The sequence below is a fragment of the Muscardinus avellanarius genome (genome assembly GCF_963383645.1).
Source record: "Muscardinus avellanarius genome assembly, chromosome: 2".
Lineage (NCBI taxonomy): Eukaryota > Metazoa > Chordata > Mammalia > Rodentia > Gliridae > Muscardinus > Muscardinus avellanarius.
This window is the reverse complement of record NC_137787.1, coordinates 36,973,239-37,117,417: the sequence shown is the minus strand read 5'-3', so window position 1 is coordinate 37,117,417 and position 144,179 is coordinate 36,973,239. Positions and strand designations below refer to the sequence as shown.

Sequence of the window (144,179 nt, the reverse complement as noted above, 5' to 3'; positions counted from 1 at the left end):
ATCGACCACAGTCATCAGGAAAGGTAAAAAAGATGAATGGGATTCTTAAAAATCATTTAACAAAACTCTCTCTGGAACTGTGGGTTTCATGGATGGAGCTTCTGCCACTAGCTCTGGCCCAGGTGAGGGCCACCCCCCGAAGCCCCACCTTTATGAGCCCATTTGAATTGCTATACGTTTGCCCTTTGTTGCTTAATCACACTCTTCCTTCGGACCCCCCCTCCTTTGTCTTCCTATTTCCCTTACTTGTCTCTTCTCAGGCACCTTCTTAGGGAACATGCTGACCGATACCTTCCCCAACCTGGGACTGGTGAAACAGCTCCACACCGTGCAGCCCTTAAGCCAGGGGATCAGGTCCTTCTCAAGTCGCTCCAGCCAAAAAAACTCCAACCACGGTGGACTGGGCCCTTCACAGTGATCCTCACCACACCCACCGCAGCCAAACTGCTGGGGGACTCCAACTGGCACCATCTTACTCGGCTAAACAGAGCTCTGCTGCAACAGTCCCAGGACGAATTTTCTTGCACAGTATTAGGACCTACTAAGCTTCGTTTTTCTCGACTTAACTCTCTTTGATGTTTCTATCTAAGCAGGTCCACTTGTTTACGTGTTATGGTGCTCTCCCTCTTCAGATGCCAAACTGCTATAAGTATTAAACCTCTGAAATCGGTTACTGATGCTCCTGATGCAGTAACAGGTGTTCGTTTGACCAGACAGACCTATACCCACTCAGGGAGTTGCTGCTATTAATGACTCTGGTCTAATAAAAACTGCTGAAGGGCCGGCAGATGTTCTCCTCAGGGAAATGCTGCTGTTTAAATTAATAGATCTAGTGACAATCTACCTCATATTTAAAAGGGCTCCCGGGATCTGCTCTCACAATTTTTCTTTCTTTCTTTAATAGCACCTTGCCTGTTGACCAAGGTAACCTCCAGCTCTTGCTGCGGCCACGCCCACCTGCCCCCCCTTCTGGGGGACTGGATTCTGACTCCCGGCTTGGGGCCTCTGACGACGCCCCCTCTGACAGCAGGAAGTAGCTCGAGTAGAGTCATCGCTCCTATGACCAAAGAGGCCCGGATGTTAGGTTTTAAGTCCCCACGGGGCAGGGGCGGGGCTGGAAGCCAGGAGGCAGGAAGACCCGCCTCCTTACCGTGTGGAGCTCCAGGATTCCCATGGAAAACCACTCCCCTTTGATAAAAAGGAGATGCAGCGATCTGAAGACAGAGACTTCTACACTTGTGGAAGGCTCTCTTCCACCTCCACCCCCACCCCGCACCCGTGACATGGGGGTGGGGGAGGGAGCTGCCCGGGAATAGTGGGCTGAACTAATAAAGACTTATGGCACCTGCACCGATGGTTTCACGTATCTGTGGGTGCAGAGGGACTACTTGCCGATCTTACAAGTCCCTGTTTCAAAATAAAGAATAAAATTAGGGCAGGGGGTATAGCTCGGAGGTCAAAGGCCCCTTGGTTCCATCCCCAGAGCCGCAATAAATAAATTAATTAATTAATTAATAGGGCTGAGAGTATAGTTCAGAGGTAGGATGCACCTGGGTTTAATTCTTAGTACCAAACAAAATTGTATTTGTATACATATGGAATTACTTAAAATTTTTATTTGCATGTGGACATATTTAAGAAATAATTAAGATAACAGACCACTATTTCATGAGCTTTCTGGGTTTATTTTAAAGGGTGAGTTTGGAGAAGGAGATGGATAGGAAAATTGATATTTTTCTTTTTGGGGAACTGTGATCAAAGGAAAACCCTGAAGGAATGCTGAGTGGTGTCAGAGCCTTTGTTTATTTTGGTGGGGCGTTGGGATAGCTCCAAGCTCTACAGTGAGAACGAAAGCATTACATTTGCCTTTAGGAGGTGCTGTTTGACAGTTTTTTTTTTTTATGCAGGGGAGGGGAGGGGACAGAGCAGATAGGCATGGTGACGTCAGCAGGAAATTAATATCAAGTCACGGGGCTCAGAAGATCCATTTTTCCCCCTCATAGTTCCAGCAAGTTCTGAGTTCTCTTCCCATGGAAATGGGAGGTTCCTTGGACCTTGCAGCACCCAGACGATTCTAGTTTCCTTAAAACTGTATTCAGGCAACTTCCCAGGGAGCCATCTACCTCCAGAGGACTGGTGGAACTTGAGCGTGAAGGTATGTAACCTCCCTCCACCCGCCTCGCTCAGATCCTTCCTTTTGCTTGTGGCCATAGAAATTTTCAGACTCCTGTCCTGGGCAATGGTGCTATTTCTGCCTGGATTTGTTTGCTATGCCAGAAAAATGAAAGTTAATTAAAAAACCCGGAAGATCCCAACATGGCAGATGGATCGTAGTAGACTCACTGAAGTTAGGGCATGGAATCTTCTGGAAACCACAAGTCAAAAGAAGTGGCAGAATAGGAAGGTGCCTCAGAAACCAGTCACTGGGCCGCAGCGCTCAGAGGGACGAGAGGCTCCAGTGGATTTAAAATGGTGGATCGTCTTTTCTTTCTTCTTCTGTTTCTCCATTCCCTTTTTTTTTTATGGTGCCGTACATTGAACCCAGGGCTAGTCTACTTCCAAATTTCACCCCTAGTCCTTTAAATTTTTTTTTTTAAATTTGGAAACAGTTTCCCTAAGTTGCTGAAAGCCTTGCTAAATTGCTGAGGCTGGCTTCAAATCTGCAATCCTCCTGTCTCAGCCTCCCAAGTGCTGAGATTACAGGTGCGTGCCACCAAGCTTGGCTCTTTCTGTGTGTGTGTGTGTGTGTGTGTGTGTGTGTGTGTGTGTGTGTGTGTGTGTGTGCTGGGGATTACACTCAGGCCAATTTTATTTATTTGGAAACGGGGTCTCAATAAGTTGTTGAGAGCCTCTTTAAGTTGATGACCGAACCTGCAATCCTCCTGTTTCAGTCTGCTAAGTATTAAAATCATAAGCATGCATTACTGTGCCTTAGGGTTTAGGAGGCTGAGACAGGAGGACTGCAGTTAGCAGACAGTCTCAGCTACATAGTGAGTCCCTCTGCAACTTATTGAGACCTTGTTTCAAAATAAAGAATAAAAAATAGGGCTGGAGGTGTTGCTTGGAGGTAGAATGCCCCTGGAATTCCATCCCTAGTACCCCCCAAAGAGAAAATATTTCCTTCTGCTTATAAAAGTAGCCAAATCCTACCATATATATATATATATATATATATATATATATATATATACCTCCGTCTTTATAGAATGAGTAGATAGTGTGAAAAATTTTTACGATGCATTGCTCCTCTGATTAGAACAGCATTCAATGTGGAGATTACCATAGTTTATAAACAGGTCAGTGACTGTAACCCATAATGTTCTGCAGCAATTTGAGCCCTTCTTAGGAAAAACTATCCCTTTCTTGGGGCAGGGTGCCTAGGGTCACAGCTTCCCTTTTTGTGAGATAAAGGCCTGTGCTGTCCAGTTTAGCAATCTGAAGTTAAGCATGTAATGGATATCCTTCAGGGTGCCTAATAGTCTTGAGCTATTCTTTCTGAAGTGTCTACCAACCAAGGTTGCTTTGTTTCTTGATATAAAGAGTAGATCCGAGTATTATTTCTGTCCTTTGGAGGAAATGAATTTGGAGTTAAGGAGCTCCAATCAGGCTCCCAAGCCCGAGGGAAACCGGGCTGTGGCCTTTCCACTCTTGACTGTCCCCTGCTGCATTTTGATTTAGAGAAAACCGGGTAAATTAAGTTCCAATAAAAACTGCCCCCAAATCTCTTAGAAAGTTACTTGCAACTGTTACTTTTCTAGGTTGTTGGAGTGTGTGTGTGTGTGTGTGTGTGTGTGTGTGTGTGTGTGTGTGACTGAGGAGTGACCCAGGGCCTCCCACTTGCTAGGCAAGGGCTCTGCCACCAGCCATTTTTATTTTCAGTCAAGGTCTCGCTAAGTTGCCCAGGCTGGTATTGAACTTGAGATCCTCCTGCCTCAGCCTCCTTGGTACCTGGGATTGCACGTGTGTGCCACTGCCCCCAGCTGGTTTGTGGGATTTTGAAGTAGCCTCACAGTAGTTTTTATTTTCAGCACTTGCAGGGAAGTCTCACGCTCAGAAGATCAGAGGCCAGGAGTGAGGGAAGACCCCACTAACTCCAGGAACAAAGGAGACCTGGTCTGAGGGAGGGCCCAGGAACAGAGGTGCCGCCCACTCTCTAAAGCCCCCCCCCCCCCCCCCCCCGCCCTCCCTCTCAGGCTAACCATGACATCCCAAGGTCAAGATCTGGACTCCAGTCCAGGCGGGAACAGTGAAGGAGACTTTCGAGAGAAGCTTCAGAGGATTGATTCGGCCCTGGGGAGCCAAGACGTGGAGGGCCTGAAGTTCCTCTGCGTAGGCCTGGTCTCCCACAGGAAGCTGGAGGCGTCCAGCTCAGCCTTGCATCTCTTTGATCATCTCCTGGCAGCGGAGCTGCTGAGTGAAAAAGACCCTTTCCTCCTGGCGGAACTCCTGTACACCATCAGGCAGATCTGCCTGCTGTCCCTCATAGGCTACACCAAAGAGCAGGTGGAGGGCTTGCTGCCCACCCAGAGGAGGGTATCTCTGTTCAGGTGAGCAGGGGTTGGTGGGAAGGACGGAGGGCTCCATCTAGTGGGCATTCTGGCCTTTGGGCTTTGAAAGGAAGTTGGAGCTGAGGGCTCCTTCTTTTCTGCCTGCTTGAGATTTTAAGTCAGGAGAATCTAAGTCAGGAGAATGCTCGATCTCTGTTGCTGAGGAATTCAGTGGCTCTGGAGGCCAGCAAGCTCCTGACCCAGCTCTGGGCGTGGGTGGGCAGCCCCCTTTGTTTAGCTTCTTGCTCTCCCAGGTCCAGGAAGCCCATGAGGCTTTTCTTGGTCTCTAGCTTCTTTCCACAGTTTTCTCTGGTGTATCTATTTACAGCCAGGGATCTTAGTAGATATAAACACTTGGAGTCAAGTAAGCAACATGAAGCCCAGTGGAGCACACCTGTAATCCCAGCACTTGGGAGGCTGAGACAGGAGAATTTCAGGTTTGAGGACAGTCTCAGCAACTTACTGAGCCCCTGTTTCGAAATAGTAAAAAAAATGGCTGAGAGTATAACACTCTTGGGTGCAATTCCCAACACACACACACACACACACACACACACACACACACACACACAGAGAGAGAGAAAAAGGTTACTTAGAGGATTAAAGTTTTCATTTTTGAATCTATAGAATGAGAAGTATAATTGTCCACTCCTCATGTCAATCATCCAAATGACAGTAACATGTGTGAAAGCCCTTGATCTACTTCGTGTCCTCTGCAAATGTAAGGCTTCATTTGTCTTTTTGGATGTGTGCCTTAGACACCTGCTCTATGAACTGTCAGAAAGCATCAGCTCAGAAAACTTGCACCACATCAAGTTCCTTCTGAGAGGCAAGATTTCAAACACCAAAATGGTGAGTGGGCCTGCAGCACGGGTCTGGCGCACACCGTCTTCATGCTGTTAGGAAGATGTAGGGAGGGCTCTGGGGAGGTGTGGTTTTGAGGGAGGCAGCACCAGGCTCGGTTCTTGCTACTACCCTGTGATATGGGCAAGTGATTGAATCCTGACTCTGTCTTCCTTGTTTATCAAACTGTGGATAGTCATACCGCTTCCTTCAAGAACTGTTGGATTCAAAGAAATAATGTGCAATCTGCCTGAGCAGAAGGCCTATACTTGGCACTGAAACTTTGTAGTAAATGCTATTGCTGACAGCCACTGTGTTTTGATATAATAATTGTCTGGAGTACAGGACATGTGGCGGTGGTGACAGTGGTCAGGCGGGAATTCTGTGTTCCTTAACTTCAGCTGAGGGTGTGGAGGAGCCTGTGATCCTCTTGTCTCAGTCCCAAGCGCTGCCATCACAGGAGTGCGCCGCCGTGCCTGGCTGACTTCTTTCATTTCTTTTAGAGCCCTGAGGGATCTCAGCCTCTTGTGTTCTTCTGATTAGTCACCTCCTACTCTCCCTCTTGGGTTTTCTTTGTCCCAATATTGTCTGTGAATCCTGTGGGGCTGGGGCTGAGTCTTGCCCATTATTATATAGTGGGAACTTGCAGAATCTGTTCCCACAGGGTGCTCAGTGATGGGGGTGAACACACAGGTGGACAGCACGGGCGGCAGGGTGGGGATCCTCCCTTTCTCTTTCACAGAAAGCTGCCTGTAGCCTTGTTTTTTAGTTTGTTTGTTTGTCGCAATATTAGGAATGGAACCCAGGCCTTTGCACTTGCTGGGCCAGTGTTCTACCATAGAATTACATCTCAAGCTCAATTTATAAACTTCCTGCCTAGCCCTAGAATACTTCCTTTTTCTAAGTCCTGGTTTCTTTTAATTAAAAACTATTTCAAGACCACAAACTAGCTGCTGAGGATGCTCATTGCTTCTGGGTGAATAATTGCTCCTGGGTTACTGTTGTTGTTTCCCCCAAAGGACAATAGAGCTAGGAAAGTGTGTGTGTGTGTGTGTGTGTGTGTGTGTGTGTGTGTGCGTGCGCGCGCGCGCGCGTGCGGGCATGCACATATATATGAGAATTTTTGTTTTGATGTAAACTCTCACATGAATTCACACTTCTATTTTCAGTTCAAATTCAAGTCTCCTCCGTTTTACTTAATGTCTTCTATATTTACTTGTATCTCCTTTTCTCCACAACTGAGAATCCTGGCTCTCAGGGCAAAGAAGATGACAGAATTAGAATGTTATATAATCTTCTTTTATTCCATTTCAAAAATATGATGGTATCAAAACATCAATACTAAGCTGGGTGTGGTGGCGCACACTTGTAATCCCAGGACCTGGGAGGCTGAGATGGAAAGATCTCAGTTTGCAGCCAGCCTCAGCTACTTAGTGAGGCCCTCTGCAACTTAGTGAGACTCTGTTTCAAAATAAAGAATAAAAAATAGGTCGGGGGGGGGGTGTAGCTCAGAGGTAGACTGTCCCTGGGTTCTATCACCAGTACCGCCAAAAAAATCAATATTCATACTTCTATCACCAATAAGATTATTAAAAATTGTTGGAATATTATTTTGCACGTGTCATACCCATTCTCTCCCCATGGTTTTCGAGATGAAGTGTCTGCATTGGTAGAGCATGCAGCTGTTATAGGTGACACTCCCTCTTCTCTCTTTTAATTCACATTTGGTCCTTATTCTATAAGTATATCTACATCTATATATATATACACACACACACACACAAACATATTTCAAGAGTTCTTGGAGAATTCAAAGATTGGAGATTTTTTCTTTAGCTAATTTTTTATTATATAGAAAGCACTGTAAAGGTATCCTGTGGCTGCCAGGGCATTTCAGTGCTCATATTTGCAGCGATGCAGATCAACTACCTGCTAAACTGAGAGCATTTTACTTTAAATGCAGAATTTGTCAACACCGGAGGAGATTCTTTTTTTTTTTTTTTTTTTGGTGGTATTGGGGGTGGAACCCAGAGGCTTTCTACCTCCGGGCTATACTCCCAGACCTTTTTTATATTTTATTCGAAAACAGGGTCTCACTAAGTTGCTGAAAGCTTCACTAAGTAGCTGAGGCTGGCTTTGAACCTGTGCAATCCTCCTGTCTCAGCCTCCCAAGCGCAGGGATGACAAGTGTGCGCCACCACGCCCAGCCCGGAGGAGATTCTTGCAGTTTGGGAAGCTCTGCGGGAGATTCTGATAACATCCTCGTCTCCCCCAACTTGGGGCTTCTCCCAAGTTTTTCCGTGCCTAGTGTGTAAATAAAATGAGACCTCTTGAATCCTTACTCTGGGCAAAGCGGGGTGGGGAGGGAGAGGTGAGAGGGGCGTTTGCTAGAGCCCCTGATGTGCTCAATGCCACATGGTGGCGGCTTTCCACTAAGAAAACCCGGGATGTGTTCTTTCTGTTTGGGTTGCCCAGATCCTAGACCTGTCTGAAGGTGTGTGTTCCTGCAGGATCCCTTTCATGGTCAGAATCGTTCCAGACATTTTTCTCCCTGCTCAGTTAGCTTTTCGATCAAGAAAGGCCCATGCTCAGGCAGCCACATGGCTTCGGCTGTTTCCTCAGGCCCACAGTACAAGGAAAAGTCTTATGTGTTCAGCGCTGGCAGGGACCTGGTCGGGTCCAGGAAAACTGCACTTCCTTCTTGGTTCAGATGATCTGTTTCCTCTCCAGGAATTCTGATCCCTCATGTCAGAATCATGGCTGAGCTCTGTGCCTCAGATAATGGGGGTTTATCTGTATTGGACTTTGAGATCAGGCCAGCCTTCTGAAGTACACAGAGGACAGCCTCTAAGCAGCCCAGAGGAGTTTCTCACCCAGGCTTACTGGGGCTGCATGATCTGCTATTGCAATCACAAAAGATATCACAGGAGACATTACAGCCACTGAAGGAGGACCCAAACACCCCTCAGCGGAAAGGGCAAGGTTCTCAGTTCATATGGTCTTTTCATGGAACAAAATTATCTTATCTTTTTTTCTTTTTTTGAGACGGGGTTTTGCTGAATTGCTCAAGCTGGGTTTGAATGTATGATCTTCCAGCCCCAGCCCTGCTAGCTACTGGGATTCCAGGTGGTGCCATCGCCTCTGGTCAAAAATGACCTTGTAGGATGTTCTGGACTTCTGCTTTTATAGCTTTTGTGCACACTTAAGCATAGTAGCCTGCACACTTCTGAGAGACCTGAACGTTCTCAGCATGGTCACCAGCACAGCTGGTTGGATGTGGAGGAAGCCACACCCAAACCCACTAGCTTTTACAGAAGAAACAAAAGAACTTTGGGACTTTTCCTGGTGTGTTTGAGGTGTTCTTAAACTAATAGATTCTGTTTAAGTTGTGTGTGTGTGTGTGTGTGTGTGTGTGTGTGTGTGTGTGTAACAGTCATTACCAAACATCTAATAAATTTTTTTACAGAGTATAAACTTTTCCATCGTTGTTTTTGGAAATCATGTCTTGGTTCCTTTTTCTCCTGGTAGGCTGTTGTCAAGACACAAATTTCAGTGTCGGGATTCTGAGAGATCTCAGTGTTCACACATTGCAGTAGATCCTCGTAGGGTGTGGGTAGAGAATTTCTTGCAACCTGTTTGCCCAGCTGATTAGCTGATTAGTTGGGGAGGCATCTCCTGCTTCCCGTCTCCCCTCCTGTTTTATTCCCTCCTAGCTGGAGTGCTGGGCTGCAGGGGCCATGCAAGCTCCTTAGCTTTTTTTGGTTCTCCTATCCATCTATGGAATTTCTTAAAAAGTGATTCTCTCTTATTCGACCAAATGAGGACAGAAACCAGTTATGACTTTGAAACTTTGGTCTTTCTTCAGGTCATTTGTATTTTGAGTGCCTTGTTTGAAAACTAACTCTCTCTCTCTCTCTCTCTGTCCTTTTTCTTCTTTATGTTACTGCTTTATCCTTCTCCTTCCCTTACTGCTCAATTATCTTTTCTTTTGTTCTCTCTCTTTGTCTGTCTTTCTCTCCTTCCTCTGAGGACTTAACCTAGGAAAGTTCTATCTACAAGCTACGCTCTCAGCCCTCTTTTCTTTCCTTCCTTCTTTTTTTTTTTTTTTTTTTTTGCGGTACTGGGGATGGAACTCAGGGGCATTCTACCTCTGAGCTCCACCCCTAGCCCTAATTTTTTAGTCCTTTTACTTTTTTTTTTTTTTTTTTGTGGAACTGGGAATGGAACCCAGGGGCCCTCTACCTCTGGGCTACACTCCCAGACCTATTTTATATTTTATTTGGAGACAGGGTCTCTTAAGCCAGCTGAGGCTGGCTTCGAACCTGCTCGATCCTCCTGTCTCAGCCTCCCAAGCGCGGGGATTACAAACGTGCGCCACCACGCCCGGCCTGTCCTTTTACTTTTGAAACAGAGTCTCACTGAGTTGTAAAGAGCCTCACTAAGTAGTTGAGGCTGTTCGTGAACCGCAATCCTCTGGTCTCAGCCTTCTGAATGCTGAGATTACAAGCGTGTGCCACCATGCCCAGCTGATTTTTTCTTTTGAAACAGGATCTCATTAAGTTTCTAAAGGCCTTGCTAAGTTCTTGAGGCTGGATTTTAACTTTTAATCCTCCTGTCTCAGTACTGGGTTCATAGGCATGCAGTACTACACCGGGTTCCCTTTATAAACTTTAGACTATTCACCATGGGAATTTGAGCCTTGGTTCCCAGATCTCACTGGCCAGTGCATATGTTTGCAGTTAGATGGTATTCAGAGGTTTTCTCTCTAATTTCTGTTTTCTGTTGGCTATAATACAATTTTGCTTATAGTTTTTATAGCCAGATTAATATTTTGAGAAGTTAATTAATGACTAAAGAGATTATTCAGTGTTAAAGTAATGTTAGCCATTTCTAGGCCAGTGCATGATAACTTAAACCTTGTTTTAAAATAAAAAATAAAAGCCAGGCACATTGGCACATGCTTGTAATCCCAGTGCTTGCGAGGCAGAGACTGGAGGATCCCAGATTTGTGGCTAACCTTAGCAACTTTGTGAGGCTCTCAGCAACTTAGTGAGACCCTGTTCCAATACAAAAAATAATATAGGCCTGGGGGGAGTAGGTCAAAGGTAGAATGCTCCTGGGGTTAGCCCCTGGTGCCACAAAATAAATAAATAAATAAATAATAAATAATAAAAATTAAAAGGGCTAGAAATGCATATATGAGGGGGAATGCCCCTTGACTCAATTCCCAGGAACATAATATAATGATGATGATGATGATAACAATAATAACCATAAAAATAGCCAATTTGTAATACCTTCTTCAGGAAAACTTTGTGTATTTTTTCTTTTAAAATGCCAAATATTAAGCCGGGCGTGGTGGTGTACACTTGTAATCCCCGCACTTGGGAGGCTGAGACAGGAGGATTGCACGAGTTCAAAGCCAGCCTCAGCTACTTAGTGAGGCTTTCAGCAACTTAGTGAGACCCTGTTTCCAAATAAAATATAAAAAAGGTCTGGGAGTATAGCCTGGAGGTAGAAAGCCTCTGGGTTCCACCCCCAGTACCACTAAATAAATAAATAAGAATAAAATGCCAAATATGAAATTCTTTCCAAATATTTTCCCCTTCATTTCTTTGGGGTTCCTCTTCGCCAGTTCCCTAATCAACTATATCACTTGTGGCTGAGTTAGAGGCAATATAGTCCACTGGCTGTTAAGACAAATGTTGTGGAGAGAAATACACCAAGTGCTGTGTGCACACATGAATGTATTGCTTTGAATTTCACTATGACTTATTATTACAATGCACCAATAAAGGTATATTAAAAAAGACAAACTTTGACATCAGGTAGCACTAGCTCTGTCATTTATTGGCTCTGTGACCCTGAGCAAATTACTGCACCTCTCTGTATTTCAGTGATTTCATCTTTATAGTGGAGATTATAACAGTATCTACTACGTATTGTTTTGAAGATAATATACACAAGTCCTGTGCCTGGTGTGTAGAAAGTTGCATATATTTGGTACCCGGAATAATATAGATTATAGAGAGATTGGCTTGGTAATTCCTCTTTCCAATACTGTTGAGCTCCTTGAGGGCAGACATTACCCCTTATTTTTCATTGCAAAACCTGGGGCCAGTGTCCATGCATGGAGTGTTTAACAGGTGAATGGGAGTTCAGTAATAAGTAAAAATGACTCCACTGGTTCTCTTATAGACTTGTCTAGAGATATTGGAATTTCTGGAGCAACAAGATGAAATTGATGAAGATAATCTGACATTATTGGAGGACACCCTCAAAAACACTGTACCTTGCCTTATGAGAAAGATAGAGAACTATAAAAGAGAGAAGGGTATGTAGCTTGTTCTTGCTTATCTTCACCATACCATAAAGCCTTAAACCAACTGGCAGTGTGTGACGTTTACCTACTGTTGTCATATTATTGTCTTAAGAAAGCCACAAATCTCTGCATTCACTTACTCAGTACATGTTTATCGAATTCATACTTTGGCTCAAGCACTGTTTTATAAGCTGGAGGTAGAACAAGTTACACAGCAAAGCTCCCGCTCTCTTGGGCCTTATTTTCCTGTGTGGGAAAGTAGTCTTAGACAAATGAATAGAACAGTTATTTAGCTAGCTCATGCTTTTAACAGCAAATTGTTAAAAATGGAATAACATAAGAAAGAAGGGACCATGGGGTTCAGAATGGGGTCTCTGGGGTCATGCTGCCAGGATTCCACTTTGTGGCCCCTTCCTTAGCCTTTCTGAGTCTCACTTTTTCCATCTCTAGAGTGGGCTTAATAATAGCACTGTGCATGTTTTGGTAGGATTGAATGGGCTCATTCCTATGAAGCGCATGTCTGGTGTGGAGGAAGCCTTCAGTACACGCTGCAGTCGTGACCGTGCTTGTCAGGAAGGGAGTCACAGAGACTTTCATTTCCCTGAAATTATCAGAGATCTTTTCTTCCTTTTTTTTTTTTTTCATCTGTCTTATAAAGGTAGTTTTGCTGTGATGTTAAATAAAGGTAGAAACACGGGATAGAAATCACACCCAGCTGCTTCTCATGTGTCAAAATGTTAAATGTTTATGTATTTCTGAGTCCTTTTCTCCAGTGTTAAATAAAAGCTATACTTAAGAACTTCTGAATAGCTTCAGGAAGCTCTTCTGCCACACTCATAATTTAGTTCAGTGAACGACCTTGTGTGCAAACTTCCTTAGAAAGCAAAAACTACTTAACAGGAAACTTCTAAGAGTTCGGTAAAGACAAAACGAAGTGAGGAACAAAATATACGGTTGTTAAATTTATAAATTCTCAAATGATAACCAAACAATACATTTATCAAGCAATAGAGAAAGCGATAAATAAATGTATAATTTAAATAAAAGTTGTGATAAATACAGTTCTTACCGTCAAGGTATCAGGTAAGAATGACAAACAAAAAGCAGGAAGTTGGTCTGGAAAGTGTCAGGAAGCCTCCCTGAACTCTGAACGCTGCGTCTTATCCGGTCATATCGTTGTTTTCCGTAACGCCTCCCAGCCACAGTAGGCACAGGGCAGGTGAGGAGGTCGGAAAATGCTGGACTCTGCGACGTGGGAACTGGTTTCTGTGTAGCTCATGCTCACCTTTGCCTCGATGATTTCTTGAGGGCTGAGCTTTGAAACCTACAAGTGTATGACTTCTTTTGGATGTCAGCCTTTATTAATATTTTAATATTGGCTTTCCACAGCCTTGAGTTTGTGCCTAATTGTGCTTTAAGGTGAAAGGTTGTCAAGCACAAAAGAATTTCAAATTAGGTATTAAAATGATATCTGTAATTATAATGAAATTAAATAAAAATTCAAATAGTGAAAACAGTATAGAATGTAGAAAGTAAAAGTCTTTCTCTTCTCTTTCCTCCATTGTCTCCCCATTCCTCAGAGAAAACACTGTTTTCTCTGAGGAATGTATTGTTTTAGATTTTCTTCTGTATAGAAACAATATATGCAATATAAATGAGGCCATGCTAATCATATTTTAACTTGCTTTTTTCCACCTAATATAGTAGACATTTTCCATGAATGTAATGGAGATATACCTATCTCATTTTTATTAGTAGTATTATAGAAGTCCACATAAATTCTGAAATGGTATTTGGTAAAATATAATAGTTTTTAGGGGCTAGTAAAATTATAATAACGAAAACAGAAAAAAGAACACATAACAATGAAATAATAATGACAATAAAACTAATTTATAAACTTACACTTTTTTTTTTTTTTTTTGGTGGTACTGAAGGTGGAACCCAGAAGCTTTCTACCTCCAGGCTATACTCCCAGACCCATTTTATATTTCATTTGGAAACAGGGTCTCACTAAGTAGCTGAGGCTGGCTTCAAACCTGTGCGATTCTCCTATCTCAGCCTCCCAAGCGCAGGGATTACAAGCGTGCGCCACCACGCCTGGCAAGTTTACACTTTTATGGGTACAGTGAATGCCATTGTAAATTTATAATTCTCTTTTATTTTTTATTTTTTTTTTTAATTAATTTATTTTTTAAATTGGTGCATTGTAGTCATATATCAATCACATTGGAGTACAAGACTTGAGAGGATATACAAGCACACATCATCCAATTAGCCCTCCTCCAGCCCCCGTCCCATTCCCTCCCCCTCCCTCCATCCCACACTTCTTTGGTGATTTACTTTGATACATTTGTTTATGTACCTCCTGCATTTTAAAGAGGCTCCGTCCTCCAGTATTACATACCCTCTGATTGATCACATTAGTTGCTTCACTATAGGGCCCTTTCTATAGCTCAACCTCTTCCTGTTGCCCTTTTCCTCCTAGTTATTGCTGATTAAGAGAAGCGTCTGATTTATATTTTCTGCGATATTTCTCTGTGCATGCTGCGTTGCAAGTACCAATCCCACTCTTGATGGTCCCAGTAGTGGCCTGGCTACTCAGTGGACTGATCCAGACCTCGCTGGCTCACGCAGCGGCCTTGCCTCATGGGAGGACCCAGTTCTGGTCTCGCTGGCCCCTGAACCGGTCAAACCCCTAAGCTGGCTTTGGTCCCGACCTTGGAGGCCGCAGGAGTGAACTTGCCTAACGCCAGGCTCCGATGCTGACCATTGGCCCCTGCACCGGTCTAACCCCTTGGCAGGATTCCAATCCCGGTCTCGGAGGCCCCAGCACTGGTAATGCCTCAAGGCAGGCTCCGATGCCGGCCTCACTGGCCCCAGCACCGGCCTAACCCCTTGACAGGCTCTTATCCTGGCCTCAGAGGCCCCAGTACCGGCCTTGCCTCATGGCAGGCTCCGATGCCGGCCTCACTGGCCCCAGCACCGGCCTAACCCCTCGGCAGGCTCTTATCCTGGCCTCGGAGGCCCCAGTACCGGCCTTGCCTCACGGCAGGCTCTTATCCTGGCCTCGGAGGCCCCAGTACCGGCCTTGCCTCACGGCAGGCTCCGATGCCGGCCTCGCTGGTCCCAGCACCGGCCTAACCCCTCGGCATGCTCCGATCCCGGCCTCGGAGGCCCCAGGACTGGTCATGCCTCACGGCAGGCTCCGCTGCCGGCCTCGTTGGCCCCAGCACCGGCCTAACCTCTCGGCAAGCTCTTATCCTGGCCTCGGAGGCCCCAGTACCGGCCTTGCCTCAAGGTAGGCTCCGATGCCGGCCTCGCTGGCCCCAGCACCGGCCTAACCCCTCAGCAGGCTCTTATCCTGGCCTCGGAGGCATCAGTACCGGCCTTGCCTCACGGCAGGCTCCGATGCCGGCCTCACTGGCCCCAGCAGCGGCCTAACCCCTCGGCAGGCTCCGATCCCGGCCTCAGAGGCCCCAGTACTGGCCTTGCCTCAAGGCAGGCTCCGATGCCGGCCTCGCTGGCCCCAGCACCGGCCTAAACCCTCGGCAGGCTCTTGTCCTGGCCTCGGAGGCCCCAGTACCGGCCTTGCCTCACGGCAGGCTCCGATGCCGGCCTCGCTGGCCCCAGCACCGGCCTAACCCCTTGGAAGGCTCTTATCCTGGCCTCGGAGGCCCCAGTACTGGCCTTGCCTCACGGCAGGCTCCGATGCTGGCCTCGCTGGCCCCAGCACCGGCCTAACCCCTCGGCATGCTCCGATCCCGGCCTCGGAGGCCCCAGCACTGGTCATGCCTCACGGGAGGCTCCGCTGCCGGCCTCGTTGGCTCCAGCACCGGCCTAACCCCTCGGCAAGCTCTTATACTGGCCTCGGAGGCCCCAGTACCGGCCTTGCCTCACGGCAGGCTCCGATGCCGGCCTCGCTGGCCCCAGCACCGGCCTAACCCCTCGGCAGGCTCTTGTCCTGGCCTCGGAGGCCCCAGTACTGGCCTTGCCTCACGGCAGGCTCCGATGCCGGCCTCGCTGGCCCCAGCAGCGGCCTAACCCCTCGGCAGGCTCCGATCCCGGCCTCGGAGGCCCCAGCACTGGTCATGCCTCAAGGCAGGCTCCGATGCCGGCCTCGCTGGCCCCAGCACCGGCCTAACCCCTTGGCAGGCTCTTATCCTGGCCTCGGAGGCCCCAGTACTGGCCTTGCCTTACGGCAGGCTCCGATACCGGCCTCGCTGGCCCCAGCACCGGCCTAACCCCTCAGCAAGCTCTTATCCTGGCCTCGGAGGCCCCAGTACTGGCCTTGCCTCACGGCAGGCTCCGATGCCGGCCTCACTGGCCCCAGCACCGGCCTAACCCCTCGGCAGGCTCTTATCCTGGCCTAGAGGCCCCAGTACCGGCCTTGCCTCAAGGCAGGCTCCGATGCCGGACTCACTGGCCCCAGCACTGGCCTAACCCCTCGGCAGGCTCTTATCCTGGCCTCGGAGGCCCCAGTACCAGCCTTGCCTCACGGCAGGCTCCGATGCCGGCCTCGCTGGCCCCAGCAGCGGCCTAACCCCTCGGCAGGCTCCGATCCCAGCCTCGGAGGCCCCAGCACTGGTCATGCCTCGAGGCAGGCTCCGATGCCGGCCTCGCTGGCCCCAGCACCGGCCTAACCCCTCGGCAGGCTCTTGTCCTGGCCTCGGAGGCCCCAGTACTGGCCTTGCCTCACGGCAGGCTCCGATGCCGGCCTCGCTGGCCCCAGCAGCGGCCTAACCCCTCGGCAGGCTCCGATCCCGGCCTCGGAGGCCCCAGCACTGGTCATGCCTCAAGGCAGGCTCCGATGCCGGCCTCGCTGGCCCCAGCACCGGCCTAGCCCCTTGGCAGGCTCTTATCCTGGCCTCGGAGGCCCCAGTACCGGCCTTGCCTCACGGCAGGCTCCGATGCCGGCCTCGCTGGCCCCAGCACCGGCCTAACCCCTCAGCAGGCTCCGATCCCGACCTCGGAGGCCCCAGCACTGGTCATGCCTCAAGGCAGGCTCCGATGCCGGCCTCGCTGGCCCCAGCACCGGCCTAACCCCTCGGCAAGCTCTTATCCTGGCCTCGGAGGCCCCAGTACCGGCCTTGCCTCACGGCAGGCTCCGATGCCGGCCTCGCTGGCCCCAGCACCGGCCTAACCCCTCGGCAGGCTCTTATCCTGGCCTCGAGGCCCCAGTACCGGCCTTGCCTCAAGGCAGGCTCCGATGCCGGCCTCGCTGGCCCCAGCACCGGCCTAACCCCTCAGCAGGCTCTTATCCTGGCCTCGGAGGCCCCAGTACCGGCCTTGCCTCACGGCAGGCTCCGATGCCGGCCTCACTGGCCCCAGCAGCGGCCTAACCCCTCGGCAGGCTCCGATCCCGGCCTCAGAGGCCCCAGTACCGGCCTTGCCTCAAGGCAGGCTCCGATGCCGGCCTCGCTGGCCCCAGCAGCGGCCTAACCCCTCGGCAGGCTCCGATCCCGGCCTCGGAGGCCCCAGCACTGGTCATGCCTCAAGGCAGGCTCCGATGCCGGCCTCGCTGGCCCCAGCACCGGCCTAACCCCTCGGCAGGCTCTTGTCCTGGCCTCGGAGGCCCCAGTACCGGCCTTGCCTCAAGGCAGGCTCCGATGCCGGCCTCGCTGGCCCCAGCACCGGCCTAACCCCTCAGCAGGCTCTTATCCTGGCCTCGGAGGCCCCAGCACCGGCCTAACCCCTCGGCAGGCTCTTATCCTGGCCTCGGAGGCCCAAGTACCGGCCTTGCCTCATGGCAGGCTCTGATGCCAGCCTCGCTGGCCCCAGCACCGGCCTAACCCCTCAGCAGGCTCCGGTCCCATCCTCGGGGGCCCCAACACTGGCCTTGCCTCACGGCAGGCTCCGATGCCGGCCTCGCTGACCCCAGCACCGGCCTAACCCCTCAGCGAGTTCCGGACCCAACCTCGGAGGCCCTAGCACAAGCCTTGCATCATGGCAGGCTCCAATGCCGGCCTCGCTGGCCCCAGCATCGGTCTAACCCCTCTGCAGGTTCCAATCCCGGCCACGGAGGCCTCAGTAGTGGCCCTGCCTCACAGCAAGCTCCGATGTCGGCCACTGGCCCCGGCGCCCGCCTAACCCCTCAGCAGGTTCCGATCACTGTCTCTGTGGTTAGTATTTCAAAGGTTCCAGTTGTAATGTATCAGATCTCTGCCTCCCCCGAATATTGGCCACTGGGATTGCCACTGCCTCCACCGTTTCAAATCCTTCCCAGGCTCTTTTTCCACTCTGAATGTTGTCCAGTGTTCCTAAGCATGCGTGATGGTAGCATTCGACATTTGGTGTAATTTCTCCAAAAAAATAAAGTTGGTAAGATCCGGTTTCTGCTTCTCCTGAATACAAGTCTCTACCACCATCGCGAAGAACTCTTTCAACACCGCATTTCTCCTTGGTCTCCGCTAAACTCTCTCCTTATATGTGATGTCTGAGATTCTTAACAATATAGAGAAATAGCAGTCCTCTTTCACGGCGAATTTTTCCATAAGTTCCAGTGCATTTAGATAAGTTTTGTCTGCATCTCCAGTGTCCTGGCATCCATAACGGCTTTCTTACCACCTCTCCGATATTTTTCTTTATCTTTTTCTGTTCTGGGCCCGGTTTCTCCAGGGGTCTGGCGTGCTACTCGCAGTTCGGCCGGGACCCAGAGTCCCGCGATCCAGGCCCCGGCTGGCGTGCCCTGTACTCGACCCCCGCCCAGAACCCAGCGTCTTACTGGGCCTTGTTTCTCCAGGGGTCTGGCGTGCTACTTGCAGTTCGGCCTGGGGCCCAGAGTCCCGCGACCCGGGCCCCATCTGGCGTGCCCAGCCCGCGACCCCTGCCCATAACCCAGCGTCTTACTGGGTCTGGTTTCTCCAGGGGTCTGGCGTGCTACGCGCAGTTCGGCCCGGGGCCCAGGGTCCCGCGACCCAGGCCCCGGCTTTTGTGCGCCGCGCGCGACCCCTGCCCAGAACCCAGCGTCTTACTGGGCCTGGTTTCTCCAGGGATCTGGCGTGCTACTCGCAGTTCTGCCTGGGGCCCAGAGTCCCGCGACCCGGGCCCCATCTGGCGTGCCCAGCCCGCGACCCCAGCCCAGAACCCAGCGTCTTACTTGGCCTGGTTTCTCCAGGGGTCTGGCGTGCTATGCGCAGTTCGGTCTGGGGCCCAGAGTCCCGCGACCCGGGCCCCATCTCTATAATTCTCTTTTAAATAATTGCTTTTGATGACAGTTTTTGATGGTTTATTGTCTGCGATTCCTGCTAGTCAGAAGATGATTTTGTTTTGTGATATTCATTTATTCATTCATTTTCTTATTTATTTACTTAGTGGTACAGGAGGTTGTACCCAGGGGCATTCTACCTATTAGCTCTACCCCATGCCCTTTTAAAAAAAATTTTATTTTGAAAACATCTCTTACTAAGTTTTGGAGAGTTTTGCCAAGTTGCTGAGGCTGGCCTGGAACCTGCTATCTTCCTGTCTCATACAAGCATGCACCACAATTCTTGGCTGATTTTTGATTTTATAATTTTATTTTCAGCTGCTCAGGAAGCGACATCTCCTGAAGCGAGGGAAAATGAATCATTACCTGGAGAAAAAGAAGTATTTTCTGGATCAGACATTCAAAACCTCCAGACTGCCTTACTGGTAAATTTTATGGTGTGCTAGTCAATGTTTAACAACAACTGGCTCTATATTCCACCTCAATCTCCATTAAAAAGAAAGGGAGGGGGGAGGCAGAGAGAGGGGGAGGGTGGGAGGCAGCGAGCAAGCTGTTTTTTACATTTATTTTTGTGTTGTACTGGGGGTGGAACCCAGGGGCATTCTACCTCTGAGCTACACCCCAGCCCTATTTTTTATTCTTTATTTTGAAACAGGGTCTCACTGAGTTGCAAAGGGCCTCACTAAGTAGCATGGGCCACCACTCCCAGCTCCCCTAGTTCTTTTTTAATTTGAAACATTAAATTGTGAGTTTTGACTTGACCCATGATCTCTCTGTCTCACTGTCTCAAGTTCCCAGTACTGGGATTACAGGTATAAACCATGGCACCTAGATAAGAGAGAGGAGAGAGGAGAGAGGAGAGAGGAGAGAGGAGAGAGGAGAGAGGAGAGAGAGAGAGAGAGAGAGAGAGAGAGAGAGAGAGAGAGAGTCTGATCTTAGCCTTTTCTGTAAATACTCTCACTGTTACAGGCAGCCAAACCAAAGAGCCCACCTAGATCCAGCTGGTTGGATTTGGCTGCCTGCATAAGAAATAAGCAAACAGTGCAAAAAGGAAAGATAAATTTTAGGCAGTATAATCAAGGCGGAGAGAAGCAGCTAGATTTATTTTTCCTGATGGTCTCATGAAAGCAATGACAATTTATGAAAGCAAGATCCAGGTGATGTCCATATGTGGGCTGAGCCAGCCAGAGGACAGCCCCTTTCTGCTTTCTTGGCTCTGTCCACAGTATAAGAAGTTCAGGGTGCTCTGTGTCTTCACCATGCCTGATTTCTAGCAGTCAATATTTTACCCACCAAGTTGTGGATTTCTGAAAATTTGACAATTAGCCTTCACTCACTGGTTTGAGTGGCCTCTAGCACACCCCTTGGTTGCTTTGCAGCAGTGTTCCCCTGTTGTTACCTCTAGGATAAGATGGTCCAGCTTCTGTGTGTACAATCTGTGGGTGGCACAGAGCCCTATGCTTTTGTTTAATATTCTGATGTCATTGCTTTGACATTCTTAATAATGTATGATCAAGGGACTCTGCAAACTTTGTAACTGGTCTACCCAGTTGTAGGGCTGAGCAGTTGACGATGAGTGGAGGGGACATGTTGGGAGGATCTATAGTCTGCCTTTCACAATGTGACAAGCGCTTTGGGGATGCTAAAATTCTTTCCTAAGGGTTGTTTCTTACCAGCATACTTGGGTAGTTAGACTTTGCCAACATCTGTAGGCATCAATGAAATTATCTTGGCCTTATACATTTTTTTTTTTTTGGTTTTCATTCTTTTTTAGTTGTGGTAAATTGTACATATTTAAGACTTACCATTTAAAATTTTTTAAATTGATATATGCACATATACAAAACTTATCATCTTAACAAGTTAAAACAATTATGATTAAATCCATATTACATTAAATTTAACACCTTAACTATTGCTAAATATACAGTTCAGTAGTATTAAATGCGTTGTTGTGTTAAGTACATCCGTCTCCATCACCATTCATCTTCCCTGACTGGAAATTGGTACCCATTTGTTTCAGTCAGCATTCTCATCCCTGTGACCCAAACACCTGATATGCAAAGCTTAGAGGAAGAAGTAGTTTATTTGTTCACGTCCTGGAGATTTCAGTTCGTGTGAGGCTGGCTTCCAAGCAGGAGCTGGGCTGCTGGGGCTCAGAGATTAATGGTGGGGAACAGAGAGGAGGAATGAGCTTGTTATTTGCTGGTGGCAACAGGGAAGAGAGAACAGCTGGAATCTGCAACACCTGCTGGGGGACACACCCCTCCTGGCCACAGCCCAGGAGCCCCTCCCTAGCAAAAAGTCCTGCTTCCAACATGGCGGCCTTGTCTACCAAAAAGAGCAAGTGATCCGTGCAGCTTTATTCTGGCTCAAACACATTTCCCTGTGGTCAAGAAGTCCTAGGGTTTCAACAGGGAGGCATCTCAGTGACAGGCCTCCTGGTGCGGCCACCACGCTGAGGGCTGGTGGAGGTGGAGGCGGGTAGTAGTGGGTGGGGAGAATTATGCAAAAAGATGGATCCTTGAGTTTGTCTTAATTTTGTATTTAACAATATAAGCCAGGTGTGATGGCGCACAGTTGTAATCCTAGCATTCGGCTGAGAAAGGAGAATTGCAGTTCACGGACAGCCTCAGCTACTTACTGATGCCCTTTGCAACTCAGTGAGATCCTGTTTCAAATTAAAAAAAAATAGGGCTGGGGGTGTTGCTTGGAGGTAGAATGCCTATGGGTTCTGTCCCCAGTACCGCAAAAAATAAAAATAAAAATAAATTTAAAAAATTACAAGCTTGTAGTCCCAGTACTTGGAAGGTTAAGACAGGAGGATCACAGGTTCATGGCCAGCCTCAGCAACTTGTGAGACGCTGTAACAAAATAAAGAATAAAATAGGGCTAGGGGTATAGCCCCTGGGTTCCATCCCCAGTACTACACAAACACACAAAGAAAATAAAATTTAAAAAAATTTAATGTTTAGGCCCCAAATAAAAACCATGGAGTCTCTATTGTGTTCTTGCCCTTCTTCCCCTCTGCATCGACAACCAATTTAATTTATTTTTTTCTTTATCCTATTTTTACTTTAAAAAAAACCTTCTCTCCCCTTCGTTACAAAAAGTGATATATTAAAATACTTTTCTACTTTGTTCCTTGGCATGAGTTTCTTCTGGAGAGGGCCAGAGTGGTTGAGCCTCTTCAGTCACCCAGTCTTGTGAACTTCCTACATGTCATGCATCTCTTCTTCCCTCAACAGAAGATTCCCCAGCAAAATGTGCACGCCGGGAGGAAAGGTAGGTGTTTCTAATGCACTTTTCACAACGTGGCTTAGTGAGGCAGGAGTAGATATATTTGATAAATACCAGGCAATTCAAGGCGCCTCGGAACCGACAGTTTATGAATTAGTGGAGATCCTTTCCTGCAGTGCTTCCAGGCGTGCCGAGTGCGTGGACTGTCGCAGGCTTTCTGCGGTGAGCGGGCTGGCTGGTTCCTGCTCTGAAAGCCAGCAGAGCAGATCCAGGAGACTCCAGCAGCTGCCCTCCCTCCGCCCTTCAGAAAGAGGGCACCCCTGTGGGAGCCAAGGAACCCCTGGGGGGCTGAAGCCCCACAGAGACAGCCGAATATGTAGTCTGAGGACCGTCCTGTACAGAGAAGTCAAGGGAACATCCGAGAAGAAAAGAGAGGGAGAAAAGAAAGGTCCAGAGATCTCACGTGGACACGCAGGACCCTCTGCAGCCCTAGAGGTAGCGAGTTGGGCTTTGGCACTGGCTGAGGTGCGAGGCAGGCGCTGCTTCTGAGGGGTCCTGCAGGCTCCCCGCTTCCTCTGCATGAGAGTCCGTCCGTCAGAGTGCAAGCCCAGCTCCGGAGGCTGCTTCTGTTGTCCAGAGCAGAGAGGCAAGAGGGAGGGACACAGCAATGGTGTGTTTAGTGCCCAGAATCGCTGGCCAGAAACCACGACCTTAAGAAACTAGTCCAGGATCTGCCAATGGGCTAAATCTCTTGCATTCACATTTTGTTATTATAATGAAACACCAGCCTCAGGCTACTTAGAAATAATGTTGTATGGTAACCAGGCGAGAATAACTGTCCAAAGCCAATTGTCCGTCCGAAAAGCCACACTTTATTAACAGGTTCGAACCTGGGCCCAAGCACCTCTGCCCAGCAGATAATGACAAAGGCCTCGTATTTTGTTAACCCCCTCCTCATATAGCATCATGTTACAAGGTCATTAGTCATTTTACCAGCCTGGACATTCTTGATATTTATAACTTGTATACTTGAAAGCAACCATAAAGCATACAACTCACATGGGAACAGGGTCCGTCCTCTTATGGTATGTTTACCCAGATGTAGAGGGTTGAGATAGCAGGGGGTGTGTGAACAGGGCTGCTGTTTTCATCTCATCTCTCCCAAGGACAGTGGGGTTTCTTGCCTGGGCTGTCTTTTAACTGTTAATTAAATAGAGGAGCCATACGTGCGTGGTAGCTCACGCTTGTAATCCCAGCATTCGGGAGGCTGAGACAGGAGGATCGCGGTTCGCGGACAGCCTCAGCTACTTAGTGAGGCCCTCTGCAACTCAGTGAGACCTGGTTTCAAAATAAAGAATAAGGAATAGGACAGGGGGTGTAGCTCAGAGGTTGAATGCCCCTGTGTTCCATCCCCAGATCTGCAAAATAAATAAATAAATAAATAAATAAATAAATAAAGGAAATGTGGGAGAGCAGGCTTAGGAACGGTATTTTAAACTAAGCTATAATATCCTGGACATTGTAGAAATTTATAACTTTTATGTTTAAATTGCTTGACGAACCATATATGTTCAGGGGTTTGCAGGGGCTCATAGAAGAGGAGAAGAGGGTCTACCTAACTTAAAACACTTGAAGTAAGGCACAACAATAAGACAAGGCTTATTTGTCTCCCAGTTTGGGAGGTTCCAGGGCTCTGGCATCTGCTCAGTTCTTGGCTATGTGACGTCATGGCAGATAGCAAGTGATTTCACTTTTATTTTGGGGGGTACTGGGGATTAAACCTCCTGGCTACAACCCCAGCTCTTTTTAAATTTCTTTTTTTTGTGTGTGGTACTGGGGTTCCTGGAAGCCCTTCTACCTTAGGGCTACACTCCCAGACCTATTTTATATTTTTTTATTTGGAAACAGGGTCTCTTAAGCCAGCGCAGCCGTCTTTGAACCTGTGTGATCCTCCTGTCTCTGCTTCTCAAGCGCGGGGATTACAAGCGTGCGCCACCACGCCCGGCTTAAATTTCTTATTTTGAAACAGGATCACACTAAGTTTCTGAGGATCTCGCTAAATTGCTAAGGCTGGCTCCAAACTTGCGATCCTCCTGTTTCAGCCTCCCAAGTACTGGGATTATGGGTGTGAGCCATGGCACCTGTCTGTAAGTCATTATATCTTGAGCCAGGAGCGGAGAGAGGACTTGGTAGGGCCAAACTTGGTTTTCATAACAACTCTTGCAAGAGCTGCCTTCTGAGGATCCAGGACCTCCCGTCAGACCCCATCTCCCGAAGCTTCCAAAGCACTTTCTGATACCACCACCCCACAAGCCAAGCCTTCACTCACGATGGGCCCTCGAGGGACACATATTCAGACCATAGCATCTGTGATATGTGAAGTTTATTAGAGCCTATTACTCACTTTATTTTGTCCTGGAATTTAACTGTCAGAGTCCAAGACACACCTTTTGGCTAATCCTACTGTTGTGACGGTGCTTGGTGATTGTTACCCTTGCTCTAGTTATGTGCCGAGCAATCTTCTATGAGGATTTCCAGGGAGTAGCTCATTGGATCCTCTGGTTACCCAGAGACAGGTACTAATGGCATTCTTGCCTTAAACCGAGACCCATGAAGTCTGCTCCTCTCCTGGAGAAACCACAGCTAGAAAGGAGCAGAGCTGGGACTTGAACCCAGCACGGTGTCTGCAGAGCCCACCTTCCAAGCCCTGGCCCTACTGAGTGTACCACATGAGGTCAGACAACCGGTTCACTGCGCTGAAGAACAAGGCGGCTTCTTGCAGCCCCATAGGCCTGCAGTTCCAGGTTTAGGCGTGGCTTCCCCTGAGTGGGACCTTTTCCCAAGGTGAGGAAGAAGGCACAAAAGCCACTGCAGAGGCTCCATTTTGCTGTGTTCGCTGGACTGTAGAGTCCTGGACTCACGCAGCCTGAGCTGAGCCCTGAAGACTGACCCTTAGCCTCACTTGATAACCAACCTGGCTGCAGACAGCAGAGCCTGGCGATTTCTACCACAAACCTGCTAGGAGTGAGAGAAGAAAACAGTTTCATATTATGTTTTTTTGTTATTGTCTTGTGATGAATAACCTATCCTGGGCTTCTATTCCATGCTAGATTATTAATCGGAGAAACCAGAGTGTGCAGGACCCTTCCAAGCAGCACGGCCCTCAGCCAGTAACAAAGGCATAATTTCAGTGTTGCAGACTGCCCTTTGCCCTGTCCAAATTAGGTCTCTGTATTTTTCTCCCTCTCAATGTTTGCCCAGATTTCTTTATATCTAGTGAAAGATAAATCTTACAGCCTAGTCCTACTTGAGGAACCCTTGAGCCGATCCCTTGACCCCTTCTCTGCCAGTGGTGTTGTCTTCCACCCAAACACCAAGACGCAATGTGAGGACACCCTCCTTTCCTGTCATGAAGAGCACAATGGCTACATTTATGTCTTGGGAGTCCCTTGAGAGCAAAACAATTCTTTAGAATTAGGAGCTATTCAAAATTATTAATAAGGTGCCAGGCATGGTGGTACATGCCTGTAACCCCAGTCCTTGGGAGGCTGAGACAGAAAGATTGCAGGTTCGAGCCCAGCCTCAGCAACTTATGGAGACCCTTAGCAACTTAGCAAGACTGTATTTCAAACTAAAAAATAAAAAGGGCTAGGGGTATAGTTCAGAGATTGAATGACCCTGGGTTCAATACCCAGTGCCGAGGGGTGGGGAAGATATGTGTGAGAAATAGGACAGAACTCTAAGTGTTTAGGGAAAGATATTTGAGGAATGTGGGTACTTTCCTTCTAGGTGACAGAACGACAAATCGTGTTCCAGCCTCGGTGTCCACGAAGATGTCGGGCGCCTCTGCTGACCCTCAGAGCTCCGGAGCCAGCACAGAGGTCTGCATGTTTCTTTAGGGGCTCAATACCCAGGGCCCAGCCCTTTCTGGCTTAGAGGGCTCAGCGCATTTCTTTTCTGCCTGGCTGCTTCCTCTCTGTGATCCACCCACATTTCCTTTCTAACGATCACAAGTGTGGGACTATTGCTGGTTTTCTTTCAGGCACGTCCACCCTTTGGGTCGTTTCTGGAGGGGAAATTTCTTTGTTCATCATGTGAAGCTCTACTTTTCTGCTTGCATCAAAGACATAGCACGTTTTCAGATCATTTTAGCTGCACAGTACCTCTGCCAATGCCAACGCTGCTAATCTGTAAGTGCATGCTGTTTACAATAGTTTCAAAAATAATTGCACATATTTAAAAATCTCTACTCTGATTTATGGTATCCAGAAATAAAGGTACATAAGAGATCTCTAAGTTTGCAGAGGAATGAGATCACTCCAGAAGCCTACCATCTAAAAAAATCTCTATCACCGATATTCGTTGCTCCATTAAATCCTTATCCACCTTCTCTTCTCCTTTCTTTCTTTCTTTCTTTCTTTCTTTCTTTCTTTCTTTCTTTCTTTCTTTCTTCCTTCCTTCCTTCCTTCCTTCCTTCCTTCCTTCCTTTCTTTCTTTTTTTTTTTTTGGTGGGCCTGGGGCTGGAACCCAGAGGCATTTGACCTCCAAGCTACACCCTCTGCCCAATTCTTTATTCTTTATTTTGAAACAGTGTCTCACTGAGTTGTGAAGGGCTTCACTAAGGAGCTGAGACTGTCTGCGAACCACGATCCTCCAGTCTCAGTCTCCCAAATGCTGGAATAACAAGCGTGTGCCCCCACGCCCAGCTTTTCTTCTCATTTCCAATCCTAAAAGAAAGATATATTTGCATGTACATACCCTGGATTTGCCAAAGTTAAAATACACATTTTCTTAATTGTAAAAATTGAGAGTCTCCATTCAATTCTCCTGAGTTTTAATCAGGACCTGACATTCTACCTTAGAATTAATCAGTTAATTCCAAAGCAGGGCCAGGATCTTGAGTACGCGCCTCTGGTAGTAGAAGTGTGCTCCTGAAAGAAAGGAAGTGGTTGATCTTTAATGCAAATTTGTAATTTTTTTCTGGGTTCTAGGACTTACCAAGAATCTTTTAAATTGTGTTCAGAGCTTAAGTTAGCAGTGCAGGGTACTCAGAATCTTTGGACACTTTGCATGTGACTTTATAAATCATATGGCATAGATATTTCAAGGGTTTATTTATGTAATCAGTTTTTGGTTTTGTTTTGGTGTTGGGGATTAAATCTAAGGCCTTGTGCATGCTAAGCACAAGCTTTCCCTTTGAGCTACATCCCCAGCCTTTAGGGGTTTAGACCAAATATGGCTTAAAAAACTGGCATTAAGTCAGGCATGGTGGCACACCTTTTTAATCTCAGTGTGTGGGAGGCTGAGAAGGAGGATGGAAGATCTGAGGCCAGTCTCAGCAAGACCCTCAGGAATTTAGAAAGATCCTACTGCAAAAATAAAAAATAAAATTGGACTGGTGGTTAGCTCAGAAATAGAATACCCTCTGGGCTCAATCTTAAGTATCCCTCTACATACACAAAACTGACATTAAGAGATACACCTTGAGTCAGGTGTGGTGGTGCACACCTGTAATACTTGTACCTGGGAGACTGAGGCAGGAGAATCACAGGTTTGATGACAGCCTCAGCAAGTAGAAAGATTCTCAGCAACCTAGTGAGACTGTGTTTCAGAATAAAAATGAGAGTCAAGAGTGGTGGTGCATGCTTGTAATCTCAGCATTTGGGAGGCTGAGTCAAGAGGATCCTGGTTCTTGGACAGCCTCAGCTACTTAGTAAGGCCCTTTGAAACTCAATGAGACCCTATTTCAAAATAATAATAAAAAAAATAGGGCTGGGAGTATAGCTTGGAGGTAGAATGCCCCTGAATTCCAACCCCAGTACTGGGAAAAAAAAGAAAAAAAAAAGAAAGGAAAAGAAAGAAAGGAGAGAGGGGCGGGGAGAAGAAAAAACTGGAGTGGTGGCACATGCTTGTAATCTCAGTACTTGGGGGGCTGAGACAGGAGGATTGCAGGTCAGTCTCAACAACTTAATGAAGTCCTCCACAACTTAGTGAGACCCTGTTTCAAAATAAAAGATACAGTTAAGCTGGGTATATAGCTCAGAGGTACAATGCCCCTGGGTTCAATCCCCAGTACCACAAAAAAAGAATAAATAAATAGATAGATGATAGATAGATAGATAGATAGATAGATAAACATTTTAAAAATAGGGCTAGGGGTGTAGCTTGGAGGTAGAATGCCCCTGGGTTGAATTCCCAGTAAAACACACACACACACACACACACACACACACACATACACACACACAGATATACCCTGCTTTTTCTCAAAATGAACCTACTAGGGGAGGTTAGAAACACTGAATATCCTACAGTAAGGGTCCCTGCTCAGAGTTTGCCAACTCTTCTTACTTAAGGGGGAAGATACGTATAGGATGGATCGGAAACACAGAGGCTACTGTGTGATTATCAACAATCACAAATTCACTAAGCAGGCAGAGAGACGAGGGACCCATAAGGATGCTGGTAAGTCTGGGAGAGTGTATCAAATGCTAGTTGGGGATCTTAAAATCCTTTTCTACCTTCCAGTTTTCTTTCTATAAATGTTGTCTTCCATATAAATGTAAGGATATTATCATAAATGTTTCTGAGCCTCTTGTGTATCCCTGAGGAGGTCCCAGTCTGCCTAGTGATAGATGGGCTCTTGGCTCCTACAACTCTGTGGGTTGAGAGGAGGAAGACATTCTGGGTCCACACTAGGTCTAAGTAGACTAGCTAGCTACATCTAACTAGACTAACTAGACTATCTAAATAGGTCTAGCTAGACTAGCTCTGACTAGGTCTGTGACCCAGGAAGAGTCATAGGGCCTCAGCTTCCTTATTCACCAAACAGGATAGACCCGGTCACTGCTCACTGGCAGGACTGGGTGAAACCATGGGTTCTATGAGAAGGCAGGTTCATTGTAAGATTTCATGAAAGTGAAAAATGTCAAAGCTTCAGGTTACTTGCTGTGCAACTGGTTTTTCAGGGCTGGGGATTGAATGGGAGGTTGCTCTACTACTGACCTGTATTATTTTTATAACTATTAATATTGTTTATTGCCCTCCTTTTATTTTGCTTTGCTTGTTTTCAGTATGTCCCCATTTCTTTCCCTTTTTCCCCAGAGTGCCTGACACGTGTGTTCCAGTGGCTTGGGTTCACAGTACACAAAGCTGATAACGTGACTAAAAGTGACATGAATGAGCTACTGCAGGACTTTAAGAGTCATCCGGGCCACGCTGATGCAGATTGCTTTGTGCTGTGCATTCTGACCCATGGGATATTGGGAGCTGTCTACTCTTCAGATGATTGCCTCATTCCTATTCAGAATATCATATCTCATTTCACAGCCCAGCAGTGCCCGGGGCTAGTTCACAAACCTAAACTCTTTTTCATCCAGGCCTGTCAAGGTAAAGAGGAATCTGCTATATTCAGTGAAGCAGATATCTGGCTCTCTAAGGACGTAGTCCCTTCCCTTCAGGATAGCAATCCCGTTGAGGTCGATTTCCTGGTGGGTCTGGCCATGATCCCAGGTTCTTTGTCCTTTTGGCACGCGGAGAAAGGCAGCTGGTATATACAGTCTCTCTGCAATCATCTGAAGAACTTGGTCCCAAGGTGAGAGTTCTGAGTTGTTCTATCCACCTACCTGTTTATCTCTCCATCTACCCATTTGTTTATCCATTTCTGCATTCCACCTGTTCATTCATCCATTTAACAAATTTGTATTGAGCATAGTCCTGGTAAGAAAGATACAGAATTTTTTTTTTTTTTTTTTTTTTTTTTTTTTTTTTTTTTTGGTGGTACTGGGGTTCCTGGAAGCCCTTCTACATCCAGGCTACACTCCCAAACCTATTTTTGCATTTTTATTTGGAAACAGGGTCTCCTAAGCCAGCACGCGGGACTAGCTTCGAACCTGCGCGATCCTCCTGTCTCAGCCTCCCAAGCGCGGGGATTACAAGCGTGCGCCACCACGCCCAGCAAGATACAGAATTTTAAAAAAAGATATAATCCCTGCTCCCAGTTTGCTCACAAGCCAATGGGATAGACACATAGAGAAGAGCATCTCAGGTGGTAAGTAGACTTTGTGAAGTGCAGGTGTTATGGGAACACGGAGCACCTCACCCAGATTTGGAGGACCATAGGAGGCTTCCAAAGATGACAAGCAGGTGGTAGGCAAAGAATCTGGGGAAAGATGTCCTGGACAGAGGAAACAGCATGGGCGAAGGCATGGGACCTTGTCCCTTCACTTATCAGTTGCTCAGATTTCCCAATGCTTATGTGCTGCCCGCAGCATATTACCTGTCACTACTCTGACGTGCTCCCTCTCTGTGCCTTGGAATGGGCCTACACCAAAGTTCTTTCCTGAACCTCCTTCTCTTTTTCTTCCCTTTTGCCTCCTCCTCCTCCCACTTCTCTTTCTCTTTCCCCTCTTGGCAGCTTTAGCCATACCTAGACACCACTGGCACCTCCACTGAATTGCCTCCCAACTTGCCATCGTGGTCTCCTCATCTCTGAATTGCTGCAGGGCAGAGACCCTATTTTACTTGACTTTATGGCCTTAGAAGCAGACATAGTATCTTACATATTGTTGAGACTGATAAGTATTTGCTGGACCAAGAAATGACTTGAGTTAGCATCATTCACAGCCTGCCAGACATCCTCCCTCTACATTGCCTTTGGACCTCACATTCAGAATGCATCATCTGAATTCATCTTCTCAGCCTTCTCCAAGAGCTCCTGATTCCCCATCTCTAAGAATGGCCATAATGCTCTTCTGGGAATTCTGGATTGGGGCTTTGAATAGACTTTGCTTTTCCTTCCTCTCTACCAACCTCTCCATCCCTACCATTGTCATCGAGGGCCCATGTCTATCACCTTAAGAACAAGGTAGTATTTACTGTGTGCCTACTGTACTGTGCTAGGGAATGAGGTATAGTTGTGAACAAAAGAGAAAAAAAATCTCCTCTCTATGGTATATACAGTCCAGTGACAGGAAGACAAATAATAAAAATATAAGGAAGTAGATATCTAACTTAGTAAGTCAGTAATTTTGGGACTTTGCTGGAATGACATAATTTAATTCTCATAGTAATTCCCAAGATGCATTCTGTTATGGTTCCTATTTTAGGGCTGAGAGAACTGAAGCACAGAGAAGTAAGTAATCTGCTGAGACCATACAACTAGCAAGTAATCGAGCCATAATAGTTTAAAATTGAGTTCAGGTATAATATGTTCTTCCAGTGACATGTATTGCCTACCACCAGAATATTCTAGTAGATATTCTATGTCCTGAAAACCCAGGCTCAAATGCTTCCTTGTCTGTCCTTAGAGCCTTCTCTGCTCCTCGTGGGCAGGAGTACTTTCTTCTTTGAAAATGCAGTGGCTCTTTGGCCTAGTTTCCATAAAGTATTAATAAAATTTTGCCTCTTATTACAAATAGTGTAATATACTGCCCTTGGTCCGTTTTTCATGTTTGCATCCTAACTGTTGAAGTCCAGGAATTATGTCATGTTTATCTTTTTATTTATCCTCAAACATAGGCTAGAAAGGGCATTAGGAATATCACACATATCTGCCACATATCTAGACATCTTCCTACGGTCTAAGATGTGAATCTGATATCTTTCTAAGACCTGGTACATGTTTCTGCCTGCAGACAGGAAGACATCTTGTCCATCCTCATTGCTGTCAACAATTATTTAAGCCAATGTCTGGACAGACATGGAACAAAGAAACAGATGCTCCATCTTGCTTTAACACTGAGGAAAAAACTAGTATTTCCTGTGCCACAAGGAACACTTGAATTCAACTAGAAAGTTCTCATGAACTCACAGACCAGAAAAGAAACCTTTGAGTATATCCGCCAATCTCCTATCCAGCAGATGAATCAGTGATGGATGGTGAGCTGGTCTCCACCTGTTGCTCTAGCAACAAGAACTGTTTTGTTTTATAATAGGGTTGATTTCATTTTTCTTCTTTTGATAAGTTGAAATGCTGGAAAACTTACTATTAAAGACTTGAGTTGTAGCCTTGGCTCATGCAACAACACTCTTGGGTTGAGGACTGGTTTGATTCTAAGAAGAAGATGGCTCAGTGTGAGGAGAGAAATGCTCAGCTACATTAGGAACTGAAACTTTACAACCTGATGTCGAATTCTGTATTGCTCTGAGCCTTTCAGGTGCTGGTGATAAAATACCCAGCTTGAACTGATAAAATACCCAGCTTGAACTGACTAAAACAGAGAAAGGAATCTATGGTCTCTCTTACCTGTAACCCTCCAGTGAGTAGCACCTGTTTCAGGCAAGTCTTGGATCAAGATTCAGTTTAATGGACAGCACCTTTCTCAGGCTGGCAGCTGCACTGTGGATTGCAGTCAATAACCCAGGTATCCCTAATACACAGTTCTCTCTGGTCCAAAGGAGGAGGGAAGAGGCCACTTTGGGGACTGAAGCTGTTCACTGGGATTGGCCACGGGGATGTCTAACAATTACTTGAGAAAGTGGCTTTGTATGGAAGCTGTGATACTCTGATCATTTTTATGTACTGGAACTTTTGTTTTTTATTTTCAATTCCAAGAAGAAATTTTTCTTCCTTTAGTTGCTGGAAACATATTATGAATACTCGAAGATTTGACCTAGGAAGGAGATGGAAAATTCTATAGCTAAGGCCTTTATTTGTGCGGAGGAAGCTGGGGTCTGGGAAGGTAAAATGATCCGTAGTCCTTTAGCAAGTGATTGCTTACAGGATTCTATTACCCAGTTAAGTGAACTGGAATGCCAGGGAGCACAAATAGGACATTATAAACATTTCCTTGGATATGCAGAAACTCATAAAAGGTGTCAAACAATGACAAAAATTAACTCTCACTGGTGTATGAATTGACATTTAATGAAAGTCAAATTCACAGACAGTGACTTGACTATGAAAGTATTTATAAGAACACTGTTAAAATTTAACTGCAGGGATTTGAATATAGCTCGATTCAGCAAATAAGCCTAATGTGCAAGTCAGAATGATCTTTCAAAACAATTGTCTGAAGAAATCAAGGCTAAAAGCTGGTTGCCATAGTCTGTCCATTTGGATATACATAGCTTTTCGTCCCTTGACAGTCCTCTAAAAATAAAAAGTGGTGTAGTACAAAAGAAACAGTAAAGGATCTGGAGGTGGACGCCTTGGGTTTTCATTTTGCCCTGCAACTCCCATGCTGTGAGACACAGAGTAAACCGAGCTATCTTTTTGGGCCCTCTGTGTAGAGAAGTATCAGCTGTGTGGATGATAAAGGAGAGCGTGTACATGTGTACCCTTTTGCACCTAGTTGTGGGAGGCACGTAGGACTGTGCTACGAGCTGCTGCGAGCCTGGAGGCAGTGGAGTCTTCTGAACATCTTCAATGGGAATAGCAGGGCTTGAGTTCCTTTATGCCGAGTTCCACTAGATTTCACTGCAGCAAGTCACCACTAGCAATAGCCTCACTTCTTCTAGGGGAAGAGGAGAGTCTCCCTGCACTGGTGCTTGGGTCCACAGCAGCAAAAGGCCAGCTCTTGGCTCCGAGTCCAGCTGACAAATGCTGTTGTGGACATCTCCTTCATCAGAAGCATTGGGGGCTGATGTTTATGTCTTGGGTTTGTGGTCTATTTCATATTTCTGTTTTAGTGGCATTTAGTGAGTGTACAAGGTTAAATTCTAAAACAAGGAAACTTTCCTTTCAGAGGCCTCAGGCAAGAACTTTAGGGGTTCCTGGACAATTTCGCCATGAGTTATGGAGACAGACAGACATCAGGAATGCTGCATGTGCACTCTTGCTAGCGTGCATAACTGTGTGAAACATTATATTGCCTGTATTGACGTGCTTGAGTGTGTATGTCTGTGTGAATTTACAGTCCAGGAGTGACAGGTTGTTTGATCACAGCTATTTGGCAGCAGCTATCACCACTGTTGGCCCAGATGTTTATGAAGGAAATGGGTAGATTGTGTTGTCTACCTATTTTGCATAGCTGTGTGGAACCTGCAAAAGCTGTGGTTAATTTTTATCTCTCTTTTCCCTTCTCTTTCTCTTTCTATCACAAAAAGTTGGGTACTGTCAAACAAAATGAAAGACATGAAAACATTTGATAATGTATAAAAAGTCAGTTAATACTGATACTATTGATGGTTATGATTAGAACTAGGTTTTAGGCCAGCCTTTTCATCACTGTGACCAAAATACCTGACAAGCACAACTTAGAGGGAGGAAGGTTTATTTTAGGCGTATGATTTCAGAGGTCAGTCCATGATCACCCGGCTTGGGGCAGAACAACTCGGCAGCAGGGTGATGGGGCTTTAAAACATAATGAACATGGAAACACCTCGCTCAGCTCTTGGCAGTGGGAAGCAAAGCAGAGAGGAAGTGGTCAGGGACAGATACAGTCCCTAACACCACACCCCTGGGAGCCACGCCTTCTAGCCATATCCCACCTCCAAACCTGGCTGTGTTATGTGACACACAAGCTTCTCTGGAGGAAATGTTAAATCCAAAACGTAACAAGCTGTTTATTAGTAAGCACAAGCCCTGCCAGCCTGGCCGCAGCGTGATATCCTTGCAGTCACCCTTAGCAACACATTGTATTCTGCCATTGCTCAGGTGATATCACACATCTAAGCCAATGACGGCTGTGGATACTCACAATCAGAACAGACACTGACAGGTAGACTACCTCGGCCAATGCTGCTGAGCAGCAGTGTTTTTTCTCTGGTCAAGTCTTCTCAGAGGTAGACATTTATTTCATTTGACAGGTACTTTTTCTGTCATACACGATTCAGTCAGATAACTTTCTAAGAGACCTACTAAGCTTGTCCTCAATCTGGAATTCTTGAGCCCTTACAGTATTTTTGGACTTTTTCTCAGGATCTGTGAGTTCATTTCATTTTCAAATAGATTGATTCTTTCTCTCTCTCTCTCTCTCTCTTTCCCTTTGGCAGTGGCTTTTAAAAATTAATAGCTGTGTGTCCTGGCTCTTCTATGTGACTCTTTCAGATTTGAGTATTGGGACATAGTTTTTGTACAGGTGTTCTGGTGTCTCCAGAAAAAAGCAAATTTTACTTTGAACATTTTAGTGTGTGTGTGTGTGTGTGTGTGTGTCTGTCTGTACTGGGGATTGAACCCAGGGCCTCAAGTATCTTGTGCACGTGCTTTACCACTGAGCCACATTCCAAGCTCTACTTTGAACTTTGAAAGAAGCATAGGTGGGTACCCGTGACTTGTGGACCTCAGATTATCATCATATGCCCGTGGCTAATCCATCTGGCACTTGATCTGATTCATCTCCTCTTCATGAGTGGCTCCTACTTTACCTTCCCTCCCCTCTGCCTAACTTCCAGTGGGAGAGCTCACACCTCAAGTGGGGCCATGGATTTGGGTGCTTGAAAAGCCATGTGGTCCATCCCTCAGACTGTTAAGCAACTCACCACTGCCCCACAGCCAGGGACATGTGTATGTTAGGGAAGGGTTAGCTGTGCTTTGTGTCTCTGGGTTTGGAAGCCTTGTCTCCAAATCACCAGGTTTCACTTTAGGGCACCTATAACGGTTCTTTTTCTCTGTTGGGCTAGAACCCACTAAAAGTACTTGTTCCGTTCTAAACTCTGGAGCCATACCAAGCAGCCCGCTAGTCAGACAGGCATCACGGGTGACAAGTCATGTGCCTTTTTCTGGTAGGGCACAGGTTTTGTTGAAAGTCTGCAGATTGCTTCTAAGGATGTGGTAAGAACGGAACAACACATCTCTATTTTTTAATGGACGTTAAATATTTGGATTTAATTTCTTTAAAAAAATAGAACTCTTAACAAATTTTTCACAAATGGGACACTTTTTGAAAAGCATTACAGGAAATTTCTTGGTTAAAGAAGGACTAAGGCTGGGCATGGTGGAACATGCTTGTAGTCCTAGTACTTGGGAGGCTGAGACAGGAGTATCACCGGTTCAAAGCCAGCTTCAGCAACTTAATCAGGTTTTCAGTAATTCAATGAGACTGTTTCCAAATAAAAACTAAAATAAGGCTGAGGGTGTAGCTTGGAGGTAGAATGACCCTAGAGTCAATCCCAGAACTGCACACAGACACACACATACTGACTCCTTTGAAGATCTGGGCATGATGCATACCTGTAATCCCAGTACTTGGAGGCTGAGAAAGGAGGATTACAGGTTTGAGGCCAGCTTCAGCAACTTAGCAAGACCTTGTTTCAAAATAAAAAATAAAATTGGGCATGGTAATTCACACCTGTAATCCCCATACTTGGTAGGCTAAAACAGGAGGAGCACAAGTTCAAGACCAGCCTCAGCAATTTAATGAGACCCTCACAACCTAGTGAAACCCTGTTTCAAAGCAAAAATAAAAAAGGGCTGGGGGTATAGCTTGGAGGTAGAATACCCCTAGGTTCAATCCCCAGAAACACACACACACACACACACACACACACACTCATATGGCAATGCAAACAACCATTTTCTATCATAAATTTTGCAAATTTGAATTTTCAAAAGGTTTTTCTAACCAGGTGTGGTGTCTCACACCAGTAATCCCAGTATCTGAGAGTCTGAGACAGGAGGATTGCAGTTTGAGAACAGCTACAGCAATTTAGCAAAGCCCTCAGCAACTTAATGAGACCCTTCTTCAAAATAAAAAATAAATAAAGGCTGGAAGTACAGCATAGAGGCAGAATGCTCCTGCATTCAGTCCCCAATACCACAAAACAAAACTAAAGGATGGTTTTGTTAAAATTAAATTTCCTTTTTAAATTTAATTTTTAGTAGTTAATATATTTACACTGTTTCAAGATAAGAAAACATGAAAAGGTATTTTAAAAAAGACTTTTCCTCAATTCTGTCTGCCATATACCCAGTCCTCCCAGCTCCACGTCCCTTACATCCTGGGTCTTGCAAATACGAACACAAAAATGTATATTTGTTTAAAACAGGCATGTCTTGAGAGAAAGCACTGTAAAACTCAGACCTCTCATTAGATTTTAAGTGATTTTGTAAGATATTTGAGAAATACTGGTACAGTTTCAGAATGAGAATAAACTAATGTGTTTTGTTGACTGTAAATAGTAGAAATTGGTTTACTAATAAATTAAAAGTTTTTCCTTTGAGTAATTTTCTCTGTTTTATTTAATAAACTTTTATGATTATATATATAAATGTATGCTCATTGTGGAATATTTGTGGACTATAAGAACACACAGAACAAAGAGTATGCTCACCTATAATCCCAGTTTGGTACGGTATGTATTTTCCCTACTCCACTCTGCATCTGTCCTCGATTTTCCCCACCCCCTTTACATAAGCTTATTTTCTGCATCTCCCCACCCATGCATCTAGCAAGCCATGTCATTATTGATAACTGTGCACCCACTCAAGTCTCAGTTGCAAGCAGCCTCTCTCAACAGGCACCCATCACACCCTCCTGGCCCCTCCCCGAGCCTTCTCGGCACATGGGAGCCTCAGGTTGACCCTACCTATCACCTTTCTAGTTACCACCACCCCAGGCCCTTTGCACCCAGACTAGGATGCTTGTGTTGCCATTAAACTCACCCCCAGCCTCCGTGCATGTCCTTGCACTCCCCTCAGACCCACCCAGGTGGCGCCATCCCAACCCTGGCTAACCCCTATGTCTGCTTCCTCCAACTTTGTACTGAAATTTCTGGATGTGGTGGCATAAAACATACTACGACCTTGCAGGCAGGTCCCGTTTAAATGACCACAAACCTCTGAAAGGCTTTTGGGGGTTTCAGCACTCCTGGGCCATCTTCCTGGTCATGTCACCATTTTGCTGTTTCAGACTGTCTTAGACCTTTCAGTGTCCCCTCAGACTCCATCATTGCCCAGACTTCGTCATTGCCCACACTCCGGGAGTTCCTTTGATGGTCTCATTTAGTCAGGGACCTCTGACATCTTCCCCACCAAGCCTGCAGAGGTGCCTACCCTCAACCGGGTGAGCTGCCTGTGCTGAACTCAGCTGCCAAACTCTCCTCTGAGGCAAGATAGTCCCCTGCTGCTTCATTAGCATGCCCCGCCCTACCAGGTCACTCCTGGCGTCACCCTAAACAGGCTGTCACTTCTTTCTGAAAAACAAAACATTCCACCCCTCACCCTATACCTGTCTTCTGCTAGGTGCTCAGAAGCTGACCCCAATAGGAAGGTTCCTGTCTGGCAGACAGCTCTGGAGGGAAAAGTGGCCTCCACTCAGCTGGAGGCCAGGCAGCTGGGCCTTAATTTGTCCCTCACACCACCACCCTTGCCTAGGAGTGTCCCCAGGCACTGAAACTTCCAGGCACTTTCTGTGGTCTGTGGAGGCACCTTCAACAGCCTCTCACACACGGACTCCCACCAGCTGAGGACCGAGGGGGAGGGGAGGGGAAGGAGCTGTGCACAAGGGCTGGCAGCGCCCCCTGCTGCCTCTTCATGCCTGCACCTGTCATTTTCCTACCTAGCGTCAGGCTGGACCAAAATCATCTGTAGGCCTGGAGCAGGAGTATAATTGGAGGCCTATAAACCATAATAGACTTTTTTTTTTTTGTGGTACTGGGATTCCTGGAAGCCCTTCTACCTCCAGTTTACACTCCCAGACCTATTTTTACATTTTTTAAATTTGGAAACAGGGTCTCCTAAGCCAGCGCGCGTGGCGGGCTTCGAACCTGCGCGATCCTCCTGTCTTTTCCTCCCAAGCGCGGGGATTTCAAGCGTGCGCCACCACGCCCAGCCATAATAGACATTTAAGTAACCAATAAACTATTAAATATAGTACAATCTGCTCTTCTACAGCAAGCATCTTTGGGATGCTTGAAAGGCTAGGACAGTTTTTACCATTTTTGTTGTGTGGAGAGCGCCTGTCCCAGGCCAAGGAGCTGCCTCTTTCTCCTCTATCCCCTCTGTTCCCAGCTCCTTCTGGATTACCAGAAGCCCTAAAGTATGTGTAAAAACATGAAAAAGTTCACACTTAGATCTCTGTGTACTTAAGCCCAGAATTTTGTGGAAGAATTCTGTATGATCCCAACTCAGTATCTCTCTTTTATTTTTTGTGCTACTGGGGGTGGAACCCAGGGGCTTTTCTACCTCCGGGTTATACTCCCAGGCCTATTTTATACTTTATTTGGAAACAGGGTCTCACTAAATTGCTGAGAGCCTCATTAAGTAGCTGAGGCTGGTTTCAAACCTGTGCAATCCTCCTGTCTCAGCCTCCCAAGCACTGAGATTACAAGCGTGTGCCACCACGCCCAGCAGTATCTCTTTGAAGATATTTCCTGATGCCCCTTCCCACCCTTAATCCACTCTGTATCTATTATTACTGAATTTATTTATGTAGGAATACTTTCCCTTCATTTATTTCAAAACACCAAAACAACATTTAAAACCCCAAAGGGTGAGCTGGGCATGATGACACATGCCTGTAGTCCCAGCTATTCAGGAGTTTGAGGCAGGAGATTGAAAGTTGGAGGCCAGCTCCATCTTAGTGAAATCCTGTCTCAAAATAGAAAATAAAAAGGGCTGGAGGTGTAGTTCAGTGGTAGAAAACCCTGGGTTCAATCCTCAGTACTGTCAACAACAACAACAACAACAACAACAACAACAACAACAACAACAACAACAGAAGCAACAATACCTCATAAACCCAAAATGATAAGCCACAAACTAGGAAATGGTATCAGACACATTACATAACTGACAAAGGACGTACACATGCATACCATATCAGTCAACATTCTCACTGCTGTAATCTAAAACAACTAAATATATAACTTAGAGGAAGTAAGATTTATTTGCTCACAGGTTTTGGAGATTTCAGAGTTCAGTCCGTGTGAGGCTGGGGTCTATGGAGCTCAGGGCATGGTAGGAGGGAGCAGATAGAGGATAGAGGAAGGGCTCTGCTCTCACATCAATGGAGGCCAGAGCAAGAGAGAGCAAGCAAGGGGACTCAAAGACAAAAGTGATGGGGAATGTGCCGGTATTAGAAAATTGCTTTGGTATTAATTTCAAAATGTAAAAGGTCGTCAGGGCCTGGGTGCTGTGCAGACACACAGGCAGGGAGGGGGAAACAGGGTTCCCCTCACCAAAAATGATTAGCAAGTGCACAAATAGTTATAGCCCAGGGCATTCATATTTGAAAGACAAGTTTGCATAATAAATAACTTCTAGCAAATAGGCTAAAATTCTCCAAGGACATGGGAGGGTGGTACAGGCCTTTGTCAAAGGGGCAGATACCATGTGGCCCCTGACTTTGGAGACCAAGTTACACATCTTAGTCTTAACAAAGTCTTACACTGGAGACAGGGGCGGGCCCACACCTGCATCAGGACAGGAAGAAGGCTTTTTCAAGCAGGATGAGAGATGGTAAACCCTCATAATCATATCAAAAGGCTTGTACTGCAAATAATGGGCGGGCCCACACCTAGTCAGGTCAGGAAGACTATTGGTTAAGTTTTATTGTTATGGTAAAACTGTTACGGTGCCCCTGTTGGGCTCCAATACTGTAATTGTGTGAGATGTAGTCATGGGTTCTTGCTCTTAGCTATCTTAGAAAAGAATAGCCAGAACTCTTTTTTTTGCTGTAAGCTTAAGCAATTTTATTATTACAAAGACAGAAAGAAGGAACAGATATTAGATTTTAGCCCTACACCCAAAGGGGAGTGTAGGGAAATAACTTGAAAATAAGGTACTGAAGTTTTTGGATACAGAACAGTTTTTATAAAGAATTTTATCCCATATCTTTGCTTAACCAATAATCTTCTGACCCGACTAGATCTGCCCCTTCTCCCCGGCAAGTCTTTTGATGTGGGGATTCATTATCTTACATCCTGTCTGACCAAAAGTCTTCTTTCTATAGGTGTAAGCACAGATCTTTACGACTCCAAAAGGTGTTACATCATTAGAAGTCAGGGATCTTTTGAAGGCTTGTGGCGTTATTTACTGCGTAAACTTGTATTTAAAATGGAAAGGCCCTGGGCAGCCTCTATTGTTCTTGATGCTGGGAACTCTGCAGGGTCCCTTCTCTGTCTGAGTGCCTGCCTGCACCCAAACTCTGACTTTCTAATACCAAAGCTATTTTCAAATACATTTTGAAGCTATTTCCCTATACTGGCACATTTATTAAAAAACGGTTTCATATCCCAAAACTTCAGTGTCTTATTTTCAAAGCACTCCACTACATTCCTCTGATGTAGTGCTTTAATAATTCTATCTCTTCTTTCTCCCTTTGTAATAATAAAAATTGCTTAAGCTTACAGCAATATAATTCTGGCTAATTTTTCTAAACTAGCTAGGAACAAGAACCTGTGCTCTCCATCTTACATCATTACAGTTTTGGTGCCCATTGTGGGGCTCCGTTACAGTTTTTGGTGCCCAACAGCAGGGATATGTTACAAAAAGCACACTCTCTAAGGCTACACCCCCAGGGACCTTCCTGCCTAGATCACTACCCAGTAAATCCATTACAATGAATTTATGCACTAATGCGATTACTGTCATGAACAGCACAATAACTTCTGTGGGTTCTTGGCTTCAGTGGCAAAAAGAATTTCAACATGTGCCAGTCAGAGAAAAAGGTAAAGATCTAATTTAAGCAAAGTAAGGATATACATTAAGGGGAAACACGAGCCACCTCAAGAGAGTGAAAGCGTGGCCATGAGGAGAAAGCCCAAGAGCCCAAAACATTGCCCAGAGTGTCCACAAGCTGACCCCAAATGGCCTCAGATTGTCCCAAATGGCCCAGAGCTCCACTTTCTTAGAGGGGGTGGTCAGGTTACATAGGACGGCAGGTTCCTTCTTGAAAGCTTTCTGGTTTATAATAGGTGATAATTCCTTTGGGCCAGGAGTCAAAGACAGGAAGTCAGGAATGGAGATAGGCCTGTGGGGTGTGGGGCTCTGTTAACAAAAAGTGTGACTTTTGAGAAATCTTCTAGGAGGGAAACATAACTTTGATAAAAGGTGAAGCTCTCAGGTTTTAATCACCTCAGGAATTTCCTAAGCCATCCTTTTTTAATTTAAAAATGTGAGCCTGCCTTCTTAAGAATACCAAAGGTCTGTTAATTGAAGATTTCGGATTTTAAAGCCTTATCTTTCTTACCTCCCCAATGAGTCTCCTTTCTACCTAAAATGTTATTTCTTCTACCATGTCATCTCCATTCTCATTACCTAATTCTATCACCTCTGAACATTAATACATGAATTCTCCAGGGAGTTTTCTATATCTAACCATACCATTCTGTCCCTGGCCTCTGAAGAGCTCATGCCCATTTCAGGACACAAAAGGCATTTAGCCCATCTCCAAGACTTCCCATAGAATTACAGTTCCAGAATCACTCAGCAGTCCCAGAGTGCAAAGTCGCCTCTGAAACGTAAAGTGAGCCCTTGGCCTTGAGCCCTCGTAACAAAAAATAAAAATAAAAATGAAGTTACATGGATCCAATATGAAATGGCACAGCATGAACATTTGCATTCTAAAAGGAAGGAAGGAAGAGGACCATAGAATGAAGGAACGAGACCAAAATAGGATCAGAATCCAACAGGACAAACATTTAATTCTGTGGCTTCAATTCTGACATCTGTGCACATGGTGGTGAGATGCAACCTCAAAGGGCCTTGGCAGCCCCACCCATGTGGACTGATTGATTCTAAAGGGCAGCATACTCTCACCTCCAGTCTGGCCCCAAGGCTCATGGCCTTTCCTCATGGTTGTTCCAGGACATTTATAAATGTCCTCCAAAAAATGGCATTTCTAAATCACAGGGGCTTTTCTTGCAATCTTAGCTTCACCCTCTCAGCATCACAAATTGCCCCATTTGGGCCCACTGGTAAGGATTACAACCCTGCCACACATTGCCTGGTTTCCCCAGACCTTCCTTTGAAATCTGTGGGGAAAAATCCATGACTCCTTATTTCTAGCCAAAGCCAGCATTACACGTGCACCCAAATCAGCCACCAGCAGGAAATTTTGTCACAACGTTTTCAATCACTTTCTTTGGGCCCTTTTCAATCACAGGTGCTGCTGGGCCTGTCTCAGTCATGGCCACAACAGTGTCTGTTTTAATCCCAGCAGCCACCAGGCCATTTTTAATCATAGCCACTACTGCAAGGCCCTTATTTTCATGTTTCTGCAGTTGGATTTGAACTGCTTGACCATGTTCCTTTTTTTAATCCTATGCCAAATATTCTACCTCCCTTCAGCCATCTTTCTTTCACAACACAATCTCTCGGGGCCCCAGCTTTACACATGCGTTTCTGGCCAAACTGCAAATCTACAAAATTTCTCTGCTTTACTTTCCACTCCTGAAATTTGGTGTACAATTTGCTGAATCAATAATCATAATATAATTTGGATACTTGCTGTTTTGAGACTTCTTCCCTCAGCTTAATCAGTCCATCATCTTTATTTTTTATTTTTTTTTAATTTTATTTTATTGGTGCACTGTATTCATACATCATAGTGGGATACAAACTTTTGTAGACATACATGCACACATCGCCCAGTCAGCCCCCACCCGATCCCCACCCCATTCTCTCCCCATCCCTCCTTCCCATGCTTGGCTTAGTGGTTGACATCTAGTATTATAGCAATTTATCCAAAATTAAAAATGATGATCTCACATAACAGTTTCATTTGTCTGATACCAAGCTTTTGATGATTTAAAGATAACATTTCAATATTTCTTTTTGCTTTCTTTCTTACCAGAGCATATTTTTTTCTGTTTTTTTAGGTGAAACTATCATATATTTATATATTTATTTTTCAGAAAAAAATCTATCCTAATATGGAATATGAATTCTAGATACCCAAAACGATCTTGAAAAAGAACAAAGCTAGCAGATATATATTTTCTGATTTCAAACCATATAAAGCTACAATAATTGAAACAGTGTAGTACTGTTCTAAAGGCAGATATATAGACCATTGGAGTTAAATACAAGCCTAGAGCTAAATTCTTCCCTATATTGTCAAGTTATTTTTGACAGGGTTTCCACGAACATTTGGTGGTGGAAATAATCTTTTAACTAAATATTGTTGAAAAATAATAATTACATGGAAAAGAATAAAATTGGACCCTTACCTAATCCCTCATACAAGTATTAACTCAAAATAGATAAAAGACCTAAATATAAATCTTAAGACTATAAACTTTTAGAAGAAAATCTGAGTCATAAAACCTCACAACATTGAAATTGGCAGTGATTTCTTGGATATGATTTCAATGGCACAGGCATTGAATATACAAACTCCCTAAAAAACAAAAGAAAATATTGTATATCCAAAGACAATGTAAACAGAGTTAAAAGTTACTAATAGAATTGGATAAAATATTTCCAAATGCTATATCTGAAGGTATATTAATATTCCAACTAGAAATCCTAAAAATTAACAACAATAAAGGCAAACAATACAATTTAGAGATAGGTAAAAGACTAACATAAATAATGAATCTCCACAGATAACCAATCTTAGTTGTCTGTTGGATGGAAACTCTTGTTTCTCTGGTTCTGGTGAGAGAAAGCGGACTGAGAACAGAGCTCAGGGCCACAGAGGAGACACACGTGCCCGAGGACGTGGCAGCAGCGCCATACTGCCGGCGGCAGCGGCAAACTCAACGGACGGCTACAGCAAGCCGAGGTGAGCCGCTGCGGAAAGCCAGGCGGGATCTTTCGGCGCAGACAGCATTTAAAGCTCCCAGTGGCTGAGCTCAGCACAAGCTGCAGGGATTCAGAGTGGAAATCAAAACCAGAGAAGAAAAAATACGCCAGCTTCACGGCCGAGGGCGTGGCAGCGGCGCCATATTGCCACCGGTGGCAGCAGCAGCAGGGAATTCACCGAGTCCAGTACAGCTACATCTGTGTACTCAAGAACAGTGAGTCAAATTGCGGGCCACAGAGGAGAAATCCCAGTACTGTACCCCCTGGGACTTGACCCAGTGAGGGGGTGGCGGTGGCAGAGATATCACACCATAGGAGAACGTGCAACCTGGCACCCCCCATAGTTTAAAGCAGCCTCTATCGACTCCCTGGGTTGGAGACTCTGTGATACAACCCAGTAAAGGAGTAGTGGGGTCTGAGATAATACAGACTCGAGATCCAGAGCACCTTAAGTGAAGCCATAGTGACCCAAGGGAAGAACCCAGAGAAGGCACAAACCTCCGAAATCATGGGAAAGAGGAATAACACTGGAGTAATGAATGCGCACAGCCCCACAACATCATAACCCGATAAAACAGAAAATCAGAGATTTCTAGAAGATCAAATCAGGAAAATAACTGTAGAAATAATAGAGGTGCTTCGAAAAGAACTCAGAGAGAGCCAAAAAGAGATAAAGGATGCAATTAATGAAGTAAAGGCCTCAATTCAAAGCACAAACAACCGATTAGACCACATGGAGAACAGAATCTCGCTCTTAGAAGATGAGCAATCCAAAAATGAACGCATAGTTTCTAATCTAGGAAAAAATATCCGACAGCAGGAATCTGACATTGAAGAAATATGGGCCCATCTTAAGAGAGCTAACCTAAGAATAATTGGAATAGAGGAGGGAAAAGAAAGTGATACCAAAGGGATCAACAATCTCTTCAAGGAAGTAATAGCAGAAAATTTTCCAAATATAGAGCAAGAGGTTGATACACAGATCCAGGAAACTTATAGAACTCCCTTTAGACAGGATCGAAGAAGTAGATCCCCACGCCACATAATTGTCAAAATGACCAATGTGGAAGCCAAGCAGAGAATCTTAAAGGCAACAAAAACAAAGGGCCAAGTGACATTCAGAGGCAAACCAATTAGAATCACTCCAGACTTCCCAAACCAAGTCATGAGAGCCAGAAGGGCTTGGAGTAACATATTCCAAACTCTGAAAGAAAACAACTTCCAGCCAAAAATTTCCTATCCAGCAAAACTTTCTATCAAATTAGATGGAGAAATAAGAAGCTTCCATGACAAACAGAAACTGAAGGAATTTATGTCTTCAAAACCAGCGCTAGAGAAAATACTCAAAGAGTCCATCATCTTTAAATTTGGTCTTACACAGTTTCAGGATATGGGGAAAAAGTAGACAAGTTCTTTGCCAGAATGTAGCATATATGGCCTCTATTTTTCCTATGGAGTCCTCTTTGCTCTCCAAAATCTCCTGTGAATGGTCTTTATTATTAACTTTTCCTTCTTTCTTTTTTTTTTTTTTTTTTTTTTGTGGTACTGGGGATGAAACCCAGGGGCATTCTACCTCCAAGCTATACCCTCAGCCCTATTTTTTATTCTTTATTTTAAAACAGTGTCTCACTGAGTTGCAAAGGGCCTTCACTAAGTAGCTGAGGCTGTCCGAGAATCGCGAGCCTCCTGTCTCAGCCTCCCAAATGCTGGGATTATAAGAGTGTGCCATCATGCCTGGTCTAACCTTTCTATCAGCATTCTGGCCCTTCCAACTTTCTCTCACAAACAAGTTCCAAAGACTCACAAAAGATATGGCCAGACTTAGCTACAGCAGTGACACCACCTCTCTGACACTCATTTCTGACTTGGTCAACATTTTTATGCTGTAATCCAAAAAACCTGACCACACAATTTAGAGGGAGGCAGATTTATTTGCTCATAGTTTTTGGAAATTTTAGGGTTCACAGTCCATGTGAGGCAAGATTCTGGGGAGCTCAAAGCATGGCAGCAGGAAGCAGAGAGAAGGAGAACATAGGTTTTGGTCTCAAATCATGGAGGCTTAAAGCAAGGAGATTCAAAGACAAAAGTACAGTCCTTCAGGCTACACCACCACCTTCTTCAGCCACACCCCACCTGCCTAGGTTACCACCCAGTAAGTCCATTACGGGAGATTTGTCCACTAATGAGATTTAAACTTTCATGATTGCATTATATCAACCTAAATTAACACATGAACTCTTCATGGGGCATTCTATATTCTATATCTAACCATATCATATACATATACATATACATATACATATACATATACAAAAGGTAGATAAACATATATAACCCTCCACAAACTCATAAAAATTAAATAATCTAGTTAGGCAAAAAGTATAAACCAGTAGTTAAAAGAAAAATAAGTACAAATGATCAATTGAAATATAAAATGTACTTGACTTCCTTAGTCATCAGAGAACTGCAAAATAAAGCCACAATGAGGTATCATTTTATACTCATTGGTGACATTAAAACATCTGTCAGCACCAAGTATGGTTAAGGATATGGTACAAAGGGAATTCTACCATGTTGCTTGGAGAAATAAAATTTGACACAATTACTTTATTTTTATTTTATTGTGGTCCTGGGGATGGAACCCAGGGGCCTTTGCCTCCAGGCTACACTCCCAGACCTATTTTATATTTTGTTTGGAAGCAGGGTCTCACTAAGTTGCTGAAAGCTCAATAAGTGGCTGAGGCTGGCTTCAAACTTGCAGGATCCTCCTCTCTAAGCATCCCAAGTACTGAGATTACAAGCATGCATCTCCACACCTGGATCTGATACAATTACTTTAGAAAATAATTTTTAATATTTATTAATGTTGAATATTTGCAAACAGTATGTTCTAGAAATTTAAGGGTTTTGTTGGGGGGTGTACTAAGAATCGAACCTATAGGCATTCTACCTCCAAGCTATGCTTTCAGACTAATTTTATTTCTTTATTGGGAAACAGGTTCTCAATAGGATTCTGAGAGCCTTGCTACATTGCCAAGGCTGGCTCTGAACTTGTAATTCTCCTATCTCAGTCTCCCAAGTACTGGGATTACAAGTGTGCACCACCATGCCTGGCTTGAAATTTCCATTTTGATTTTATGTCTCATAAGAAACTCTTACAAAGTTTGTTGTTGTTTTTTGTTTTGTTATTGTGGTACTAGGAATGGAACCCAGGAACATTCTACCTCCAAGCTATACTCCCAGTCATATTTTTTATTCATTATTTTGAAACAGGGTCTCACTAAGTTGTGGAGGGTCTCATTAAGTAGTAAGTAGTAGCTGATGCTGGCCATGAACTGTGATCCTCCTGTCTAAGCCTCCCAAATGCTGGGATTATAAGGGTGTACCACCATGCCTGGCTCTTGCGGAGTTTTTGAATCAACATTGTTTGAAAAAAATAAAGAGGCAAAATTAAGTCAATGTGGTATAGCCATATGAAGGAATACTACCAAGGAGAAAAACATAATAAACTAGAATTGTTAGGATAAACCATTACTTTAGATCTTCTATGTGTTCTAAATGTCACAAATCTCATATGGCTCATGTACCAGTATTGGGAAGAAGCTTCAAAATGTATTAATATAGCCGGTCGTGGTGGCGCACGCTTGTAATCCTCGCGCTTGGGAGGCAGAGACAGGAGGATCGCACAGGTTCGAAGCCAGCCACGTGTGCAGGCTTAGGAGACCCTGTTTCCAAATAAAAATGTAAAAATAGGTCTGGGAATGTAGCCCGGAGGTAGAAGGGCTTCCAGGAACCCCAGTACCACCAAAAAAAAAAAATGTATTAATATACCAGTATTGGAAAAGATTTCCAATTTTCAAAATATATCTTTGGTAATAAAAAAAAAAGCCAGGAGCTTCAAGGAAAGGGCTGCAGATTTCCAGGTGCCAAGAGTAATTAGCAAGAGAATAGGAGCCCAAAAACCCAAGGCCTTTTTACATTTCTAAAGAGAGGAAAACTTCCTGAAAGATGTAGGGAAATCCCAGATTCCTGATAAGCAACTTAACACATTTTGGAGTGTAACAAAAGGTGTGGGGGACTGAGTCAGAGACAGAGCTGGTGTAGCAAAAGATCTGCTCCCCCTTCCCCAGACATAGGGTGTATCTAGTTGGTTCAGAAGGCTAGATATAAAATATTCTGTATCCAGGAACTGTCGGTGACCTTGTTCAGGCCACCCCCCTATACAGTCCCAAGATTGTACAGGGCTGTAACTGTCCTCTGTATTTCTATCTTTTTAATTATAAACTCATTTAAGTCTTCAGCAAGAGTTTGGACTAGTGTATATCGATCCTGGTCCAGAACAAGGACCCACGGTTACGGGAATAGTTTCTGGGAGCCTAACAGAGGTTCCCGGGACCAGTATCCCCAAAACATTACAGTTACAAAACCCTAACAGCACAGAAACATAATCCTGAACAAATGTAAGACCATACATACTATGATATGATTTGTAAAATGTTAAGAACAAACATAAGAGTCCTATATGTAGCTCATGAACTTGTATATATATTGTTCAGATATAAAGATGCATGTGGTTACAAAGGAGTTCAGAATAGTGGTCCTGTCTTTAGAGGCAGGTGCTGGGTGTGTGAGAACTCTTTCTTCCTATCTTTTTGTATGTTGAGCCTGATTACTGTAATTTGGCTGCTAGATTGGGTGATTTCCTGGCTTGTTATATTGTTGAAAACTTTACCAGGTGAGTAGGATGTGCATGCTGGGTAGTTTTACTCTCTTGGCTGGGGCAGAATATATTTCTTCAATTCAGTCCCTGGCTGTACTTTTGGTGGATTGTTCCTGTTTGTTTTTGTTTTGTGGCACTAGGGATTAAACTTAAGGGCATTTTTGCCTCTGAGCTATATCACCAGCTGTATTTTTTTGTATAAAACAGGGTCTCATGAAGTTGCCAAAGGACTTGAACCTGTGATCCTTCCGTCTCAGCCCCCCAAACACCAATATTACAGGTACACACCAGCACGCCTGGCTTCTGTTGTGATAAAAGAATTAGCATCGGTGAGACAGGCGTAAAGTTAGTTGACCCACTGTTTATTGCCTCAGCCCTGTTGTGAAATAATCAGCCTGACATTTATTCTGAACTGGAAGCAGTAAATGCCATTCCTCTGAGGCCCTAAAGCTGTTTCTAGAAAGTCAGTGTGAATGAAGGGTTTCAACTGTAGGCTCAGCCCACTTCATCCCCTTCTACCTCACAGATGCCAACCTTGTATGAGCAGAGGCTCAGGACTACTGCACATCACTCTGCTATTTAGCCATCTGAAAATCCTTTCGGGAGGCCCTTACAAACTTCCGGAGGATTCTCCTGAGTGCTGGGGGTATCAGCAAGAATCCTGCTTCCAACTCTGGCAGCTCACAGATGGCCTATTTCAGAGCTGACATTTTTTTGCCCCTCTTTTCCTTCCTGTCCTTCTTCCCTTGTTAAAAAGTAACTCTTATCAGTTTACTGACCCAAGGAATGAAGACAGAACACCTGGTGTCTGTGATTCTGAGAAAGAACCAACTCAAGGACAACTTGGATACACGAGGACAGCTTGGATATGAATTTTTGATAAGCTCACGTGACCTTGAAGAGCTAACTCTTAAAAGGGACTTGATTCCTTTGCCCAGGGAGAATCTAGGGTTTGATTCTGAACTCATGAGTGCATGGCTTCTCTGGTTTGCTAGCAATTCATTTCTTTTTACTTCTTCCCAAAGGCTTGTCCTAATTATTTGATTTGGAAAAATGGACCAGGTATCAGAATTTTTTTTTTGCAGGTCTGGGGATGGAACCCAGGGGCATTCGACCTCCGAGCTATACCCCCTGCCCTATTTTTTATTCTTTATTTTGAAATAGGGTCTCACTGAGTTGCAAAGGGCCTCACTAAGTAGCAGCTGAGGCTGGCCTTGAACGGCGATCCTCCAGTCTCAGCCTCCCAAATGCCGGGGTTACAAGCGTGCGCCACCACGCCCGGCTAGGTATCAGCATTTGGTTGCACTTATTCTAGCCAGGCACATGCCTGTAATCCCAAGATTTGGGAGGCTGAAACAGGAGGATTGCAAGTCAGAGGTCAGCCTCAGCAACTTACTGAGACCCTCAGAAACTTAGTGAGACCATGTTTCAAAACAAAAAATAAAAATGGCTGGGGTCTGAGGTATAAAGCCCTTGGGTTTAATGTCCAGTACAAGAAAAAACAATTCTCATCCTCTCACACCTCTCTGGCCCTGTGTCCCCGGTCAGCCACACTGTGAGGGAGCATAAAGCAGATTTGACTTTGGGCGTCTTCTCTTCCTTTTGGTGGTACTGGGATTGAACCCAGGTGCATTCTACCTCCTAAGATACACTCCCAGCCCTTTTAATCTTGAAATACGGTCTAAGTTGCTAGAGGTCTTGCTGATACTGGCCTTGAACTTGCAAAACTCCTGCCTCAGCCTCAAGTGCTGGGATTACAGTCATGTGCCACCAGGCTCAGTTGTCTTGGGGTGTTTTGCGGCTACCAAATTAGCGACTCCAGCCCCTGGGTCTAGCCACCTGCTGCTGCTGAAAATGCTGACTCAGTGAGAGTGACAGAGGAGGGTTACTGGCCCATTTTACAAACTAGAAAGGCTCAGAGGCCAAGTAATAAACAAGGTCACACTGTCTCAGGGGCCTAAAAGAGGTCAGGGGCCAAGGCCTTGAAAAAGATCATTCGTGTGTGTGTGTGTGTGTGTGTGTGTGTGTGTGTGTGTGTTACTAAGGTTTGAACCCAGAGGCATACTACCTATGAGTTTTGGCCCTTTTTCCTTGTTGTTATTTGGAACAAGGTCTCACTAGGTTGCTAAGAATCTCCCTAAGTTGCTGAGGCTGGTCTCAAATCTGTGATCTTCCTTTTTCAGCCTCCCTAGTCCTGGGATTACTGGCGTGTGAAACCATGCCTGGCACCACCTCCCTCTTAGGGAAATAATTCCTGAGGGACAGGAAGTTGGTCTACCTAAAAGTCTGCGTCTAGTCCTCATCTTGGAAATGGGAGCCACGGCCCCTCTACTTGAATTCCCACCCTGCGATGTCAAGGACAAGCCAACCTCATCAATAGTTTCAAGCCTATAAGAAATGGGCTTGATTTGGATTCAATATTATGATAAAATACGAAAATAGGCTGTTCATCCCTGAAGAGAAACGTGAGTCATGGTGCCGGTAATTGCAAGTGCAGCTGACCTTCCAAGACCCAGGCTCTGGGACTTGCTCTGGGGTCCCTGCACAGGGCAAATCCACTCAGCCAAGTTCCACTGTTATTGTTTTTGTGTCCACTAGAAGGCTGTAGTTTCACACAAAGAAAATTAAAGTAATTCAGAGGCAGGAAGAGAAGCATGTGGGGCCCTGAACAGACTCTAGAATCTCAGCTGAGGTTCTTCCCTGAGGCCTTTGCCCAGATGCCCCACCCGCAGTGCAGGGTGGAGTGGTTTCCTGGGCATGCTCCTCGGTCCACCCAGCAGCAGCAGTGTTTGAGAATTAGGACACCTGGAAGAAATGGGAGCCCAGCCCCTTTACAGTGTCATCTTCCTATTTTGGAACCACAGAGCTGAGATTTCTTTTCTTTAATATTCATGCTTTTGGGGTGTGTGTGTGTGTGTGTGTGTGTGTGTGTGTAACTTCATTATAAATATTATTTTATTATGTGGTACTAGGGATTGAACCTGGGGGTGCTCAATCACTAGGCTGCACCCCAGACCTTTTTATTTATATATTATGATAGGATCTCACTAAGTTGCCCAGGCTGGCTTCAGACTCACAGGCCTGTGCCACCATCCCTGAAGTAAACATACTTTAAAAATTCCCTTTGAGGGACTTCCGGGAAGATGGCGACCGAGAAAAGCAGGGCTTAAGAGCCCCGCTAACAACCAATCTCCATTACAACAAAACCAGCGCCTTTCATAGCCAGAAAACACCATCACCAGAAAAACAAAAAAACCACCAGGCTCCAGAGAGAAAGCGAACTGAGAACAGAGCTCAGGGCCACAGAGGAGACATACGCGCCCGAGGACGCGGCAGCAGCGCCATACTGCCGGCGGCAGCGGCGAACTCAACGGACGGCTAGAGCAAGCCGAGGTGAGCCGCTGCGGAAAGCCAGGCGGGATCTTTCGGCGCATAGAGCATTTAAAGCTCCCAGTGGCTGAGCTCAGCACACGCTGCAGGGATTCAGAGTGGAAATCAAAACCAGAGAAGAAAAAATACTCCAGCTTCATGGCCGAGGGCGTGGCAGCGGCGCCATATTGCCACCGGAGGCGGCAGCAGCAGTGAATTCACCGAGTCCAGTACAGCTACATCTGCGTACTCAAGAACAGTGAGTCATTGCGGGCCACAGAGGAGAAATCCCAGTACTGTACCACTTGGGACTTGACCCAGTGAGGGAGTGGTGGTGGCAGAGATATCACACCATAGGAGAACGTGCAACCTGGCACCCCCCATAGTTTAAAGCAGCCTCTATCGACTCCCTGGGTTGGAGACTCTGTGATACAACCCAGTAAAGGAGTAGTGGGGTCTGAGATAATACAGACTCGAGATCCAGAGCACCTTAAGTGAAGCCATAGTGACCCAGAGAAGGCACAAACCTCCAAAATCATGGGAAAGAGGAATAACACTGGAGCAATGAATGCGCACAACCCCACAACATCAGAACCTGATAAAACAGAAAATCAGAGATTTCTAGAAGATCAAATCAGGAAAATAACTGTAGAAATAATAGAGGTGCTTCGAAAAGAACTCAGAGAGAGCCAAAAAGAGATAAAGGATGCAATTAATGAAGTAAAGGCCTCAATTCAAAGCACAAACAACCGATTAGACCACATGGAGAACAGAATCTCGCTCTTAGAAGATGAGCAATCCAAAAATGAACGCATAGTTTCTAATCTAGGAAAAAATATCCGACAGCAGGAATCTGACATTGAAGAAATATGGGCCCATCTTAAGAGAGCTAACCTAAGAATAATTGGAATAGAGGAGGGAAAAGAAAGTGATACCAAAGGGATCAACAATCTCTTCAAGGAAGTAATAGCAGAAAATTTTCCAAACATAGAGTAAGAGGTTGATACACAGATCCAGGAAACTTATAGAACTCCCTTTAGACAGGATCGGAGAAGAGGATCCCCACGCCACATAATTGTCAAAATGACCAATGTGGAAGCCAAGCATAAAATCTTAAAGGCAACAAAAACAAAGGGCCAAGTGACATTCAGAGGCAAACCAATTAGAATCACTCCAGACTTCCCAAACCAAGTCATGAGAGCCAGAAGAGCTTGGAGTAACATATTCTAAACTCTGAAAGAAAACAACTTCCAGCCAAAAATTTCCTATCCAGCAAAACTTTCTATCAAATTAGATGGAGAAATAAGAAGCTTCCATGACAAACAGAAACTGAAGGAATTTATGTCTTCAAAACCAGCACTAGAGAAAATACTCAAAGAGATTAACTACAAAGAAGAAATAGGTAACACACACCAGAACCAGAGAAACAAGATTTTCCATCCAACAGACAACTAAGATTGGTTATCTGTGGAGATTCATTATTTATGTTAGTCTTTTACCTATCTCTAAATGGTATTGTTTGCCTTTATTGTTGTTAATTTTTAGGATTTCTAGTTGGAATATTAATATACCTTCAGATATAGCATTTGGAAATATTTTATCCCATTCTATTAGTAACTTTTAACTCTGTTTATATTGTCTTTGGATATACAATATTTTTTTTTTATTTTTTAGGGAGTTTGTATATTCTTCTGTTGCCTGTGCCATTGAAATCATATCCAAGAAATCACTGCCAATTTCAATGTTGTGAGGTTTTATGACCCAGATTTTTTTCTAAAAGTTTATAGTCTTAAGATTTATATTTAGGTCTTTTATCTACTTTGAGTTAATACTTGTATGTGGGATTAGGTAAGGGTCCAATTTTATTCTTTTCCATGTAATTATTATTTTTCAACAATATTTAGTTAAAAGATTATTATTTCCACCACCAAATGTTCGTGGAAACCTTGTCAAAAATAACTTGACAATATAGGGAAGAATTTAGCTCTAGGCTTGTATTTAACTCCAATGGTTTATATATCTGCCTTTAGAACAGTACTACACTGTTTCAATTATTGTAGCTTTATATGGTTTGAAATCAGAAAATATATATCTGCTAGCTTTGTTCTTTTTCAAGATCGTTTTGGGTATCTAGAATTCATATTCCATATTAGGATAGATTTTTTCTGAAAAATAAATATATAAATATATGATAGTTTCACCTAAAAAAACAGAAAAAAATATGCTCTGGTAAGAAAGAAAGCAAAAAGAAATATTGAAATGTTATCTTTAAATCATCAAAAGCTTGGTATCAGACAAATGAAACTGTTATGTGAGATCATCATTTTTAATTTTGGATAAATTGCTATAATACTAGATGTCAACCACTAAGCCAAGCATGGGAAGGAGGGATGGGGAGAGAATGGGGTGGGGATCAGGTGGGGGCTGACTGGGCGATGTGTGCATGTATGTCTACAAAAGTTTGTATCCCACTATGATGTATGAATACAGTGCACCAATAAAATAAAATTTAAAAAAAAATAAAAATCTAGGCATTAAAAAAAAATTCCCTTTGAAAATTACACTTGTAATCTCAGCATTTGGGAGGCTGTGACAGGAGGATCGCAGTTTGTGGACAGCCATGAGCCCTTTGCAACTCATTGAGATCCTGTTTCAAAATAAAGAATAAAAAATAGGGCTGAGGGTATAGCTTGGAGGTAGAATGTTCCTGGGTTCCATCCTCAGTACTGAAAAAAAAATCCCATTTTCTTAATTTGAAAATAAAAGATTCATAGGGAGAGGTATATTTCAAACTCTCCTCCAAAACCTTCAGTTCCCCCCACAGAGGTGATTACTGCTTCTAGCATTTTTTTTTTTTTTTTTTTTTGGAGGTACTGGGGTTCTTGGAAGCCCTTCTGCTTCCAGGCTATACTCCCAGACCTATTTTGTATACTTTTTTAAAATTTGGAAACAGGGTCTCTTAAGTCAGAGTGGCTGGCTCAAACTGCGCAATCCTCCTGTCTCCGCCTCCCAAGCACGGGGGATTACAAGCGTGCGCCACCAGCCCGGCAGCATTTTTTTTTTTTTTTTTTTTTTTTTTGTGGTACTGGGGTTCCTGGAAGCCCTTCTACCTTTGGGCTACACTACCAGACCTATTTTATATTTTTATTTGGAAACAGGGTCTCTTAAACCAGCGAGGCTGGCTTCAAATCTGCGCGATCCTCACCTCCCAAGCGCAAGGATTACAAGCGTGCCCCTCCATGCCCGGCCTGCTCCTAGCATTTTGACTGTCTTTTCAGAGGCGATCTTTACACCTGCTGCTCTGCTTCACCAGCACATGCCAGTTCTCCTCATCTTCCTATCGCCACACCACCACAGCATGTATGACTGCCATGTGACAAGTAGGCAGGAAGCTTCTGGGCGCTAGGAACGGCCCTCTTCTCTAGGGAATTATAATCCAGTTGAGAAGTACTTTTTGGAGAAGGTGACATACAAAATAATTAAGAAAGGATGGATTTTTATTTTCTAATTTTATTTGCTTATGTGTTTACTTTATGGAACTGAGGGTTGAATCCACAGGTGTTCTATCTCTAACCTACACCCAGCCCTATTTTATTATTTGTTTTGAAACAGGGTCTGCTGTTGCTGAGGGCCTCTATAAGTTGCTAAGATGGTCTCCAACCTGTGTTCCATCTTCCTGTCTCAGATTCCCAAGTATTGGCATTGCAGGCATATGTCACCTTGCTTGGTAGGGAAAGGATAGATTTTTTATTTATTTATTTATTTATTTATTTATTTATTTATTTATTTATTTATTTTTTGTGGTACTGGGGTTCCTGGAAGCCCTTCTACCTCCGGGCTACACTCCCAGACCTATTTTTTACATTTTCATTTTGGAAACAGGGTCTCTTAAGCCAGCGCGCGCGGCTGGCTTCGAACCTGCGCGATCCTCCTGTCTCTGCCTCCCAAGCGCGGGGATTACAAGCGTGCGCCACCACGCCCGGCAAAGGATAGATTTTTTAAAAAGGTGTTAGAGCCAGGCGTGGTGGCGCACACTTGTAATCCCAGCGCTTGGGAGGCTGAGACAGGAGGATCATAAACATTCGAAGCCAGCCTCAGCTACTTAGTGAGGCTCTCAGCTACTTAGTGAGACCCTGTTTCCAAGTAAAGTATAAAATAGGTCTGAGAGTATAGCCTGGAGGTAGAAAAACCCCTGGGTTCCACCCCCAGTATCATACAAAAAAGAAATAAAAAAGGTGTAAGAACTATTGACTCTCTACCTGCACAAAAGTAAAGTTAGATGACTACCTCAGACCATGCATACATACACTAAAATTCCAAGTTGTTTAAAGACATAAAAGTTAAAACCAGAAAAGTATTAAAATATAGAAAATAAAGAACCAGAGAAAGGTTCCCTAAGCAAGTTTTTTTTTTTTTTGGTGGTGCTAGGGGTGAAACCCAGGGGTTTTTCTACCTCTGGGGTATACTCCCAGACCTATTTTATACTTTTATTTGGAAACAGGGTCTCACTAAGTTGCTGAGAGCCTCACTAAGTAAGTAGCTAAGGCTGGCTTTGAACCTGTGCTGTCCTCCTGTCTCAGCCTCCCAAGCGCGGGGATTACAAGCGTGCGCCACCACGCCCGACCCTAAGCAAGTTTAAATGTCAAAAATCAGAAAGGAAAAAGTTGATATATTTTAATGCATAAATATAAAACATCTCTATAATCCAATACACGAAGCATGAATTAAAATACATGCAATGAGCTTGCCGTGGTGGTGCATGCCTGCAATTCCAGCTACTCGGGAGGCTGAGGCAGGAGGGTGGAAAGTTCAAGGACAGCTTGGGCAACTGGTAGAAACCTTATCTCAAAATAAAGCAACTCTTTAAAAAGGGACTGGGAACACAGCTCAGTGGTAGGGCGTTTGCCTAGCATGTGAGGCCCTGGGGTCCATCTCCACTACTGCAAAGGGAGATTTTTTGTGTGTGTGGTACTTGGGTTCCTGGAAACCCTTCTACTCTGGGCTATACTCCCAGACCTATTTTTTATATTTTTATTTGGAAACAGGGTCTCTTAAGCCAGTGCGGCTGGCTTCGAACCAGCGCGATCCTCCTGTCTCCGCCTCCCAAGCGTGGGGATTACAAGTGAGCACCACCACACCCGGCTTCAAAGAGAATTTTAAGACATAATAGTGAGGTCTGGAAAGATGACAGAGTGCTGGAAGTGCCAGTGGTGGATCTGCAACAGTGCTGACATGCTAATGCCGCTGAGCTGCATGCTGAGAAATAGTAAATGTGGATTACTTGTATTTGTGACAACAGAGAATCCATGTAATAAATAAGGGGTAAATATGTACTACACAGGTAATTAAAGATAACACTGGACGTGGTGGTGCACACTTGTAATCCCAGCATTTGTGAGGCTGAGACAGGAGGATCAAGGTTTGTGAACAGCTTCAGCTACTACTTAGTAGTGAGGCCCTTTGCAACTCAGTGAGACCCTGTTTCAAAAAAAAAAAAAAAAAATAGGGCTGTGGGTGTAGCTTGGAGAAAGAATGCTCCTGTTTCATCCCCACTACTGCAAAAGAAGTAACTAAAGATTAAAAACCCCTAATAAAATTTATTAATGAAGTATACTTTTAGAAATGAACCCACAAATGGAACCAGCCAAGATGTCCATCAACAGATGAATGGATTACAAAACTGTGGGATATGTACACAATGGAATTTTACTCAGCCATTAAAAAAACTCAATTACATCATTTTCAGGGAAATGGATGGAACTGGAGGACATTATGCTAAGTGAGATTAGTCAGTCACAAAAAATAAGAAATCAGATGCTTTCCCTAATATGTGAAAGCTAAGGAGAAATGGGTCATAGGAGGAACCCTAGATGAAAAAGGAAATCCTATAGAGGAGCAAACAACACAACCTAAAGGAGGGGATGGGAGGGAGGAAGAAGGAAATTCTCTGAAACCCACAATGTACTTAAGTATATCAAAGTCAACCACTAAACCAAGCAAGGGAAGGAGGGATGGGGAGGGAATGGGGTGGGAATTGGGTAGGGGTTAAATCAGTGATGTGTACATGCATATACACACAAGTTTTTTACCCCAATATGATGTATGAATATAATGCACCAATAAAAAAATAAAATTAAAAAAAGAAATGAACCCACAAATAGTTTCTATTGAATGAAAAAAGTGACAAGAACTGTCCATCTGGAAAAATGAATAAAGGGTACAAGCATGAGTTTCACAAAATAAATAAAAATGGACAATTAAACTATTGAAATGATATTGTGGTTAAATAGTTAAGTAAAAATTGCTGAATAAAATGACTAAAAGGCCTGACCTAAGGGCTATTTTCGATCCCCTTGCCCAAGGACTAAAGACAGGATGTTCTTGGGGGTCTGGTGGTCCCTCCCTGACCAGGTCAAGATGACATTCTGTGGGCTAGCTGTTGTGGTAATATTCTAAGAAGTTAAGAAAAATGTCAAAATATAGACCCTAGCCTTGAGACAGTTGCCCAGAAACAATAGTAACCAATCCCCCGTGAACAGCTAATGCTATAGGTCTTCTAAGCCAATCACGGTAAAGGTCATGAGAACTGTCCAATCAGTAGAGGCTCTTTGTCTAAAAGGGTATAAAAATGAAAACCAAAGTATGCTCAGGGTCTCCGTACTGAACCGCTGTGTCGGTTTATGTCGGGCACCCACACTTAAGCTTGAACAAAGGCTTTTTGCTTTTTACATACAATGACGGTTTCCTTGGTGGTCTCTTCAGGACAAAGGAACTAGGTATGACAGAACAATGTTCAATCTCCTTAGTAAATGTATACAATAAGCTAAACTGACCAGGTGCTACCTTGAGATCAGTAGAACTTAAAGGAGGAGAGCAGCCAGCGTGGGGATCTGGCCCTCTGCTTTGCTGGAGATAGACATCGGTGCAGCCTGTTGGGGAGAACAATTTCGCAAGGTCTCTCATGGGTTTAATTGCACAGTCCTAAACAGCAGTTCAGTCTTCTAGAAAATGTTCCTTCAAAAATTGTAAAATGGTCAAAAAACATGTCTACCACAGCATGGTGTCTAATAGCCTCAAATTGGAAACTATCCACATTACCTTAACTAGGGGAATGGCTTAAAAATATATAAAATACACAATAATATAGTGGGCCTGATTCAAAAGAATGGCCTTGTTGGGCATGGGGGTACATGCTCGTAATCCCAGAACTTGAGAGACTGAGATAGGAGGACTGCAGTTTCAAGGACAGCGTCAACAAAACAGCAAGACTACCAGCAACTTAGTAAGACTGCTTCAAAACAAAGAAATAAAAACAAGAAAGGGCTTAGGGTGTAGCTCAAATGTAGAATGGCCCTGGGTTCGATCCCCAGTACAAAAACAAACACCCCGCCAGAACTGTATATATCATCTTAGTTAGAATCCAGTTAGAGATGGAAACCACAAGGAATTTGAAAGGGGAATTTAATAGGAAGAATGTGAACTAGTAAAATAAGGTTAACTACTAAAGGCATAAACGGGTTCTAAAGAATAGAGGAGGAGCCACTGCACTGAGAGCCAGGAGCTGAAGCTGAGGGCAGTACCCAGGGAAGCGGCAGGATGAGAAGACTCTTTGCCCCCTCCAAGGCTGGGTCCCATGAGAGGACCATGTGGCTGGGGCCGCAGATGCCAGAGGTTTGACTGGGTGTCACCGCCAGAGCTGATCTGCAGTCGGGAGGGGGCCTGGTGAGCAGAAAGCTTTCCACTGGGGAGGTGCCAAATTTTTCTGAAAGTAAGCACCATCCTGTCTTGTGCAAGCCCTTGGCCACCATGCCATAGGAGTAGGAAGAAATGTTAGACCAAGAAGACAAATACCTTCCTTGTCTGGGCCTTGCACTGACCCACCTGAGCTCTCTACTGACAACACCTAATTTGTGCAAGCTGGCAAATGAGCTTTCACAGGATGTGGCTAAGTGCCACCTAACAGGACAGAGGAAGTTTAGCAATGCTTGGAGGCATACACTTATAACGCCAGTGCATGGGAGACTGAGACAAGACGATCTTAGGTTTGAGGCCAGCCTCAGAAACTTAGGGAGAGTCTCAGCAACCTAGCAAAACCATGTTTTCAAACAAACAGGCAACAAGAAAGTAGAATTCACCTGAGTAGAATTCCCTTGAGTTGAATCACTCCCCCACTCCCCAACACACACATGGATTTATAGACCATGTTTTCAAACAGGCAACAAGGAAGTGGATTTCATCTGAGTAGAAGTCCCCTGAGTTGAATCACTCCCCAAACACACACACACACACACACACACACACACACACACACACACACACACACACACACTGCCTCATTCTCTTGGCAGAAGCCTTATCAAGCAGTCAGGTCCACATGCAAAGGGAAGACAAAGAGGCGTCTGAATCCTTAGTAGGAAAGAGGCAGAAGGTGGGTTGCACCCAGATCTTTTGACGCTCAAGCCCAGGCTCACTCTGCCTCAGCAAGTTGCTCTCTGGACAGTGAAAGTCCACACCCATTTTCCGAGCTGCCTGCTTCGGGGAGGCTGACCCTGGTGGCCTGCCAGTCGCCTCCCTGTCTCCCTCAGGCGCTGTGGGCCCAAGATAGCGGTAGAGGGAGGGTCCAGCCACGGGGCTGGTCCTGGTTTTTACTCTCATCCTTTCTTTTTCCTTCTAAGAGCAATTTAACAAAGTCCCTTAGCAACTTAGTAAGAATCTGTTCCAAAATAAAAAGGCTGGGGGTGTAGCTTGGAGATAGAATGCCCTGGGTTCAACCTCCAGTACCACACACACACACACACATACACACACACACACACACACATGAAAAATACAATTTGGTAAGTCTTTTCCTTAAAATTATAATGATATTTAACCTCTTTTAATTTAATTCATTTATTGATACAATCGAGCTCAAATCTACCTTCTTTCCAGTTGCTATTTGTGGCATCAGTTCACTTTTTTTCTACTTCCTTTTGATGAGTTAAATATTTTTAAAAGTCCATACAGACTGAGCATATCTATTCTAAAATCTGAAATCGAGCCAGGCATGGTGGCACATGCTTGTAATCCCAGTAATTGAGGGGTGGAGACAGGCTGATGGCTGGTTTGCAGCCAGCTTCAGCTACTCGGTGAGGCCCTCAGCAACTTAGTGAGACCCAGTTTCAAAATAAAGAATAAAATAGGGCTGAGAATAAAGCTCGAAGGTAGAATGCCTCTGGATTTAATCCCCAGTACCACATGCACAATAAATATATAAATAATGAAAAAATAAATAAAATCTGAAATAAAAAATGCTCCAAGCCAGGCGTGGTAGTGCACACTTGTAATCCTCATGCTTGGGAGGCTGAGACAGGAGGATCGCGCAGGTTCAAAGCCAGCCTCAGCTACTTAGTGAGGCTCTCAACAACTTAGTGAGACCCTGTTTCCAAAATAAAATATAAATGGGTCTGGGAGTATAGCCCGGAGGTAGAAAGCCTCTGGGTTCCACCCCCAGTATCACCAAAAACAAAACAAAACAAAAAAAAAAACTCCCAAATCTGAAGCCTTTTAAGCACTGACAGTGATGTCATAAGTGAAAAATTCCACACCTGACTTTAGGTGATGGGTCAGTAAGGTGCACTAAATATTCGCAGATACACTAAAAATATTGCATAAAATTACCTTTAGGCTACATGTATGACATACATATGAAACATTATCCTTGGATCTTGTTCCTAAATATCATATATATGATATATACATATACATGTATATGCAAATATATTATATACATACAAATATTCTAACTCCCCAAAATATTCAAAATCTGAAACACTTCTAGTTCCCAGCATTTCAGGTAAGGGATACTCAACCTGTATATTACCCCATCACTAACTTATTAGTTAGATATTCTAATAGTATTCTTTTATTGTGTATGTGGTACTGGGGATGGAACCCAGGGACTTTCTACCTCTGAGCTATACCCTTGGACATATTTTATATTTTATTTGGAAACAGGGTCTGTCTCACTAAGTTGATGAGAGCCTCACCAAGTAGCTGAGGCTGGCTTTGAACCTGTGTGATCCTCCTGTCTCAGCCTCCCAGGTTCTGGGATCATAAGCATGCACTGACACCCCTGGCTTTGGTAGTATTCTTAGTGGTTTTACTTGACCACACTGCCCAAGCATGGCCACCAGCTCTGTGCCTGTTTGAAATAGTTTTGCTGAGGATTGACATACAACTGATGGCATGTACTTAAAGTGTATAATATGATCACACACACACACACACACACAGACACACACAGACACACACACACACACACACACACACCACACACACACCCCTATGAAACATATCACCAAGCCAAGATAATGAATATAATCATGACTTCCACATATTTTTTATGCCTTTGTGAATCCTGTCCTCCTGCCCCTCCCTACCCCTACCATTATTAGGCATTCAGAGCTATAAATATAGTATATTTCTTTCTTTCTTGTTTCTTTTTATTTGTTTTGTTTGGTTGGCTGTTTGGGTTTTTTGTTTTGTTGCAGTACTGGGAAATAGCTCAGGGGCGTTCTACCCCTGAGCTTATCCTTAGCTCTTTTTATTTTTTATTTTGAGACAGGGCCTTGCTAAGTTGCTCAGGCTGACCTTGATTGTGTGATCTGTCTGCCTCAGCCTCCCTCGTAGCATTGATTACAGGCATGCACCATCACCCTGGCCTTGTTTTAAACTTAATTAAAAATTACTACCCAATGTTTAAAATTTCTTTTTGGACCGTGGATTATTGACAACTATGCTATTTATTTTCTAAGTAGTTTGGGTGATTTTCTGTACATTTTTTTGTTGTTCAGAACACTAACAAATTTCTGGCCCCATAAAGGCAGATTGCTTATTGCTCAGGACTACAGATTTACCTGTGAGTGGTCCTTGCCAGGGTGAATTTAAAATAATTTGTGACAAATGCCCTAATAATCCCACCAGAGGGCAGCAAGTGATCATGAAAAATTTTATTTAAGATATTGGATCCAACCAGGTACATGGGTGCCAGGTAGAAGGAAGAAACGTGCAGAGTGGAGCAGGCTCAGGGTCTTTAAGGGCGAGAGGGAGCCTAGGATGAAATTCAAGTGGGAAGTTGACACAAAACTATCTGCATTATGATCCCTGTGACTGATAACCAAATGAGAGCAGGAAAGGCTTTATTTACACCAAACCAAACAGGCCTTAAATAAAAAACTCGCAGAGAGCTGGGTGTGGTGGCACACACCTGTAATCTCAGCATTTGGGAGGCTGAGAAGGGAGGATCTTGGTTCGCAGACAGCTTCACCTACTTAGTGAGGCTCTTTGCAACTCAGTGAGACCCTGTTTCAAAATAAAGAATAAAAAATAGGGCTGGGGGTGTAGCTCGGAGATAGAATGCCCCTGGGTTCCACCCTCAGTACCGCCAAAAAAAGCCCAAAACAAAACAAGTGTCTTAGAGACAAAGAAGGACATTTGTAATGACAGAATAATCAATCTATCACAAAGATATAACAATTATAAATATACATGCAACATCAGAACCCTAAGAATATGTGTAATCAACATTGACAGAACTGAAAGGAAAAACAATAACACAATAACAGTAGAAGACTTCACTGCCCCACTTTAAATAAAGGAGAGAACAGTTAGAAGATCAAATAAGTAAGTGGAGGACTTGAGCCACACATATATGCCAAATGGTACTAATAGAAATATACAGAGCATTCTATTGAACAGCAGCAGAACAGACATTTTTCTCAAGTTGACATGGAACTTTGTTCAAGATAGATCATACTTTAGGTCGCAAAACAATTCTCAACATGGTAAAGACATTTGAATTCATTTCAAATATCTTTTCTGGTCACAACTTTGTGGGGTCCGGATTTGCACAAAAGAGACCACTGAATCAAAAGATATACAGTCACAGATTAAAATCTGGTGGAACGTTTATAAAGGCTCATTGGCTCCATTGGGACTTTGTACAAAACTTGTAAAAAATAGTTTGCTTCACCATGACAGGATGCAGACCCAGATTAGGCTGTCTTCCCCCAAACCATAGAATCATTGACCCATGCCTCGTCTTCCTGGTCCAGGAACCAGATGCAGTTACCTTACAGTTTTTAATCTGGGCTGTGGGGGAGGAGGAGAGATTATTGACAGTATATCTCTTTTTAACATAGAGACTTGAGCCATTTCTGTGCCCTATATCAGAACAGAATAAAAGTAGAAATCAAGAGTAGAAGCTGGGCCCAGAATTTGGGAGATTGAGGCAGGAGGATTGCAAGTTTGAGGCCAGAGGGTGATAACTTAGTGAGACCCTGTTTAAAAAATAAATAAATAAAATAGTGCTGGACTGGGAGTGTAGCTCAGAAGTATAATTCCCCCAGTTCAATGGTTCAATCTCCAGTAAACACACACACACACACACACACACACACACACACACACACACACACACAAGAAAACAAAAATAAATCAGTAGTTGAAAAAACTGGAGAATTCACATGTGGAAATAAAACAACAGACTTTTGAACACATTTTAGAAAATACTTAAGACAAGCCGGGCTTGGTGACGCATGCTTGGGAGGCGGAGACAGGAGGATCGCACAGGTTTGAAACCAGCTGTGCTGGCTTAAGAGACCCTGTTTCTAAATAAAAAGTATAAAATAGGTCTGGGAGTGTAGCCCCGAGGAAGAAGGAACCCCAGTGCCACCAAAAAAAAAAAAAAAAAAGAAAGAAAAGACTTAAGACAAATGAAAATAAAACTACAACAGTACAACAGGCCAAACTTTACAGAATGCAGCAAAAGTAGTACTAAGAGGAAAGTTGGTGATAAACTTTTTTTTGTGTGTGGTACTGAGGATGGAACCCAGGGGCATTCTGCTTCTGAGTTATACCCCCAGCCCTATTTTTTATTCTTTATTTTGAAACAGTGTCTTGCTGAGTTGCAGAGGGCCTCACTAAGTAGCTGAGGCTGTCCGCAAATCGCAATCATTGTGTCTCAGCCTCCTGAATGCTGGGATTACAAGCGTGTGCCACTACGCCCGGCGGTGATAAATTTTTGTATTAACAAAGAAAAAAGGCTCAAATAAATAACCTACATGAACACCTCAAGGAGAGAAGAAGGGGATGAAGGGGAAGAGGGTGGAAGAGAAGGAAGAGGGGAGAGAAAGGAAGAAAAAGAACAAGAACTAAACCCAAAGTTGGTAAAAAGAAGGAAATAATGGATTGGAGCAGGGACAAATGAACTAGAGAATAGAAAAACAACAGTAAAAAAAAAAACAATAAAATTAAGAGGTTTTTTTTTTTTTTGCAAGATCAATAGAATTGACAAACTCTTACCTAGAACAGCCAAGAAAAAGAAGAGAGAAGGTTAACTGATAAAATCAGTATGAAAGAGTGGACATTACAACTGGAAGTCACGGAAATAAAATGGGTCATCCCAACAAACTGTACTTTCTAGAAAAATTAATAAATTCCTAGAAACAGACAAGCCAACAAGACTTAATCAGGAAGCAATACAAAGTCTGAGCAGACAATAACTAATAAGGAAATTGAATGAATCATCAGAGAAAAGCCCAGGAGTAGCTGGTTTCACTGGTGAATTCTCCCAACATTTAGTGAAGAATTACTGCCTGGGCTTCTCAAACTCTTGCAAAACAATGAAGAGGAAAGAATCCTTCCAAACTCACTCTGTGTGGACAACATTACCCTGAAACCAAAGCCTAATAATGATACTACAAGAAATGAAAACTGACAGGCCAGTATTCTTCATAAAAAAACAAAAGCAAAAGTCTCAACAAAATACTAGCAAAGTGAATCAGTAGAACATTAAAAAAATCATACAGAGTTTCTGTTTGGGAGTGTGGAGAAGTCTCTCTGTGCCATATAGGAACTAATGATGGATACCCAGAAGGATGTTCAATACTCAAAGCAACAGCCAATGATATATATCCGTGGAGACCGTCACACCGAAATGCCCTTGGGTTCCATCCCAGTACCAAAAAAAAAAAAAAAAAATAAGGATCATACACCATGACCACTCAGGATTTATCCCTTGGCTGCAAAGATGACTCAGCATATGAAAATGAATTAATGTTTAATCCTCCATTAACAAAGTAAAGGATACAAGAATCATACAGTCATCTCGGTGGAAGCAGAAAAAGCATTTGATAAAAATGAAAAACGCTTTTATGATGATAACTTTCAACAAACTTGGAATAATAGAATAGAAGGAAAGTGACTCTGCATAAAAAAGCAATATACAAAGTTTTCCACTATTATCATATTAGCTGTGAGCTTCTCATATTTAGCTTTTAATATGTTTCAAAAATTGCGAGACTACAATAATTCAAATAGTAAAGACAAACGTATAGACCAACAAATCAGAAAAGAAAGCTCAGAAATCAATCTATGCATATGAGGTGCTTTTGTCAGCTTTTCTGTTGCTGTGACCAAAATACCTCACAAGTACAACTTAGAGGAGGAGAGGTTTATGGTGTCAGAGGTCAGTGCATGGTCTGTGGATGTGAAGACGATCAGCTGATCCGGATGGTTCGGCAGGTGTCCCCTTCCTCCCTCACCGCTCTGTGTGTGTCCCTCCTGAAATTGAGCCCAGTTGTATAGGATGACCCTCCCCAATAGAGAAGTCTTCAGTCATACAAGTAGCTGTGCCCCCCTGCTAGAACCTCTAAACAAGCTCTCAGGCAGGATCTGTGATGGCAAAATTCTAGAGGAAAAGCCACTCTCACTCACCTCATGGCGGCCAGGCAGCAGAGAAAGAGAAAAACAGGTACCGTCCCTGGACAGGTACAGGCCACCATCCCAGTGACTATCTTTTCCAGCCATGTCCCAGCTACAAATCTGGCTGCATTATCTAACACATGAGCTTTCAGGGACTTTTTTTTTTTTTGGTGTGTGATACTTGGGGTGAAACCCAGGAGCTTTTCTACCTCTGGGCTATACTCCCAGACCTATTTGTATACTTTATTTGGAAACAGGGTCTCAGTAAGTTGCTGAGAGTATCACCAAGTAGCTTAGGCTGGCTGTGCGATCCTCCTGTCTCAGCCTCCCAAGTGCTGGGATTACAAGCGTGCGCCACCACGCCCGGATTTTTCAGGGACATTATATCCAGTGTCTTGAAAAATTTGAGCTATAAAAACAGAATGCATTAGACCAAATAGTTTATAAGTAACAAAAATTATCTGGGTATGGGGTGTGGCGGTGCACGCTTGTAATCCCAGTACTTGGGGGGCTGAGACAGGAGGATTGCGGTTTGCAGACAGCCTCAGCTACTTAGTGAGACCCTTTGCAACTTAGTGAGACCCTGTCTCAAAATAAAGAATAAAGAATAGGGCTGGGGGTGTAGCTTGGAGGCAGAATGCCCTGGTTTCCATTCCCAGTGCCACATACACACAAAACATATTTCTCACAGTTCTAGAGAGCTCTGGGAACTCTTTCCTAAGGCATTAATCCCACATATGAGGGCTCCACCCTCATTACCTAATCACTTCAAAATGCATCACCATATTGGGGATAAGGTTTCAATATGCAAATTTTAGGGGGCTACAAATATTTACTCTATTTCATTCGGATGCCACTGAGAGCAGGTTCAGTGCAATCTCATCGGGTGGAGATTCCAGGCTGTGTATTAACGCCTAGGCAGTGACTAACCACAGCGGGTCTTAGGATGACCCTGCCTACTTTGCACTAGCAGATAAGCTGAGCCCAGTCTTTCGTCCCTCCAAGCCTCACCATCGTGTGGAAGCACAAGCAGCCTCCACTCACTCCTGAGAAGCGTTTGGAATTGCAATGAGCAGTTTCGGTGACTGTCTGCTGCACACAAACACTTTGCTCAGGGCCAGCTTGTCCTTCTTAACCAAGTCCTTTGTCTTTGGTGCTAGAGAACCTGAGGACCTTCTGACTTTCTGCACAGCCACGCTGTCTTAGTTAAATTTGGAGCTCATCCACCCGCATGGCCCATTCCAAACCCCAGGTGTTGGGGAAGGGGAGCTAGTCTGTCATAGTGGGAAAAGCCTTGCTTGGGATGGAGTGTGCATCCAAGTGACTGAGCCGCAGTCCATCTCTCATAACATGGGAGGGCAGCCCCTGCCCCTGCACTACTGTGAGAATCCAAGTCAGCTCAGGGGAGGGGTACAGCACGGAGCCGGGGCACTAGTGTTGTTGCTCTGGTTATGAAGTATGTGAGATGTGTAAAGAAGAGGAAAGAAAACACAAGAAATTCTCACAGAAAGCAGATAAAGAGGGGGAGAGGAAGAGCTTGGGTATGGCCACAACTCCAAGCCCAGCACTGCAGAATCACCAGCTACTACGAATTCTGAGGGCATGGCCAGGGACGCAAACTCAAATACAGTTGCGCCTGCTCAGGGCCGGGCCAGAGCCACCCTTCTTTTAGTGTGTAAAAATTTTCCCATTTTATCTACAGACCAGCTTTGACCCTTCTAGAAAGAAGAGCCCTTGAGATCTAAACTTGGGGAGGAGGTGGGCCCATGACCTCAGTGCTGAGATCTGAACCATGTTACAGAGGAAATATTTCTCTCCCAGAATCCTTACAAGAAAGAGCAGTTGCTGGAGGGGGCTGTTTAGAGTAAAAACGCCTCTGCATGGAGCGTGTCCAGCTCCCCAGCTGGCAGTTACACATTGACAAATTATCTGTCAGCTGAGTGGTTGGAATTCAAGCGTGGTTCCTTTAAATATTCCACATCTCTTGCTGAAGTGAGTCACCTCTGTTCTCTAGTTAGAGAGTAAAGTTTACTCTCTCGTTATTTTGGTTGAGTTTTCTTTCTCTTGCTGAACACTAGAGACTGCTTTTGGGCTGGAGGGAAATGCCTTCACAGGTCCTTCTTGCTTTACCCGTGGTGATTTTTTAAAGCCCCGTTAAGTTCACTAGAAAACTGAGAAAGAACAGAGAAGCAGGAAGTCAGCGAGCCGGAGGCCTAGGAGCCCCAGTGCAGGACTGAAAGAGAGCTCTTCCCGGGCTTTTCCTCCCAGGGCTTGCTTCTGAGACCTTCTCCCACCTGGACGAGCTCTGGGTATCGAGAAGCAAGGGGACTCCACTGGATGGTGCCCACAAAGGGAGCAGGTGAGTGCCCGGGTGGGGAAGCTCACAGTTCAGGATTTCTTCCCTCCAGTCTGGAGCAGCTCTGCCCTGCCCCGGCATGCCTTCCCCGCAGGCCCTCCTCTCCGCTGCTCCTCTCTGCCCACAGATGCGTCCTGGCCTCGCTGCCTTTTCTATCTGGAACTGTCAGTCCCTCTGCTGCACTCCGGCTCTCTGAACTCTTGGGTTGTCCAGAAAACTTTTTCTACTTCTGTTGGTTCCTTTTTGCTTTGGCTCTGGGGCTGAGGGCGGAGTTCACCTTCTTTGCCCCCCCCCACCCACCTGTCATCTTCTGCCTGTCCGCCTTCCGCCCCTGTATAGGTGCTGCTGTTAGTTCTCGCTCCACCACCTCCCTTCCTTGCGCCCTAGGACAACTCTCTAACGCTTTTGAATTGTATCTCTGAATTTATCTGTATCAAAACATATTTTTGTTTTGTGTTCATACACTATTTTTTTTGTGTGTGTGTGGTACTGGGGGTGGAACCCAGAGGCTTTCTACCTCCGGGCTATACTTCCAGGCCTATTTTTATATTTTATTTGGAAACAGGGTCTCACTAAGTTGCTGAGAGCCTCACTAAGTAGTTGAGGCTGGCTTTGAACCTGTGGATTCCTTCTGTCTCAGCCTCCCAAGCGCGGGGATTACAATTGTGCGCCACCATGCCCAGCTCTTCATACACTATTTTTTTTTGGGGGGGGTACTGGGGTTCCTAGAAGCCCTTCTACCTCCGGGCTACACTCCCAGACCTACTTTTATATTTTTATTTGGAAACAGGGTCTCTTAAGCCAGAGACTGGCTTCAAACCTGCACGATCCTCCTGTTTCCACCTCCCAAGCGCGGGGATTACAAGCATGCGCCACCACGCATGGCCTTCATACACTATTTTTTAACTGAGATCTCAGACAAGTAATTTCTCTATAACTCTGTTTTACTTGTGAGAGGGTCGTGTGTATTGAAAGAGATAATACTTGTAAACCACTTACAATGGGGTCTGGCAGTACTCATTACCCAATAAGTATTAGCAATTGTGATCACATATCGATACTGGTTCTATTTTATTTTGCTCATTTTATTTCTTAGTATTAATAAAATGACTCTCTGCTCTCTAAATTCTATTACTTAGCCAGGTCCATGTTTCGAACCAGTACATGGTGTTAGGATGTCTTTTTACTTTTTAAAATTTACTTTTAATTGACACATAATTAGTGGACAATTTTTGTATACACTGGGATAATTTGATGCATGAACATAATGTACAGTCAATCAAGGTAACAGTCAAATCAAGGTAATTAATTAATTACCAAATTCCTTTCCATCTCTTGTAAACCCTATTTGAAGATAATACAAGAACGCAGTGATATGGAGACTAAGAGGCCTTAGTGATTGTGAGTGACACTTGTGTGTACCTGTCAGGACCACGCTTTGCTGGCTTGCTTTCCTTATCCACCTGCCTCCTACTCCCTGGCCGGATCCAGCTTGAGAACCTTCGCAATCGATAGGCATGAAGTGGGTGCTCCTTGCTTTAGTCTGCCTTCTGCAGGTCAGGGATGTTTTCGAGCGTGCTTTCCTACACCTTAGCTATGTGACTGTCCCTGCTTGGAAATTAAAGTTCCTGCCCTTTGTTCCTCTGCAGGACACTGTCTCTTGTTGCTTTGCAGGCAATCCTTGTATTTTCCAGATTCTGCTGCACTAGGGCAGATCCTGGAGATCCAGGCGTGAAAGGTGAAAGCTGCTGGTGGTGGCCTCCATGAGCTCACAGCCCAGGACAGGAAGCCCTCACTTAACAATGGGACAAGCTGGGAGGGAGGCTGCTCAAGAATGCTAGAGAGCTTCAGGCTAAATCTACCTCCTGGGGTGGATTTAGCCACTGATGGAGTGGAGTGTGTGTGTGTGTGTGTGTATGTGTGTGTGTGTGTGTTACTAGGGTTGAACTCAGGGGCATTCTACCTCCAAGCTACACACCCAGCTCTATTATATGTTTTATTTAGAAACAGTCTCACTAGGATGCTGAAAGCCTTGCTAATTATTAAGCTGACTTCAAACCTGCAGTCTGGTCCTTCAGTGTCAGCCTCCTCAGTACTGGAATTACAAGGTGGGCACCGCCACCACTAACAGGCTTTTATTCTGTTGCTGTGTTTGTGCTCAGACATTACTGGGAAGAGGCAAGTGTCTGCTGAGGGTGCTGATGTCCCGAGGTCATTTCTACTTTTCCTCCTGGGAAGCGGCGCTTTTGGACACCTCCTTTAGTCCTCTCAAGTCTGAGTTGGGTCCCTGCCCTATGAAAGCTCATATTCTATTTGGGGCTAACGGAAAATGCAGTTGGAAGGAAGAGAGGTACTAGACTTCCTGTTTTAATGTTTACATTAGAAACAATTCAACTAACTCCCAAAATGAAGGCAAGGTTTTGTGTATGTCTTGTTCGCTGTTATATCTCCAGGGCCCAGCAAATTTGGACCCCAGGATTTGCTTTTGCTAAGATTGCTGGAGAACGGCCTTTGATTTTAGAGCTTCCAGGCAGTGGGAAGCATCCTTGGGTCAATGGTGAGAGTTCGCTGTGGGTGTCAGCAGATTCCTGGGGAACCTTGGGGAAGGCTTGTCAGGGTCCTGGTCACTCAGAGGTGTTCTGTTCATATGTATTGGATGAAAAAGTAAAGTTTTGATGATAAATCCAGAACAGTCTGTAAGATCCTGAAATAGAAGAAGCAAGTGTTCTGGATTGAGGAAATGAGGCCCAAAGGTAAAATGGCCCATCCAAGGGCATGCAGCCCGAGGCGGCAAGTCTCTGCGCAGCCTTCCTGCTGGGTGCTCTGCCACACGGCCCGCCTCTTTCTTGCATTGTTAAGAATTCATCGATGCCACCCGACTGCTCAGAAGCAGGCCCGCCTCCTCCAGTGTTTATGACTCATGAATTTCGAAAGCAGGAAGTATTATAAGGCTCTGCTCTTCCGATCTTCACTCAGCCTTTGCTCTTCTCCTAGGTGCAGAGACGGCCAGAGAAGACTGACGACGGCGCTGCCATTCTGAGGGCCCAGGACTTGCCTCAGGTAAGCTCAGCGGGGCTAAGAGAGGAAGGCCTTGATTCTAGAACTTTCTAGCGCTGAGGGATCTGGAGGCCACATGGCTATGGTGATTCCTGCATTTGAGCGTCCATGAGGAAGCCGGGAGCCAGAGCCGCCCGAGTCAGCAGTCCCTCCGGGAGCCTTTCGAGGGCCCCAGGCAGCGAGTCCCAAGGCCTTTCCTGCTCCGGTGGCCGCCATCCTGGGCCGTTCCGAAATGCTCCAAGTCCAGCCATTTGTACAAAGGTCTCCTCCTTGTCCTGGCCAAACCTGGCAAAGAATAGGAGGGGCCGAGATTTAAATCTCAACAGCCTGCCACAGCTCCCCATCCAGCAACGCCTGCACCCATCATTCTGCATTTCCACCCCCCCCCCCGCCACATGAGCACACCCATGTATACACACACAATCTTAGCAATTCAAAAAATAAAAAATAAATAAAAAATCTGGGTGTGGTGTGCACACTAGTAATCTCAGTACTTGGGAGGCTGAGAGAGGAGGAACGAAGATTTGCAGCCAGCAGCAGCAATCTAGTGAGACCCTCTGCAACTTAGTGACACCCTGTTTCAAATATATAAAATAAAATAGAGCTGAGGGTGTAGTTCAGAGGTAGAATGTCTCTGGTACAATCCCTAGTACCACCAAAAAAAAAAAAAGAAAAGAAAAAAGAAAAGGAGTAAAAGATGCAGAACAACTCAGAATTGATATAATAGAAAGCATAGATTTTTTTTTTTTTTAAATCAGAGTTGTAAACGTCTTACAGGTAAAGTCAGGAATTTACTTCAGTTCGACGGTTATGGGGTTACTTACACATTTTCTTGAGAGTTGAACATCTTTACAAGGTTGGATGAATTGCCTGTCTTCAGGACCTGCTATGGACAGTGTTGGTATGTAGAATAGACGTGGGTTAGGTTCCAGGTGAACCAACAATCTGGGGGACACCCTGGACTGGGAAGAGTGGCAATACTCTCCATTAGAGTCTGGCCCAAGAAAGGCTTTCAGGAATTCTCAAGCTTTGAACAACATACTTTTGCTCCCAAGTTCTGCTTTGTTTTTCTGCAACTTTGAGGTAGTTCTCCAAGTCACCAAGGAGCTGGGATACTGCTAGATTTCTCCTAGAATGATATCGATTAGAGGATTGCCTGTGGTATGTAAGACAGTGGTGGAGTCGGGGCTCCACCTCTACTGCGCACTTAGCCGGCTCCATCCCCCTCTTCAACAGGGTGGTTGTAATGTTCATCTGCTTTTGTGGGGTTGGTACTTTGGAGATTTTTTTTTTGGTAATTTTACCCATTAAAACATTATGATTATTTGTGTCTCTCATTGAATTCCCCAACTATCTTCCAACTACAATGAGGATAAAATCTAAAGCTTCATGGCATCTGCTATTGAAGCCGTTGAAGGGGGCACTTGAGTGTGAGCCTCACTCTCTGTCTTACTAGCTGGATTCGAAGTTGTGATTTAGCACAATAGTAAAATGAAGATAATAGTAGTCATTTTTTCCAGAGGCTTACAGTAAAATGAGGCAAGAAAAAATGTTTTTATGGAAAAGGTTATAAGCATTGATGTATCATAATATGGGCATTTATTTGTAATCTAAATATTTTGGGGCATAAATATATTATGTAAAATATTAAATTTATTTACATATTAGATAATGCAAAATATGTACATAGATTTATATTTCCACAGATATTATAAGTATATATGAATTATGTGACAAAGTATTAAATTTTATGTTTTATATGTACATAATATACATGAGTGTAAGTGGTGTGCGTATGAATAAAGCTGGGGATAAAATATCAAGTATGACCAGAAAATTACTTCTAAATGACAAGGCATTAAGTGATTTTCTTTTCTTTTCATACTATTATTCTACACTTTCTCTATGGAACAAATGTTCTTTCTACTATATTTGGGATCAAAAAATACAACCACAAATATTACTTAAAGAATATTAACCTAACAGAGCTGGCGATACAGCTCAGCGGCAGAGCACTTACATGCATGTGCAAGGCCCTGGCTTTACTGCCCAACACAGAAAAAAACCCTACAAATTTAAACCAGGGGCAGTGGTGCCTGCCTGTAATTCCAGTACTTAGGAGGCTAAAACAGGAGGACCGCAGGTTTGAGGCCAGCTTCAGCAACTTTGTAAAACCATTTCAAATAAGAAAATAAAAAGGGCTGGGGGGGCCGGGGTGGTGGCGCATGCTTGTAATCCCAGCATTCGGCAGGCTGACTGGAGGATTGCGGTTCGCGAACAGCCTCAGCTACTTAGTGAGGCCCTTCGCAACTCAGTGAGACCTGATTTCAAAATAAAGAATAAAAAATAGGGCTGGGGGTGCAGCTTGGAGGTAGAACGCCCCTGGGTTCCATCCCCAGTACCCCCCCCCCCACACACACACACGGCTGGGGGTGGAGCTCAGACGTAAACTGTCCCTGGGTTCAATTCCCAGTACCACATGCCAAACAAACCCACTAACCTAACAAGCTGTGAGCTTATGACTTCACGCAGCGAAGCCAGGTCAGTGCTCTTGTCTATCAGGCCCTCAACCTGGCCAAGTTGTTGCTCACCTGGTGTGTGGTCTATAACCAGGGCATGCCCTAAAAATCCAGAAACTTTTCTGAACCAACAAAGAAGCCTCATCAACATTTTCTCATCGAATATCAAGTATGATTGGGTGGAAAAAGCACTTTAAAAGCATCGCCACATTATTGAAAAGGGAATGAAAGGAGCTGAGATGTTGCAGGAGACAAGTCCCAACCACTCGGTTTTCAAGCTCAGGTCATCCTGGTCTTGGACCCTACTACATTATTTTTAGGTTTTTTTTTTTTTTTTTTTTTGTATTGGGGATGGAGTCCAGGGGCCTTCTACCTCCAGGCTATCCTCCCAGGATAAACAGGGAAACAGGGTCTTGCTAAGTTGCTGAGAGCCTCACTAAGTAGCTGAGGCTGGCTTCGAACCTGCGCAATCCTCCTGTCTCAGACTCCCAAGTGCTGGGATTACAAGCGTGCGCCACCACACCCGGCCCCTATTGCATTTTTATTATATGCTTTCAGAAAATGCTGTTGAATATGAACAAAAGCCTTAAAAAGTGTCCTTTAAAATTATATATATATATATATATATATATATATATATTGTAATTACAAGCGTGTGGCTTCTTTTTTCTGTCTTTTCTACAATACAGTAATTGTTATCAAACAACTAGTTATGAAAAGAAGAAAGGACATCGTGCTTTTATTTGATTCTTTGGTAGATTTTATTCTGTAAGTCAAAATTTTTAACAGAAGTTAAAATTGATCTAAAATTTTAAGGACAGTGATTCAGTGCTACTAAATTGTGTAGGATCTGATTTAGATCCTTCCTAGCATGAAATAGGTCTTAAAATAGAGCTTTAAAGCCTGATGTGGTGGCATATGCTATAATACCAGTGTTTGGGAGGCTGAGACAGGAGAATCACAGGTTCAAGTCCAGTGTGTGATAACTTAGCAAGACCCTGTTTCAAAATAAAAAAAATAATAAAATAGCTGGGGGTGTAGCTTAAAGGGAGGGTGTCCCTGAGTTCAATCCTCAGTATCCCCCACAAACATAGATTTAAACTTAGAGATGAATGTGTTTAGAATAAGTAATAAAGGCACGTGTTAAAATAGCAACTGTACGAACTGCAAAAGGACAGGGAAGCTGACTTTCACTTCCTCATGCGTGAGCAGGGCCGAAGTCCAGCCCTCCTCAGGCGCCACGTAAGCGGCTTCCGGGGCCTCGGAGCTCTTCTGTGCATGCGCAGATATGTGCACCACTCTTCTGTGCATGTGCAGACATGCGCACCACGGAATACGTGCGTAGATCACACATATCCCACCACCGGGATCTTCCCATCTTTTCTAACAGCTGAGTAGAGTTCCATCGAATATGATTAATAGCTGTCTTAACTGATAATCAACTTTCTTACACTACCGGTTGTTTCTGGTTTTTTTTTTTTTAATTTCAAGCAATGACACCACAAATACCTCAGTATATTGTTAGTATACTTACATTTAAGCAAATCTAAGAGAAAAAAAAAAAAACCCTGGAAATTCAATGGAGTTCAAGTGCATTTTAGATTTTGACAGAGGTATCCACATGACATCTACCTGTTTTTGTCCACAATCTCACAATACTGTGTTTTGGGATTTTTATATTTTGCTAACTTGTAGTTGAAAAGGTCTTTTGTTATAGTTTTGGGTTGCTTTTTCTTGTAAACTGAAGTTGAGCATCTTATCTGGGAATGGTAGTGTATCCGGTAATCTTAGACGCTTGGGACGCTAAGGTTGGAGAACCTTGCGTTGGAGGCTAGCAAGCACAGCATAGTAAGACCCTCATCTCAAAACTGAGCCCAAAGAGAACAAAAGAGAAAAAATAAAAGCCATTGAGCAGTTTTTTCCAAAAGTTTAAAAGCTTTTGGTCTTAAAGTAGAAAACCATTACTTTTCTCACCTGTCTGCTTGTGATCTTTATACATTGAGGCTACTGATTTCTTTTTCTTTCTTTCCTTCTTTCTTTTTTCTGTCTTCTCTTAAATTAAACTTTTCTTAAGAAAATTAACTTTTCCCCCATTAAAAATTATGTATGCTACTGCTTTTGCTTCACTGCAAAATTTTATTTTAAAATTCTGTTTAGGTTACTTTTGCAAAATATTGTACATGTTACTTAAGGACATTTATCAATCTTTTCTTTAATGGCTTTTAGGTTTTGTTATATTTATAAAAGTTCTTTATCACTGCAAGGTCACATAAAGTATTCTCTTGCTGGGTGTGATGATGCACTCCTATTATCCCAGGGCATGAGTGCCTGGGACAGGAGGATTGCAGGTTCAAGGCCATTATACAACAACTTATTGAGACACTGTTTCAAAATGAAAAACTTGGGGAAGGGGTACTGAGGATTGAACCCAGGAGTCTTATACCTCTGAGCTATATCCCCAGTCCTGTTTTATCTTATAGGGATTACAGGCTTGGTTCAAAATAATTTTTTTAAGAAAGGGCTGGAGGTGTAGTTCAGTAGTAGAACTCCTTGGTTCAATCCCTAATAACACACACACACACACACACACACACACACACACACACACACGTTTAAGTAGATGCTATTTTTTTTGTTATTGTATTGTAACTTGTCTTCTCACTTTTTTCAACACATCTTACACGTCTATCCATTTTATTTAAAAATGGGGTGCTACTCATGATTGCTGCCTGCTCTCCTGCGGTGTGTCTGTACCTGAGTGTGTCTAGTCATTCTTTTATTAAAGGGCTTTTGGGTTCTTTCCAGTTGTCCAGGGTCCCACATAATGCTGTGGTCTGGGAGATACCACAGATGTGCCCTACTGAGCAAATGTGACTGTTTCCATAGTGTGTTGAAGGAACGAGCTTACTTGTCTGCCCAGCAGCTTTGTTGCGTATTTAAGAAATACTTTTCTTAAATAAAATATTTTTATAGTAATTGTTTTTTCAGGGAAAGATCTAGACTTTGAAACACTATGAATCTCGTACACTGTACACCCTTCTAAGATGCTTTCCCTCTCAGTTTCCTACGTCAAGAAAGCTCATTTAAATAATGATGTAAGCTATAGATCAAAAGGGAGAAAAGAAATTCTGCTTCATAATTTCACTTCTAACAATTTATTCAATTTATAACAAGGAAATAATCAGAGATATGTGTATGATACATAAAAAGTCTCTGAGTGTAATTTCTTTTTGTTTTTTTTGGTGGTACTGGGGTTCCTGGAAGCCCTTCTACTTCCGGGCTACACTCCCAGACCTATTTTATACTTTTATTTTTTGGAAACAGGGTCTCTTAAGCCAGCATGGCTGGCTTCAAACCAGCGCGATCCTCCTGTCTCCGCCTCCCAAGTGCGGGGATTAGAAGCGTGCGCCACTGCGCCCAGCCAATTTCACTCTTAACAGTAAAAATATAGATTATTTCCAATCAGTTTTGATGTATCCACAGGCTATAAATCAAGAAATATTTTTAAAAGTTCCACAGAAGAATATTTAATGGCAGAAGTACTCACTAAAAATATTAAGTAGAAAAAAACAGTAATAGTTGTATACATCTGCATGCATATGCTGCCCGATTCTAAGTTTTATATCAATATATTTATGTGATAGTGAAAAGTATGGCCATATTATAATTTATATTTTCAGTTTTTACACACATAGTATCTTATGACTCATATGGAGCACCTTTTCAAGGGCTTATCACTCTTGTGTGATATTTTCTTTTGTGAAGTCTCTGTTGTGGTTTGAAAGAATATTTTTGAAAGCGAAAACTAAAAGCTTTAAAAGTCTTTTGAGCCATCAACAAAAATCATTGAAAGTTATACTAATGTGCAAACAAATGTATTTTTCTTTTAACTTCAGATATAGAAAATACATGGGTCGTTGTTCACTTGTTCACTGCCTCTGAGTGACAGAGTCACGGCTGGTGCTTTGGTCTGTGAAAGCTGGAGAATGCAGGGTATTTATAGACTCAGGAACCCGTCATCCGCCTTGTTGGAGGGGAGGAAACAGGCTCAAGGTTAAGGTTATTTGAGGTTAAGGGCCCAAAGATACAGCATTGGTAAGATCGGGGATATGATGGAGCTGGATGAGAAGGTAAAGGTTTTCTAGTTCAAGTTCTCCAGGGTAGCATTGTCCAGGATCACATCTCGGGGCAGCATAGGAGTAAAACTTCGGCAAAGAGCTCCTCAGCTTGGAGGAGGGGGAGAACCATTTCCAACTGAATTGTCACATGTTTCAACTGAGGCAATGGGAAAACTGGGAGGACACGAGAAATATCCAAGGTCACATGCCCTTGACCTCAGGACCTCACGGCAAGGGGCTCCCTCCTTCATATGCAGATTGACAATTATTGGCACCCATTTGCTGTTAGACAGTATTCTAAATACATCACAGGAGTCATTTCATAGATGCATAATGGCTTTAGGAGATGGGTGTTCTTCCAATCCCTTTTTTATAGAGAGGAAACTAATGCTTTAGAGGAAGTGAGCTATCCAAGGTCCGTTGGCCAGCATCACTGCCAAGTTTGATCCAAGTTGGAGTTCATGTTGTAACCACCCATGGAGAGAGCTACGCAGGGAGGGTGGGGACAAACCCATCAAGGTGGTTGTAATGGTTTGGATCTGAAGGGTCCCCCAGAAGCTCTTCTGTTGAAGGCTGGCCTCCAAGACAGGAAGGTCTAGAGGTGAGGTGTGACCGACTGCAGGACGGGGTCCCTAGGGTGTGGCCTTGAGGACTATACCTGTCCCTGTCGCCTTCCTGTCTCTTCTTCCTGGCTGCCAGGAGCTGAGCAACTTTCCTCTATGATTCCCGCCTGCCGTGATGCTTCTGCTTTGGAACCAGCCCACCATGGACGAACCTCTGAACTGTGAGCCAAATAACTTCCTTGTCTAAGTTGTTCCTGTCAGGCATTTTGTTCACACAAAGCTGGCTCATACTGTGATCAAGACTCTGGCTCAAGGGAGGAGAAATCTCAGAGTTTGGACTTCTGGCTTAAAGATTACCTGTGGTCTCCCAAAACATTGTACTAGCCTGTGTGTGTGTGTGTGTGTGTGTGTGTGTGTGTGTGTGTGTGTGTACTGGGGATGGACTCCACGGATCTTCTACCTCTGGGCTACAACCCCAGACCTGTTTTATATTTTACTCAGAAACAGGGTCTCACTAAGTTGCTGAGGTCCTTACTAAGCTGCTGAGGTTGGCTTTGAACCTGCAATCCTCCTGTCTCAGCCTCCCAAGTACTGGGATTATAACCATGTGCCACCACGCCCAGCTATCCTATCCTTCTTAAGCATGTATGCACGTGAAAACACCTGATTTAAAGTCTGTTTAGGTTGGAAGGTCTGTGAGGGTTGTCTTGATTCAGTGTCCAACCTTGGGTTCCTGACCAGATGTGGGTGCTTGCTGATCCTCAGGGCCTTTGCGGACAGCACTACAGCCTGCTTCCTACACTACTGTTTCAGTCAGACTCCATTACTCCTGCCCCTACTACTTACATGCCTCCTTTTAGTAGGTCTTCTGCTCCATCCATCCATCCATCCATCCATCCATCCATCCATCCATCCATCCAATCTATCTTCTATACTTTAAATGTTAATCCCAAATCGAATGACATCATTCTCATTTTCATAATCCTTTCTTAGTTCCCCATCATAACCTCCAGGACAAAATCTGAACCCCACCTTGTGAGTTCCTTTATGATATGGCTCCTGGCTACATCTCTGTCCCCTTATATGAGCACTTTCAGGCCAGGCCAGTGATTACCTTATTGAACTCATTATGCCTGCCCAAAGTCACTCAAAACTTTTGGTCTCCATCTTACATGTAAAATGTTCCTTGCAAGAATTGTCCTTTTTCGTTAAAAGTCTCTTCCCCACAGGAATCCCTTCTCCCAGGCTGAGTGAATGCTCCTTCCTCTGTGTTCTGCTGCACCCTGCTCAACTCTCTGACTATTGGCTTATTTGTTTATCTACCTCCCTAAATAGTAAGCTGCTTGTGAGCAGAATTTTTTTTTTTTTTGCTTCTTCCCTGTATCTATAGCAAATGGCATTTAGTAGACACAATAGCATTCAATGAAAAAAGAAACCAATAGAGGGTAGTTTTCTTTCTCACCAGAACATAACTTTATCTTTTGACCTAGGTTACAACTCTATTCTGCTACCTCTTGACAAGCATGGATTTCAGCAGCTGTCTTTACAATATTGGGGAAAATCTGGGCAGTGATGAGCTGGCTTCCCTCAAGTTTCTGAGCCTGGACTATATTCCACAAAAGAAGCAGGAGCCCATCACGAACGCCTTGATGTTGTTCCAGAGACTCCAGGAAAAGGGCATGTTGGAGGAAAGCAATCTGTCCTTCTTGAAGGAGCTGCTTTTTCATATTAATAGAATGGACCTTTTGAGGAATTTCTTAAACACTAGCAGGGAAGAGATGGTGAAGGAACTCCAGACTCCTGGCAGGGCCCAGGTTTCCACCTACAGGTGAGAAGAAACTTGACTGTGTGGGGACTGGAAGGTGGGAGTTGACTGGTGGCCACGGCTGATCGTGGGTTATCTGTGTAGTGTGATTTGGGAGGCACTGGGAAGATGTACCACCAGGGCAAGATTGAGAAGTTTAGGGGCAGCTAGGCACAACGATGCACCTCTTTAATCCCAGTACTTTGGAGGCTGAGACCAAAGAATCGCAGGTTCAAAGCCAATAGATGGTAACTTGGTGAGACCTTATTTCAAAATAAAAATTAAAAAGGCTTGGAATATAACTTAGAAATAGAACACCCCTAGGTTCCACTCCCATACCACAAAAACAAACAAAAAACAAACAAATGTAAAAACAAAAAAGAAGAAAATAGTTGGAGCTTTATATATAATTCACAGGTAAAATGCTAAAACAAAAAATTAATTTCAAAGTGAAATATTACCTACAGGTACACTGAAATTGAAGTCCGTTTTTCTACATGTTCTAGTGTATTCTGCTCACCTTCCCTCCCTCTCTCCCATCTTGGTGCCTCTGCTTTGCTGTTGCCACGTCCTGGCTCTCTTGGCCCAGCCACTGAGAACACCATCATGGCTTTCACCCTGAGAGCCTTCCTCCAGCCTGTGGATCCCTGTGGACATTTTTAATAGGTTTGAGGCTTTCAACCCATGCTTAAAGACTCATCTAATGGTGTGTGTGCAGCCAGGCCTAACCTCCAGAGACCACCTCATTCCTGTGGGTGCAGCTGTACCCCAACTCAGGGTATTCAGGGTGGTGACATTTAGCTTCTCCCCACCCCAGGGAGACAGCACAGCCAAGAGCCACACGTGGTTTCAACATCATAGTTCCCTGCAAGACTTCAAAATGTTGTCACCAGTCCTCTTTGGACATCATGTTTGTAGACATTCCTTAATTTTTAATTCTCCTTTTAGGAAATGTCCACTTGAGCCTCAGTTCTGGCCCAAATCATTGTCTCTGCTTACTTGTCTGTAACTTGGCACACAGCGTGGAAAGGTCGCACAGCCAGGGCTGACGGCCACTGCCCTCTGAGAGCCCAGCCTACCAACACTCTGCTCCTGTTCTCAGAGAACTGAGCTTCTGGCATGGTTCTTGTAATATGTTTTTCTATTTATGGCTTAACTAGTTTTATTTTAAATGACAAAATGAATATTTTGTCTGTATTAGTTTCCTAGGGTTGCCCTAACAATGTTCCACAGAATGGGTGGCTTCTCAAAGTTCTGGGGCTCAAATTTAGAAATGTGTCCTTTCTGGAGGCCCTCAGGGAAAGCCTGGCCTGTGCCCTGTGCCTCTCTCCTAGCTTCTTGTGCTTGGTGTTCCTTGCCTTGTAGACACATCCCTCCAACCTCTGCCAATGTTTTCATCTCTGTGTCTGTCTGAATTTCCCTCTGCTTATACCAGTCATTGGATCAGGACTCTCCCTAATCCAGGATGACCTCAACTTAGTGAGATTTTATTGCAAAGACCCTTTGCCCAGAGAAGAACATGTTCTGGGTAGAGGAGACATTCTGGGAAAAGAGAAGGACTCTAGTCAACCAGGTTCACCAGGTAGCTTTGGTTTACTGGCATTGTAAAGTCTATAAACAGAGTCCATTCATCCTGGGAGACGGCAGCCGCCTGAGCTAGGAGCACCATGGGGAGGGTCTGGTCTTGCACCCCTGTCTTGGTATTCCAAAGGTTCTGTTCCCACCAGGTGAGCTCTGCTGTGGAAAAACACGGTACCAGAAAAATGCTCTGCTCCCTTCTGCTGGGGCCAAGAGTCCCGACTAGCACAGGCGCTGTCTGCTAAAATATTGAGCATTTGGCTTGGGGACAAAACAACCAATGCATCCTAAAGGGTCACAACCTACTGCAACCTACTGCTTGTTTATACTCAAGGTTGATTATTATCCAGGAGATTTAAAAAATGCATTAGCATGGCCAGTTACCATGAAAAGAAAACAGTAGATGACCTACTATCAAATTAGAGTCACTGTTTATAAAATAAGAATCTGTCTTGTAAACTACCCTAGTTTCTTACTAGACAATGATGTTCACTAGACAATTCCTTATAAGAAAGCCTGAAGGTTTCAATAATCAGGAAAATATAAAGGATTAAAGGAGTAAAATACCTCATAATAAAGTTAAGAGTTATAGCAGTTTCTGGCTAGACCTTTTGGCCAAACTGAGAAAGCTTTAGATAAGTATTTCTGAGGTAGAGATTTCTTGAGAAGATGGATGAAGCAGTTGATAATACTGAGTAACTTGTTTCTGCACTATTTTTATCTTCAGAATTTAATTTTTTTTAGTTTGAAGTAAACTTGCCAACTTGTGAACATTATTTTCCTTTACACCATAATATGAAAGGTTTACTGACTTATAAAACATTCTTTCCTTTGTCCATTCAACAAGCATGTTCCAAGAGCCTAAATGTGTCTGGCATGGGTCAGGAGATAATGATGCCTGTCACTTATTGGGCACTTAGTATGTTGCCAAAGATTGGTATAAACATGGCCACGCACTGCATAAGGCTGTTTCAGTCAATGGCAGACCCTAGGATGGTGGTCGCATAAGATTATATAGCCTAGTACTGTCATAGCAGTTGTAGTTTGTGTAAAAACAAGCTGTGATGTTTGGAAAATGAAGAAATAGCCCAGTGATATATTTCCAAGAATATATCTCCATTGACCGTACTTCATATAAAATTACTTACATGATCTTGGGCACCTTTCTATGATGTAAATATATACCTGCTTATGATGTGAATATACAATTATCTTGTTTACAGACAAGTATAACATGTATGTAACTTATATAACATGTCTAAAGCCACACAGCTCAAAGATGGCAAGACCAAAGTTCTAACCCCTGTAGTGTGGTTCCCTGGGCTCAAACACTGTACCTCGCACCGTGATTATGAAGGTGAAAAGGGTATAGATCAGGTTTGGGGGGAAGTTAGAACTTTCCAGTTATACCTCTGCAGTGAGGGCCACTCTAAGATTATGCCCAGTCTTTGTTGGTGGAGAGTATGCATTTGGGCCAGGAGAGAAACAATCGGAGGTGACGCACAAGACAGCTGCTGTTGGAAGTGTCAGCCCTTTGATGTTGATAGAGTCCTGATGAGGCAGGAGCCTAAGATGGCACCATCCTGCGCCCATCACATGGAGCTTTAGTTGTTTACCTGCCATGTAAGGGCAGATAAGAGGAAATCGGGATCAGGAGAAGAAACTGAAACCTAATTCCAGCTTCCACGCCTGTTGATCCAATCAATACCTGCCTAGTATGTATGCAGATGTCATTCAGTGCTCAGACTTAGGACTTCAGTCCTCTGGGCCCTGCCAGAGAAAATAAAGGAATTTTCCTTCCCAACCTGAGCACACCAGGGGATCTTTGGTCCCTGTGTGGGAGGGCTCAACAGGGAAGCCAACATCCCATGTGGCCACCAGAGGAGAAGCGGAAAAAAGGAGGGATATTGGCAGATAAGGAGGGACATTGGCTGATGTTTGAATCATGGTAGGAAAGCCCCCGGGCGACTAGGGACATATCCTATTGGACAGAAGGGGGATCTGATCAACCCCCACAGTCTTCTGAGTACTGGTAACTGTCAAGAAACCAGGACTCGGGAGAAAAGGAGGGTACCGAGTGACTGATGATTCTGTGGTATGTGTCTGAGACAAAGACTATGGATTTCGATCCCAGTCCACAGTTGAAGTGAGTGTAGAGTTGCAATCCATGTCTCAGGGTGACCTCACATGGCTCGGATAGCAGGGATCGCTGGCCTGCCAAAGCTAAGAGGGTACTGAAGAATCCTGTAAGAGAAAACAAAGTGAGTTTTGTCTGTTCTATGCTGGGTTGAAATGGGAAAAATGCAAAGGAAACAGACTCTTCTTGAAACAATGATAAAATGATAAAATTTCAAAAATAGATATAATGGGGACTATAGGGGAAAAAATTAAGTCCTGGTAAGATACAGGCCTTCCTTCTGTGAGGTAGAATGGTCAGATTTTGATATAGAGTGGCCTGCGGAAGTTTCATTTGATAGAGTTTTCATTCAAAAGGTATGGGGTATAATTATTGGAGACCTCAGGCACCCAGACCAGCTTCTTTATATAGATTTATGACTCCATTTGGTCATTTACCCACTCTCTGCCTGAGGGATCAGGTCCTCAGAGTTCTAGTAGCCAGGGGGCAGACAGGAAACGTTGACTTCCAAGAAACTGCCCAAAAAGGCACCAGTTTTAGTCAGAGACCCTAAGGAGCTAGAAATGCTAGCGGCCTACAACCCTGCTAATCAGACTGAGCAGCCACCCCTGTCTGCACCCATCTTCTGGGGCCATCTTCTGGGGGCCAGTAATTTGGCTGTTGGCTCCTTAGCTCATGAAGGGACTCCAGGGCCATCAGTCCTGTCCCCATACACCCCAAATCTATCCCCAACCCTAGGCTGGTGCAGCAATTTCCCTTGCTGGAAGTATACAAACTAGGAACAATAGGTGCAGATGGACAGGTGGTCCCAGGGCACCCGACTCTAGTATATCAGCTATTCACCACTAAAGACCTCCTTAAATGGAAACAGCACACTTCTTCCTATTCAGAAAAACCTCAGGCCTTGTGGATTTGATCCAGTCCATCTTTCAGACTCAAAACCCTACCTGGGCAGATTGCAGACAGCTGTGTTCACTCTCTTCAACATGGAGCAATGGTGGTGGGCCCTTCAGGCAGCTACCCAGTGGGTTGACAAAACTGCCCCATCAAGACTGTGGACCCGGGGACTTCCAGGAAGATGGCAACGGAGAAAAGTGGGGCTTATGAGCTCTGCTAACAACCAATCTCTATTACCACAAAATCAGCGCCTTTCATAGCCAGAAAACACCATCAGCAGAGAAACAAAAAATGTAATTTCAAGGGACAGAGAAAAATAGGGCTGGAAAAACGAGACACCAGAAACCAGACCGCAGTGCTGCAGCCGGAGCTGCGGTGCGAAGCAGCGGGTGCCATTTTCCCTTGCAGCACCAGGCTCCAGAGAGGAAGGGAACTCATAATGGAGCTCAGAGCCACAGAGGAGATACACCGGCCTCACACCCGAGGACATGGCAGCAGCGCCTTACTGCCGGCGGCAGCGGCGAGCTCACCAGATGGCACCAGACCAACGCACTCAACAGCCCACCAGGCTCCAGAGTGGAGTGGCGGACAGCGAGCCGAGGTGAGCCGCTGTGGAACAGCCGGGCGGAATTCGGCAGATTTCTCGGCGCAGAGAGCATCTAAAGCTCCCAGAGGCTGGGCTCAGCACACCCTGCAGGGACTCAGAGCAGAGCTCAAAACCAGAGAAGAAATACGCCAGCCTCACGGCCGAGGGCGTGGCAGCAGCGCCATATTGCTACCAGTGGCAGCAGCAGCGAATTCACCGAGTCCACATCAGCTTCATCTGCGCACTCAACAACAGTGAGTCAAATTGTGGCCCCTAGAGGAGAAATCCCAGTACTGTACTCCCAGGGACTTGACCCAGTGAGGGAGTGGCGGTGGCAGAGATATCACACCATAGGAGAACGCCCAACCTGGCACCCCCCCATGGTCTAAAGCAGCCTCAATTGACTCCCAGGGTCTGAGACTCTGCGATACAATCCAATAAAGGAGTAGTGGTGACTGAGATACCACAGACTCGAGATCCAGAGCACCTTAAGTGAAGTCGTAGTGACCCAGGGAAGAATCCAGAGAAGGCACAAACTTCCAAAATCATGGGAAAGAGGAATAACAATGGAGCAATGAATGCCCACAACCCTGCAACATCAGAACCTGATAAAACAGAAATTCAGAGATTTCTAGAAGATCAAATCAGGAAAATAACTGTAGAAATAATAGAGGTGTTTCAAAAAGAATTCAGAGAGAGCCAAAGAGAGATAAAAGATGCAATTAATGAAGGAAAGGCCTCAATTCAAATTACAAACAACCGATTAGACCACATGGAGAATAGAATCTCACTCCTAGAAGATGATCATTCAAAAAATGAACGCATAGTTTCTAATTTAGAAAAAAAATATCCGAAAGCAGGAATCTGACATTGAAGAAATATGGGCCCATTTTAAGAGAGCTAACCTAAGAATAATTGGAATAGAGGAGAGAAAAGAAGGTGAAACCAAAGGGATCAACAATCTCTTCAAGGAACTAATAGCAGAAAATTTTCCAAACATAGAGCAAGAGGTTGATACACAGGTCCAGGAAACTTATAGAACTCCCTTTAGACAGGATCGGAGAAGAGGATCCCCACGTCACATAATTGTCAAAATGACCAATGTGGAAGCCAAGCAGAGAATCTTAAAGGCAACAAAAACAAAGGGCCAAGTGACATTCAGAGGCAAACTAATTAGAATCACTCCAGACTTCCCAAACAAAGTCATGAGAGCCAGAAGGGCTTGGAGTAACATATTCCAAACTCTGAAAGAAAACAACTTCCAGCCAAAAATTTCCTACCCAGCAAAACTTTCTATCAAATTAGATGGGGAAATAAGAAGCTTCCATGACAAACAGAAACTGAAGGAATTTATGTCTTCAAAACCAGCACTAGAGAAAATACTCAAAGAGATTAACTACAAAGAAGAAATAGGTAACACACACCAGAACCAGAGAAACAAGATTCTCCATCCAACAGACAACTAAGATTGGTTATCTGTGGAGATTCATTATTTATGTTAGTCTTTTACCTATTTCTAAATTGTATCATTTGCTTTTATTGTTGCTAATTTTTAGGATTTCTAGTTGGAATATTAATATACCTTCAGATATAGCATTTGGAAATATTTTATCCCATTCTATCAGTAACTTTTAACTGTTTACATCGTCTTTGGATATACAATATTTTTTTTTATTTTTTCGGGAGTTTATTTACCCTTTTGTTGCCTGTGCCATTGAAATCATATCCAAGAAATCACTGCCAATTTCAATGTTGTGAGGTTTTATGACCCAGATTTTCTTCTAAAAGTTTATAGTATTAAGATTTATATTTAGGTCTTTTATCTATTTTGAGTTAATATTTGTATATGTGTTAGGTAAGGGTCCAATTTTATTCTTTTTCATGTAATTATTATTTTTCAACAATATTTAGTTAAAAGATTAGTATTTCCTCCACCAAATGTTCATGGAAACCTTGTCAAAAATAACTTGACAATATATGGAATAATTTATCTCTAGGCTTTTATTTAACTCCAATGGTTTATATATCTGCCTTTAGAACAGTACCACACTATTTCAATTATTGTAGCTTTATATGGTTTGAAATCAGAAAATATATGTCTTCTAGCTTTGTTCTTTTTCAAGATCGTTTTGGGTATCTAGAGTCCATATTCCATATCAGGATAGATTTTTTTCTGAAAAATAAATAAATAAATGTATCATAGTTTCACCTAAAAAAAAAAAGAAAAGAAAAAAATATTCTCTGGTAAGAAAGAAAGCAAAAAGAAATATTGAAATGTTATCTTTAAGTCATCAAAAACTTGGTATCAGACAAATGAAACTGTTATGTGAGATTATCATTTTTAATTTTGGATAAATTGCTATAAAACTAGATGTCAACCACTAAGCCAAGCATGGGAAGGAGGGATGGGGAGGGAACGGGGTGGGGATCGGGTAGGGACTAACTGGGCGATGTGTGCATGTATGTCTACAAAAGTATTTTCTTTATACCATTATGATGTATGAATACATTGCACCAATAAAAAATAAATTAAAAAAAAGACTGTGGACCCAGTGATATATGCTAGACTCACTTCTCACAGAATATCCTAACTAGGACCCCAACAACCCAGAAGATCTGGTGAGCCCCTGGGAGTATCAGGAAGCATTGTTTTATTATATATGGAGAGGGGATCAATAGACTGATAACATAGCAGAAGTCAGTGAAATACTACAATGGTGAGACAAGAGTTCTATGCCTTTTAAGAGAGGCTGTGTGAAGTCTATCACACCTTCACTACCTTGGACCTGGAGGCACAAGAAAGCCAACAAATTGTAAATACAGCCTTCATTAGTGAGAGTGCAGGGGACATTTACCGCAAGTTATGAAAGCTGGATGGCTTTGCTGGAATGAATGCCATTCAACTACTGGAGATCACCAACAAGGTCATCACAAGCTGTGATGCAAAAGAAAAAAGAGAAGCAGGAAGGAGGATGAAGAAAAAAGCTGATCTAATTGTGGTAGCACCGTTGTGTTCCTCAGCTCCCACTAGGAAAACCTCCAGAAAGAAGACTGCCCCACGCTGGGACCAGTGTGCCTTCTGCAAGAAAATTGGGCACTGGGAAAATGAGTGCCTCAAGAAGATAAAAGGCCAACCATGGAGTCAACTGCAAGATCAATCCCATAAACTGCTTGCTGTTGGAGGAGCCAACACGCTTGAAGATTAAAAGGGACCAGGCTCTATCACTCCCAGGGAGCCCATGGTCTGGATGACAGTGGGGGACCAGGACATTGACTTTCTGGTCAACACAGGACCTGAGAATTCTGTTGTTACAAGCCCCATTGGTCCTCTCATCAGAGAATGAATAGATATCATCTGGGCTACAGGAAAAAACCCCAGCAGGCCTTCTGCAAGCCCAGGTGCTGCACTGTAGAAGGATGAGAAATTGCACATCAGGTCTTCTGTATGTGGGAATGTCCAGTGCCACTGCTGGGGAAAGACATTATGAGCAAATTACGATCCACTATAACCTTTTACAAGGCAGGAAAATGGCATCTCTAGGTACCCCCCACCAAGTGCTCGTCCTCACCCTGCAGGTTCCCAAAGAGGAAGAGTGGAGACTGTTTGCAGGCCAAGAAAGAGAGCCTCTAAATCCAAGATGGTCTACCACTTGAGCAGAAGATAATCTGCCAGGTATTGCAAAAATCCAGGCATTGGTGTTAGTAGAACTTAAACCTGGGACCCAGGCCATTCACCTGAGATAATACCCAATTTCCCAGCAAGCCTTAGAGGGCATTCACCCATACCTGGAGACACTACAAAATTGTCCCTTGCCAGTCTGCCTGGAACACACCATTCCTGCCATATGGAAGCCAGGAAATCAGGACTATCAACTGCCATCAACCAAGTGACTGTTTTTCTGCACACAAAATGCCTAGTCCTTATACCCTCCTCAGTCTCTTCCTAGTCACTGGAACCTGGTTCAGCTGCCTGGATCTCAAAGATGACGTCTTCAGCATTCAGCTGGCTCCTGTCAGCAAAAAACTCTTCACCTTCCAGTGGGAAGAGACTCACGCAGCGGTAAAAAGTCAGTTTACCTGGACCCAACTGCCGGAAGTGTTCAAAAACTCTCCCACCATCTTTGGGGAAGCCCTTGTGAGGGACCTCTGAACCTTGCCTTCACAGGAGCTGAGCTGTATACTTATCTAGTATGTAGACAACCTCTTCTCAGCACATGAAACTTTGGAAGGATGTACAAAAAGTACAGCTGCCCTGCTCTACCACTTGGACCAGCCAGATACAAAGTCTCCAGGAAAAAGGCTCAGTTATGCCAGAGAGTCATCAGATACCTTGGGTTCCACTTAAAATGAGGAGAGCAACTTTTAGGAACTGGAAGAAAGTAAGCAGTCCATGCCATTCCGGTGCCAACCTCCAGGAGAGCCCCAAGAGAACCCGGGAGCTGCGTGGTTCTGCAGGCTCTGGATCCTGAACTTCACTGTGATCGCTAAGCCTCTATATGAAGCCGAAGCAGGGAGAAAGGAGCCCCTGAATGGGGAAGTGTTCAAGCCACAAAGACAAGAAGCTTTAGCACTGGGGCTCTCAGATTTAGAAAAACGGTTCAAAAGGGAGCTAAACTGCAGTTGGAGTCCTAGTACAGAAGCTTGGATCGTGGGACCGCCCAGTTGCTTATCTCTCAAAACAGCTGCATAGAGTTGGCTGCCATGCCTGCGAGCTGTGGCTGCAGCAGCGCTACCCGACCACGAAGTAGACAAATCAGCTCTCGGAAAACACCTCTGCATTCTTGTGCCCCGCTCAATCCTTACCCTCATGAATGCACAATTTTTTTCCCCCCAGAAAACTCAAAATTATTAGCCTTCAAACCCAGCAAAGTAAGATCTCCATACAGTGTTTTAGAGAACCTTGACTTTGTAACCACTGCTATGTTCGCTGAAGTCAGTTTGCTTCTGTTTCTGTAGCTGCGGTATCTGTTTTGTGAGTAGCTAGGCGAACTTCACGAGCCCGTCTTCTTTGCAGTCTCTCAGCATTGTGACCATCATAGGATGCACAAGGGAAAAGCCAGAAAGACCTGATCCACAAAGCGGCTATTCCTGGGGCACTTGTGAGAAGCCACGATGCGGTAAAAGGGCCTGTTGGTGCAGCCACCGAGGGCTAGGCTGATGGTTAAGTGGCCCCCGTGAAGGCCTTGCAGAGGCGTGTAGTAAGGTGGACCACGGTGTGGCCGGTGAGCCGAGGACCATCCCGCCACTGGCAGGACCAGGGATGCCACCTCAGCTCCACCCCAAGAGTGACCGGGAGATGAAAGCACAACTGTTAAAAGTCAAAGCTTCCAGGCTGGGCATGGTGGCACATACCTGTAATTCTAGTATTTGGGAAATTGACCCAGGAGAATCGCAGGTTCAAAACCAACCTCAGCAACTTAGTGAGACCCTGTTTCAAAATAAAAAGTGCTAGGGATGTGGCTTGGAGGAAGAATGCCCCTGGGTTCAACCCCCAGTACCCAAAACACAAAACAAAAACCAAAAAATGAAACAAAGCTTTTTCCAATTGCAACAAGACCTTGATTTGGTAGTGATGGACAAGGGAAAGGCAAGGTTTGTTTAACTGAAATTAGCCAAAAGACAAAGTGAATGAACCTTTGTTAGGGGGGGGGATAGTCTGGTATGGATTAGTTAACTTCTGTGTCACTTTCCCAGCCTCTTTCCAAGGACTCGGCTCGTAAATCACATCTCTGATTGGCTCTGTTTTGAAGGGAGACCACTGGAACCAGGCCCCTGTGCCTCCATGTGGCAAATGGGAATGATTATGAGTGTTTCTAAGGCATGTCTATTTCCCACAACAGGGTCATGCTGTTTCAGATTTCAGAAGATGTAAGCAAGGAGGAATTGTTGTCTTTCAAGTTTCTTGTGAAACAGAATATCCCCAAGTGTAAGCTGGAAGATGACATGGTAAGACCTGGTAATGTCTGAGGATTGGTCACCACTTGGGATAGAGGATTGGTCACCACTTGGGATATCTGAGACTGAAGAAGGGCTCATCTGGTTAAAGCAACCTGGGTGCTCACTTCTCAACCAGGGAGAGGAGGCGCGCCATCAGGCAGGAGTGCTGCAGAGCTGATGCTTTGTACCTGAAGTGCTGCCCACATTAGTCCTTGGAATCAGGCTGACCAAGGAGCCACGGAGAACCAGCCCAGTGTGGGACACAGCAGAAAACAGAAGGAAGTGGTGGATTACATTTCCCCATTTCTGCCTTCCTGGGTGCTCTTTGTCTCTGGCTGTATTGTGTGTATGGTATATTTTTTGTGTCGATGTGTATCTCTTTCTTGATATTTTCTCTCCTTTTTTGTGTGTGGTACTGGGAATTGACCCCAGGGGCATTTTGCTTCTGAGCTACAATCCCAACCCTTTAAAATTTTTTTTAAATTTTGAAACAAGTTCTAGTTAGGTTTGCTGACAATCTTGTTGAGTTGCTGGGACTACCCTCTGATCTCAGTCCTTCTGAATCAGCCTTGGGATTACAAGAGTGTACCACCACGCCTGGCCGTGGGTTCTTTGTATATATGTGTGGCATGTGTATCTGTATGTAGTATGTGCCTCTCTGTGTGTAGTATATGTTAAATGTGTGTATCTCTCTGTGTGTTGTGTGTTTGTGATCTGTACCCATGTCCGATGTGTAGTGTGTGTGTGGGCATGTATACTATTTGTGTGTATGGTGCGTTGTGTGTGGTGTGTGTGTTGTTACTCTAGTGTATATGTGTGGTATGCGTGTCCCTGTGTTTTTTGTGTGTTGCCGAAAGCCAGCTAGTCCAATGGGGCGCGAGTTTGCTCGCGGTCGATGGTCTCAGTAAAGGTGGGGAAGGATAGAGTGATTTTCTACAGATTCTTATCTGTAGCGGTTCTTTCCTAGGAAAATAATCCTATGATCGGCGCTTTTGAAAAAGAACCTGACATGGATCGATGCTTCTTGTGCAATCGAACACTTTATTTTGGACACAAGATTTTTTATATATTCCCCTCTCCCAGTGAATTTCTAGTAAAAGGAAGTGCAAAACACCCAAGGTACAAAAGAGAGATACACATGCAGATTACCAACCCTGAACAAGACAAAAGTAAGGCCTGGGATATCCCAGGTCTTTGTGATTGAAATCAGTCCCATTATCTCAGGTGGGCCTTGTGCTCCCGAGCCCAGCCCCTTCTGACCTTGCAGCTGCAGAGGCTTTTATTTGGCTAAAAGTCACACCCAAAATCACTTGAAGAGTCCAGTTTGTTTTTTAAGAGTTTTCTTTAACCCTTTCGGAGCTCTCATTCCTAGGGCTTAGTCCAATGTCCTCCTTTATATATAACGGGGGACGAAGTCTGAGATTCCAGCTTTCATATAGTTATCGTAAGGAAAATCCGTGTTCCTTTATGATGATTTAAGGAATTTCGATGAATGTCTGCTGGATTTTGTCTGCAATACTATCCGCTGTCTGAAAACTTAAACTCATGACACAGTTTAGCAGGTAAACACCAAAAAATAACATGAGGTCTTTTGATTTAGTTGTCAGATATATTTCTCTAGCAGCTGAGCATTTTTCCTCTTTTAATAATCCATATTCCTATCACTAACCTTCTGCAACTTTCTTTTCTTTTCTGATTACCCTAATTCTCTCTTTCCCATTCGGGCCAATCTTAGGATAAGCTCTTCTTCATACAAAAATACTTTCTCATTCTCACCATATTCTCTTTCTTTCACCTTTACACATCTATTTTATCTGTCCTTTGTTTTGACATAGCTATTTTTAACCAGGTGGTGTCGCTGTATTGAAGGTCGAAGGTGGACTGGAATGCTGCTTCTAATTACCATTTGAACAAGGCTCATCTAATTACCATTTGAGCAAGGCTGAAAGTTTACTGGAAGGACATGGATTCAATTTTCACTCGCAGTCCTGATCTTTTTTCCACTGGAGCAATTTCTTGTGGAAAGTTAAAAGAATCATTACTAAAAGAATAATAGTTATGAAAGAATAAGAGTGGAGGAGTTTTTTGGCCAGAGACGATGCCCTCTCTCGGGGCTAATCGCCGATGACTACATGGATTCTCACACATGTAGATGCCGAGATGGAGTGGGCAGCAAAGTCTTGGCAGTGTGTGATGTGTTTCTGTCTAATAATATAGTGTGTGCTTGTGGGAATTCAGGTTTGGAGGAGGCCTGGGTGTCGGAGGCTGTGTTGGGGTGGGAGGCACGTGCCACAGACCAGGCTGCTGTGTCTCAGCCACGCAGCTAGGGCTGGCTCGTATCCACAGGCAGTTTGAGCCACAGGGTCTGGGGATCTGGTGACATCTGACATGGCTTCTCCTCCTGTCTCACTTCTGACTTTTTGACCTAGAAAACATGGAATGACCTCCCTGGCCACCTGTCGGCTCAGGAGATCTGCTTGAGAATAGGGGGCAAGACCTTGGTTTAGAGAAAATGGAAGTTAAAAAATCTAATCTAAAAAACATGGCTCAATCCATTCTTTCTACTTTATTTCTCTTCCCCAGAGCTTGCTGGATATTTTCATAGAAATGGAGAAGAGGGCCATTCTAGGGGAGAGAAACTTGGAACACCTGAGAAAAATCTGTGCGCATATCAGTAGGAGCCTGTTGACTAAAATCGATGCTTACGAAGAGTGGAGCAGAGGTAGGAATAACCTGATGGCTGAGAGTCGGCAGAGGATATTCTTGACTGCACAAATCCCTTGGTGTCTCAACTCTTTCTCATCACAGTTCTCTTTTTAATTCAGAGGGAAGAATGAGCCCGGAAAGCGGTTCCCATGCGTGTTCAAATGGTAATGCTGGAAGACACCTTTTCAAGACGTCCTGGGTTCATTTCTTCTCTGACATCCTTCTATCTCCTTTCCACTACTTTCTACTACATCCTAAAAGCAGAATGAAAGTTCAGTGGTGACTTGTAGTTTCCTTTTCTACACGCTGAAAGATGTAAGGAAAGTTGTCAAAAGCACAGACCCTGCAGACAGGCCCAGGACCTGTGAAATAGGTGCGGAGTTAGTCCGTAATAAGGTCTGACTTTGTTTCTGTTCCACTCCCTGCAAACACACACACGTGTGCTGCCCATGTTACGCACTGTGTAGCTAGATTCAAATTAATTTTCAGGACTTCCTTACTTATGTCATTTCCTCTTTCAACAAGAACACTTGGACTCTGCCATCCAGGTCAGAGGCCCCGTGGCACCGCGTCATTCCTCTCCACGCCCCTGTGAGCGCCAGGGCTGCCCGCTCTGCCACCCTCTGCCGGCCTTGTGAGCATTGTTATTGGATGTTACTGTTATTGGCTTGTGTGTTTTTGGAAATGGAACCCCGGGGGCGTTATACCTCCAAGCTACACCTCCAGCCCTATTTTTTTCTTTCATGTTGCTGAGGTTGGCTGCAAACCTGTGATACTCTTGTCTCAGCCTCTCAAGTACTGGGTTTACAAGTGTGCACTGCCACACCTGGTATTAAGTAGTATTTTTAAATCAATTCCTCCCTGTCTAGTGGTTTTATTAATCACGATCTCACAAGTACCACAAAACTTAAACTGGCAATGGAAAAAAAAAACACAACAAAACTATGATTTTTCCTTTGGTGATGAGATGATTTGCTCTCGTGTTTCCAAAAGCAAGTTAATTGTCCTGCTTAAAGGATTTCTGTGAACCAAAGGAAATTGTGTTCAAGCTAGGCTGTGGATTTTCATTTTTAAAAGTGCCTTAGGAGCTAGGTGTGGAGGTATTTGCCTAAATCCCACTGTGTGGGAGGCTGAGACAGAAGGATCACAGGTTCCAGGCCAGCCTTAGCAACTCAGAGAGGCCCTCAGAAACTTATTGAGATCCTATTTAAAAATAAATAAAAAGGACTGAGGATCAGACTTGGAGGTAGAATGCCCCTGGATTCAATCCCCAGTACAAAAAAAAAAAAAAAAAGAAGAGAAAAGAAAAAAAAGAAACTTGGCTTGTCTTAGGTGCTACATATATATAATATATATATTATATATATATATTATATATATATTATATATATTTATTATATATATTATATATATTTATATTTAAAATATATATTTAAAATATATATTTAATATATATATATATATATATATTTTTTTTTTTTTTTTACCAAAGTACTTTTCCTGCCATATCTCATTTTAAATATGTCTCTTCATTTCTTGTAGGCCTGGAGTCCTTCAAAATGCTGGCAATGTCAGACTCTCCAGGAGAACAAGATGGGGAGTCCAAGGGGCAAGATGGGGAGTCTAAGGTGCATAGACATCTCCAAATTCTCTTTCCCTTTGTGTTGCGGATTCTAGCTCCTGTATTTGTTAGCCCCCGCCCCTTTTAAAGCTTCCAGATAAGCTGATAAGGGGTAGAAACTTATTGAAAAAATTAGAATTGTCGAAAATGCTACAAAAAGACAAGTTAAAGATGTCACCTTTCCAACTTAAAATTTTTTTTTTATTTTAAAACCAAAGGCAAGCATATTGGAATAGTTCCAGGGTGGAGCATGTAGGAGGCCTCCTATTTAATTTTCTGGCTGTCTTGCAAGCTTAAGTCCACGAGGCTTTGGGGAGAAGAGTCTAGTAGATCTGGAATAAGCAAAGCCTTTTCTTTTTGCTTGACAATTAAATAAATATATATTTCTTGTGTGACTAGGTGTAAGCAACAAATGCTTATAATGTAGTCATCTCTTTGTTCTTATCTCAATGAGCCTGCAGGAAAATTTTCTTTCTTCACATAGTTTCTATTTATGTAGATTCTGCACTTCCCCAGATACATTTGACTCCTTAGATCATTTACCCCTCCCCATGGCAGGAAGCACAGGAGACACTGAACACCTGAATTAGGCTTGAGAGGGACTATTTACTAGCATGGGCTTCTGAGAAAATTACCAGATCTCTCTATATTTGAAAGTCAAAAATTAACCACAGTGACATGGCACTTGGAAGCAGGGTAGCACTCTGAAGCATCGTGCCCTTGAACAGCTAAAGATGCTCTTAAGATCTCAGTAAGTCTTAGCATTATGATATTTTAATAAATGTACTTGACATACTTAGTAAATACTTAGCATAGTTAATAGTGAATACTCAATATATTTAATACATGCTTAGTAAAATACTTGATAAATACTCAGTGAACGTATTAAGAGATTAGGTAACTTGTCCAAAGTCTTGTTATGAAGGGGCAGAGCCAGCAGTTTGGCTGTCTAACCTGAGAACCTTTTTATATCTTTTTTTTTTTGCTGTATACTTAAGCAATTTTATTATTACAAAGGCAGAAAGAAGGAACAGACCATTAAAGCACTATGCCAGAGAGAGTGACATTTGGAGTGACTTGAAAATAAGTCACTGGGGTTTTGAATACCAAAAGATTGTTATCTCGCATCCTTGCTTAACCAATTGTATTCCTGACCAGAAATAGATGTTGATCCCTCCGGGTGAGTCTTTTGATGTGATTATGAGGATTCACTATCTTACATCCTGAGGATTCACTATCTTACATCCTACTTAACCAAAAGCTTTCTTCCTGCAATATGGGGCTGCTGCCACGCCCTCGGCTGTGAGGCTGGTGTATTTCTTTTCTGGTTTTGAGCTCCATTCTGAGTCCCTGGAAGGCGTGATGAGTTTGGCCACTGGGAGTTTTATACGTTCTTTGCGCTGAAAGAACAGCTGAATTACACCCAAATAATCCGCAGCTACTCACTTCAGCTCCTTGTTTACCTTTCCTCTCTGGAGCTTGGTGCTGTGAGGCAAGATGGCACTGGCGCGGCTCTCCTGCCGCAATGCGGGCTGGTTTCTTTTCTGGTTTCTGGTTGTTCTTCTAGTCTTCTTTTTCTCTCTCCCTGTATTTACATTTTTTATTTCTCTGCAGATAGTGTTTTCTGGCTGTGAAAAGCACTGATTTTGTGGCAATAGAAATTGAGTGTTAGCAGGACTCATAAATGCTGCTTTTCTCGGTCACCATCTTCCTGGAAGTCCCTTTTCTATATTTTGAAGGGTTGCATAGACTTCCAACCAAATGCTGAGAATCTCAGTGCTGAAATGGTCCTAGGAAAATAAGCAGGCCACAGGGCCACTTTTCGTTGGTACTGGCAGGTACTATAGTATGGATTCTGTGATGTACAGCACTGACCAGCACATCTCTCTTCTCCAGCCATGGTGGTCTGGAGAGCTGGGTTACATGAGCTTTAAACATCCTGGACCATATTACATTGGGTGTGAAGGGCAGGTACTCAGCTGATAGCCATGAAGCATGGATGGGCTGAGTAGATAGCTAAGAGATTTGCAAGGTCCTGGAGGGCAGCCCAAAGATACTCACTCATTCAGCAAATCTTGATTGAGCTTTCTTGGGTACTAAATCTTAGTCTCAGGCATGGACATTGTCTGCTTTGAGGACAGGAAGGAAAAATGAGAATAAATAACGACGCATAATCTGATGACAATTTAATATATTTGCAAAGTGCTGGGGAGGCCCAGGTAACTATGGGGCATAAGTCCAAGGGATTCTGCATGGAGGAATAGCTGGAAACTAGATCTCCAGGGGATGGAAAGTGACTTGCTTTCCCACCAGGCTTAGGCGGCACCCTTCCCTCTTCCTAAGGAGTTGCTCATGCCTCTCATTTTTTATTTTTCCAGAAATCCGACAAAGTTTACCAAATGGAAAGCAAACCTCGAGGATATTGTTTGATCTTCAACAATTATGATTTTAGCATGGCACGGACGAATATGCCTGAACTTCACAGTATGAAGGATAGGAAAGGAACGGACTTGGATGCAGGTACAGTAGGACCCAAAGAGAGGAGTGAAATAGTTCCTTTATCTGTGGCTTTTTAATCGAAAGGTGAAAACAAAACCTATACCAAAAAGACCACCTGTTTCAAGAAAGTGGACTTAAGCATATTTCCTTGTGGAGGTGCAGAACATTCTTATAAACTTGTTAGTGTTTTGCCCTTTTAAAATTAATTTTTATGATCAAAGCATACACCTACGTGTAATGATAAACTATCAAATATCACTAAAAGTCTTAAAATGAAGAACAGAAATGAATTTATGTTTAAGGCAACTAAATGAACATGTGCCTATAGACTGCATTAGGTGAAAGAATTGCCTTAGTGTAAAACTTTGTATAGAGGTTTCATTTATAAAAGTGTGCTATCAGAATGGGAATGAACTTACCACTTGATCCAGCAATACCACTTCTGAGTATCTACTCAAAAGAAAGGAAAGCAAACTACCAAACTAATGCATGCGTGTCTATGTTCATAGCTGCACAATTCACCATTGCCAAACTATGGAACCAGCCAAGATGTCCATCAACAGATGAATGGATTACAAAACTGTGGGTTATGCACACAATGGAATTTTACTCAGCCATAAAGAAAAACACAATTATATCATTTATAGGGATGGATGGAACTGGAGGACATTATGCTAAGTGAGATCAGTCAGTCAAAAAACAAAAAAGAAGAAATCAGAGGCTTTCCCTAATATGTGAAAGCTAGGGAGAAATGGGTAACAGGAGGAACTCTAGATGAAGAAGGAGATCTTACAGAGGAGCAAAAAGGCGACCTAACTGAGGAGATGGGAGGGGGGAAGAAGGAAACTCTCTAAAGCACATGATGTACTTAAACAAACATATCAAAGTCAATCACTAAGCCACGCATGGGAAGGAGGGATGGAGAGGGAATGAGGTGGGGATCGGGTATGGGCTAATTGGATGATGTGTGCATGTATGTCTCCAAGGTCTTTTATACCATTAAGATGTATGACTACAATGCACCAATAAAAAAATTAAAAAAAATAAAAGGTGTGCTATTAGCCAGGTATGGTAGTACACATTTGTAATACCAGTACTTGGGAGGCTGAGACAGGAGGATCACAGGTTCTTGGCCAGCCTCATCTACTTAAGCCCTCTGCAACTTAGTGAGACCCTATTTCAAAGTAAAACATAAAAATAGGGCCGGGGGGTAGGTCAGAGGTATAATGCTCCTGGGTTTAATCCCCAGTACCACACACACAAAAAGATGGGCTATTGAGTACAGCAGAAATTATGAGTTAACAAAAATGACATTTTCAAATGTTAAATTAACCAGAAATTCTTTTACTCAGGCTATTTAAGCTAAAGTTGAGAACTTACAAATTAAATGAAAAAATAATTTGTGCAAAAGGAATATAAAAATGGCTCTAAAAAAGAATAACAGAAGCTGGGCATGGTGGTATATCCTTGTAATCTCAGCATTTGGGAGGCTGAGAGGAGGATCGTAGTTTGCGGGCAGCCTCAGCTACTACTTTGCAACTCGGTGAGACCCTGTTTCAAAATAAAGAATAAAAAATTGGGCTAGAGGTGTAGCTCAGAGATAGTATGCCCATGGGTTCCCTCCCAAGTATTGCAAAAAAAAAAAAAAGCAAACAAAAACAAAAACAAAAAAAAACAGAAATCAGTTCAACTCAGTCACTGAAATATTAATAACTTTTTTTGACCAGAGAACTTTAAAAATGGTATTATGATTTACAAAATCAGTTAATTACATATATATGTATATGTATTTGTGTGTGTGTGTGTGTGTGTGTGTGTGTGTGTGTGTGTATGTGATGCTGGGGGTTGAACCCAGGAGCTTTCTACCTCTGAACCATACCCTGAGCCCTATTTTATTTATTTATATATTTACTTATTCATTCATTCATTCATTCATGTGTGTGTGTGTGTGTGTGTGTGTGTGTGTGTGTGTGTGTGATGCTGGGGGTTGAACCCAGGAGCTTTCTACCTCTGAACCATACCCTGAGCCCTATTTTATTTATTTATATATTTACTTATTCATTCATTCATTCATTCATTTGTTCGTGTGTGTGTGTGTGTGGGTGTGTGTTTTGCTGGAGACTGAACCAAGGAGGTATTCTATCTCTGAGCCCATTTTATTTTATTTTATTTTTTGTGATATAGTCTTGCGAGGTTGATGAGAATCTCACAGTCTCACTACTTGCTAAGGCTGTTCCTGAACATGCGATCCTCCTGTCTCAGCCTCCCAAGTACTGGGATTACAGGAGTATGCCACCACATCTGGACATATGGCTTTTTTCCTTTTGGGAACAGTGTCTCACTAACTTGTGGAGGGCCTTGCTAAGTTGCTGAGGCTGGCCTTAAACCTTGAATTCTCCTGTCTCAGCCTCCCAAGTGCTGGGAGTACTAGTGTGTGCTACATGCTGATTATGTTTATACTTTAAATTGAAGAAAGTTTAGAAAGTTAATGTAGGTCAGTTATAGTCATCAGGACACTGTAATGGTCCCTGCTACTATTTGTTTTGTTCATCTAAGTATATATATTCTCTGTATATTAAAAAGCCACAGAAGCCAGGCATGGTAGCACATGCCTACAATCCCGGTACTTGGGAGGCTGAGACAGGATTGCAAATTAGAGGCCTGCCTCTGCAACTTAGCAAGACCCCGTTTCAAAATAATAATTAAAAAATGGTGGGGGTGCAGCTCAGTGGTAGAGGGACCTTGGGTTCCATCACAAATACTTACACATAAGAAAAGCCATAAAGCTTAGGGCCTTTGAGTACATTAGTCATCATCATGGTATTGATAAAAGGTCATGCTTTTGATTTCTATTCATTTAGTATTTTAAATTTTCTATAACATTGCATTTTTCTTATATCTGGCCCTTGGTGACTGGTCTGTGGTTGGTATTTATTTACATGTCCTGCCTTTTCTGTTCCTGTACTGATGTTTCATGCTGAATGACTAAGAGGTACAGCTGCTTGTGTCATTTCTCCTGAGATGTCCCGTCTGTTCTGCAGTGCCTTTTAAGCTTTTCCACAGTCATTTTCTTCATCACCACACATTCCAAAGGAACCAGAATTTTGCCACAAAACCAAGTCACTGTGTTAATCTTGTCAAATTTCTTCCAAACCACAGGGTCTGTTCCTAATGCTAGACTGTCACATGACTCATGACTTATTTTTCATTCTGATGTACCAACAGGAACAAAATGCTAGAAAAGTAATAAAAAAAAAAAGGTGGAATCCAACAAGGATCAAAAGAAAAGGAATGGAGACGACGGCTAGTGAAAGATTCCAAATGTTTCTTGGAAGATGATAGAAAGGAGGAGAGGTAGTAGTAGACTTAGAGCAGAAAAAGCTGCAGCCTCAGTGATTAAAGAGGGGATACAGGGAGGAGGCAAACTCATGCTCCATGGACTCTTGGAAAAATTCAGGAATTGGAGGTGCAGAGTATAGGTGAGCAATGTCTAAAAACAGGAAGATTATTTGAAATTCTATTTAAGGTACAGTGATGCCCCCAGCTCCATTTCATAGAGCCAACAACTATTCCTGTTCCATCATTATAAAGGAAATTTATTCCCCCATAAAAATTGAACAGAGAGGCTCTAGATCTGTGGATACAAGAGTCAGCAAAAGAAGCGGCGAAGCATCTGACGGAGGACAAAGAGATTTAAGAAAATTCAACCCACAGGTAGCACCGAGTTAGATTTCTAACCCATCTGGGTTGCAAGAACACTGGCAGCAGATTTAAACTATCCTTTGCAGAAGTTGAAAGTCCTAGATAGAAGACCTACTGATAATGATATCTGGAGGTCTGCTAATAAAATGGTCAGTTCCCAACCAATCTCTCTGCTCTGCAGTCCACCAGTGAACAAACCAGGACTCTTGGCTAACTTTTTAGTCGACTAGTCAACTTTTGAATGGACAAAGAAGCATCAGGTATATGAAGAACACCTGTAGTATAAAATAAGCAAAGCAAGCAAACAAAAATAAAAGACTATGAATGAAACAAAAATGATATTGAAAGAAGTAAACCTTTTAAAAAGCTATATTTAAGCCAGGCATGGGGGCACACACTTATAATCTCAGCATTTGGGAGGCTGAGACAGGAGGTTTGCAGTTCTCACCCAGCCTCAGCAACTTAGTGAGGCTCTTTGCAACTCAGTGAGATCCTGTTTCAAAATAAAAAAGAATAAAAAATAGGGCTGGGGGTATAGCTTGGGGGTAGAATACCCCTGGGTTCCATCCCCAGTATTGCAAAAAGGAAAAGCTATATTTAGCCAGGTGTGGTGGCTTACATTGTAATCCCAGTACTTGGGAGACTGAGACAGGAGGAGTACAGGTTTATGAACAGCCTCTGATACTTAGTGAGGCCCTCTGTAACTTAGTAAAACTATCTTTCAAAATAAAAAATAAAAATAGGGCTGGGTGTGTAACTCAGAGGTAGAATGCCCCTGGGTTCCATCTGTAGAACCACAAAAAAAAAAAAAAAAAGAATCAATGAAAATTTTAAAAAGAGCACAGAAATGAAAACACTCATAGTATGAAGATAAAGTCTCTGAAAGTAGGACCAAAATATCAAAAAAAGAATGTAAAACAGGAGAAAAAGTTTAAGAAAATTTGAGGACTAGGCAAGGATATTTAACCTCTGATAGTAAGAGTTTCAGAGAAGACAAAGAAGATGGGGAAAATGAAACTTTCCAAGAAGAGAATAAACAGTTTTCAGATTAAAAGGGCATATGAATTGAAAAAGGTTTACATCAAAGCATATTGTATCCTAGAAATGACTAGAAAGAGAAAAATACATCAAGTATTTAAAATAACAGGAGTCAAAATGTCATTGGACCTCTGAGTAGCAACACTGGAAGCTAAAACTGAAAATATACTCCCAAAATTCCGAGGAAAAATGCTTCTGGAAATATTATTTTGTATCTAGCTAAACTATCAAAAAGTCTGAAAGTAGAAATAGACTCATGTAAAAGCTCAAAAATGTACTTCGCATGCACCAGTGGATAGGTGCTAGTAAAACAACCTAGTACACCGAGAAGTCATAGTTTCAGGATAAAGGGAATCCATTGTATATAAAAAACATAGCGATGTCCTCTGGGAAGAAACATTTATCAGGCCTAAGGAGCAGCCAGCTGAGATAAGAGCAGAAGGATGCAGTACTCTAAGTAGAAAGTTCTCCAGAAAAAATAAAATGAGACAAGAAACCCAAACTACTGAGAAACTTCAACCAGCCGTGTGTGTGTGTGGATTGAAACCAGGGACATTCTACCTCCAAGCTCTACCCTTTGCCCTTTTTAGTTCTTGTTTTGAAACGGGCATTCTACGTTGCTGAAAGTCTTGCTAATTTGCTAGGCTGTTCTGGAACTTGGGATCCTCCTGGCCTCCGAAGTACTGGCATTAGAAGTGTGCACTACCATGCCTGGCCTTCAGTCAGGCCTATTAGTGTATTTGAAGAGAAAATAATGTTAAGCAAATGGGAAACGAGGAAAATTTAAAAAGTAATGCAATTACTAATTCCAGGAAAGATGAAAAGCTTTATAAAAAAGGCAATATAGATAAAGAACATTGTGTTTATATAGTCCTAGTAATATATATAATTATGGATTCAACCCAAAATTTAAGTAATTGTGTAAGAGCTGTACATATTCATCCTCCATAGTAGCTCACATGAAAAGTCTAAAATTTATGAATGAATAAATAGCAGTATACTCAAATTCATTATAAAATGGGAGCTAATGTCAGTAAAAGTAGTTAAAAGCTCAAAGTGATTGTCTTCATGGAATATGACTAGATAATAGAGAAGATTAGAGAGAAGATACTTGTTTTTGTAATAGGTCTTTTAGTTCTATTTTAATCTCTTATTTTGATAAAGAGAACTAATTTTGAAAAAATCCAACACAACATAAATGTGGATTTATGTGTGAGTGAGTGTGTGTGTGTGAGGGGGGGGGTACTGGGGATTGAACCCAGAACCATTCTACATCTGAGTTATGCCCAAGCTCTATTTTATTTTTATTTTGAAACAAGGTCTCACAAAGTTGCTGAGGCTGGCCTTGAACCTGTGATCCTCCTGTTTCAGCCTCCCAAGGGTTGGGATTAGAGATGTATACCATCATGCTGGCTAAACATGGATATTTTATTTTTAAAATAAATTTTATTTTTTCTAATTGCATAAGAAATAAAGTCATTCTTTTTGTGTGTGTGGGTCTGGAGATGGAACCCAGAGGCATTTGATCTCTGAGCTACATCCCTTGCCCAATTTTTTAGTCTTTATTTTGAAACAGGGTCTCACTGAGTTGCAGAGCACCTCATTAAGTAGCTGAGGCTGTCCAAGAACCACGATCCTCTGGTCTCAACCTCCCAAATGCTGGGATTACAAGCATGCGCCACCACGTACGGCTAAAGTCATTCTTAATACTAAGAAATTCTTTTTATTTTTTTGGTGATACTGGATATTTTTTTTGGTGAAACCCTTTTACCTTTGGGCTACACTCCCAGGCCTATTTTTTTATACTTTTATATTTGGAAATAGGGTCTCCTAAACCAGCGCGGCTGGCTTTGAACCTGCATGATCCTCCTGTCTCCGCCTCCCAAGTGAGGGGATTACAAGCGTGCGCCAACACGCCCGGCGATACTTATTCTTAATAATAAGAAATTCTCATTCTTAATAATAAGAAATAAAGTCATTAAACTGGTTTGGTAGTAAGTTTAAATAATAGATAATCTGTCTCTTAACTAGTTCAGAAAAGGCAGCAGACCAATAATAGCTTTCCCCTTTCTCATTTGCCTCGTGGTTGGAATGTGTTCAGCTGGTAGCAATACATGTTAGAAGTTATAGAACCTGGCTACTGATATAGTCTTTTTTTAAGTTCTGGTTCAAATTCTATCTATCTCTCTGTTCTCTCCAGCTCTGGGCTGTGGCACAGGAATTATTGTGGTATAATATGACCTTTCTTACTTGGTTTTACAGAGGCTTTGCGCAAGACCTTTGAGAAACTTCATTTTGAGATAGTGGATTACAGAGACACTACAGCACAGAACATCTGTGAAATTCTGAAAGGCTACCAAAGCAAGGACCACAGTAATAAAGACTGCTTCATCTGCTGCATCCTCTCCCATGGCAACGAGGGCATAGTCTATGGCACTGATGGACAGGAGGTCACCATCTACAAGCTGACCTCTTTTTTCACTAGTTCGAAATGCCCTTCCCTTGCTGGAAAACCCAAAGTCTTTTTTATCCAGGCTTGTCAAGGGTATAACTACCAGAAAGGTATACGGCTGGAGACTGACTCAGAGCAGAAGGGAGACTACTTAGAAATAGACTTATCACTTCAAAAGAGGTATATCCCAGATGAGGCTGACTTTCTGCTGGGAATGGCCACTGTGAATAACTATGTTTCCTATCGAAACCCCCAGGAGGGGACCTGGTATATCCAGGCGCTTTGCCGGAGCCTCAGAGAAAGATGTCCTCGGTAAGTTCTGCCTATCCAGCCCTCCTCAGCGTCACACCACCTGCTCCCTGTCCCCATCACTACCATGTATCTGTAGTCAGAGCCCATTAGGAAGAGCTTTGTGGTTGAGGTAATTTTAACTCAGAGAAGAATCCAAGGAGAGCAATTTCCACTCACCTCTCAACATCGATTTCAGATCACATAGCTGTACTTACCAGGTGAGTTGTGGAGTGAGAAAGAGAGGTACAAAGCATTGACATCTTTAGTTCATAGATGGAAAAACTGATATGCTTACTGAGGGGTTTCCTTTATTGAGGGCCTTGAAGGACAACCACGGTATCACAGAGCTGGAAAGGATAGTAAAGTTATAGCATTATGCTTTGTCTTTAGGCAAAAACCTGACTGAGCCAACTTAACTCATTTTGGAGTCTTCCACGAGGCAGTAACTACTTCTATGTTTAACACTCTCCCCCTGTGTCAAAAGCCCTATAAATGATAACCAGCTTCAGAAACCCTTGATGCATTGCAGGGGCTAAGTGGCAGAGAGTAGGAACCCCTTATATCTCCATGAGTTAGCCTGCTTTGACACCACAAAGTATGGAAAATATCCTCCCCTCTTCATTATGTAATCTGCTTCCATAAGTGAAATTATGGTTCCATATGTCATGGTCTAGCCATATGCACACACAGTGGACAGATAAACAGTAAGGAATCCTTCAAGCAGATTCCTTCTAGTCCTATTTCTTACTAAGGTGTGTGTGTGTGTGTGTGTGTGTGTGTGTGTGTGTGTGTGTGTTTGGGGATTGAAACCAAGGACATTCTAACTCCAAGATATACCCCCCAGCTCTACTTTTTTTTTTTTTTTTTTGGTGGTACTGGGGTTCCTGGAAGCCCTTCTACCTCCGGACTACACTCCCAGACCTATTTTTACATTTTTATTTGGAAACAGGGTCTCCTAAGCCAGCAAGCGTGGCTGGCTTCAAACCTGCGCGATCCTCCTGTCTCTGCCTCCCAAGTGCGGGGATTACAAGCGTGCGCCACCACACCCGGCCTCCAGCTCTACTTAATTATTATTATTATTTTTATTTTGAAACAGGGTCTTGCTAAGTTGCTAAGTTGCTGAGGCTAGGCACAGACATGTGATCCTCTTGTCTTAGCCTCCCAAGTACTGGGATTACAGGCGTACACCGCCACACCCAGCTTTTCATTATGTTTTGAGTATGAAGAGAGCGTTTCCCCGGGCATATAACCCCACCATGATGTTTTCATTCATACCTCAGACCATGGATCATTAGCTACAGATAGAGGCGGAGGTGGCTCAGCAGCCTGGTGACCAAGGGGTAGAGCTGGTGTCAGGAGACATTCAACTCCCACTTGCCCAAAGACCAGTTGTGCTGTAGATGAATCCCGGACAGCGAGATTGATGTGAGGCTGAGGACATGAGGGGGACTGAGGCACCGTGGGGCCAGGGGAGCAGAGGAAGAGACACAGAGGCACCCCTCGCACCGGCACCGAGGCGAACGATGGCCAGCGGAGAACCCAGATAAACCAAAGGGAGGTTATTAAACTCGGAGAGAGCTCACTCACCTGGGCAGCTGTGATAGGTCTTGGTTTAGCAATATAGGGTTTCAGATGCCCTCAAATGTAGGGAGAAAGAGCTCTAGAACTCTCCTTGGCCAGTAGGTGAGCCAGCTCATTGGTTTTCTTTCCTTCGCATAGTCACCGTGTTATCCTATGTTTTTCAGAGGCGATGATATTCTTACCATCCTGACGGAGGTGAACTATGAAGTGAGCAGTAAGGAAGACAGGAAGAACAAGGCGAAACAGATGCCCCAGCCCACCTTCACACTAACCCGCAAACTCTTCTTCCCTCTCGAGTGATGCTGTTGCCGGGCTACATCACACTATATTTATTGTTACCTGTTATTGTTTTGCACTTTCTTGTTTTCTCTACCAAAGAGTTACATCCTTGGCCCTTTTAATTTTATTATTTTATTATTTTATTTTATTTGGTGGTACTGGGGACGGAACCCAGGGGCATTCGACCTCGGAGCTACACCCACAGCCCTATGTTTTATTCTTTATTTTGAAACAGGGTCTCACTGACTTGCAAAGGGCCTCACTAAGTAGCTGAGGCGGTCAGTGAACCACGATCCTCCTGTCTCAGCTTCCCAAATGCTAGGATTACAAGCATGTGCCACCATGCCCGGCTCTGATTTTATATATAGATATGTTGTTATTTTAGTTGTACTTTTAATAAATGAAAGAATATTTCTTAAAGGTTATTAAGAAGCTGGGTTCTGTGGCACACACCTGTAACCCCAGTACTTGAGAGGCTGAGATAGGAGGATCACAGGTTCAAGCCCCGTCAACAACTTAATGACAGCAACTTAGCAAGACAATTTCAAAAAAAAAAAAAAACAAAACAAACTGGGGACATAGCTCAGATAGAATGCCTCTGTGTTCAATCCCTAGTTCCAAAAAAAAAAAAAAAAAAGTTAATAGGACATTAATCCTGTCTTTTCACGCTATCTGCTATACCACTTTTGAGAAATTTAAAATGACATAAAATTTGAACTATTGATTCTTATAAAAATTTTTAAAGCCAGATTGTCTTGCATCTTCTTTGTTGTCTGTTCCCAAGCTCCGTACCAGACCCCTTTCCTTATTGCTTCTTTTGTACTGGGAAATAGAACCAAGTGCCTTAGCCCGGGAGAGAAGCCCTCCAACGCTGGGCTCCGTCTCCAGCTTGAAGCTGGGTCTCACCAAGCTTTGCCACTTGCGTCCCGCCTCTGCCTCTCAAGCGTCCCATTACTTATGTTTCTTCCAGCTCCGAGGATGAACTGTTCTTGCTAGTGGTGCTGCACACCTTTCATAAATTTGCTTTTGATCTTTCTTTCTGCAAGTGGCTCGTTCTAAATCTTTAAGGATTAAATTATCAGCCAGGTGTGGTGGCACATGCTTGTAATCTCAAGCATTTGGGAGGCGGAAACTGTGAGATCGCAGCTCCCGGACAGCCTCAGCTACTTAGTGAGGCCCTTAGCAACTCAGTGAGACCCTGTTTCAAAAAAAAAAAGAATAGTCGGGCGTGGTGGCGCACGCTTGTAATTCCTGCGCTTGGGAGGCTGACACAGGAGGATCGCACAGGTTCGAAGCCAGCCTTAGCTATTTAAAGAGGCTCTCAGCAACTTAGTGAGACCCTGTTTCCAAATAAAATATAAAAACAGGTCTGGGAGTATAGCATGGAGGTAGAAAGCCCCTGGGTTCCACCCCTAGTAAAACAAAAATAAATAAATGAAAATAAAGAATAAAAAATAGAGCAGGGGATGTAGTTCAGAGGTACAATGCCCCTGGGTTCCATCCCCAGTACTGCAAAATAAATAATAAATTAATAAATTAATTATCCTTAAATGTTAAGGGTTTGGTGGTTTTTGTTTTGTTTGCTTGTTTTTTTGTTTTTTTGTTTGTTTGTTTTTGTTGCTACTGGGGTTCCTGGAAACCCTTCTATCTCCAGGCTACACTCCCAGACCTATTTTTATATTTTTATTTGGAAACAGGGTCTCTTAAGCCAGCGAGGCTGGCTTCGAACCAGCGCGATCCTCCTGTCTCCGCCTCCCAAGCGCGGGGATTACAAACATGCACCACCACGCCTGGCAAGGTTTGGTGGTTTTTAAAAGAACTTTTTCAAGCCGGGCTTGGTGGCACATGCTTGCAATCCCAGCATTTGGGAGGCTGAGACAGGAGGATCACGGTTCGCGGACAGCCCCAGCTACTTAGTGAGGCCTTTTGCAACTTAGTGAGATCCTGTTTCAAAAATAAAGAATAAAAACATAGGGCTTGGGGTGTAGCTCGGAGGTAGAATGCCCCTGGGTTCAATCCCCACTACTGCATAAATAAATAAATATATAAATAGAATAACTTTTTCAAAAATATTTTAATAACATAAAATGTAGTGCTATCTTTCTGTCCTTTAGAGATTCTTTTGTTTTTGTTGTTTCATTTCTGTGTGTATTTTTAAAATAACTTTTTCAAAAATACTCTAATAGAATAAAATATAGTTTTATCTACTGTTCCTCAGAGATTCTTTTATGTTTGTTTCATTTCTGTGTGTGTGTGTGTGTGTGTGTGTGTGTGTGTGTGTTGTGTGTGTTTACTTGCCAACATCTCACAAGTGGAACACATTCAGGTCATAGACTTGTTTTACTTGAACCTCCCAATATGGGCTCTCATGATTGTGTTTTTAACATCTGTTGTCAGCACAGTGACATCACATAAACAGAATATCTTCTTTTGGGCCTTTGGGATGTCTGACAACATTGACCCTGTGCAATCATGTGGCATCAGTGAAGTGGGTCTGAGAAGCTGAGTCTCCATCATATGGCTGTGGCTCTGTCTCCACCAAGCAGTCTCCAGTCTCCCCATATCCAGCCAGTCTCCTCCACCAAGGCTGTGCCATCACCATTCATCACTGCGCTGGTGCAATTGTTCCTACGTCTGGACACATCCCAGCCCATTTCACTTGGTGATGTCTTCCACCTCCACATTGAATTCTGGTGATGGTGTAAAGAAGGGAGCAAGTGTCACTGGGTATTCCTCCTACCTTACTGGTTAGGAAACATGATGGGTGGGCAGAGTGCTGGCACATAAAGGAAAGAAATAAAAATCTTGGAATCAAGTCAACAAATTATCCGCTTTGTTCATTAAATGCTCCAGGGGAGCCAAAGGTACACCCCAAAGACAGTCACCATTCAATAGGAAGGAGGCCTTTCTGTCAGTTTCTTTCTAATAAAGTATATAAAAGTAGAGGGAAAAGACAGTACAAACCCCATAAAAATCTCAGCTCCAGGTATAGAGAACATTAATTTTTAATGAAGAGTCATTATAATCTATACAATTGAGATGAGAATCCAAACCTGCCCAACCACTCACAAGAAAGCACATGGTGAAAAGAGAGTCGGAGCAACCCAAGAACTCAGCTCTTGGCATGTCATCTGCATTTATCAAGAAAACCTTGCCACTCCCGAGGCCTGGGGCAGTGCTCCTGCCGTTTGGGGCTGTGGGGAGCTTTTTGTTTATAGTTCTTGTCTTTCGTTGCTGCTGTCTTCTAAAGCACCAGAATCAGAAGCATAACTAATCACAGAGGTCGATAGTCCAGACTGTCTTCCATAAATTTCTTCATTCTTGGCAATGACCTTTTGCCTGTAAAAAAAAAGATCTGTCACAATAGACTGGGCAGGGCAGAGGGCCTGGGTAGAAGATGTGGGTTTATTCCTTCCTAGGGGGAAAAGTATTATTCATTACTTACAGTAGTTTTGAATTTAGTGAAATGTGATATTTGGGTGATCAAATTCCCAAATAAAGAATTTTCTACTGAACCAATAAAATAAATAACTTTCCCATAGTAAAGTACTGACTAAAACTGCTTTGAATGATAGAAGATGCATCTTCAGGTAATAGCGCCATTTCTATTCTGAAGTTAATTTCCACAGGAACTAGAAGCAGCTGCATTGAAAAGAAAACCACTAATACTGAAACCACCAAGCTCTTGGGAAGATGGAGTTAAACAACCAAGAGCCGGGCGTGGTGGCACACGCTTGTAATCCCCGCGCTTGGGAGGCAGAGACAGGAGGCTCACGCGGGTTTGAAGCCAGCCGCGCTCGCTGGCCTAGGAGACCCTGTTTCCAAATAAAAATGTAAAAATAGGTCTGGGAGTGTAGCCCGGAGGTAGAAGGGCTTCCAGGAACCCCAGTACCACCAAAAACAAAACAAAACAAAACCAAGAGCCAGGCATGGTGGTGTACACCTATAATTCCAGTGTTTGGGAGGCTGAGACAGGAGGTTTTCAGATTTGAGGCCAGCCTCAGCAACTTGGAGACCCTCATCAACTTAGTGAGACCCTATTTCAAAGGGGGAAAAAATAGAATAAAAAGGGGTTGCGGATGTAGCCCAGAGGTATAATGCAGGGGGAGTCACCATCACAGAATGAATCAAACTTATAAACTCACAGATACAGTTCCTGTGTTGTTTTGCACAAAAACAGAAACAAGTAAGAAAGAGAATTCTAGACACACCCCAAGTAACCTGTCTGACCTCTGCAGGTAACTGTCCAGGCACAGTGATGTCACCCTCCTTCCTAAACCGTGAGCGCCTGGACCTCAGGCACTGACTCTGCTTCTGAGCCCTCCCCTCACACAAGCCCATCCTCTCCCAAGGCAGCTTGGCCATGGCTTTTTGATCAGTGTCCTCACCTGAGATAAATATTTTCTTCTGTCAGGTTCTGTATGGTGCATTTATACTTTTCTTCAGTTTCAGCAAGCCTGGTCTGGAGTGTTTTTTCAAGATTTCCCACCACAGATTTCTGGAAGAAATAAATGTTCATACTACCCGACCCCATGCGATGGTGGGGCAATATGAAACGGGTCTGGGAAGTGTCTTCCTCAGAGCAAGGCCGGGCGGGGCTGCCGGCCCAGGACACCAGCTCCTCCCCGGCCCCACCCTCACTCCAGCCTGGACTCACCTCTTTCTGGAGTTCCATCTGCGTTTGATAGAGGTTTGTGTTAAGTGACTCTAGAATAAGAGCCTGTGCATGCAACTCTTCCTCTATGATCTGCACAAGAAGAAACTGTTTCAGGACATCATGCTGACATCTACCTATTCATTCTCCTCTTCAGCACGGCACAATGGTGCATGCCTATAATCTCAGTACTTGGGAGGCTGAGACAGGAGGATCAGATTTGAGGCTAGCCTTCGCAAGTTATTGAGGCCCTCAGCAACTTAGTGAGATCCTGTTTCAAAATAAAAAATAAAATAGAGTTGGGGGGTATAGCACAGAGGTAAGATGCCCCTAGGTTCAATCCCCAGTACAAAAGAAAAATCAATAGTCATTTTTCTTCAGGGCCCCTGGACTAGAATGCACTGCATCAACCTTGGTCACTCCTTCTCTTATACTGCCCACAGTAGGCTGGTCACCGCACTCGGTAAATCCTACCTGCCTCTGTCTGGCACATCTGTCCCACCCGCTTTGGCCTCACTGACACTGCGCCAGAGATCGCGTGGATGGTCACATGGCCATCTGTCATTTGTTTACCAGATGACCTTTATGAACTGCCCACCACCGATTCCAACTATAGGCATTGTAGGAAAGGCCAAATATAGAGACCATAAAATGATTAGTGGTTTCCTGAGGTTGGGAGGGAATAGGTGGCATGAATAGGTGAGACCGCATTTTTAGGACAGTAAAACTCTTTTCTATAGAACAGGAATGGGCCAGGCATGGTGGCACATGCCTCTGACCCTAGTACTTCAGAGGCTGAGAGAAGAGGAATGCAGGTTCAAAGCCACCCTTAGCAACTTAGCAAGACTCTGTCTCAAGATTAAAAACAAAGAAGATAAAGAAAGAAAGAAGCCCAGTAATGGTTGATATATAACATGACATATCGGGCAAAATCCATAGTTCACCCAAACAGTGAACTCTAATGTAAACTATGGACTTGAGTTAATAATAGTGCCCCATGATTGGCTGGCCAGTGATAACTACTCTATTGTCCTCATGCAAGATATTAGTAATAAGGAAAACCGTGGGGTAAGAAGGAGGTGCTTATAGAAACCCTCTGTAGTTTCTGCCCTAATTTTTCTGGAAACCTAAAGCTGTTCTAAAAAATAGTCTATTAATTAAGCAAACAAACTACTACTGAAGAATGAATAGAAGCCTGTGCAAAAGCCCGCAGAAGACTACCTCTGGCTGGGGTGGCGGAGTGAAGAGATGAGAGATGGAGTTCAGGGGAAGAAAGGAGCAGGTGGAACAGCCCTGGGCCAAGACGGGGGAAAGTCTACAGTCCCACGAGCCAGGCAGAACACGCCTTCTGGTGCAGAGCATCCACGGAGAGCACCGGGAAGGGCGCTACGTGGGGCGTCGGCTCTGCGCCAAGGACGGCTTCGGTTACATCTAGCGAAGCTTCAAAGTGAGGCTGGTGCGGATGCACTGGAGAGGGCGAGACTGCCTCCAAATAACCTAACTATATCCCCAAACAAAGCTCAAGAATATTTAAAGGAATATAAAAATATTCAGAGCTAAACAAGGTAAACTTCACAATGGCCAGATCCATTAAAAAAAATTCACATGTGAACAAGAAGATAGGACTATGAAAGAGGAGAAGAATCAAGTAGTAGAAACAGACCCAGAAGTGACATAAACGAATCTTTTACTAAACATTTCCATTCTAGAGCCAAATTAAATTCTCAGCAAGAAAGAAGCATGAGGCACTTTGTGGGTTTGAACAGCTTCTCTTCAGATGTCTCCACAACTGACCTAATGTGTCCCACAGAAAGAGTCCCTTGACATAGTCCTGTGTGAGGACTCTGCCGTGCGGGACACACGGAGTCACTAGAAGCTGGAGTTAGGGGGAAGGAAGCGTTTGTACTTCTTCTGAGCTCAAAGGGATGAACATGGCATTTCATAATCCAAGGTCCTTCGGTATTTTGAGCCTTGCTACAAACAGAAATCACTGAGTATTGATGATTACACAGTACACTGTGGATGGATTGGTCAAACTTGGTTCTTAAGGGTAGCGCAGAGCCAGGTGTGGTGCACGCTTGTAATCCCAGTACTTGGGAGGCTGAGACAGGAAGATCATAGGTTCTCAGCCAGCCTCAGCTACGTAGTGAGATTGTCAGTAACCTACCGATACTCTGTCTCAAAATAAAAAATAAAATAGGGATGGGGGTGTAGCTCAGAGGTAGAATGCCCCTGGGTTCAATCCCGTGTGTGTGTGTGTGTGTGTGTGTGTGTGTGTCTGTCTGTCTGTCACACACGTGTTCTATTGTTTTTGTTTTATAGACAGTTCTAAAATCCTTTTTTTTTTTTTTGGTGGTGGTACTGGGGTTCTTGGAAACCCTTCTACCTCCGGGCTACACTCCCAGACACCTATTTTTTATATTTTTTTTATTTGGAAACAGGGTCTCTTAAGCCAGCAAGGCTGGCTTCGAACCTGTGCGATCCTCCTGTCTCTGCTTCCCAAGTGCAGGGATTACAAGCGTGAGCCACCATGCCCGGCTCTAAAATCCTTTTTAACTTACTGAATCTACTAGACTTTCCTTTAGGTCTTCCATTTTTTACTGGTTTGGGAAGAAGTATCATAGATTCCATTTTCCTGAGAGGATATCGCTTTGCCTTTCATCAGAACCCCAAACACACGTCACAAGACGCTCCCCAGGAGTGAGGGGGAAACTAACCTCTTTGGTCTTTCTTAACTCCTGTAGTTGCAAGGTATCACTTTCGTGTTGTTTCAAAAGCTCCTAAAAACAATTGTATTCAGAAAAGGTCAGCTTTGTGATTCTGGATTTTCTCATGGAGAATTAAGCAAGCCAGTGAAGCATTCATAAATATAATATTTACCAAAGCTTAGACACCAGTATAATGACATACATTACCAGCTAGTGATGTGACAATTTAAAGTTAAAAAGTGAAAATCTCATGTCCAACTTTATCCCATTGACAAATATTAAAATAAATTGTATTTTTCATCCAAAGCTTTTAAGTCAGTGTATAGATTTAATATTGTTAAGAATTCAATTCTCCACAGATTTATCTTTATTTTCATTATAATCCCAGTCATAATGTCAGCAGGCTTTCTTTTTTTCATGGTACTGGGGATGGAACTCAGGGGCATTCTACCTCTGAGTTACACCCTGAGCCCTATTTTTTATTCTTTATAGTTTAAAACAGGGCCTCACTAAGTGGGTGAGGCTGTCCACGAACTGCAATCCTCCTGTCTTAGCCTCCTAAATGCTGGGATTACAAGGGTGAGCCCCCATGCCCGGCAGCAGGCTTTCTTGACAAGCTAGATCCAAAATTTATACGGAAATGCAAAAATAATCTTGAAAAAAATAGTGAATTTAGATGATCTTTTCTACTCGGTTTTAAGCTACAGTAGCTAAGACAGTGTGCTGTTGGCCTAAGTGGATACAAATTGTGAAAGGGAACAGAACAAGAGTCTGACCCCCACCCCAAAGACGCTAAGGCAACTCAACGGGAAAAGGGAAGTTTTATTCAAAAAATGATGCTGGAAGCTGGGCATGTGACACACACCTATAATTCCAGCACTTGGGAGGCTGAGACAGGAGGACTGCAGATTCGAGCTCAGCCGCAGCAATTTAATAAGACTCTCAGCAACCTAGAGAAACCTTATTTCCTAATAAAAACCAAAAAGGGCTGGGGATATAGCCCGGAGGAAGGATGTGTCTGGGTTTAATCCCCAGTACCATTAAAGAACAATGATGCTGGATCAACTGGAAATGCATATAGAAAAAAATGACCTATGATTCCTGCCTTACTCCACCCATAAAAAATGTTCAAAATGGATTATAGAATGAGAAAGTCTAAAATTACAAAGCATCTAATAATAGAATATGTTCATGGCCTTATGATAGTCAAAACTATTTTGTAGAGGGGATATGGAAGAAACCTTAATCATAAAAGTTAAACTCTCATAAGGAAATTCATTTTTTATCAAATCTATATCTTGCAAAGGTTCACTTACAGTCTGCAGTTTGCCTTTTTATTTTTAAAACAAAAAATAAAGAAGAGAGAAAAAAAGAAAAAGCCACTTTGCAATGTGATATTAGGTCATTCTGTGGAAACCCACAAAGTACCTGTGGTTCTTTCTTCACTGAGAATTTAATTTGGCTTTAGAATGGATACCATCATAGAAAGATTAATTTGTATAATTTCTGGATCTGTTTCTGCTAATTTTTCTCCTCATTTGTGGTTATATTTTCTTGTTAGTATGCTTGGTAACAAAGGGAAAAGACTGGCAATTTGCCTTTCATCAAAATTAAAAACTCCTACACACTGAAAGGCACCATTAACAAGCTGGGTGCAGTGGTGCAGGCCTTAATCTCAGGACTTGGGAGGATGATGCAGGAGGGTCACAGGTTTGAGGCCAGCCTCAACAACTTAGCAAGACCCTGTTTCAGAAAAGGGGGGATGGGGATATAGCTTAGAGGTAGAATACCCCTGCGTTTAATTACCATTACAAAATTTTAAAAAAGATACTATTAACAAAATAAAAAGGCAGACTACAGGCCAGAAGCAATATTTGCAACAGACATATCTGACAAAGATTTGTACCCACACTATATAAAGCACTCCTAAATATCAATAATAAAAAGACAACCCTAATTTTTTCTAATGTCAAAAGACTTGGATATTTCACAAAAGAAGATATATGAATGTTCCAATCAGCATATAAAGATTGTTCAACATAATTAGTCATCAAGGAAACTAAAGTCATAATGAAATATTACTTCATACCTACTGGCATAAAATAAAAACTGAAATTAAAAGATTAAAATTAAGAAATTGGCAATCCTAATTGTTTTAGATGTGGAGCCACCAGAACTTGCATATTTAAGTAAGAGCAAACTCATACAACTACTTTAGAAAATAGTTTGGTGGTCTCTTATAAAATTAAACTTATACTTACCCTAAAGCCTAGGAATATCATTTCTAGGTAAATAACAAAGAGCAATAAAAGCATATGACTATAAAAATGCTTACTCATCATGTTTATAGAAGGTAAACTATCACCAGTGTATAAGCTAAACTCATTCATCAATGTGTATATTAACTTCTATTTGTAAAAGTCAATAAGTGGGGGAAAACTCAAGTCTTCAAAAACAGGATAATGGTAAACACATTGTGGGATATTTCTACAAAGGAATATTGCAACAAAAGAATACTCCTGAGCAATGAAGAGGAAGAAATTACAGATATAAAAAATCAAATGGGGGGGAGACTTCCGGGAAGATGGCGACCGAGAAAAGCGGGGCTTAAGAGTCCCGCTAACAACCAATCTCCATTACCACAAAAAGAGCGCCTTTCATAGCCAGAAAACACCATCACCAGAAAAACAAAAAAACCACCAGGCTCCAGAGAGAAAGCGGACTGAGAACAGAGCTCAGGGCCACAGAGGAGACACACGCGCCCGAGGACGCGGCAGCAGCGCCATACTGCCGGCGGCAGCGGCGAACTCAGCGGACGGCTACAGAAAGCTGAGGTGAGCCGATGCGGAACAGCCAGGCGGGATCTTTCGGCGCAGACAGCATTTAAAGCTCCCAGTGGCTGAGCTCAGCACACGCTGCAGGGATTCAGAGTGGAAATCAAAACCAGAGAAGAAAAAATACGCCAGCCTCATGGCCGAGGGCGTGGCAGAGGCGCCATATTGACACCGGCGGCAGCAGCAGTGAATTCACCGAGTCCAGTACAGCTACATCTACGTACTCAAGAACAGTGAGTCAAATTGCGGGCCACAGAGGAGAAATCCCAGTATTGTGCCTCCTGGGACTTGACCCAGTGAGGGAGTGGTGGTGGCAGAGATATCACACCATAGGAGAACGTGCAACCTGGCACCCCCCATAGTTTAAAGCAGCCTCTATTGACTCCCTGGGTCGGAGACTCTGTGATACAACCCAGTAAAGGAGTAGTAGGGTCTGAGATAATACAGACTCGAGATCCAGAGCACCTTAAGTGAAGCCATAGTGACCCAAGGGAAGAACCCAGAGAAGGCACAAACCTCCGAAATCATGGGAAAGAGGAATAATACTGGAGCAATGAATGCTCACAACCCCACAACATCAGAACCCGATAAAACAGAAAATCAGAGATTTCTAGAAGATCAAATCAGGAAAATAACTGTAGAAATAATAGAGGTGCTTCGAAAAGAACTCAGAGAGAGCCAAAAAGAGATAAAGGATGCAATTAATGAAGTAAAGGCCTCAATTCAAAGCACAAACAACCGATTAGAACACATGGAGAACAGAATCTCGCTCTTAGAAGATGATCATTCCAAAAATGAACGCATAGTTTCTAATCTAGAAAAAAATATCCGAGAGCAGGAATCTGATATTGAAGAAATATGGGCCCATTTTAAGAGAGCTAACCTAAGAATATTGGAATAGAGGAGGGAAAAGAAAGTGATACCAAAGGGATCAACAATCTCTTCAAGGAAGTAATAGCAGAAAAATTTCCAAACATAGAGCAAGAGGTTGATACACAGATCCAGGAAACTTATAGAACTCCCTTTAGACAGGATCCGAGAAGAGGATCCCCACGCCATATAATTGTCAAAATGACCAATGTAGAAGCCAAGCAGAGAATCTTAAAGGCAACAAAAACAAAGGGCCAAGTGACATTCAGAGGCAAACCAATTAGAATCACTCCAGACTTCCCAAACCAAGTCATGAGAGCCAGAAGGGCTTGGAGTAACATATTCCAAACTCTGAAAGAAAACAACTTCCAGCCAAAAATTTCCTATCCAGCAAAACTTTCTATCAAATTAGATGGAGAAATAAGAAGCTTCCATGACAAACAGAAACTGAAGGAATTTATGTCTTCAAAACCAGCGCTAGAGAAAATACTCAAAGAGATTAACTACAAAGAAGAAATAGGTAACACACACCAGAACCAGAGAAACAAGAGTTTCCATCCAACAGACAACTAAGATTGGTTATCAGTGGAGATTCATTATTTATGTTAGTCTTTTACCTATCTCTAAATTGTATTGTTTGCCTTTATTGTTGTTAATTTTTAGGATTTCTAGTTGGAATATTAATATACCTTCAGATATAGCATTTGGAAATATTTTATCCAATTCTATTAGTAACTTTTAACTCTGTTTACATTGTCTTTGGATATACAATATTTTCTTTTATTTTTTAGGGAGTTTGTATATTCTTCTGTTGCCTGTGCCATTGAAATCATATCCAAGAAATCACTGCCAATTTCAATGTTGTGAGGTTTTATGACCCAGATTTTCTCCTAAAAGTTTATAGTCTTAAGATTTATATTTAGGTCTTTTATCTAGTTTGAGTTAATACTTGTATGTGGGATTAGGTAAGGGTCCAATTTTATTCTTTTCCATGTAATTATTATTTTTCAACAATATTTAGTTAAAAGATTATTATTTCCACCACCAAATCTTCGTGGAAACCTTGTCAAAAATAACTTGACAATATAGGGAAGAATTTAGCTCTAGGCTTGTATTTAACTCCAATGGTCTATATATCTGCCTTTAGAACAGTACTACACTGTTTCAATTATTGTAGCTTTATATGGTTTGAAATCAGAAAATATACATCTTCTAGCTTTGTTTTTGCTTCGAGATTGTTTTGGGTATCTAGAGTCCATATTCCATATCAGGATAGATTTTTTTCTGAAAAATAAATATATGATAGTTTCACCTAAAAAAAAAGAAAAAAATATTCTCTGGTAAGAAAGAAAGCAAAAAGAAATATTGAAATGTTATCTTTAAGTCATCAAAAGCTTGGTATCAGACAAATGAAACTGTTATGTGAGATTATCATTTTTAATTTTTGATAAATTGCTATAATACTAGATGTCAACCACTAAGCCAAGCATGGGAGGGAGGGATGGAGAGAGAATGGGGTGGGGATCGGGTGGGGCCTGACTGGGCGATGTGTGCATGTATGTCTACAAAAGTTTGTATCCCACTATGATGTATGAATACAGTGCACCAATAAAATAAAATTAAAAAAAAAAATCAAATGGGTACATTTCATAGGTATTATGTTGAGGAAAAGAGGCTACGCATGAAAGAGCTTCACTCTATGGTTCCACTTATATCAAGTTTAAAAACTGGTAAAACTAATTTATGGTGGTGGAAATAAAAAGAGAAATTATAGGTAGGCAGATTTTTTTTGGGGGGGGGACTTAAATGAAAAGGAATACGAGTGCTTTCTGGGTTGATGAAAATTGCTAGTACTGACTACAAGGGTGTATGGATTTGTCAAAACTGACTACACTGCCCCTGTAAGTTTGTGCATTTCCTAAGAATAAATTAAACTTCAATGAGAGGGAGAATGAGAGAGATCCATTTGCAGCCAGGATCACTGGAGAAATAGTGGGAAGGAGGAAGGAAGGGATGCCTGCAGATCACACTTCCTGCCACAAAAGGAATCACTATGTATTATTCGGAAGACGGAGCCCTCCAGACCCCAGAAGCACTACACAGGCTTCAGCACACAACCTCATCATTGTTTTGCTCAGTAATAGTAGTGAGTACCAGAAATGGGCTTTTGTTGGTAAAATTAGTGGCTTTTGGTTTAGCATCATGGTTCGGAATGGACACATAAGCAAAATATCCAACATATTTAAAGATATTTTCCACTTTGTACCAAAAGGGTACAAGACTCTAACAGCACCTGTGGCCTGTACACCTGGGGATGGTGCCTAAGATTTGACCTCAGAATGGTCCTGTCCCCTGCTTCGCAGGGATTCTGCCTGCTTGAGGCCAACTACAATGGCTCTGGGCTCCGACTCAGTCATGCCATTGTGTCTCCTGTCAGTAAACTTTTTTCTGCACCTGAAAGCTCAGAGATCTGGTAGCACAATGTTTGGGTTCTGCCGTGAGTGCATATTTGCTTAGTAAATGCCACATTTGGTAAAAGTTGCCCTGAGAACTGCTTTCATTATAACCTAGTGTTGGTCGTAAGCTGAGAGGGTTGGCTGGTAGGAATACTATCCCTCACCTGCCTTCACTTTTAGGTAGCTACTCTTATTTACTGAGAGCACATGTGACCAAATTTGTTCAGGAAAGACATTCAGAGATGGGGTTTTGGAAAAATTGGGAATTTCAAGTTCAGCATGTTTCATATTCATTATTTCCTGGTAATTACAGGACCCAGTGGTACGACTATGCAGCTCAAGGACAGTAAGGCCTCAGTCCCCTTGCACGTATTTCCAGGAGAGCTGGGAAGGAGGAGCTCCTACCCATGGAGGCCCAGCTGGGAACGGCCACCTGGGACCACGCACCCAACCCCACCATGCCCCAGGCAGACTTGCCTCCTTCTCGTGGACTAAGTTCTCAAAGGCGACAGTGTAGGCGTCATTTATTTTCCTCTTTTCTTCTTCTGCCTCTAACTCAAACTTTTTTGTTATTTTATGTTCTGCAGAGGTGATAAAAAATAAAAGCACATCTGTATACAAATGTGTGTGGGGGGTACAGGTGCAGAGAGAAAGCCAGACTATCTGAAGGTAAAAGCAGTCCCCAACAGGGTCAGACTCAAGGTTCTTCAGCCTGAAGCTGGCTATCCGACACATGTCCAGAGCTGCTTGTGGGCAAGGGAGCATTCCAACCCCAGCATTGCTGCAGGGAGGGAATTTGTGTTTGCCCACCCCCTCCTTCCCCAACCTCATTAGCCATCAGGGACTTGCTGCCAACCTCTCTAGCTCTTTTGTGCACCATTAATTTTGAATCTGTTACTTATTATTTTATTTGCTCCCTTTGCTGAAGTAACTTAACTACTGGGGTTTCTTGCATATTCTTTTTTTACTAAAATATATTTTTATGATTGCATGCACACAGCACTTGGTGTATTTCCCTTCACGTCCCCCCAGCCCTATGCACGCTAGCGATACCTTCGTATGTGGACACAGCACTATTTGAACTGTTTCCTTCATCAGTCCTTTCTTTTCCTATCCCCAGCTCCCTCTCCTTTCATTGTTCTGTTGTTTTCCCTCCTTGTTTATCTGAAGTCCCTTTTACTTACTATTTCCCCTCTAGCTTCCACATAGGAGAGAAAACACAGAGCCCTTGACTTTCGGATATTGGGTGATATCACTTAGCAGAGTGTTCTCCAGTTCCATCTATTTTCCTGCAAATGACATAATTCTGTTTTTCTTCATGGCCAAGTAAAGTTCCATTGTGTGTATATTCTCCACTTTTTTGTCCATTCATCTTCCTGAAGATGACAGGTTGGACATCCTTATCTTAAAGCTCTTGTTACCTGATTCTTCCAGCAGCAGCATTCATGTTGTCCTTAGCTCTGCTGTAGAAGTGGGTGTACACTGTCTTCCTGAGCAGAGGAATCTGCCCGCAGAGCCCTGACACTAAATAGGAGGAAGGAGGGGGGTGGGCAAACACAAATTCCTTCCCTGCAGCAATGCTGGGGTTGGTATGAAGTTTCTGGGCAGACAGGGTAACTCTGGACTGAGCTGCATAAGAAGCTCAATTCTAGTCTTTCAAAGTGGTGGTTGCGTGCCTTATGAGTCGGGGAGATGACCAGGATCCTAAGTAAAGCTTCAAACAGGAGCAGCTCCATATCCCACCCCAGCCTCAATGCCAAGGTCGGTCTTCCTGCTACCCTATGGGAGCTCGGGGTCCCCACCAGAATGTAAACTGACTTTCCCAGGGAGTCTCTGCATTTAAATGAGCAATTTGGTTTTAACCAACAAAATGCATGACGAATGGGACTGGATGTGAAATGGGTTTGTAGAGGCCCCTCTCCTACCTCAAATATTCCTCTAGGCCTGGGAGTAGCTCCCACAAATCCCTCTGTCCTTTTTTCCACTTATGAAGAAGCTTGGAGGGAGTGGGAGGTACACCTATGGGGCATGTGTGATTCAAGATCTTGGTGTGTTGGGTGTGTTGGAAGTGTTAAAGAGAGTTTTCCAACACTGGCTGTGGAGGGATGGAGGATCTCCTTATGATGGGTTGTGTTGTTCCCTCCACTCCTACCCTTAAATGAGCACTTCAAATTATAACTCAAGACCTGCAGGAGCTGTGGGTCACCTGTATGCAGATGCCAAGTCTACACTCCTGTTCAAGTCCTGACATTTTGGAAGGTACAAGTTTAGACTCCTTAGTTCATGTGTCTGGACTTCAAAAAGCCCCTGCCCTTATCATCACTTTGGTGGTTTTGTTTCTGGCAGTATCAGGGCTCAAAACCAGGGCGCTGCACATGCTAGGCAAGTGCTCTGCCACCGAGCTACATCTCGAGTCCTTCAGGGTCTCACTAAGTTGCCCAGGCTGCCCTCAAAACTTTGGTCCTCCTGCCTCAGCCTCCCTCCTTGCTGGGAGGACACACGTTTGCCACTGCACAGGCCACTTTGTTTTTCTGATCATCGCAGCGCCTTCCACTTGGGAGTCCAGCATGGGGCCCATTGCCCTGGGGCTTCCCAGGGGCGCCTCCCTCAGGTCAATACCACGCTTCGTAGCAGTTTTTTGACTTGTCACCCAAAACTCCCAGAGTTTCTGCAGCACTCACTCTGCTGAAGCAGGATCTTCTCCCTCTCCAACTTCTCATCCTTCTCCCATTCTGCCTTCCGCTTTGACCACTTGTCTTCCATTTCATCATAAATGCTGTCCTGTGGAGGGCAGAGGTGCCATGAAGAGCAGGGTCCTACAGAAGGAGCGCTGGAGAGGCTAGATGCTCTCCAGAGACGCCCCTCCGGGCACAGCGCGGCCCTGGCTGAGGACCCCGCCTGGGGGGACTCATGGAAGTGATTCCAGCCCCGTCTAACCCGGGGCTGTGGAACACGAAGGTCAAGAGAAAACTGTGTTCAGGTGCAGCATCGTCCTGCTGGACCTGTGGGCTTCCATGGAAGACAGTGGGTTCTCCACCAAGGAGCCCAAACTCTCACCTGATATCTATGAAATACAGTCTTCAGGTATTTATACCGCCTTCCCATCTCTTTTGGACAAAAGGAAAACAACAACAGGTGGGTTGGGTTTCTCCGTGTTGGAGACTCACTGTCAGCTCCTCAATCATGAATCATGAAGAAGAAGGGCAATGCCTGAAATTCATCTGAACACTCAGAAAACAAAGGACACTTTGCAGAGAGCCCCGACTGTTCTCAGCAAGTCCAACTTCCCTTTGTGGTTGAAATTAAATAAGCCTAACTCAATGCCACTTCTGCTCATTGGTCCTGTACGCGAGTGCAGAACCCAGGAAGGGAAGGCCAGGCCTGGATGCCGCTAGTCGGGGCCAACAGATGGCCCCTCCCCTCTGGGGTAGCAGCAGGCACACCGGCTGGGCCTCAGAGCTCATTCAGAGTCCTTTGTGGCCATTGTGATGGGGTCCCTCTCATCATCATCTCGCTGGTGGGCAGGTTGGTGATGGAGGAGGTCAAGTGCCTGGAGGGATCCAGCCTGAAGCAGGCACAAAGCACCAAAGGAAATGGGGTGGCTCGCAGCTCATAAGCCTGGCTGCACTTAGGACACAAACTCAAAACTGAAACTGTGAGCGGCACATGGAACTCCAGGAGTGGTGCTGCTGTTTAACCTTTAGGGAGAGCGATCACCTGTCCTGGTTTGCATGGGGTTTTCAACGTTTTAGCAATAAAGTCTAGAATTCTGCTAGGTAGAGTGGTACATGCCTATAATTCCAGTACTTGGGAGTGGGGGGTTTGAGTCAGAAGGATCACAGGTTCAGCAACTTAGTGAGACCCTGTTTCAAAATAAAAAATAAGATAAGTCTGGGGGTACAGCTCAGAGGTAGAATGCCTCTGGGTTCAATCCCCAGTACCATAAAATAAATAAATAAATAAATAAATAAATAAATAAATAAATAAATAAATAAAGTCTAGAATCCCAGGAAACTCCTCAGTCCCCAAGGCAAAGCAAACCAGTTGGTCCCCATAGTTAGACAGGATGGGGCTTGCGGTCAGTGTTCCCCTACCCACTCTTTACCTCCCACTCCAAATCCCCCTTCTAAGTCATCGTGTCATAGCTCAGGGCCTTCATCAAATTAGCTGATTAAATAGATGGGTTATGTTCTGAGACAGCTACAACGCTCCACACACAGCATGGAAGGTGCAAAGTGATACAGCTTTTGGGGTGACAATTTGGCCATATATATTCAGGGTTTTAATAATATCCATTCCAGGCAGGCTAGGTGGCACACACTTGTAAAAGCCCCGTATTTGGGAGGCTGAGATGGGAGGATTGCAGGTTCTAGGCCAGCAGTGTGCTGTAACTTAGCCAGGCCTTGTTTCAAAGAAAAAAAAAGGGGGGGGGTAAGCTGGAGTTGTAGCTCAGAAATAGAGCACTCCTGGGTACAATCCCTAACCAACTCTCTCTCTCTCTCTCTCTCTCTCTCTCTCTCTCTCTCTCTCTCTCTCTCTCTCTCACACACACACACACACACACACACACACACACACTTCATTCCTTTTGACCCAGCACTCTATTCCCATAACTAAAGATGCTCAGATGGCATTTTCTGTTACAGGAAGCAACTAGAAACAACTCAAAAGGCCAACAGCAGGGAATAGTGAAATGCCCAGTGGCACTTTCATTCAGATATTATCCAGTCATTAAAAAGGAGGGAAAGGCTTTTGCCAGGTGTAAAGAGGATACAAAAATGTATACAGATTCGATACAATACCACCTCAGTTATAGTTTTAAGCAAGTACAGCGTCTACAGAGGTTGTTTTAGAGTGGTGGTGTTGGGGGACAGAGCGCTGCCAGGCCAGTCACCGGAGTCTGAGGTCACTCCCTGAGCCCTTTGGTGCGTGAAGAGCAGCAGGCTGCCCTCGGGAGTTCTCGGCCTTGTATTCGGGCTAAGTTTAGCGTGTTTGTGTCCTTTCCGTTCCCCATTGCTTTGACTACAGCTGGTCACGTCCTTAAGTTCTGTGCATATTCTGCCCGATAAACACTGAAGGAATGCAGGAAGAGGAATCTAAGATATTGACAATATTAGTATATGGAATCTATTAGAAATAAGAAAGTAGGATATTAGAATTAAAGTAAGACCCTTGTAGAAGTAAGAGAGTAACAAAAACATGTAAGAGTGCTGTGAGGAGACATTCCCCTCTCCTTATAAAATTAAAATGTGAAGATATAGAATTAACTTAGAATAAAACTGCAAGTTTCTGCTTCGGTAACCCCACTTGCCAATATAAAGTACAACTTGTAAGTTCCTGCTTATGATAACTGCCTGAGTTCTAGCTTCTGTGAAACTGCTTGCTTATGTCCCAGCTACCTTAATGTTAAAAGTTGTTTTAATTTAAAAACCTAGGTTACTATTAGAAATTATTTTTAAGGATAGACTTGTCTTTCAAAATTCTTGATGCTAAGAGTTGTTTCTTTAAAGTTTGAGATATTTTAAAATAGTATAAAGTAGTTTAGAGAGTGAAGCTATTTTTCTTGGAAGTGAGTCCCAAGCCCGCCACAGCCTTATCTAAAAAAAACACCTGGTACTCATGGGCCGAGCTGAAGGTTACCATAGTAACCAAGCATGAAAGAGAAAGTCACTCCTCGGCGGGCGGTGACATAGAAAGGCTGTCCTTTAAAACTATTTGCTGTGATTCAAGTGTGTGTGTGCTTTCTTTTGAAATCATTGGTGGTACTTGTTTACCTTTTTATTTGATTGGTTGTATCCTACTTTTTGGCGGGCTGTGACGTGTGTAACCACCCCTCCAGGGCTATAAATATAGAGCCTGAAGTGTGCTCAGGGTCGACTCTGACCACTTGCTCTCTGTTGGTGAGGCTGGACGTTGGCTCGGCCAGGGCACTCCCTGGTAGCCACCCGGACAGTTCCTCAAACCACAGGCGGGCTTGTAAAAGAGCTTCGACCACTGGCTAGCCAGTACAAAGAGCTGCAGCACAATAAAACTCTGCCTGTGTGTTACATCCTTGGTGAGTTCTTCGTTATTTGGGCAAGGGGGCGCACCTCGGACCCTAACAACACCTTGCCATTTACTCTGCCCAGAAGGACCTCCACCCCTGAGTGTGCTTTGAGAAGATGCTGTGGCACCAGGTATGCTTTTTCATGGGTTAGGTGCCTGGTGTGTACTGCTGACGTGGGTTATAGAGTTCTTGGTATTTCTGTATGATATAAATATGCTGCAGACCTTCATGATAAACACCTGTTGGGCTTCCAAGCCTCAGGTCCCCTGTCTCTCTTTACTGTCTTCTTTTTCCTCGTTCTCTGTTCCTCAGTCTTGAACCCCTTGAGGGATTACCATATGGTGGGTAGTATTTTTCTTTTCATTTTTGCCATTGCTGGTTATTTCCATTAAAAAAAAAAAACGAACAGCTATTACTTTTGCAACCACAAATGTATTTCTCTATGGGCCCTTTTACTGTCTGGGTGGTGCCTTATCATGCATGGAAGCCTTTGGAAGCCTGGGCACAGTCAGACTGAAGACAGGTTCAAGGATGCTGGAATTTCCAGACATTATTTCTCGGGCAAGATCAGCCAGGAATGAGCCTTGCTTCTCACACTCACGCTCATATCTACCAAAGGACTGAAAATCTCACCTGATACATATGAAACATATTCTTCAAATATTTATACTCCTTTTCCATCTCCTCTGGACAAAAGAGAGAAAACAACAGGACCATCATTATTCCTCTGACATGCATGTTTTCAAGTTCAAATGTGAGCTCTCTGTACCCCCACCCCAACTCTTTCTGTGCTCCAGAAGTCACCCCACAGCCTTACTAAAAACCATATGGCTAAGCTCCACCTCACACCCATTGAATTGGGTCTCAAGGGAGGGGGCCCATGTTTATTGACAAATATGCTTCATGGGGATTTTGATGCACATCAATCACATCTATTCAACGACAGGGTTTTTTTTTTTTTTTTTTTTTGTGGGTCTGGGATGGAACCCAGGGACATTCAACCTCCGAGCTACACCTCCTGCCCTATTTTTTCTTCTTTATTTTGAAACCGGGTCTCACTGAGTTGCAAAGAGCCTCACTAAGTAGCTGAGGCTGTCCGCGAACCGCGATCCTCATGTCTCAGCCTCCCAAATGCTGGGATTACAAGCGTGCGCCACCACGCCCGGCTCTCAACAACAGTTTTAACAGTTCTAACAAAACCCCCAAGGGTAAATTCTCATCTACAGGGAAAAAGAGGAACAAAACTTCGTAGCATGCATCTACTTCTCTTTTAAATCATGTTTCCTAGTTTACCATGACTATGAAAATAATACATGCTCTCTTTAGAAAATTGGGAAACCAGCTAAGTATAAATAAGAAAATAAGATGCCATCTTTAAAACAAACTTAAGGAAAATAAAGGAAGACAGCTATAGAATTTCTCCTTCTCTCTGTGCTAATTAGCGGATAAGCCCAGAATTTGGAAAGATCATGCTTTGTTCTTCCCGGGGGCAGCATGCACAGGAGGCCGTACGCGAGCACAGCCCTCCTGCACCATGGGCCCTGGAGACGCAGCGTGTGGGCAAGGATCTAATGAAACACTGTCTGAAACACCACCACTTCACAGTGAGGAAACGTGTTGAAGGGTGGTATTATCATATACGTAGAATTTTAGAACATATTTGAACAGTTTTAACATTCTCATCATACTCATAAGGTAAATGTTTTTGTCTCCATTTCCAGGTGGGGGAACTGGATCACAGGTTTTTAAAAAAAATTGTTTATTTATTTATTTTGTAGGGACTTGCTCAGATCTCCCAAAAAAAGGAAGTCCAGTAGTAGACAAGGTCTTTTTTCTTTCAGTTTCATTCTCAGTCACTTTGTCTCCTAGCTCAGGGAGGAAACCTCAGGCACCTGGCCCTCACCCATCCTTGGCCACAGGAGTTCCTGAGCCCTGGCCCCACAGTCAGCCTCTCGCTCCCTCCCGGGGCCGCTCTCCCGGGTCCCAGCAGTACCTAGTTTCTCTTGTGCAGTTGACTTCTCTGCCTTCAGAGCTTCTTTGTAGTTGGTCTCTAACTTACTGAGCTCAGCTCTGTGAGTCCTTTTGAGCTCCCTGTGGGGCCAGAAGGCCACAGTCATCATTGAGAAGTCCAGGTGATCCCCGAGAAGGCCCAAGACCCCAGGTTTCTACAGCAGCTGCTGTAAATGGAACTGGCAGGAACCAGACTATTCCATAATAATGAGCTACTTAAACACTTACCATCTCAAATACTTAACTTTATTTGTAGTGAGAACAACTGCAATTTATTCTCCATTTGAAATGTATTCTCTTACCGTGTGTGTGTGTGTGTGTGTGTGTGTGTGTGTGTGTGTGTGTAGATAGCACCTAGGGGCATTCAACTTCTGAGCCACACCCCCAGCCTTTTTTTTTTTAATTTTGAAAAAGGGTCTCACTAAGTTTCTGAGGGCCTCACTAAACTGCTGAGGTTAGCTGCAAACCTGCGATCCTCCTGTCTCAGCCTCCCAAGTACTGGGATTACAGGCATGTGTCACCATGCCCAGCTACCAATTTTGAAATGACCAACATTCTGTTATTCACTAATCACCATGCCCTGCAAAGATCTTTAAAAAACATATTTCTTCTGTCTGAGATTTTGTGCCCTTTGGCCATCATTTTTTCATCCCCATTCCCAGCCTCTAAAACCGCTGTTCTATCATACTTTTTATGGGTTCAAGTGTTTTAGATTTCAAATATAAGTGAGAACATGTGGTATTTGTTTTTCTGTGCCTGGCTTATTTTACGTAGTATAATATTCTTCAATTCCATCCATGTTGCCACAAATACAGAATTTCCTTTTTCTTTTTTTTTTCTTTTTTTTTTGTGGTACTGGGGTTCCTGGAAGCCCTTCTACCTCCGGGCTACACTCCCAGACCTATTTTTACATTTTTATTTGGAAACAGGGTCTCCTAAGCCAGCGCGCGCGGCTGGCTTCGAACCTGCGCGATCCTCCTGTCTCTGCCTCCCAAGCGCGGGGATTACAAGCGTGCGCCACCACGCCCGGCTTCAGAATTTCCTTTTTTAAAAGGCAAAGTAGCATTCTACTGTGTGTATGTGTATGTATGTATGTATACATGTGTAGGTATGTGTACATGCATGACATCTTCTCCCTCAGTCATCTGTTGATGGACACACAACTTAGATCGATTCCATAACTTGGCTCTTGTGAGTAGTACTGCAATAAACATGGTAGTACAGAAATCTCTCTGACAAAGTGATTTCAAATCTTTGGGTTAAGTATCCAGTAGTGGGATTTCTGAATCACGTACATGGTAAATTTAATTTTAGTTTTTTGAGGAGTCCCCATACCATTTCCATCATAGCTGTACTAGTTCACATTCTCAACAGTGTGCAAACCTTTCCTTTTTTCCACATTCTCACCAACAATGTTGTTATCTTTTGTCTTTTTAACAATAGCCCTTCTGATAAGTGAGAGATATTTTATTGTGCTCTAATTTGTATTTCCATGATGATTAACAATATTGAGATTTTTTCCCCATATATTTGTTGGCCATTCCTATGTCTCCTTTTTTCAAATGTCAGACCAAACGTGCTGTTGAATTTGGTTTGCTAGTATTCTGTTGAAGATGCCTGCATCTATGTCCATTAAGGTCATTCATCTGAAATTTTCTTTTTTTGTAATATCCTTATCTGGCTTTGGTATCAGCATAATACTATCCTCATAAAAACATTTAGAAGTATTCTTTAATTACTTGTAAAAGTTTGAAAAAGATTAATATTAGTTCTTTAAAATGTTGCCGGGCGTGGTGGCGCACGCTTGTAATCCCCGCGCTTGGGAGGCTGAGACAGGAGGATCGCATAGTTTCGAAGCCAGCCTCAGCTACTTAGTGAGGCTCTCAGCAACTTAGTGAGACCCTGTTTCCAAATAAAATATAAAATAGGTCTGGGAGTATAGCCTGGAGGTAGAAAGCCTCTGGGTTCCACCCCCAGTACCACCAAAAATAATAATAATAATAATAATAATAATAATAATTAATAATAATAATAATAAGTTGATAGAGTTCAGCAGAGTAGATGGGAGACTTTTAAACTACTAATTTGATCTCCCTAGTCATTATTGGTTAGCTCGAATATTCTGTTTCTTCACAACTGAGTGTTGGCTGGTTGTGTCTGGGAATTTGTTTATCTCTTATAAATTACCAAATTTGTTGGCATTCGTGGTGATCTCTTACAGTCCTGTGGCATCTCTCTGGTATCAGTTGTTATGTTTCCACTTTCGTTTCTGATTTCACTTAGTCTCTTTCTTTTTTTTCTTAGTTAACTAAAGTTTTTCCAGTTTTATCTTTTCAAAAATCAACTCTTTTTTAGCCGGGCGTGGTAGCGCAGGCTTGTAGTCCCCGCGCTTGGGAGGTGGAGACATGAGGATGGCGCTGGTTCGGTTGGAGCCAGCCTCGCTGGCTTAAGAGACCCTGTTTCCACATTAAAAAAAAAAAAAGTTAAAAAAAATAGGTCTGGGAGTGTAGCCTGTGGGAGTGTATCCCAGAGGCAGAAGGGCTTCCAAGAACCCCAGTACCACCACACACACACACACACACACACACACACACACACACACACACACATACACACACACACACACACACACACACACACATCAACTCTTTTTTAAATTGTTGTATCATCTTTCTAGTGTCTCATTTATTTCCATTGTGGTCTTTGTTATTTTCTTTTTTCTGCTAACTTTGGACATTGTTCTTCGCCTAGTTCCTTGAAGTGTAATATTAACTTATTTATTTGAAATCATTTTTTGATGTAGAAATTTATTGCTATAAACTTTCCTCTTAAAGCTGCTCTGCTGTATTGCAGGCTTTTGGGCATATTGTATTTCCATTTTCATTTGTCTCAAGATGTTTTCTAAATTTCTCTTTTAATTTTTTCATTAACTTGCTGGTTGTTCAGGAACATGTTGTTTAATTTCCATGCATTTATAAATTCTCCACAATTCTTCCAATTTCTAGTTTCACATTATTGTGGCTGGAAAAGATACTTGACATAATTTAAATCTTCTTTTTCTTTTTTTGTTTTTATGGTACTAGGGATTGAATCTAGAGGAATTTTGCCTCTGAGCTGCACCCTAGCCCTTTTTATTTTTTGTTTTTGAAACAGGGTCTCAGTGGGTTGCTGATAGTCTCACTACTTGCTCAAGTTGTCCTCAGACCTGTGCTTTTCCTGTTTCCATCTCCCAAGTGCTGGTGATTTCAGTCTTAATCGCTGAGGCCTGATTTGTTCAACGTGGGCCTATGCTGGAGAACTCTGTGCCATGAGTGTGTATTCTGCAGCCGTTGGATGGCGGTCCAGATACGTCTTTTATATTCACTTGATCTAACATTTTTTTCTTTGCACTGGGGATCGAATCCAGGAGCAGAGTTGCCTCCAACCTACACTCCCATGACCTCTTTTATTTCTTATTTTGAATCAGGGTCTTGCTAAGGTGCTGAGGTTGGCCTCAAACCTACAATCCTTCCATCTCAGCCTCCTGAGTACTGGGAGTACAGGTTTGCACAAACATGCCTAGTTTAACAGGTTGTTTTATTCAGTGTTTCCTTATTAATTCGTTTTCTGTTTGGATTATCTGTCCATTGTTTAAAGTGGAGTATTAAAAGCCAATACTATTATATTGCAACTTATTGCAACTTCATATTTTGAGAATTTATTTTAGCTATAATTGTGATTAGTAGTATAACTATGATTATCCCTGACAGTAGGGATAAAAGTGTCTAGTCTGGATGTATTCTGAATATGGATTTGTTTTACCTATATCATTGAGCTCTATGCTTTTGTGATGTTTCATGTTATTACTTAGCAGATTTTTGTTTCATTTTAAGGCAGGTCTAATGGTGATGAATTCCCTTAGCTTTTGTCTTCCTAGGAAAGTTTTGTTTTTTGAAAAACAGCTTTGTTGTATTAAGCTGTTTTGTCAGCATTTAAAATAAAATATCCCATCCTCTCTTGGCCTACAAGGTTTCTGCTGAGAAATCTGCCGATAGTTGTATTGGCCCTCCTTTGTATACGATGTATTTATTATATCTTGCTGCTCTCAGAGTTTTACTTTGTCTTTGATGTTCAATTATTACGTGTCTTGGCGCACTCCTCTTTGTGTCGAATTGTACTGAGGTTGAAGTTCCATTCATTAGAATTGGCAGATATTGAGGTTAAAGCTCCATACGTTGGAATTTTATACTTTCCCCTGTATTTTGTGAAGACTTAAAACTTCCCTAAAACAGTAGTAAATAAATAAAGAGCTATGTATGACTCAACTAGGAGTGATATTTCTCCACCAGGATTTTTGAGGCTTCCGTGGGACCCAACAGGTGGCCTGGAAGGGGATTTTGAGATTCTCCTCACTCACATGGACAACACACTTTATCTTCATTTCCCCTTACTCTGTTGTTGCTTCCTTCTCCTCCAATCCCTTCTTCTTTTTACCCCCAGGCCCTGACCTAGCAGCCAGGGAGAGTAGAGGTCATGAAAGTAAAAAGAAGAGGACCAAGGGGAGGAGACGAGGAGAGGAGGAGAACCTATTGAGAATAACAATTGTTATTCACAGAAATCTCATAGGGAACAAAAAAATGGGTCATCTCAGCAACCAATAGGAAGATGATAACTGAAATTTTAAAATATGGATGATAAAATATAAGAACAGGAATAACTTTTTCTGTGCTTCATATTAGGTCTAGTGGTCTCATATGGTCTAGTGGACCATGTTAGTGGTCTCAAGCCAAGTCATCCTGCTCTCCAAAGACTCCAGCCTCACTCATATCCCCTGCCCCCATCTCCGACTCTACTTGTCACCATCTGACACCCAGTGAACCGCAATCCCGCAAAGGTACCCAAGTCTTAGTGCCTCCGCACACAGAGCTCATGCCAGAAAGCATACCTGTTTTCGTTCTCAAAGCTCTGTTTCATCTCAGCACAGCGGAGTTCCATTTCATTGGTGAGCTGGAAATGAGGCCAGCATTAACGACACAGGCTCAGCCCTCAGCCCCATTCTGATGTGCATCTCTTGAGAAGCCTTCCCACTCACAGGCGATGCCTCCTCCCCACACCTCTCCCGTCTGTGTGCTGCAGAGCCAGAGAGCACACCACTGCCGAGGGCACGGCCAGCTCTTGCTTTGCCCTTGTTGTTTTGCACTTAATTGGTTTATAATGTTGCTGCATGGAAACCATCTCTTACACCAGCTGGTTTTGTGAGTTGGTCTACTCTGTCATACTGTCATTTCTTTGTACAACTCTAACCTTTGGACTCTCGGATACATAACTTCAATTGATTTAACAGAAAATTTGGCCCAGTAGTGCCAGAGGACCAACACTCAGATCCTGCCTTCAAGGAACTTAAAACTCAGTGTTAACTAATGTTGTTGACAGCATGGTTGAGTTCTAACACATTCAAGTGACCCTCCATTCTAACACACGAGATCCTCTGGCCAATGTCTCAGGAGAACTTGACAGCTCAAAGTCAGTCGGTGCCAACTGTAAGCTAAAAGAAGGGTTCAGGACCTGTCATGGTCCCTCTCTGACTCCTGGGGAGGAGCCAGAGACTCCTGCTACCGCTGAGGGGTCAGCTCCAGGGCTGACCAGCACAGTGGCAGCCAGCATGCCTCCCTTCCACAGGGCCACACCTTAGGAAATCGCTTTTTTTTTTTTTTGCGGGTCTGGGGATGGAACCCAGGGGCATTTGACCTCCAAGCTACACCCCCTGCCCTATTTTTTATTCTTTATTTTGAAACCTGGTCTCACTGAGTTGCAGAGGGCCTCACTAAGTAGCTGAGGCTGTCTGCGAACTGCGATCCTCCAGGTCTCAGCCTCCCAAATGCTGGGATTACAAGTGTGCGCCACCACGCCCGCAGGAAATCGTTTGAAGATCATAGTCTAGGTACTTCCATGGAAGAGTCTTTAAATAAAGATCTGTCTTCAGCAGGGCCTGTGCTCCTGAGTCAAATGTGCATTTTATCTAGTAATGCACCAAGACACCCAATGACTCATCATTGTTGAGCTGTGACCTTATGCAAATGACATAACTTCACTGAGCTCATATCAATGAATCAGTACTGGGGCAGTCTCACGCTGAGTCCTAAGCTGGGTCCCTGCAGCACTTAGACATGCCTGGGCCGTATCACTGGGCGAGAGGCTGGCTTCTGGGGGTTGCACCTCCCAAATGGGTGTCAGTAACACTGGGAGGATATTTATGAGTATATTTCTGTTCTCTCATCTATCTCAGGCCACTAGGCACACCTTCTTGAGGTGGAGAAGAAAGGATCAAGATGGAATAGATAATAAATCCTAAAATGTCTCTCGCGTGCCCCAGGAAAGACAGAGAGTGAAGTAATACAGCAGATTCTGAAGCATGGGCGCTGAGAGCTTAACAGTAACAGAGGGGCCAAGGGAGTTTCTTTAGGGAGGGGGATAGGGGACACTGGGGATTCAAACTAGGGGCATTTTACCTCTGAGCTACATCTCCAGCCTTTTCATTTTTTTATTTAAGGGTCTCGCTAAGTTGCTGAGGGTCTTACTAAGTTGCCGAGACTGGCCTTGAATCTGCAATCCTCCTGACTCATCCTCCCAAGCACTGGGATTACAGGCGTGCGCCACCACACCCGGCTCCAGGAAGCTTTTGAGCAACACTGCTAACATCCTCCATGCTGGTGCAATCAGCAACTTCTGAAGCTAATTTCACCACAGTGGCCAGAAGGGGGTGACTGGTGCCCTCTAGTGAGGAGAGGACAGCATCACTGCACGCCCCGAGGCACATGGAGAACTCCCAGAAACAAGTTGGGCACTGAGTTCTTGCAGCTCCTACGGGAAGCACAGTGTTGTCTTCAGAGTCCCATCACCTGGACGACATGGCTCACAGGAGCAGAGTGCTTGGCATTTGCCCAGCACACAGGTGATCTGAAATATTAGCCTTACCCTCCCCATAAAGACGTTGGCAGATGCAAGGATCACTCACCATTCTCTGCGTAGTCTGGTGGTCTCTGTTCATTTGTTCAATGATTGCTGTCAGCTCTGAGATCTGCTCCTCAAGGTCAAAAATGATGTCAGTCCTGTGGGACAAGGGATTCTATCATCCACAGCGCTGACTGTCCCACACCAGTCAGGCCCCAGGGATGAGTGACTGGTCCTGAGAAAGCCAGGCCATGCTCTACACTGGCTCCACCAACATGGGGTGGTGGAATGGGATGGAGGGGAGTCTTGGAGAAGGTATTTTGCAAGAGGAAAGTTGAAACTCAGATCTAGCCTTTTGGGTAAACTGACCAGAAGTTAGCAGGGCGGTCTGGTGTCCTATTGTGTAGAGGGGAAATAGGAACATGCCAGATATTTATTAAGGTCTGGCCTTGATTTGGTAATGACAGCTGAAATGGGAGAGGGAGCTGTTCAGAGGATTAGGAATGAGAAGGAGTAGGGTGATGCTCACAGTGAAGGGTAGATAAGGAATGGGCCAGACATGGGGTGAAGAAGGAATTTAGAGAGTGGCTTTCAGAGCCGGCGACGGCTCACTGTGTTTCTGGTCTGGGGCTGCCACGGTATCTGGGTGAGCTGGAGATGACTGCGTGGCAGGCGATGCTGTGTGCAGTGCGGGGTCCCTCTATTTGACAGGCTTTGTGCCCTGGGCCAGTCACCCTCCATGTCAAACGAGGCACGGAGAGTGTGTGAGGGAAGACAGCAAGAGAGAGTGTGGAGGAGAAGGTGCCAGGGTCTGAGACAGAACAACAGGGAAGCCTTGACTTTTGAACATGGTCTTCATTGGAAGCTCCACTCCCAGGTTCACCGGGGAATAAGCAAGCGTGGACTCCTCTGTTTCATTATGTCACGGCTGGAGACAACTTTCTTATGAGGCCACAAGGTGGCTGTAGTTGCTGGCTTAACTAGGGGTGCACGGCCTGTTCTCTTCCTGCAGAGGATCATAGATGAGCGGGAAAGGACAGCAGAGATGGAATGCCTCACTGGCTGGGGGGCCAGGGACTTGGGTCTGGCTGCTCTGGACCACATTAGATCAGCATGGTTGCAAGGTATGTCCTGATGCCCAGTCTAAATCCTTTTCAACCCTGTTAGCAGTTTGCTTGTTTCTTTCCTAGACACTAATAGATAAGTGAGTGAGTGAGTGAGTGAATGAGTGTGTGTGTGTGTGTGTGTGTGTGTGTGTGTGTTCCTGGTATTTTTTCGGTCTCTTAGATTTCTGTCTGTATTTTCAAAGTAGACCAAAGTACAAGAACAGAGCTGCTCAGGGAGCTCTCCTGTGGTGCAGATACGAAGATGCCTGAGCTGAGGTAAGACAGTGGGGAAGGAGAACACAGGAGAGAGATTTAGGAGGTAGAGTGAAAGGTGTGGAGGCATAACAGTATGGCATTGGAGGACGGCAAGCGGGTGGGCATCAGTGACAGAGGACGGCTGTGTGCCCGGCAGGAGCTGCCACCCAACTCTCCACACCCGACTCACAGGGGCATGGACTGAGAGGTACTGGGGGAGGCTATTTAAAATAAAAAAGAAATGCATAATCCAGGCTTTGGGGACTTTGCTTTTAATTCACACACTCTAAATCTAGACTGTTCTGTGGGCATTTTATTGGTTCCTCGCCCCAGGATCAACCGCTCTCCTTGGTAAGTCGTACGAGCCCTTGGATCCGCTCGTGCTGAGATCAGAGCAAGGTGAGGTGGGCGTGGAAAGGCGCAGCATCAAGAAACGGGGCAGGAGGGAGGTGGCCTTGCAGCCTTCGGAGCAGGGCCCGTGGCCTGGGCACAGGTGGCCACAGCTGGTCCTGGAGGCCAGGCTGGGCCAGGCGAGAACAAACAGTACCAAGTGCTGGGCCAAGGACATTACCTGGAGATGTTGACTTTGTCCATCATCTCAGAATCCAACTGCTTTTTCCTACTGAACATCTCATCCCCCAAGGTAACAGAAATCTGCTCCCGATTCCGAGTGAGCTGATAACCTGGTGACACGTCGATCACTTCCTGGGCACCAAGGTGGAAGGTAAAGTCAACTGCAAACTCAGAGGGCTGAGATGCCTCCAAGTCGTCTACTATTGATGTATGGCTTAGAAACAGAGCCATGAGATAGGATTGTGGGCCTGAGTTCTGCACCCTCTCCACTTACCATTCTCCCTCAGCTCTCTCAGCTCCAACTCCAACTCTAAACTGGCTCCTGGATGCCTCTCGAGACCACTCCAGTTCAATGGTGCCAAACTGCATCATCCACTCCACACTCCACACTCCGCCCCACTGCCCTGCCTCTCCCATGCATGCTCCAAAGTGCCTAGAACCATGCAGTTCAACCTTGTGGAAACTGCTCAGGTTTTGAAATTGGCCAGGCCTGAACTAAATCTTGGCCCTGCCACCAACCTCTAACTATTCAGCATCTCTGGGGACAGGTACGATGGTGCATGCCTATAGTCCTAGTACCTGGGAGGCTGAAACAGGATCTTAGGTTCCAGCATGTGGTAATTTAGTGAGACCCTGTTTCAAAGAAAAATAAAAGCTGGACATGTGGCATACACCTGAAACCCCAATACTTGGGAGGCTGAGATAGGAAGATTGTAGCTTTATAACCAGCCGCAGCAACTTAGTGAGACCTTGTTTCCCTGTTTCAAATAAAAATAAATAAAATAACATAGGACTGGGGTGTAGCTTAGAAGCTGAAAGCCTCTGGATTCAATTTAAAAAAAAAACAAAAAAAAACAACTCTGCCGGGAGTGGTGGCGCACGCTTGTAATCCCAGCGCTTGGGAGGCTGAGACAGGAGGATCACACAAGTTCGAAGCCAGCCTCAATTACTTAGTGAGGCTCTCAGCAACTTAGTGAGACCCTGTTTCCAAATAAAGTATAAAATAAAAAAAAATCAGCCAAGATTTTTTTATGATACTGGAGATTGAACTCAGGGGCATTCTACTTCTGAGCTGTCCTTTTCCCACGTTTACTCACATAGGGTAACTTGATGCTCTCCTCTTGCTTTTCTAAGGGAATTTTCACTCTGCGAGAGAAAGAGGCGCTTAGAAAGCAGCCAGAGAAAAGGGAAGTCCGAAGCCCAGGAGGGCACCCTGATGCTGTTCTCTGAGTGCCTGTGGCCCGGCCTTAGGGGACCCCGGGGTGGCTGGGAAACTCCTTGATGCAAGCCCCTGGGAGGCTGGAGTCCGAGACCTGTCTCCTTTAGCTCGAGTCAACGGGTCCCCTGAAGGTTTTGGGGGCGAATCTATTCTCTTGCTTGTTCAGCTTCAAGGCCAGCCCGCCCCTGTGTCCTGAGGCCTCTCCCTCCACCTTCAAGGCTGCAGTCGCTCCACTCTGACCTCTGCTTCTGCGTCCTGCCTCCTCTGACTCGGACACTCACTTCCTTTTCCCCTACATACTATTTTTGGTGTATTGTCATTATACATCCATAGTGAGATTAAGAGTGATTGGTTCAAGCCGGGTGTGGGGGTGCACTGTGTAAGCCCAGCATTCTGGAGGCCGAGACAGGAGGATCGCGGTTTGCAGACAGCCTCAGCTACTTTGTGAGGCCCTCTGCAACTCAGTGAGACCCTGTTTCAAAATAAAGAATAAAAAATAGGCCTGGGGGTGTAGCTCGGAGGTCGAATGCCCCTGGGTTCCATCCCCAGACACACATACACACAAAAAAAGTGATAAGATTCCTGCGCAGGGCACTGGGTGTGTCCCTCTGCACCCCTCCTCCTGCGTGCTGGCGAGACTGCACTGATACCTCATATAGGACGTACATTACTTGAACTACTCCCTGCCTCAGTCCTCACATTCTTCCTCCCTTGGCCCTCCCTCAGTCCTCTCGCACTGTCCTGCAGGTCTCTCTCCTCATCTCACTGAAGTTCCAATTGTTTCCTGTTTTCTTTCTCGCTTCCACATAGGAGAGAAAACATTTGACCCTTGACTTTCTGAGACTGGCTAGTATCACTTAGCAATATCGTTCTCTAGTTACATCTAAATGGCATAATCTTGTTCTTTTTTACGGCCTGGCGTTTTCTGTTTTTGCTGGGGCATAAACCCAGGGTCTCACGCGTTCTAGGGAAGCGCTCTGCCACTGAGCTATACTCCTGCCCCTCTTCCTCTTTCACATACAGGGACCTTCATGACTGTGTCGGGCCACTTGGAAAATCCAGGGTCATCTCTCCATCTTCCAGGTCGGCTGCTTAGCAACCTTAACGTCATCAGCAACCCCAACTCCTCTGGCAAGAAACACAATATTCCCAGTCTCCAGGGACCGGGATGTGGGCATCTCCTTCTACCACATCCGTTACCTTGCTGCCTCCTCCGAGCTCATCTCTACCACTCTCCCCTCAGCCCCTCCACTCATGCCCCCTTGGCCTCTCTGTCTCCTGGAAGAGGCCAGACAGGTCAGCTTGTCAAATGTGAGCAAAAATTTTAATTTGTTATAAAAACAGAGATATGGTCTATAGAACATCTTAGACACAGGAAATTGGTCAGCTAAGGTGCATCACCACCATAAATATGAAGGAGGCTTGCCAAGTCTCCATAATTATGATAAGCACTGATCATTTTCAGGGCAGCTATGGGGGGCATCCTGCTGAGAGCTCATTTGTAATGACTTTGGGAACTATAGGGGGCAGAACTACACAGAATCTATGCAGCTTGGTAGCACACACCTACACGTAACCCCACTACCTGGGAGGCTGAGACAAGAGAATTATAAATTTAGGGTCAGCCTTAGCTACTTAGTGAGACACTGTTTCAAAAATTAAAAAAAAAAAAATTTAAAGGGCTAGAGGTCCCTCTCAGAAGTCGAATGTCCCTGGGTTCAGTCTCCAGTACAAAAACAAAACAAAACAAAACAAAAAATCTATGCATAGGGCCTGGGAGAGTCACAGTGGACGGGCACTGGCAATTATCTGACATGCCTGGCAGCAAATTACTTCAAGCAAGCAGGGCTGTGAAGGTCAAGGAGAGGATTATTTTATTCACACGCTTCAAACCTTTCCTACCTCATGGACTTAAAATACTTACTTTGGGGCAACAACAGGTTTTGCTATTGTTTGGTGTTGGAGGTAATCATGCTCCTTTGAAGCTGGCAGAAGAGGAGCAAGCCTGAAAGTAAAAATAAGTAACTAAAAAGAGGACACAGGAAATTCAAAAGACCTGTCTCAACACTCCACATTAAATATATCTCCACAGTGATTCCAAATTGGAAAATATAGCTTCACAGCTGGAACCTTGAAGATCAGAAGACTTTAAAACCTCAGGGCCTAGGCCTGGCACTTATCCACTGTGCCCAGGTTAGGAACACAGCTTGTCCCCCAGTTCCCAAAGCTCTTGTCCTTAGGAAGAGATGGTGGCCACCAAACACTCTTGTTTGGAGGCTGCACTTTTCCAGTTGCACCAATGCTCAGGCTTCCTCATTTATGGAGACGCTGAGCCCAGGCAGGACTGGTATCATCAGTATGCAGCCCACGGGCTGGCAGAGAGTGCTGCGCAGAGCTAGGCTTCTGGCCCACTTGGGATTCTGCTGGGAAGCTTAGTGTTTTGGAAACATTTCAAGACAAAAAAGTCTGCACATGAAACCCAAGCTCTCTGTTCCTACCCCATCCCAGATAATCCTTACTTGGCCCTCCTCGTGGAGGTCTTTCTTGGAGGATGAGGGGTCTTGATTAGCCTCCGTGGCCCCAAGTTCCAGGGGTCCCAGCAGGTGCAGTAGATGAGAGGGTTGGGATACATGGCCCAGGTCAGGGACAGGCTTGGCTGCTAGATATTTAAGAAGGTTCTTGCTGATATGAAAAAACAACAGCAGAAACTTACATCACTTAGAATCAAAATATTTAGAGACAAATTGGTAAGGGCTCAAGGAAGGCCCTCCCCCCAAAAATGGTGAATTCCAGAAGCTTTCGATCTGGTGTTGGGTGTTGACTATAGAATAACATGTTACCCCTTGCTACCCAGTAGACTTGAAAGCAATTTAAAAATTTCCATAATTTAGTTTTAACTGTGAGCCAGGTACACAATAAGTGCTCAATTATTGGCTATCCAATCTCACAAAGAAATAGGAGAATCAGAGTCCACAGAGGTAGCAAGTTGTAAAGCTTGGAGCAAACACAGGCATCACTGGTTCAAAGTCCCCACTCTTCTATCAAGTCACACTATCCCTTGCTGGAGTGAAGAAAAACTCCCACAACAGGTCCTGCACAGAATTATCTGGAAAACCAGCCCTATTACTCAAACTGCAGTGCAAGTGAGCCTTCCAGCTTCTCACTAGTGGCCTC

The 144,179-nt window shown here is 43.9% G+C and overlaps 3 protein-coding genes across 3 annotated transcripts; 2 read left to right on the top strand and 1 right to left on the bottom strand.

Moving 5' to 3' along the window:
* Window positions 1-4,200: 4,200 nt before the first annotated feature.
* On the top strand, window positions 4,201-31,951 carry CASP10 (caspase 10; the record flags this gene model as incomplete). Its single annotated transcript, XM_080689349.1, has 12 exons — window positions 4,201-4,547; window positions 5,306-5,399; window positions 11,589-11,724; window positions 12,200-12,280; window positions 19,238-19,344; window positions 19,889-19,989; window positions 22,168-22,654; window positions 25,421-25,544; window positions 25,949-26,040; window positions 28,516-28,624; window positions 29,264-29,753; window positions 31,795-31,951. 12 exons carry the CDS (start codon window positions 4,201-4,203, stop codon window positions 31,949-31,951), a joined length of 2,325 nt encoding a protein of 774 aa, XP_080545475.1.
* Window positions 31,952-81,530: 49,579 nt separating this feature from the next.
* Window positions 81,531-109,365, top strand: CASP8 (caspase 8; the record flags this gene model as incomplete). Its single annotated transcript, XM_080689348.1, has 7 exons — window positions 81,531-82,064; window positions 93,079-93,184; window positions 95,759-95,897; window positions 97,424-97,509; window positions 99,881-100,022; window positions 107,004-107,505; window positions 109,230-109,365. The coding sequence occupies exons 1-7, from the start codon at window positions 81,760-81,762 to the stop codon at window positions 109,363-109,365; spliced, it is 1,416 nt and encodes a 471-aa protein (XP_080545474.1). The 5' UTR covers window positions 81,531-81,759.
* A 3,191-nt stretch (window positions 109,366-112,556) lies between these two features.
* Window positions 112,557-143,637, bottom strand: FLACC1 (flagellum associated containing coiled-coil domains 1; the record flags this gene model as incomplete). The annotated part of the gene is made up of 14 exons (XM_080689347.1): window positions 112,557-112,683; window positions 113,733-113,842; window positions 114,002-114,091; window positions 116,716-116,778; window positions 123,344-123,447; window positions 125,548-125,647; window positions 129,546-129,598; window positions 130,906-131,003; window positions 135,847-135,908; window positions 137,917-138,010; window positions 139,785-139,918; window positions 140,884-140,932; window positions 142,930-143,010; window positions 143,525-143,637. The coding sequence occupies 14 exons, from the start codon at window positions 143,635-143,637 to the stop codon at window positions 112,557-112,559; spliced, it is 1,278 nt and encodes a 425-aa protein (XP_080545473.1).
* Between the last annotated feature and the right edge of the window lie 542 nt (window positions 143,638-144,179).